This window comes from Lycorma delicatula, chromosome 1, assembly GCF_047948215.1.
Source record: "Lycorma delicatula isolate Av1 chromosome 1, ASM4794821v1, whole genome shotgun sequence".
Classification (NCBI taxonomy): Eukaryota; Metazoa; Arthropoda; class Insecta; order Hemiptera; family Fulgoridae; genus Lycorma; species Lycorma delicatula.
The window spans coordinates 226,221,992-226,336,293 of record NC_134455.1 but is presented as its reverse complement, the minus strand read 5'-3'; the positions used below and the strand labels follow the sequence as shown (position 1 = coordinate 226,336,293).

At 30.5% G+C, this 114,302-nt stretch overlaps 1 protein-coding gene across 4 annotated transcripts; it reads right to left on the bottom strand.

The window, feature by feature from the left end:
- Positions 1-23,371: 23,371 nt before the first annotated feature.
- LOC142329332 (uncharacterized) lies at positions 23,372-92,971 on the bottom strand. Of its 4 annotated transcripts, none has more exons than XM_075373846.1 (8): positions 92,938-92,951; positions 85,356-85,402; positions 80,289-80,370; positions 75,315-75,454; positions 66,986-67,138; positions 62,685-62,857; positions 44,185-44,373; positions 23,372-32,652 (listed from the first exon to the last, which is right to left on the bottom strand). In XM_075373846.1, exons 4-8 carry the CDS (start codon positions 75,427-75,429, stop codon positions 29,629-29,631), a joined length of 3,654 nt encoding a protein of 1,217 aa, XP_075229961.1. In that variant the 5' UTR covers positions 75,430-75,454; positions 80,289-80,370; positions 85,356-85,402; positions 92,938-92,951; the 3' UTR covers positions 23,372-29,628. The 4 variants fall into 4 exon arrangements, with proteins under 4 accessions (XP_075229961.1, XP_075229952.1, XP_075229944.1 ...); XM_075373837.1 differs by lacking the exon at positions 92,938-92,951 and adding an exon at positions 92,759-92,928; XM_075373829.1 differs by lacking the exon at positions 80,289-80,370 and having other exon boundaries at positions 92,938-92,971.
- Between the last annotated feature and the right edge of the window lie 21,331 nt (positions 92,972-114,302).

Here is a 114,302-nt window from a genome sequence, read left to right as displayed (position 1 = left end):
GGCTACTCTGCCACACTGAAAAAACATGACAACCCCAGCAACCCAGAAATAAATAAATAAAACAAAAATGAATGCATTAATTACGACTTCAGTCACATTGGATGTACATTCACCCACAAATACAAGAAATACAAACAAGCACAACACACAATAGAATCAAATTTTACAAATCACTACACAGAAACAGGACAACAAACAACTTTCACAAATAGTACAAAACAAAATTTCAACAAATTGAACAATATGATATTTGAAAGATGAAATCACAATATGAAATAACAAAGATGGACCACTGAATGTGAAAATAGGAGGAGAAAAGATTATGGAGGTAGAAGAATTTTGTTATTTGGGAAGTAGAATTACTAAAGATGGACGAAGCAGGAGCGATATAAAATGCCGAATAGCACAAGCTAAACGAGCCTTCAGTAACAAATATAATTTGTTTACATCAAAAATTAATTTAAATGTCAGGAAAAGATATTTGAAAGTGTATGTTTGGAGTGTCGCTTTATATGGAAGTGAAACTTGGACAATCAGAGTATCTGAGAAGAAAAGATTAGAAGCTTTTGAAATGTGGTGCTATAGAAGAATGTTAAAAATCAAATGGGTGGATAAAGTGAAAAATGAAGAGGTATTGCGGCAAATAGATGAAGAAAGAAGCATTTGGAAAAATATAGTTAAAAGAAGAGACAGACTTATAGGCCACATACTAAGGCATCCTGGAATAGTCGCTTTAATATTGGAAGGACAGGTAGAAGGGAAAAATTGTGTAGGCAGGTCACGTTTGGAATATGTAAAACAAATTGTTAGGGATGTAGGATGTAGAGTGTATACTGAAATGAAACGACTAGCACTAGATAGGGAATCTTGGAGATCTGCATCAAACCAGTCAAATGACTGAAGACAAAAAAAAAATGATATTTGCACAGTATTGTACAAAAATATGATAATAAAAGAATAAACATAACATAAACTGAATGTATTACTTGAATACAAGGTTCTGAAACTTTTTATTATAATGCTTTAACAATAGCACCACCATTAAATCAATGAGGAAAGGGCTACTAATTAGCTTCAAAATTTACTTTACAGAAAAGTTCAGTTATTTTGTAAGTAGATTATTTAGTAATTATACCTTTCATCATACTGTTGAATGAACAAATGTCACTTTTTTAACTACAACTCAAATGCTGTTGAACAAGCAAATGCCAGTTAACTATAACTAAAATGCAAAAAATTTATTGTTGATACTTTACTTTATAGCATTCTCTTTACTTTACAAAAACAGGTATGTAAAAAAACTCAAATTAAAATGTTTCCACAATTAGAATTTCTCTAAAAATACAAATTTTGACCAGTTAACTTTATCCTCCCCATTACTTTATTATAAGCATTTTATCTTTATTAACACTCTTCAACTTTGACAATGCTATTCCAAGAACACACTCATGGTATCACACCACAATTAAACAGTACCATGCAGCCATATAATGATGCTACATTATCTTAAAGAAAACAGATTTTAAAATAAATACTGCAGAAAGCCTTTAAACAAGTCTTGGATCATTCACTTGTGACATACATCTTTGTTCTGTCTGTCAGCTCTGCAGTCAGTCTCAAGTCCTTTAAGTACTACCAAAGCTACACACTGTAAAGTAAAGTAGCACTAACAGGAATTTATACCAACATTAATGACTACTCCGTGTTAATTTCATTTATTATTTTTATTGAATGTTTATTATTAAGTATATAACTATTTTACTGAAAAATTATTTTATTAAAATTATTTCTCAAAAAAAATAAAATAAATAAATGTCCATGACAAAAAGAGAGAGAGCGTCTATATAATGTTCAGCTTGTCTTCATTTTAAAATACGAGGGCTATTCAGAAGGTAAGGAACGTTTTGGAATTTTAAAAAACCAAGTACAAGAAAAACTTTTTATTATATACATGTGAAAGAGGGGCTAAAATACTACTTTTCAACATAATCACCATACAAATTCAGGCACTTATCATAGCGGTGGACAAGCTTTGAAATTCCTGTGTCATAGAATTCTGCCGCCTGTGATCTCAAACACTCAGTGACGTACCCAACTTGCACAAAATTTGTGGTAGCCTAGCTTCTGTGAAACAATTTCAAACAATAAAGTCCGTGAAACTTGTGGAAAACATAGAGAAAGCTCAGTTATTGTGAAACGGCGGTTTTCACGAATCTTTTCGTCAACTTTGGAGACCAGATCATCAGTCACAATGCTCAGACGTCCACTCTTCTCTTTATCGTGAACGTTTGTTCGGCCATTTTTAAACTGATGCACCACTTCCTGACAGAACTTTCACTCATTACGTTGTTCCAGTACACTTCACACAGTTCCCGATGAATTTCTATTGGTTTTTAAGTTTTTTGCCAACAAAAAACGAATCACAGACCGCACCTCACAACTCGCGGGATTTTCGATTGCAGCACACATTTCAAATTTGTATATAAAAAAAAAACGGGCAGTGCGGAGATGTTCCCGTTGCCACGGCTGGACGCTGACTGAGGTGCCAGAATGGAATGGAATGCAAAGTTGGCGGGAGTTTGCAAATTTTCCCTTCGGATTGCAGACCCTGGAAAGTGTCCCTTGCTGCTGGGTGATTCTATCGGGCGTGTTTTTAAAGGTTTACTTTATATGACGGGTCTAATTTTTCAATTTTTGTCTTTATTTTATATTTTGATTTTAAGGACGGATTTAATTGCATTCCAATCCGTTGTTAAACCAGCGTTATCGAACCCATTTCATGGGCCGACCGCGGAAGGCTAGGCTTTTGAAAACCTGTCCTCCCGACGTAATTCCCCTTCAGACCGTCCACTGAAGTCCTTTCGGTGCTAATGTTACATAGGCTAGCAGGAATACGCCACAACGGGACACTAACTATATGGAGGGAGCAATGCGCCCCCTTCTCCGGAGGAGTCGCAATTGAACTGAGGTGCCGAGCAAGAGCACACCAATATATACGCGACTGGCGTGCGCCTGGCGGCGTCAGGTGGAAACGTTCCTTACTTTCTGAATAGCCCTCGTATAATACTGATATAAAATATTTCAGTGGAAAAAATTGCTCTAACACTTTAAATATTACAATAAAAAAATGTTAATTTTACTGAAAAAACATAAATACATTTGTTTTTTTAATTTTCTTTAAGATTTAAATAGCAGTCATTTTTTTATTACTGCTTTAAATAATGCAATAAAATATCAATCAATATATATATATATAAATAATTTTATATATTATATAACAGTAAAAAATAATTTGTATAAACTGCTCTACCATTATCAAACTGGTATGATGTATTGTGCAACAGTCTGACATAAACTCCAGAAGATTCAGCTTTTGCACAATTCAGCATCACTTTGCTTTCAGTATCTTTAGCTCTGGGCCTTTAATTTTTTGTGCAGATTAAAATTTTTAAAATCCAGTCTATTCATTTCAAAGATAATGAAAAGTTCCATAAGATAATAAGTTCTTCCAAGTGCCTACGGAATGTTGACTTTTGAAACCTTTTCTTTTTTTGAAAACTCTGTCCCACAGCATAAGCTGAGATAGAACAGAGAAACATTTAATACACCTGTTGATGTCTAAATATCCAGAAGATTCAAACTATTTACACAAGATGAGATTTTTTCATCAATTAATTTACCCTAACAAACAATCTAACCAGATAAGATTTTTATATTTTTTTATTGTTAAGTTGGAAATTGTCGCAAATACAAGTATGTTTAAACTAACAGAATCTATTTCTCCAATAATTGATCCTCTAATAGTTTAGAGAGTTTCTAATAATGGACTCTCTTTTTTCAATAGGTTCATTCCGTAATTAAAGTGTTTTCTATACATCTATCAATGTTATTTATAGCAAAATTACAAGAAAACTGTCTGGTAACACATTTGGAATTTTCAGAGACTGGATAAAACATAACTTACTGCATAACAGCACTAAGGCTTTTGCTATTTCTTCAGCTTTTTCTAGTGCTTTATAAGTGCATTCACCTTTGGTATAATGAAGTAAGCTTTTATGGTCAATCTTCTTCAGTTACTGCAATACTCAATTTATTAAATTAAATTGTAACTCAGCGTTTGCAAATCTCACTTCTGGAAACACAAGTTTTTAAAGGCTTTCAGAATACAAGAATTTTGATAAAATGTTCCACTTACTTCAACATTTGGTTATTTCTCCACAAACATCATTATATTTAACCCAGAAATAAATCAAAGAAAAATATTTGTGATCAACTGATTTTCTCTGCTATGACTTTGATGCCAAGGAATTGTATTAATGCAACTAAGAACTGCATTTTTAATGTTTCTGTTGTTCATTGACCACAGTGATCTTGAGGACCAGAAATGCCACCCTTCAATTGTTTTTGTAAATTCTGAATACGCCTATAAAAAATCTGAAAAGTGTTCCACAGTAGTTTTTTTACAAATATCTCCATTTTCTAATATAAATTAAAAGTTGCCAACTTTCTTGAAGTACCAACAGTGATTCCTTTCTTCTTTGAACTGGCTCCTTCAAATTTAAACATTAAGTTAAAAAGAGAATCTGCTTATCATATGCTAACTTGTAACATTATGTAAATCAGACCTGTTTAAGCCTTTTTCAAAAATGCTAATAATAACTGGTTGACAGTAATATGGATTTTGAGAGAAAACATGTAAATTAAATAAAACTGTAACACGATTATCAACAATTACACACGATAAATGAAAAGCAGAATTTTTTTTTTGTTTTAACAATAAGTCTAATCCCTGTATATAAGACAAAATTAACTAATAAATAGAAAAACATAAATTTCTATCCTACCAAAAAATCAGCTTTGACAAAAATTTAACATAAATCTTCGTTCAGCCAAACAATTCAATTATTTTTCTTCAGAATCTGTCTTTGAAATTATCAATTTTATCAAACCTACATTTCAGTAGTAATAAATCTGTACCTTGACACTGAAGCCAAACCAATATCTGAATTTTCACTAGACCATTACTTTTGAAATACTTCCACAAACAGCTTCTTTGAATAAAGAATAATACTCATCACATTTTCTAAAGTAAATAGACAACACTGTAGAAAAGACTGGTATACAGCTTAATTAAAACATAAAACTGAAAGAAGTTACTGACCGCTAATGAAGAAGTAGGGAAAAATCATTAAAAACTCACTCAAAATGCAAAACATTTTATTTTCTTAAAAAATTAAAATTTTTATTCTAAAACTAACTTATATCTTAATTATATACAAATATTGCTCTAATAAAGGCTAGAATTATTTAAAAGCTAAAAATGTATTAAAACAAAAAATATGATATAATCAATATACAAGTATAATAATACATAAATAATGATTACAAAGAAAGAAATAATTCCATTTTATCATTTTTATAATAGATAAAAATAAAAACAATTTCCATGTTATTAAATTTAAAACAAATCTCCTTAATACAAAAATGACTAGTATTTAATAATGGCAAAATGATACAATTATTCTTTATTCTTTAGTATAAATTTGATTGTCAAAAATACAATTTTGCCATGGAAAACTTGGCTAATGTAATAAATGTACTATGCTAAAGTATGTATGTATATATACATGCACATACACATTGTATATACATACATACATATAAAACCTGTATCCATGAGGTAAAGGCACATTTATCACTGAAATATTTTCGTTTCAATCTTAAAATTCTTCAAGAATTAGCCATTTAATAGTTCAGAATTCAAACTAAAAGTTATAAAATTCATAAAAATTATGTCTAGCAGCTATATTCTTAATGTAATTTAGTTTTCACAGAAAATTACTTATTATCTGGTCCTAATTATCTAATATTCTAGGCCTACAGAGGCAGTACCCACTTTTCACATAATTATTTGTTTAAAAATGTGACAGTCCAAAGGAAAGCAAAGAATGTCATAGCTGTTCCATTTATTAACCTTTATTCAAGTAAACAAATTTGAGAGTATATATTTTAAGAAAATTTTTATAATTGTACTTTGATTTAGCAAAAACATCAAAAAATTGTTTGACGAGGTCTTGACTTTCATACCTGTATCTATAACATAAAATTATGTGATAAAATACAACACTACTTTTCCAAAATATATTCTATACTCAAAAAAGAGAAAAATGTTTGATATTGTTACTGCAGTATGGATCTTAAATGCAGCATTCAATTAAAAAAGTTATTTAATTGTAAAATTTGAACTATTTTATTTCAAAACATATTTTACTTCTGAAGGCAAATTAAAATAATTCACTGATGTCAAAAGCAGTACAGGACTTTCAGGCCTTCTTTACAATTAATTAAAGTAGAAAGCAACACGATTAAACTAAATCAACTATGGGAAAAATAACAGTTTATTAAAAGGTATAAATTCAAAATTGAATATTTGACTTAAGTTGTTCAGAATGTGCACTTTGTCTATCATTGTATTTCATAAATACTGAGACAAACAGTCAAACATTACCCTCCATTAGTCATTCTGTTTTCTGGTCATTAAGAAAAGCTGCTGAACTAATAAAACTTGTAAAATTAATTCAACTGGGATAAAAATATAAATTATCCCTTACACATTAAATCCAGCTGCCATTTTTTCAAACAGCAATATTCATCATTAAGTTTGCTGAACATTTTCAGAGAAATATTCAATAGTTCTATATAAATCTATTTACACAAAATTGCACAAAGAACAACGTTTAAATACCATCAATATTTACTAATAAATAGAAAAAAAGACTCAAATAGGTTACGCATTATAATCATAAAACTATTTATTAGAATGCAAGTAAAACATTTTGCATAGAATAATAGTCAATTACATACTTTTATTACAGATTTCATTGCAATTCACCAGAATTTTCATAAAATATACTTTCTATCATTTTACAACTAATATTAGAGATATAATGTTCACAAATACAATAGGTGCATACCACCACTTTTTATAAGACACAGTAATTACTCACCGGTATAAAAAGTTTGAATTAAAGTTGAAGCATAGGTAATTATAAATTAACAGAATTCACAAAACAATTAACATAGCTTTATGAAAAGGATTTTTAAGAGTAATAATAAAATGGACAGTATTGCTGTTATTCACAATGTACATTCTCTTGTAACCTTTTTTCACATTAACCTGCCAAATTTTTTTAACAGTGGCTACCATCAGCACCAAAATTAAATATCAATGTCAACAACTATGTTGCAGTAGTTTACAACATAAAATATTCATGGAAGCCCTGCTTTCAACAATTTTTTTTTACATTAGAATCATAGGAAGCATAATTTAAAAATTAAAAGACTTAAGTACTATTAAAAAAAAGTTCTATTAATTAAAAGTCATATAAAGTACTATAACTTTTATAAGAAACTCTGAAAAGGGCTCCAACATAGCAAAGCATTCTTTATAATTTAATTACTTTTATTAAATTTTTTAAAACATTTAAATGAATTAATTTACTGATAGAGACCATAGTGAAACATTTTCTGAAGAAAAAAATTAGTTGTTAGGAAACCCAGTTTAGAAGGCAATCTGATATAAAATGTGTTATTCCTGAAATTTAACAGCCACCCCAAGAATAATAAAAATCCTACATCATAGCGTAATAAGAAAAGTAAGGGGTAAGTGGCTTTCCATTACATCCAAATTCCCTGAGCCAAATAAATTGTCGCGTACCAGCTTACCAAATCAAGAGAGCAAAGCTAACATTCATATCCACACCTAAGAACTTCTCTTGGTTTTGTCTGATTGGCTCTGGCAATATTTATTTTTTGTAATTCCAAATGTAAAATACATAGAGTAAGAAGTAATAATAAATGGTTTAATTTGTATACAATATGTATAGAATGAATATAAAATATTTTAGCAGACAGAACATAAATGTGTTCAGTGTGTTTTAAGTTGAGGTAAAGTGGATAGACATTGTGAACTCTAAGCATGTCAATTAATATGTTGCATAGGGATGTTTAAGTTTCAAATGTTGATAAAAGCCTTAAAATGGGAGCTCCACTCATAGTGAAAAGTTGCTTCATACAATATTGAGTAAAATAAACCAGATTTTAATCAGAAACATATTATTCATGTCAATGAAAGACAGTTCTTAAAATATGTCAAAAAAAATTCCTGGTGAATTAGATATATTTGGAAATTTATTTAAAAGGATATAATTTGTTGAATAATAATTTTCAACACTTCAGTAACTGGATTACACAAAATAATTTTGGTCTTAATTTGCTAAAATTGAGTAATAAACAAAACATAACAAGTATGAAAAATAAAAAATGTTACTGATATTCATAGTAAACATTTATAAATCTCAATCAACAACTGTTTGAAAGAAAATAGTTTTTCACTTTTGTATAATACACCCTGCTAACTCTTGTGGGGGGGGGGTTATGACATATGATCTCCTCAAACCTAAGTACTACTGGCTTTAGATCTTCTCGGTTTTATAGAACGATACAATTTTTTCAATTTTGTTAACGTTGGTAGCACTTTCAGCACTTTTTAATTTGTCTACTAAATAAGTATTTCTTTCAGCAGTGCAATTAGTCTGTGCTGAGATCCACAGTAAAATTTTGTTACAGAAAAAGATTCAAAAATGTAAAATTTTTCTTTATGAGCAAAAATTATCTAAAACTAGCATTACTAATAATGTAAAATTAAATAATAATACTGACATTAATAAGAACATTACTTTAGATGATTGTCAAATTATTTTTACAAGGTTGGTATTTCTAATTTGTACTGTGTTAATAGAAAACTGTGATAGTTGTAATTTATTTGAATACTGTCCTAGAAATGTGTGAATATTAATGTGCAATTCACATTTCTTTTTGCAATGTGCAAAAAGAATATAAATGGAGACAGAACCATTTTTATCTGGTTTTAGTAACAAGAATTTATTTGGTTAGGATGAGATACCTTCTACGTTGATGAAGGAGGCAGATTGGAACTGTTCCCCTTCATTAGGTTAATGAATCATTAACCAGCAACTACATTCTTAAAATCAGCAAGATCAAATATTCAATGAGTTTAAAAAGGGAAGGTTAACCATAACAGATCAGCTGATTTTGTTCATTAACCCACTCTACAGAATGAGATACAATACTTACATTTATCAAAGTGTTTGTTTCAAGTTAATTCTATTTTAGTAAATTAACTTAAAGATGATGAAATAAAAGGGTTAGCACTGAGTATATTTTTCTTACAAATAAAAGTAGTATACTGAAATACACTTTTAAGACTATTTTTGGAATAACTAGAATTCAATTTTTTCCTAAAAAATGTTCTTTGTAGAGTATGAGAGTCAACACTTGATCTAGTTTCTTTTTTGCAGTAGTTAATGATCTTCCAAGACCTCAAAGTGGCAAAGTAATAAATTAGACTAATGATATCATAGTGATTGGCTTGCTGAGGGCTATAGCAAGGAATCTTAACAATCAAGGTTTTAACATTGTAACTCAATACTTAAGAGAAAATGGACTTACAATAAACAAAATAAAAATGTTTATGTATCTCTCACACCAACTCATGTCTCCTGAATTCTTAGTGAATAATATTAATGATAAGATTTCTAGGTATAGTTTTTTGGGTATAAGGATCTTAGTATTGTTTTTATTAAAAAGATTGTCTCAAATTTTGAATATTGAAGTGCTTCTTAAAATGTATTACGGTTTACTGTATTCACATTTAAGTTAGGCTATTTTGGTCTGGTGAGGAATAAGCACTGTAAATATGGAAAGAATTGATATAAAAAAGAACTTTTAACAACGATTTTTAATTCAGCAAATAAATCTTTAGAAAACTAATAATAGATCAACATTTATTGTAGATATTGTAATAAATTTCCAATTATATTAAATTATCAAAACCGTAAACATTTTAGATTACCAAGAGATTTTATTATTAGAAAAAAATTTAATTAATACAATCTTTAAGGAAAATAAATAATACCTACTACAACACTCTTATTCTTAAGAAAAATCAATAATTATTATATGTAAATAAAAATTGTACATAATAGTTTTTTTTTTAATAAATTAGCCTTAGTTTATTACATTTACACCATACACAATGGAATTTATATACAAATTAATTATTGTCTAATATTTTTATATACTCTTTGTATTTATTTATATTGTACTTGTTTGAATACATTTGAAAAATTTTTTTTCTGTAATTCATTTCAGTTACATGTATTGACCAGAAGAAACAATGGGACAGTTATTGAAAAATAACAATAATATTTACCCTTTCTGTTACGAAACATAATGCAATTATTCTCTTTATTATGAGAAATTAAAAAACATCAAGGGCATACAATTTTACTTAACTTTTGAAAAAAAAAGAAGTTTTTTCAAATTACAACTAGAAGTCCCTTCCCATACTTAATAAAATTTATTTTAAATAAACTTAGTAACAGACAATTTTCAGGAAAACTGGATATGAATCCAGACAAAATATGAGTTCCTTTTAAGGAACTACAATGTCAGTGCTGCAACTTTATCAACGTGTCATTCAGTGTTACCTACTTGGCTTTTAACACGTTTTGTATTCTTCATCTTATCCACATTACTCGCATGTATCCATAGCAAATGTTAGCACCATCAGAACAAATCAAAATTTTTCACTGGGCAATCATGATTTAAAAAAAAAGTTTCTCCAAATAAAAGTGACACTAGTATAAGAAATGAATAGAAAGAGACTGGCCAGCTGTTCAGCCTCCCAGACCCCCTTATTCTATTTGTTTGCAGTCTTTTTGCGTTTTTACTAAAGTTGTTCAATTATACTCTTTCTTGGACCAATATTAATCAGTATCAGATACATGATATGATTCATGACACTACCACAGTTAAAAATGAAGTATATTTTTGACATCAGCAGTATTAAAAATACACTAAAATTAATGTAAATACAAATATTTCACTGTAAATTAATCATAAAAAATTAATTTTTTTTTTTTTTATAAAACAGGAAGAATAACTGTGGCCTTTCTAGGTTACTCAAAATAAATATGCTGCAGTCTTTATAAGTATATTACAAAAAGACTTTATGCTAAAAGAGTTAAAGATGATAATTAACGAATTAAAGTCATTATTATTTTTTTTTTAAACTCATTAGAATGTAAGAAGATGCTTTCAGTAATCAGACTATATTGATATTGATGCCAAATCATTTATATCATCTTTATATCTTTATATCAGTGTGACTGTATGTTTTAAATTTTTGTTTAGTTTTGAAAATGATTAAGATCCTATATGATTAGAGGCTGAATGAGAGGGAAGGCCAGGAAGAAAAATATGTTCTGCCACTAATGTTATTGTACAAACATAAATATTTTTCACTACAACAATATTTATTCATAGATTTTTCAGCAGTTAAAAATATGAATTGTAAAAAAAATTTCATAGCCTTGTTATTCTATGAAACTGACTAAACAAGGTCATTGAAGGCTAAAAAAAATACTACTATGATTCAGATATTAAAACATAAGTCACAAATTTTAAGACACTCACAATATTATATATTAATATTTTACACGAGTTCCAATAACAAACTAATATTTTACACGAGTTCCAATAACAAACTAATATTTTACACGAGTTCCAATAACAAACTAATATTTTACACGAGTTCCAATAACAAACAAATTTTTTACAATAGCAGATGATTGGTAAACACTTAAGACTTAAATTTTAGATTGTTTAAATCCTGTTTTAAAAGTTCAGTGGCTATTCAAATTATCTACTTAAACTATAAACCCCCAGTTTAATAAAAACAATACTTCCACTCTTACATGAATCCACTATCCTCCAAAGTTCTATTTTTCTTTAACAGTAAGAAAATCAAAAATATATTTTACTAACAAAGGTCAATTAATTAGTCACTTTAACTGCCAATGAGTAATAGAAAAAAAATGAAATGAGAAGATACAGTAATCAAATTAATTGCTGTAACTGACAGAATAGTAGAATTTATTAAGACGTAAAAATTCCGTCAGAAGTAAAAAAGGCATTATCAATATTTAAAAGAAAAAAGACCAGGATTTATTTGTTTGTTTATATGCTTCTTTGAATATAGCTGCTAAACTTGTTTTTAACATTTAATTCAAACAGAAAACAAATTATTAATAGTTATTTTTACAAATACATAATTTTACAAATAATAACATTATGAATATATTAGTACAATGTAAAAAACATTAAAATATATCAATAAATGTAACATTTTTAGAAACAGTTAGACCACCTTTCCCAAGCTTCCACTGAATTCAGTTAATATAATCTGCATGAAGAAGAACTGCAATAACCAGAGATTATACAGAAAAAAAAACTGATGATAAAAAATACAGATCATACAGACTGTATTCAATAAGTCATATTTTATGTTATAAAATATTCAATGACAAAATTAAATTATAACATATTACATTAAGAATTATGTAAATCTATTTAACTGCATAATTTTCTGAGTGACTATTTAAAAATAGTATACTATACAATGAATAAGTACTGATTTAAAACCTAAATATTATAAACTAAGAAATCTATCTGAGTCTGAAGAAGGCCGAGTGTTAAAATCCAGAATTGGTAAAAACACAATATTATGGAGATTTAATGCATAAAAAAATTTATAAAAAAAAAAAACAATTTCATCACATCTTTTTTAAAATAATATCAGTATATAAGTTTATAATGTGTTATTAAAAATCAAATAAGATTAGAATTTAAAAGCTTGTAGTTTTTTTTTTTTTTTAATTTTGTCTGAAATATATTTTGCTTAGGGATAAAGAAAGTTTTCAAGATAAGCAATATCAATGCTATTTGATTTGCTGGTGGCAAGCCATTTTATTCAAAACTCTCCATGAATATATTTGAGCTTCAAAATGATTAACTGTTCAGTTTTTAAAAGCAATTGTTATGTTTAATTTTTTCTTTCACTGTTCGTATGTAAAAATAAATACAATATCATTTTCTCAAAAAAAACTGGTAAACAAGATTTCACATGTACAGATTGAAAGAAACAGCTTTCAGCCTGGTATCTACATTTTGAATACAGAAATTCTGTTGTATTCTGTACTCAAAATAAACCTTACATTAATAGTTGTATGACTAATAAAAGAAGATACCAGAGTACAAGCTGTTGTAATTATTTTTACTTTATAAATTTTTCCCAGTCTTTTCAAAAGTTAGGCTGGATTTTTAGTAAACTGTACTTCCTGACATCGACCTACAGAAATTGAAGTAAGAAGATTTACAGTCCGTGAAAAAATCATGCCTGATCAAGATTCAAAACCAGAACCTTCAGATAAATATGGAAACATTATCAACCCAAAGAAATAGTGAAGTCGTGCAATTCTATAACTAAGTTATAAAAAGTAATGAATACTAGATTAAAGCCTGTTCTGTTTTACATTATTTTATCAAGAATTTGTTAAAACAGCAAGAAACATGTCACTTATAATATTAAAGGCCTATAACAAAATGTCTCTTTACATTCTTCATTAAATATATGCAAATTCCAGATGTGTAGGTGAACTCCATTCCCAATTATACCAAAAAAAATTGTTAAACAAAAGAAAGCAGTTTTAGAAAAAAAGTTTAAAATTCATCTATCTTTTCACCATCTATGAAATTAAAGAAAACAGAAATTCAAAGATTTTTACTCCAAATGTTCACTTATGCTGTGAGAGAATAAGACTCACAAAAATATACAACTCTCTTCGAAAATGTACAATCATTAATCAGTAACAAAAATGTTAGGAATGTCTTTTATAAGTTTTCTTGCCAAATTTTAAAATTATTCTACAGAGTGATATTTTAGTACTGTGACCAATTGTTAATGTCTTGGTAATTTTTTTCTAATAAAGGGAAATTTTGTTCTGTGACACGAAGTTGGTAGCACTACTCAACCAGTATAGATACGGCAGTGTGAGTTGATTCTCCTTGAGCTGTGTAAACTTTTGCGCCGTTTCCGGTCGTGTTACGAACAGAATCTCTTTTACCATAGAACAATGAGTTTTCATTCTTGAACAATATTTTGCTACGAAATCATACAAGAGTGTAAAAGAATCATTTCAAATTTAATTTGTTGGTATTCCTCCACCAGAAAAAATGTCAATTTCTAAGGCTAGCACACCGATTTCGAGAGACAGGTAGTGTTTGTGACAGAAAACATAGTGATTGACCAACTCGCTTGACAGATGACGTTTTAGAGAATGTGAAAACAAGATTGTTCAATTCTCCACGGAAAAGTTTACGAAAACTTTCCACACAAGTTGGTTTGTCATATTTGAGTGTTCAGAAAGCTGCTAAAAAATTGAAATTATATCCGTATTGCGTACGATTAGTTTAACAGCTTCAGCCTTCAGATTTAAACAAGCGATTGCAATACTGCCCTTGGTTTAGGTCTCTTGTAAATGATAACGGAATCAAATTTTTAAACACAGTGTTCTTTAGTGATGAAGCTTGGATCCATCTCGATGGTTATGTGAACAGTCAAAACTGTCAAATTTGGGCGGTTGAAAATCCTAACGCTTTACAAGACAAATCTTTGCATCCTGAAAAAATTGGTGTGTGGTGTGCGATATCTAGTCATTGTATAGTCGGACCCATATGCTTCGACCAGACAGTAAATGATGAAGCATACAGGAATATTGTGCGCCAATTTGTGTCCCTCCTGGAACTTCAAGAACAGTATTGCTGATTTTAGCAAGACGGCGCTACATGCCACATGTCTCGAGAAACTATGGATTTTCTGCAAGAGTTCTTTGATGATCGAATAATAAGCAAGGGCTTATGGCCTCGAAGGTCCCTAGACCTCACATCTCCTGACTACTTTTGTGGGGCTATATTAAATCCGAGGCCTTCAAAAACAATCCTCACATTATTGTTATTGTTATTAAGTCAATAACACAGACTTAATCACAAATATTTTCAATGCAACTCTTAAAAAGGTTTCTGCTAATATGCTGAAAAGAGTCTGTGCGTGTATAACCGTAAGGGTTGGGGGCATTTTGAGCATATTCTTTAACAATTATGTAAGTAATAGCTTTTTATTAAATCTCTTTTGTAAGTAACAAATACATTTTTTTATTCCACCTAAATTTCCCTTTCTTAAATTAAAAATTTTATAATTTAATTTTTTTTTTTAAATTGGGTAACAGGCCCAAAAAATCACTCTGTATTATAATACTGTGTAAGATAATTTTGATTTCCTTAAAAATAATTTCTATTACGTAATTCAGAATTATTTTTAATATAAAACTTATTTTCAAATAAACGAATATATAGCAACTATACATACATATTACTGCTGTAATAAAAGGGATCAGAAATTAACAAAATACTGAATGAATAGACTAAATTTAGCTGTGTGCTGCATATTTCAATTATTGCAAATCAATATGATTCTTAAGCAGTTATCCTTATTCTTGTTATTATTGTTATGGCTATATTTTCAAGTGCTTGCAAGGAGTCACAGTACTTTTTACAACAATAAATAATGAAGTGTTTATGACCTTTATTTGTTTGTTTTTTTTTTAGGAAGCTGAGCTAAAACTGGTTTAATGGTTTTAGAAAGCTTTTCAGAAAGAAATTTTCAGTAAGACACAGATCTACAAGCAGTAATCATTTCAGATAAAGATCAAGAACTGGCTGACCTTCACCAGCCAAAATGACGAAAATGTTGAAGTCTGAAATTCAATCATTGAAGCTTATATTAAATATATACAAGCTTGTACTACATATTTTGTAAATATTATGTATATTGCCTTCCCTATGGAAACAATTAAAGGATTCTACATTAAACATTTGAAATACCTGACAATTTTCTTAATGAATATGATTTTTATTTGATATATATATATACTAAATCTTTGAATTTTTAATAAAATTGTTAAAAAATGATTGTTAAATAAAATTGGAAATACACCCACAACTATCCATTAATGGTAATACCCACATCAATGAGTGGTAATAACATCACTATCACCAAAATGACTACAAGTTTACAGAATTGTCTTGTCACAAGTTAAATCGCTAAGAAATTATTTAAACTAAAAATAAAGATTTAGATTTATAAAGGTTTTCCTGCATGATTTTGAAAATATAAACGAAGTTTAAACTGTTTAAATAATTTCTTAATAAAATAATTCAAAAACAGAATAAGCATAATATTTTGTAAATACTCGTATTATATATTTGAACATATTATGTTTTTTACAACTTTCAGTTATAAAATTAAAATATCTCAAACTAAGCTGTCTTATTTTGTAATGAACTATTAAACTCAGTTCACAAATTCTAATTTATACACACTAATTCATACAAATTTAATTAAGTCTTAATTTTCTAAATTATTATATTAAAAATGTATAAAATTTTTTATAACTAATTTTGATAATCCAAAGTCATTAATGCAAGAGATAAGTATCAAAATATTCTAAATCTGTTTTTCATATAAGTAATATTCACCCATAATTTTATGTAACTGAACAAATTTTCCCGCCTCCTTATTCTGGAAAATTTAAGAAGATATTTAAAAAAAATAAATACATCATCTCAAAAAATAAAATACTATCTCTTGCTATAGATATATAATCAATGTAACTAAAAATTTAATGTAAATACACTTTGGTACTAAATATTCTTTTGTGTATGACTGTAAATAAATTAAATAAAAAGAATATCAAAATTAAATTTTGTGACCAAGATACATGTTCGATAATATGGTTTTCAAACTACAAGTTTGTTCAATGGCAACTTGGATACCCAGAGTTTTTCAATTTTGATACAATTTAAAACAGTTTTTTTTTACTTTTCTACGAAAATAGTCTCAGGAGAAATAAAGAAAGCATACAAAATTAACTAAGAATAGTAGAAATCAGGCTGATTTATGAAAAAAAGGCAGATTCGATACAAGCACCATTAAATTTAATTACCGAAATTGTATTCAGACATTACAAAGGCACTCATGTATTGGGAAATTTTAAATATTACATTAAAAAATATATGAAAAAAATGTTCAATATTTCAATGTGTGTAAAAAGTGATCCAACTGTAATATGAATTTAAAAAGTTAGAAAAATACCACCAAAACCAGAATGTTAATATTATTAATAAAAACAAATAATATTGTACAAAAATAATAAAGACCTACTCCAAATCCTTATGACAGAGTTATAAACAAATGTAATTATAATTAATTACAATATATTAAATTTATCAATTATATTATCTACCCCTATAACAGTTATTTAGAAAGGTATATTAATTTTAACAATAAATAATAATATTGAAAAAATAAAAAAGTGATGTAACAACATACAAGAAAAACAATTAAATACTACATAAAATGCCCATGCTGTGCAGATTTAATAAACAATTTCATCAATTGTAACAGAAGCATTATCACAATATAAAATTCATGTTTATCACAATTGTTAACATATTTTATACCTAATGAAAAAAGTGTATATAATAAAAATGTAGCCATCTAAATATAGTATGAAAATAAAATATGATTTTCCGTACATTTATATTATGACTTAAATTAACAACTGAATTAAATAAGAAATCCTATAAATTTTAGCAATAAAATATTCATTAAGATATAAGGTTGACAAAATATGATACAAACATACAAGAAGATTCTCTAATAACACCTCTATTAACACAAAAACATAACTGCTTTGTTCAAAAGTATAAACTTACAGATTATGTTGTAATCAAATATGACAATCCCATACAGAATGTATTTCCATTTTTTACACCAATGATCAGGCTATTCTCATATCAACTGGTTTTGGTAAAAGATCTGGCTACGGCTCAGAAAGTTTATATGCTTCACACAAATCAACTGTGTTTGCTAATCCAAAAATTGATATTATACATAAAACATCAATTTGAAAAAATACACTGAATCTGATTGCTAATATAACAATAGAATGTGTGAAAAACTTCTTATCTGTACAAATAAAAATAGTTTATCACACAATGTGGAGCACTGAATCAAAAATTTACAAAAACATAACTGCTACTAGGGTTATCAGCTTGATATTAAGCTTATGTACATGAACATAAATTCATTAGGTAAACAAACTACAAAGAAGTAAGTTGTGTCAGCAGTATTTCAGCTTCATCCTGGAAAATAGTAGCCCAAAAAGCTGTTTCTCTAACTACTCAAAAATAATGAAAGAAGAAAAGGTACAAAGATGTCTAACATTTTAAATCCAAACAGGCTAATTTTTTCTTAATCTTAATTTTATCTTAATACCTAATAAAAATTAGGTTATCTTGCTTTTAATAATATCAATAAGTAATAACTGTTATATTTGTATACTATGCTCTACAAAAATGGGATGAAAGTAATTTTGAGACTTTTTAAGCTCATACCTTGGTACTTATTATCAGTTTCAAGTTATCTCAGAAAAGTGTTTTTTTTTCCTTTTACTTTCCAAGATAACAACCAAAATATTAAAGAAACAGGTTTTGTCTAGCTGTTTTTTTTTCTAATATATTTCCTAACTCGTATCAAAACTTCATAACAACTGCCAGTAGAGCAATGTTTCTGTAATATACCTTACTATCTGTAATCAGATGAAAACCCTTACACAACAAAATATATACGTAACCAGATGTATAGTTTGGTGTAATCTGTCAGAAAATCGGGTTCTATGTACTATTACATGATAAATTTTAACAGTCACAAAATATCTAAAATTATTACTAATAATGCTTCCTGGCTACTCCAGTATCTAAAACATAAAAGCTAGGTTAGAATGGTATTTTCGCCAGAAGATATGGGAAAGTAAAGAAATAGAATTTACACAATTTATAACTTTCAAGCAACTTTTTTTCTTCCAAAATATGTTTTTTTTACCTGACATTAGTAAAAGATACAACTAACCAAATTAAATAAGTCAATAAAATCAAGCAAAATCAAATACAACTAATTCATAAACACAACTTACACTCTGTCATCTGAGAGCAATAAGGAAAATTAAAAACAAACATTATCACAGATAATATGACATAAATAATTTCATTACTCACAAAAACAATACTGTCAAATATCATTTTTTTAAAAATGATATGCAAAATTTTACAAGAATTTAAGTTATTTTACCTCGCACAAAAAGCACGAAATATAAGTTTTCAATCTGAATGGTCAGATAAAATCTCAACAATGAGTAGTGAAATATATATCTAATAAAAAACAACAAAAAATTAATTATTGATTCAACAATATACATTATTACATAATTTAAAATATCACATTGACATGTGAGCAAATATGACTGGGAGATAAACAGTTTAATTAAAAATAAATATATGTTATATTTACATATACACATAAAATCAACGAATCTATAGTTAAGATTACCTTTAATTCAATCAGCTGAAACAAGAAAACCAACCTTCAAATGACCACATACTTTGCTTCACACTAGCACTGTACAATTCTAGTGAATAATTCTAATATATTACCAATGTACAATAATAATAATAATAATAATAGCAATAAAGGGTACAGAAAAAAAGGTTTTATCTTTTTTTTTTTTAAAAAAAAAAAAAGATTGTACTGCATTCAACTGTGCGAGTAGTAATAGCAAGACTAATGTCAATGATAGTTGACTACCCACTGTGTACTTCTCTCACAGACTAGCAATACATATAAGTAATGATCCTGAAAATTTAATCATAATTTATGTGTTTAGTAAATTTAATCTATGTCACCACTCAAACTAATTTGAAGTACTAATATGAAAGATATTTTTAAAACTTTTACACTATTTTTCATCGATTTTACCCCATATCTGAAATTTGTGGCTTATATGAGTATTTAATTATACAACTCTGAAATCATAACAGGGGAAATTCATTCAACATTTAAAAAACACATTGAATATATATTAAGGCAGGTAAAAAAACGAGTTTGAATTGATAAGAAAAAGCAAATTGAAGCTGAATTTTCTTCAGAAGAAACAGATGGATTGAAAGAAAGCCATCTGTAGAAAAATATAATTAAAAAAAAAAAATATTCTGTTTGCTAAAATGTAATGATATATGTATATTGCTGAACAGTTTTTCAAAACAATTATCAATTTAATACTCAAATACACATGTTTTTCATTTGAACAAACATTTCTGACAAAAACCACAGCATTTTCAATTTCTTTTACCCTGCAGACTTAGTTTTATGAAAATTAAATTAACATTTGAAAGACAAAAGAGATAAAAAAGATAAAAGAGATTTCTCATTGAAAGATTTCTTGAAAATTAGTTAAGAAAAAATCAATCTATAATATTGCTCTAACATACAGAATTCAATAATTTTTAATATTTATTAAAGAAAATAAAAAAAATAGTACATCATTATTAATAAGTATACAATTTAAAATTAATGAAACTAATATTTTTTTTATTAAAATTTTTACTAAATCATTGAAAATAACTACATAAAATATAATTTCTGATATATGAGGCGGTATCAAAACGTTGCCAAGACTAATTCTGTAACATGCCAACAGATGTTACTACAGGGTTACACCAACAGCAAGCTTAATCTCTAAACTTTATAATTCAGTATGCCAAATGATAATGCTGTGTTACAGTGGAAGTTGTTGAATTAGTGTTTTTGTGATTAAGTGCATGTGATAGTCTGTGACTATGCCACGGACAAGAATTAGAAACAAAGAGCCAACATGAAATTTTGTATAAAGCTAGGAATTTTTTTTTCCTGGACGAAAAACACTTAGGCGTTATCATGGCCCGGAAATGACACACTTGTTGCAAATAAGTGAACAGAAATCACATTTTACTTCTTTATCAGAACAATAAAATTTAATACTACATGGCAACTAGTATGAAGAGCCGACTGTATGAAAGCAGAGAGCAAGTATGTAACTAGCAAGAGAGCTAGTATGAAAGCAGGACTGTAGCACACAAAGTACTGGATTCCCCATGTCGACAATACATCCTGTCACTGAGCACTTAATAATAATAATTAATATAAATTAATAATTTTTTTTGAAAAAATAACACATCGCATCTGCACCTGCCTTACTCTGCAGATTTAGTTCTTGCAGACTTCTTCCTTTTCCTGAAGAAGAGCAGCTGAAAGGTTGCTGCTTTAACACAATTGCCAACATCCAGTGCGAATCAAAAGTTGTTCTTAACTTGCTTACAAAAGACAATTTCAACACCTCATTCCAGAAGTTGTCATAACACTAGAACTGATTCATTTTTGAGCAAGATGACTACTTCGAAGGAGAATGTTCAAATTTAGGTAAATAAAGTACTTTTCCTTAAATAAAGCTCATCTGATACTTTTTGATAACACCTCGTAAATATTAAATACAATAAATATTTAATGTTCATAAATAATAAAAGAAAACACCATGTACATAAAATAACTTGTGGCCAATAAAAAATTTAGTGAGGGAGAGTGTTAGTAAGGGTTCTACCTAAAATGTACACATACAATTCACATAGACTGACATGACTACATGTAACTAGTTAGAGGGAATGACATGAAAGAGGAGAGTGCATTCTCTATAAAACACATTCTCCTACACACCTTTCGTTTTATATTAGCCTGTCAATATTATTTAAATTCAGCCTTCACCACCAAATACAAAGGTTTTGACTTCATTCAGTATTATGCATAGAAAATGTGTATATGGGAACACTAATATTTAGATTGAAACACAGAGTAAACAAAAAAAAAAAAACTAAACTAAGATGAAATAATCTTAGTAATAAAATAATTGAAGAGATCTTTCTTGGAGGTCATATTATTGCCTTTACATGTTCACATTATTGTAAGGAGATGTATGTTTGCATTGTTTCCTTTTTATTCTGTACCCTTCAAATAATAATTGAATAATAACTAACAATTGGCAATAAAAAATAATTTGAATCGCTTTTACAGGATTTTTTTTGTTTTCAAATATATTATGATTAATAATAATAATAATCATAATTAAATTAATAATTAAAATACGAACCACAATTAAGTACATGTTGCCAACAAAAAATCTTAAAATACAAGATGAAGGCGTAATTGATAAAAAACAAATCTGAAAATTATTCAAAAAATAGTTTTTTGAAGTAAAGCTTTTAAACCACATCTAATTGCTTAAGCTTAGCAAAATTTATAGTAGTAAAATTCTTGGCATTCAAATAATTAATTTTTTGACGAGATTAGAATAACAAGAAATGACTATAAAAAAATAAAAGTATGTACACTTCAGAAGAGTGAATTGAAATTAACGTTTTGCATAAAACACACCCCTCCTGCACGCACGCACACACACCCACACATACATATATCTACAAAAAGTGACTAACATTACTAATGGGACTCAAAAGAAGTTTAGCATCTGAAATGTTATTTTTTAATACTCTGATAATTCCCTTTTCCTTTGATAATACTATACTAATACGTGATACAAATGTCAACTATTTGTCTGTGCATGCTGTGAGATTTCTGCCAACCCTATTAGTTTTATTACTGACTGAAAAGAAGTAAGGTTACTATAATCTGTACATAGATATAATAGAAAGAACTGGGAACTCTTCCCTATGTGCCATACTAGCTTCTTCTCTACTATAACCTTAATAATTTGTTACAAAAGATTGTTAAAATTACTCAGTGTTAACAAATAAATAATATTTAAAACAAAGACTTAACACTAATATATAAATATGTGCAACAAAAGCTAAAATTTCTAAATATGTGAACATCAATCCAACAGAATGCAAGACACAGTAACAAACTCTCTAAATAAGGAGAAAAGAAACAGTACTTCACATCAAATTTCCTTTGTATCATTGTTTTATGATAGTTAAGCACAAAATACAGTGTCTCATGTTCTGCTGATGAGAATAATGAAAAAAGTTCATATAAACAGAGGTCTGTAAATGCTTTTTTTTCAAGTTACGGCTAGCAAAAGATTTCGTCTGGATTTTAGGTCTTCTAAAAAAAGAAAACCCTACTGTGATTTTTGGGATCCAGTTTAAAAGAGTAAAATTGGTGGTTTCTTACGTAATTTGAGCTGGGAAATACGATAAAACAGGCCAGTAGCGTCAATCCATTTGAAGTGACCCAAGGGTGGTTGTTACGCCAATTCAAAAAACGTATAACTTACCCACTTGTTTCCTACATGTCTCAGGACCTTAAAACTATTTATTATTATTATTATTATTATTTAAGCAGTTAAGCAAAAAATGAATTATTTTTTTATATGTAAGTATACGTTAGTAGTTTTACTATAAATAATATTAATAGTGATATACTTACTCCTAAATTTTATGAATTTTTTTAAACAAATTCAAATTTGTCTTCAAATAACTCTGATGGGGCTGGTGATAAAAATCTCAAATTTGCACAACTTGCAGTGGTTTTAGCAAATAAAAATATTTCTTGTGTATTGTACCAATAAAAAAGTTATAACCTCTCAAAAATCATGAAAAATCTGTTAAAAGTGACACCATTTTAACTCGCTACATAAGTGCTCCAAGGGAGTTTCTTGTCTTCATTACACTTTACTTTTTTTTGTTGATTTTTCAATATTTTTAAAATAGTTTTTTTTTTTAATTATTAATGATAAGTCATAATTTAATAACTTAATCAACACCAGTAAGTTAATACAATTTTGATTCAAAAATGCTTGTAAAACTTACCCAAACTGAGATTTCAATGAGTCACTGTAATTAGTTCAAGTAATGTCAACTGTCTCAGGACTTTGTCTCAAGAAGATGATGTACGTGGTCCAGCTGGGTGGAAAAAAATGAACCTGCACATCTTCATTTTCAAGGCTAATATACCACTTCCCCTATCCACCACTGATCGTCATACACACAAGCAATAGTATGTTTCCTTAAGTGAAAGTGGTACAATACTTGACACAGGATGGTCTTCATAGTCCTTGGAGTCTGAAATAAAGTAACATCTTACAATGCCTTCTGACACAGGAACATACTTGTGGTAGCTTCTAGTACCAATTCTTTCACAGTAATCAAAACTGTTTTTTAGAGTTTCTGAAATCTTAGCTATCTTATGAGATTTAATCAAAAAATACTTGATGTTTTTCAGCTTGTGATTACAAAATGAATACACTTCATCAGTGTTTAATATCCGACTGTTTAATGGCCTTTGCAGGATTGCTTTTGCCATCTCTGGTTTTGTTATTCCTCTCACACCATCAAAGTCGTTTCTCCCATAGGATGATTCAAAGAAGTGCCTTTCAGCTTCAAGATCAAAGTCTTTTTTGTGATTGCACAAATTAGCAAAATTCTTTTTATTTTTATGACTTGAAGCACTACCAGTAAAATAAATGAGTTTTTTATGTTCTGATGTGCTTCTTTGAGAAATGGTCTGTTAAAAGTTTTTGAATTCAATAAAACTTTACAAATTTTAATGAGTTCTTTTGGCACTGTACCATATACTGTTTTATGACACTCTTTATTCACATAAATTCCTATGGACATTGTTCCTCCATTGTTTTATCTGAAATTACTTGAAAACAATGTAAAAATTTAACTGATTTTAAATTTTCAAATATAATATTATTAAGTAAAACGTGTTTATTTAATAAACACTTCCAAACACAGGATGAAATTTGAGACACTCTGTAAACATGTGAACAAATCACTGACTAATGCCAGTTATTGGTACAATATACAAGAAATGTTTTTATTTGCTATAAACATCTACAAAAACACTGCAAATAGGTAAATAAACCACTGGACCAATTATTTACCTTGAGAAAATATGAATAAATAGCTTTTTGTTTCATTCTTCCAGGACCAATAATTTTTTAGTTAAGACTTTTTCTGTAAACCCTTACAATCACAAAAATAGGTGTGCGCACCATAACAAAATGTTCATTTTCTGTTGAACGCCAAGTAAATCATTGTGTTAATGATGAACATCGTGTGATTCAGCATAGCCCACGCAGTAGTACAAGGTGAATTTCATGTTGGCTGGTTTGTCAAAAAACAAAGTGTGATACATCCAACGGAAAGAAAATCTTTACCCTTTCCGCCTGCAGAAGGTTCAAAATTTCTGACAGATTATCTCCAGAGGTTAAACTTCTATCACTGGCTTCTAAACAACATTGATAAGGTAAATTCAATTTTATTTACTGACGAAGCCACTTTTACGAAAAACGTAGTCTTCAATTCTAAAAATATTCATTATGGAGCAAAGACAATCCACATGGTACTGTGTCAACTAGTTTCCAACATAGACTTCACAGTAATGTTTCTTATGGCATTATTTATGACAAAATTCAGAGACCATTTGTTTTCAATGAAAACGTTACAGGAGATCCATATGTTCATTTCTTGAAAAATAATTTGCCAGCTCTTTTGGAAGATGTACCTTAAACAAACTAGATTACAAATTATTTTCCAGCACGATGATGCAATGCCATATTTTTCTTTATTAGCCAGAAATCACCTGAATGCTAATCTCTAAAACAACAGTACATTGTGAAGAAGAGAATTTCGAACAATTACTGCAACTGAGGTTTGTTAACTCAGGTTGTTAGCATTTGTCATTTCATGTATTTTATTTCTTTGTTCTGTGATATTACGCAAAATGTTTATTAGATACTGAAAGAATAATACTTTTCATCTGTTTTACTTCAATAAAAAACATATTTTTAAAAGTTTTTATTTATTTATTATTGGCTGTATTTACATCAATTTTCTCAGAATTAAATTCTCTACAAGTTTTGTTTCTAAATCTTCCACATTTATTAATCGTTTAACAAAGCTACTGTACTACAAACCTAAAAAAACTTGTTTTTCAACCTAATTTTGTATTTTACATCGGATATCTTAAAAACTACTGGAGTTACAGTTCTGTGACCTGTTTTATCTTCCTATATCCCAGCTCAAATTGCATAAGAAATCACCAACTTTACTTCTTAATTTGATTCCCAAAAATTACAAGAGCTCAAATCCGGACGAAATATTTCGCTGGTCTTAACTCAAAAAGAAAGCATTTCCAGACCTGTGTTTATGTGAACTTTTTTCATTATTTTCACCAGTAGAACAGGTCCTGAAAGTTTCTCAGTTTCTTTGTGGTACACTCTGTACTTAGGCCCCATAAAGGAAACCAGAAATTTTCTCATATACTGATTTTATTCAACGAATAAAAAGTTGCAAAGGATCAATCAATTCTCAAATTTTATATATCAGTACCAGTCTAACAACACAACAATCATCATGTTATGATGTCATGATGTTCTTAACATCATGTTAAGAAGGTTTTCATAATAAATATTACATCAGTAAATATGATAGCGAGTCTGTGTCTTCTTGCCTAAATACTTTTTTAAATGCTTTAAATACATTCCTATAAAATATTTCTTTATATACTGGTGTACATACAAAAAAGTATCCATGATTAAATTAGTGCTGTTTAAAAGATCTTTTACAAATTGAAGGCATAGGTTCGGCCTACATTAATTTTATTTTACTTTTAATATATCTTTAATAACTTAATATAACATATTCATACCAATTTTTCATTTTTATCTTAATATTTAATACAAACAAAAATAACTAATAATATTAGAAAAACTTTACTTATTAAAATTTTGTTTAGTCTAATTTATTGTTTTTAAGTAAAACCATATTTCAGAACTTTACTACACTATTACTAGAATACACAAATTAACCAAATATCTACACATATTATTCAGAATAAATACCAGAAGTAATAGGTGACCTAAATAAGTGTTTTAGCCGCATCTCAGGAATGGTCGCCTGACTATGTTCAAGACTACATGTTTACCGGTACATTTGCAGTTACACTTCATTCACTAATGTCATTTGACAAACTAGAAGTTAAACACACACATTAAACATATTTTTTTCAAACTTATTTAATAAAAATATTAATTTGGGTTTTTAATTAATTAGTTACCCATATCCTGGATGTATTAAACTAAAAATAAAAACCACCAGGATTGAGAAATAATACATGTTCATTAACAGTAAACCAAACACACAATCTCAGAGATAATGTTTTTAAGTACAAGACCTCATGCTTTCTTATTAAGAACTCAGGTAACATATTATTCACATGATCAACTTTTTACTTTAATGTGAAAGATTTACTATATCTTAAAACTATTCAATCAAATATACTATTAAGTAGGCAATTATATTTGTTTATTTAATAACAAAATATTTTATTGATCTTTTCACAGATGGCAACACCTATTACATTAGGGACAGAAGATGAACAAAGGAAGAATCCAAATGAAATTGTACCAGCCACATCTCAAATATCACACCACTGACAATGATGAAAAATCATTTACACAATTTATATAAGTTGTGATCAAAAATAAACACAACTGCACAACAGTTTCAAAAGATGCTACAAGCATTAGCAACAGTACTGAATTTGTTTTTTGCAGCGAGATACCTCTCACATTACCAGAGTATGTGTTAGTAATGAAGAAAAGAAATAATTTGAACTTACAAGTATTCTAAATTCTGAGCAAAAAGGAATCACACTTGAACACATATCAGTTATCGAATAAGGAACCAATCACAAAGTAGCTGATTAAACTTGATGTTGGAGAAACAATGAAAAAGTGCCAGTTCTTGGCACTTTACCTTATCTTCTTAAAAAAAGTAATAATAAATATAAGGTAAACTTTGACAAACAACTAAATTAGCATTCTGCAGAGTAATATTTTCTAACATTTAAATCAATAATATTTCTGATATAGATGAAGCCAATGAAAATAACTAACGTGAACAAATAAGTGAAATTCTAACTCTTACAATACAAAAATAAATATTAAAAAATATTTTTGTTTTCTTATATGCTTTCTTTTGCTAATAATAAAGCATTTACTTATTTTTGTTGCTTCCTACTTATATTTTTGTTATGCTGATCTCTTTGGCAATCTGGTAGCATCTCTTCCTGTTAATTGAAAGGTTCTAGACTCAATTTCATTTTTTTTCAAAAAAAAAAACCAAAAGTAACAATTGTTGTTAAACATCAGCCTACAGATACTATAAATAAAAAAAAGATTATCTAGTAATGATTTGTATTCACATTTTTCCACAATCATCAACAGAAACAGTTTGTTAACATATTTTGAAAACTATAATTTTAAATCTTAAGTAATTAAAGTATTATTTTTATTTTCTATAAGATTTTTTTTTTTTTTTTAAATTTTATAAGAAAACAGACACGTAATGATTATCAGCAGAGCCAACAAGATATTTCATAAGCTACAATAATAATAACAGGTCAACAATCTCCACCTGTTTTTTACAAGTAAATTTTATTTCTAATAAAAAGTAGCTGAATATTTAAGAAAACTAAACTATGAGTTTGCATAAAAGGCCCATCAAACTAAGTAACTGTGCTGCTGTTTTTGCAGGTAACGAAGTTAACTATATTGAAAACAGTTTTTTGGCTTTTTCTCAAAAACTGACTTTTTTCTCTGATTTGTATAGATACACAACTTAAGATAAGTTACTTTTTTAAAAAAATGGGTACTGTTTTTGGAAAATGAATACAAGAAAAAAAGAAAGAGACTTAAGTTAGAAAAATTCACTTTATATTCCTCTATTTAAAGACTAAATCAAATTTATTCTATTCATAATTCCAATATCCAAATCGAAACAATAAGTCAAACATAGATTACTTTTCTGTGGTAACTAAAAGAAATGATACAATTACAATTACATAAATAAATCTGAATGTAATCTGAAATGGTTTCCAAACATCTTCAGGCAAGTGAATTCTACAGTAGTTATTTAAATCTTGTAAAATACTGAATAGGTATTTCAAAAACACACTAATAGTGAATTTATTACTACAATTGAAAATGTCAGTATGAAACTATCATACAATTTGTATTATATGTAATAATAAATTCACAGGATATATATGAATTGTATCACAGATTGAAATTGAAAAAAAAACAAATTATTTTTACTCACTTTTTTTAACAAATTATAAAGCTACTATGAACCAATACTTTGGATCATGACCTACAGAAAAAAGTCCAAAAACTGCTAAAAGAGTGTCTAGTAAAAAAAAAAAAAATAAATAACAGTACAATTGTATCACCTGCTAAAAGAGTGTCTAGTAAAAAAAAAAACTTTTATAACAGTACAATTGTATCACGTATTTCATTTGTGTCATATACTACTGTACGATTTAAAATTCTGTAAACCAAAGTTCAGTTTTTAAGTAGATGATTATTTATAATTACAGAAAATATGTATTAAATCTATAAACATACAAAATACAATACACAAATAACAAAAAACATAATCAGACCAATTTTTCATATACTACAAAATTCCATTTCCATTTCCCATGCACAACCTTCACAAGATCACGCAAGAAAAATGTGTACACACAAGGTTGATTATAATGGTTTCAGCTGATTCAACATTCTATAACTCTATACATTGTATTATAATATTTTATACATAATTCTTTTTCAAAAATAAAAAATTTACATTACTTTATACATTATACTATAACATATCAACAAAATATTTACCATCATATTAAAAAAAAACATATTACATACTTTCAGTAACAGATGATGAATTTATATTGTTTGAATTATCCATTCCATTTGGATTTTTATTATTACAATTATTATTATTATTTGGAACTAAATGTTCATCTTTGGATTTTGATTCATTTTTATTTTCTTCATGTTTCATAGATTTACAGTGTCCTTCTTTATTGTCTATGTGTTTAATATCATTATGTTTGTTATCTATGCACGAGCCATTAGCAGTTTTATTACTAGCTTTAATATTTTCAATTTTATGTACAAGTAATTCAGACGTAACTTCTTCAATTTTTTCACCTGGTCTTGGTTTCAATAATTGGGAAGTTTTTGTATTTTTAGCTTCTGATGAAAGGAAGTTGGGGACTGATGGAGCCACACTGTTTGCAACTGACTTCAGATCACATAGTTGTGATTGTTGTTGAAGTTGGCCAATATTTTCAGCTAGAGGTTTCTTTGGTGGAAGATTGTTTGTTTGTGATTGTCTGACGACATTAATAGCAGATGATTCCAGTTTATCTTTTTTTAACTTAACATTGTTTGAGGGCTGCTCAAAAGAGCTGGCTGAATTTAAATTCACTTGTAGCAAGTCAGTCTCTGTAAAACCCTTACCAGAAAGATTAGATGGTGGTATCCTCTGAATAGCAGGAGGAGGAGATTGAGTATTTTGTTTTTCATTTGAATTACATTTGAAACCGCTTCTCTCATTCGAAATCGATCGATGATGGGCATGATGAGGATTAAACAACATACTTATTGATGGTGGAAGGGATGGATGAAAAGCAGACCCAGAAGAACATAAAGCAGACATAGCACGTATTAATTCAGAGTTGGTATGCCCAGTAATTAACCTGCTACCAGAAGGATCTGCTGAAGTAAATGGATTAGGAAATGGACTGTATAACAGATGATTCGAATGTGCAACAGAATGTAAAAAAGGATTGGTAGGTATTAAACCTGTGTGAGCAGGGCTGGGGATTCGAGGAACAGATGATTTTCCATTACCTGAATTCGAATGGGCAGTTCTACAATTTGTGTAATGAGTAGAATGTTTTGGAGATCCAGGAGTGAATGGAGGAGGTAATTTCTTGGGTTGAGGAGATGAAGTACTTCTAGGGGGATGGTTTAATACATGTGAAACTGTTGGTGTCATAGTTATTGGACTTAAAGTCTTTGGGTCAATTTTCATTAATGTTATACCCGAATTACTACTCTGCTTTAAATTCTTCTGACCAATGCCAGTTGTAACAGTAGATAGGGTTACAAGACCGCCTGCTGTTAAACAATTACTATTATTAACAGAAGCGATTGTATTAATACTTGAGGCAGAACTACTAGATGTAACTGTACCAGTAGCAGTATTTGTAGAAGCTGCAGAGGGTGTAACAGAAGAGGCATTAGTACAACTAACAGTACTGGTAGGGACAGTAGTAACAGTAATGGTAGATGCAATGGAAGATACAGTTGTTACCACAACAGTTGCAGTAACAGTAGTTGAACTACTAGATGAAGTCGATAAAACAACTGCAGAAGTGGAAGCTGGATTGGGATTAGTAGCATGGCTAACTATTTCTGAACCAGGAGCAACTTGATACATCGGTTTCACTCCAGAGGATGGGTTACCTAAAAATCTAGGCATATTTCTTATTTTAAAAAACCTCGGTTGTTTTGGAGGAGGTGGATTTTGCTGGCCATCATTTGTTCCTGTTGAATTTGTATCTTTGCTTTGATTTGAAGCAGAATGTGTGTGCTTCATTGAAAGTGCAGCTGCTCGTGGAATGCTTGGATTCCATGGTTTAATAGGTGTTTTCAACGTCTTATATTTAACAGTTTGATTGTGCGATTTCTTATGAGTATTCAGTACTTCCATCGGTGTCAATTTTGTACCAGTTAAAGAAGAATCTGATTTTATATTTACTTTAACATGCTCTTCTTTTGGTAATGTACTGTAAACAGATTTTACACCCGGATAGACTTTATGTGAAGTCAAGGGACGATGGACATTTCCTGATACTCCATCACAAGATTGTTCAGAGTTATATATCTTAACTCTGGCAACATTATCATCTTTTGACTGAGTAGGATTGGTAGCAACAGACCTTAAACAATTACTGTCAGATTTTGAAGGAAATTCAGTTCTGCTTGATATGTTTCTAACAGTATCTTCTAATTTATCTGTTTTGCTTTTAAAAATTGGATTATTTCTTTCAGAAATAACTGGTAATTTATAACCCACAAACTTACTTGATGGCTTAAGATTATCGATAGAGTTAGTATTATCTTTTGTAACAGTTTTTAATTCAGTATCTACATCACTTTTAGAAACTAATGTACTATTTGAGATGGGTGTCTCTAAATTTGTGGCTGGTGATTCAACTGCTTTAGTTCTAAGTTCACTCTGAACAACACTAATATTCTTATCATGAAGAGCACTTGAATTAACATCAATATCAGCAGGAGGCACTTTATTTTCAGGCATTTCATCAGTGACTGCTTTACCTTCAACTGAAATCTTATTAACTAAATTGTCATCATTATCGCTCTGGGAAGAAACACTAATGGGTTGCATTGGTGTTAACAACCTATTATTTTCGACTCCAGCAACACTCATCACACCATTTTCACTAATCTGTAATTGAACTTCTTTCCATTCTACACACGGTTCTTTCTTCAATCCTGTTACAGTTACTTTGGTTGTTGATGTAGCTGCTGTTGTTGTCACTGTAGCTGTCGTAGTTGTTGATGATGTCACAGTAGTTGCTACCACTCCTGCTATTTTGACTGAAGGTGTTGATACTGATAATGCTGTTGGTGTTACTGTTGTCATCGTACTAGTAACAGTGGAAGCTGTTTCTAATGGTAAAGCCACACAGTCGACAGACAAACTATTGTTATCACAAACATTGTTAGCTGCATCTTCTGTAACTGATGATGACTCAGTCTCAGAAACAGCAGTAGCAGAATGACTCAGCTTTATCCTTTTCCTCTGGCTCTCCAAGATCTGATAACCGAGATGAACTGGACTTTTCTGCACAGAACAATACAAATTATATAAAATACAGACTGCATGAAACTTGAATTTTCAACTGTTTCAACTCAAGAAAGCAATTTTTAAAAAATCAATATATATATATATATATTTTTTTTTTTTTTCAGCCTCTGCAAAGTATAGAATTACAGAACACTCTTACCTTTACTTTTTCTTGTTCAAAATGTTTTTCAAGCCTAAGCCCATCTTCAGTGTTGGTTTTTTAATAATTTTTTTTTAAATTTACAAATTAAATTACAGCTTTTTACTTTTATTTTGTAAAAATTGTTTATCAATAAAAAAATTGTTTAACATTTTAAAAATTAAGAACAAATATCTGTTTAGTCAAGAGAATGAAGTCTTATATTTACAATATAAATATTTACAACAAAAGTTTTAAACCTCAATAACAAAAACGCTAAGAATTGTTCTAAATATAAAATAACCAGATATGATGTTAAGTATCGTGTTAAGAATTGTATACAGTACTAGCAAACACAATAAAGAAATTCTAATTTTTACTTCTTGAGTATGCTAATAAAAAGTTTTCATTCTAATTTTAATATTTTATTAAATATAATAAAGTAACAGTAATTATTCCAAACATATAGTACCAAAAAAAATTTAAGAAATTAATTAATTAAGTAGCTTAAAAATAATTGGTGAGAATCTACAACTGAAGAAGCAATTAAGATAAAACTTCAAACATTATTAAATGCAAGTGCAAACTTCCAACTAATTACAGCCACAGTGTAAGGACTTCTATTTTAGGATTTATACAAAACTAATCAGAATAAATAATAAAAATAACATCCATAAATATTCAAATGCCTTGCAGTTGCTTAACAGACATCATTCTACATTCCTTCTTGTCAAAACCAAAACCTTTTTCACAGCGGCAATATTACTTACACTTTCATTCTATTCATTGCACTTTTCCTCTATTTCAGAAAATATGTAATTAATATACTACAGATTTATTCCAAAAACATAATTTTTTCCAAATTCATAAATGGGAATGATACTGATAAGACTGTTTCTTATGTTTCTCAGATTATCATAATTAGCAAATAGTAATGATGTAAAATCTGTAAACGTTTAAATACCTAAATAAAAAAAAATTGACAAATAAAATGATATTTTAACTATATTAAGTAAATTAATAATTTACAATAAAAAACTTGAACTTTCAACCAAAACTCAGAAACTTCAAGTGATAAAAGTTCATACTACTTCGCAGTCGAATATCATTGCCATTTATCTCACAGCCACCTTTTAGTTTAATCATCTCCTAAGATCAAATTGTAATTTCAACTTATATTCTTTGCTTTAAGGTACTGCAACATTTTTTTAAGCTTAATACTATTATCACAGAGTTTAAGAGTGTCAAAACTGTGCAAGTGTTATATACATGCACATGCTAAGTGCAATGTATGTGATTTCCAACAACCCAAGCATGATTTATTTTATTGTAAATTTATGTGAATAGCAGTACAAACTTAAAATACAAAAAAACTAATGGCAGTTGTTCAAAGATTTCATAATTTAAACAAAATAAAATATTAACATTTTTTCAAATGTTTCAGTAAATATTAAAAACTAAATTATCTGTTTTAGACATTAAATTTCAAAAAAAAAAAAACTTAAAACAGCATTCATAATTACTACCACACAATGTTTAAATGCTACTTGAGTTTCATATTATTCATGCTAAAAATTTCATTCTTATTAGCATCATACAATAATAACTATAAGTGGGTGACGGCCTGTAATAGTTATTTGAACAAATAAACATAATTCCACATAGTTCCATAACACAGAAAGAAGACTGTCATTAACAAAACTAGTAACTTTGAAAAATATGTAAGTATAAAGAAAAGAACTAGAAATATTTATACTTAAAAAAGCTCAAAAATAAAATATACTTAAAATATTTATACTTAAACTCAAAAACTCAAACTACTAATAACTGGAATTTTTTATTCTGAAAACTGGCTTTAATATTTTAAAATCTCTTTCTGTTACCTCAATGCTAAATTTAAAAAGTATCAACCATGTGATTGCAATTGTTTTTCGGGACTAGAAAGGCATTCTTCTGACTGATTATTTGCCTCTAGGGGAAACACCATAATGCAGCTTCAGAAATGCAAAATGCAAAAGTACAGCTCACTATGGCCTGCTTTCTATGGGATATGTTTGCTCCTCATGTAGAGCAGCAGATATTAGGTTTTAATACTAGTATTTAAAATTTACAATTTAAGTATGGTTAATTCAGCAATTTTGTGGCGAGTCTGTATTACCCATACATCAAATCTTTGGTAATTACACATATAATTTTCATATTTTCTCATGTCATATTATATTTATATAGATATATTATTATGTTTTTATTTAAATTTTCTGTTGTCATGTAAAAATTTACACATGTAAACATTAACTGTATCATAAATCTGTCACCAAAAATTGTTCATTATTTAATCATCAGTTAATTTTCTTTTTTATAATGTACATCTTAATCTTTTTTTTTCTTTTAATATAAATTTTCATACGACTTTAATTAAGTTAAATTTAGAACCTATTTACTCTTATAATTCTATATTTTTCCCTCATATGTAGGATACATTTTCCAGTATTAATTTTTTCCAATAGTTCCCAGTACTGATAAATTATGGCCAATCATGTTTTTTGTCAACTACATAACAAGCAATCTACTGAGCTCAGGCAGGATTTATTTAACGTAGATAGCATCATCATTTGGAGTTCAGACCTATTCCCAAAAAGTACATTACAATTTAGTAAATGCAGCCCACTGACTGTTTGGTGGAATGCATCACTGTGGCGCAATCAACAAACCTCAATGTTGGAACAACTTAACCACACTTTTCTTTGTTACAAAATATTCATGTCTTGTTACCCACATCAAAACATTTAAAAAATGTTTTATCATTAAGCCAGTTCTAAAGCTCACAAAAACAAATCTTCTTTTTGCTTCTTTATCTGTTGCTCTGGCTGCAATAAGATGCGCTTTAGTTAAAATCATGTGAAATGAATTTTTACTTGAATATGCTTGTTTTATGATATTTTACTGACAATCAAGCTCTGCTTTTCACTATAGTAGAACACACTTGAATTAATGACAATGTAGGGCACAATGAAATAATGGTCAAAATTCTTCAAAGTATTCTAATCTGATAATACTAAACCATTGATTACATACTACAACTTGTAACTCCCTTCTTATTAACTTAGTTTAACATTAAAGCATTTTTTAAAAATATATATGAGTTTTTCCAAATTTAAAAAAGTTTCAGATATGTTGCAAAGATCATTTAATTTTTCATCAAGAAAGTCACCATGAATAAGAAATAAGAACGACACCAATAAAGAACGATAGTATAGGTGGATAGTATGAGTTACTAAAATATCCTCACAAGACAGTGCCACACAAGCACTACATTACAGGAATTATACGTGCTTTTTTCAAAGTTTTCTTGTAGATAGACCTCATTATACATTATTAAATAAAAAAAAGTTTGACAGCGTCAAATTATCAGAGTTTTTGTAAAGAGAGTAAACATAATGTGTTCCTTCTAACATTATATTTGAAATGAATATGTTAATGTATCAAATTTAATTCACATGTTATAACAAATACAGTAGTATGCAAATTAATCCAAACACAGATGTTATTAATAAAAAGTAACTTTATTTAGAAAAAAAAGTCATACCTCAACAATTTGTGAATATCTAGTAATTAATATGTCTTCCTTTACTGTTAATCACTTCACATACACGATTTGGCAACAATTCAACAAGTATACTACACCTCGTTTTGATTTTTTCTTGAAAAAACTATACTGATATTATTTTTTTCACTTTTTTGGCAGTACAGCATGGCATGACATTAAATTTTGTTGGAACACTCCGTTGCCTTGTGGTAATTTTTCAAGCTGTCACAATCCTTTCTTTTAGAATCTTCATATACCCAACATCACTTTTCAACATACCATCTACCAGAAGTAATAACAAGGGTTGTTTCAAATGTGGAACCCTCAAAAACTTTTTTTCTGGGGATGTTAACTGACTGTTGGATATGAGATGGTGATGTATTTTTATCTGATGCTTTTCTAGTGCATGGAACCCTTTGCCCCTGAATATAAAATTGTGACTCAATGGAAAACATAACATTTTTCCACTCTTCTTTGGTCCACTTAGCATGTGCTTTGGTCCACAAGAACCTTTTTTTGCACATTGCTGGTGTTAAAACACTGCTTTTTACCTAGCTGACAAAGCTTTCCCTCCAACTACAAGAATCCACGTCTAACAGCTGTCACAAGTAAATCTGTTCCATGGCTGCTAATTCTCTATTTAAATCCACAGAAGATAATTTTCATCAAGATTACTTTTTCTCACTAATAACCAATACTGTGTTGGAGTAGTTTTTCTTTTACCGCAACACTTGCCTCTCCTTTGAGATGAAAAGGAACCAGTTTCTATAATTTTTTTTTAAAAATAGTATTCAATGTCCCTAGTCCAACACCTCATTCAAAGCTAATTGTCACTGTACCATATTGGTATGCTCAGAAAGAGAAACAATTTTCCAGTATGTCATTCCATTTCAAGTGGACCAGGGGTCATTCCATTTCAAGTGGACCAGGGGTCCCCAGACGACCATCTCCAAACTTCATCAAATTTTGCATGGACCTTTGCTGTGGTCTTAAATGCCATTTTACCAAATTGTAGCTCTATATTTTTTATTGCTGATTTTCAGTGATCTCTCAAAAAAAGGGTATTTTTCACACACAGATGCAAAAAATTCTAACTTTGACTTATAATTTTGAAGGCCAATAAAGCTATTGGTTTGAGTTTTAATACTTACGGTTAACAGTTTATGCTGAATTCAAATATGTTATTCACAAGTTTCTTGGTTTTGAGGTCACAAGCACCTGGTTTTGAGATATAGCAGCTGAAATTCAGCTAAAAAGTTATTGCGATATTTTGTAAGTCAAAGTTTAAGCTTTTATAATTCCTTACCTAGTACTTTAATCAGAATGAGACTTTGTAACCTAAAAAAGGGCATAGTTGTGTATAACAACCTGAAGTTTCAAAGCAACTGGAGGCTTATGTCAGGAGATATTCATCATCAAATTTGGTCAAAGCGTTTTTACCTCCCATTTTTTGACCTACCGTTGAAAGCTTATATCTCAGGTATACCTTCTTATATTTTGTTAGTTTTATGCAGTTTGTTTTTTGACCCAAAGTTTATAAGTGGCAGTAAAAACAGTTAAAAGATAATGCATCTTTCACCATGAAGCAAGTTTTCCGTAATGTTTATGGATTATGGAAGTCACTACCTTCATCTATTTGATCAGTCAGCCAAAAATATATGAACAGCAATGATATCATGGTGTAGACAATCACTGACCATGCAAATGCTAACATTCTGAAGCTCTTTTTTATTGTAATAAATCATGAATGGAATGCAGTGTAGCTTGACTATTTTCCCAATTGATTGCCTGTACAACATCTTGCATAACAAACAAACAGTTCTCAGCAAAATCAATCAGGATAATTATCATTTAAATTTTCCTTCAGTAGTTTTAAATATGAACTTTGATGTTTTGAAACAAAATGGTGGCTAGTCAGGCAAAAAACGTTTAAGGAAGGCTCTTCAATAAAATGTTCCATATTCACATTGCATCTCCAATGTGTCTCTGTCTATATGAATCCACTGCTTAAATTCTATTAGTTCCTCTAAGTTATAATCTTTAAGCTCATCTAATAAATAAGACTCAAAGTTACATAATTTTCTAACTATTAATTATCAATTTATTAATTCTAATGAGTTTAGTTGTGATTTTTATCAGTATTTTTTGATACATTGTTTATGGTTAGAAGGAAGTGTTTTTAGCAGTTTTGTTGACTTCATTACTTGTCAACCCCTTTGAGTAACAAAATAAATTTTATATGAATTTAAAATATATAAAAAGTACTTACTGCTGTAAAAATTTCAGATTTTTGCCACCTGTTCCACATGTGGTTTTTGGGCCCCAAAAATGAGACATTTTCAAAATCTTACGATTTGATGGTCATTTTTTTTAATGAGGGACACTCGGTTAATAGTACAATATTATTTTTATAAGTACTAATAGTACCTAAGAGTTAAATGGTAAAAAACAGGCCTGTTACCCTAAGCCCTTCATAATTTATTTTGCGACCAAAATTTGAAAAAACAATTTGTAAACCTAACTTCAGTAAACATTGCAAGATTTGGTTATGTAACAAAATAAATATTGAGAACACTAAGTTCTAAATATTTAATCGATTTTGGAATTTATAAGTAGTTTTAGTAGTTTGAATTTAGTAGTTGAATTTAGTAGTTTTCTAAACACGATAACTTTTGTTTTATGCTAATAATTTTCAATATAAATAGTTGAAAGTTATATTAAAATTTTTTACAAAAACTCCAATAAAATTCATTTTAAACAAATTTAGAACTAAAAAAAATCCTCGTGGATTACAATAGTATTCTGCGGGACCAATCACATATTGCTAAACTGCACAACCACTGCACCGTTAACAAATATGGGTCAGTTTCGGAAGGGCCATATAGATTCTTGATCAACCAAAGATGCAAGAATAGCATAATGATGGCAAAATCTTTTCATGGAGTGGATGCTAATAACAGTGATGAGTCTGAAGCATATACACAAAGTGTGGAAGAGAACCTGGGAAAAACAAGACCAAATGAAGAAGTATCAGGAGATTGGAACACCATTAAAGATTTGATATTGAAAGTATTCCGAGAAAGTATTAAAGATTTGATATTGAAAGTATTCCAAGAGAAAGTAGGAGTAATGCTGGGGATGAGGAAAAGGAAGAACTGGATTACGTAGGACATGTTGGATAAGATTTATGTACACAGAAAATGAAAGAATGTTTTTTTAAGAAGGGAAAAACAATACAGGAAACTTAACAGTAAATTAAGGAAATTAAATGTTAATGCTTGAAAAAATGGATGGAAAAGCAATGTAAGGAGGCAGAAGAGCTGAAAAAACAAGGGAAACAAGAAGAAATGTATAGAACTGTTAAGGAGGATACGATCAAAAAGGAACGCAAGAGAATAAGCAAACGGAGCATGTTAAGTAAGAATGAAAGAATGACGTCATGTGTGGAGGAGAACAAGGATATTTGGGTGGATTATATGAAAGACCAATACTACATTAATGATAATCAGTAATCAGTCAGGACTGGTCATTGAGGAGGAGTGGGAATGTAAGGAGCAAGTAGGGCCAAGAATACTAAGGGTGGAACTAGAAAAGGCAACAAAGGATCTAAGAGAAAAAAAAGCAATGGGCTATGATTGAACACAATCTAAACCTTTAAAAGTTTTGGGAACAAGTGCAATTCTGAGATTAACATAACAAATCTAGTCAATAAGATCTACAAAACAAGGTCATGGCCTGAAAATTTACTTAAAACAATTCTAATATCATTACCGAAGAAACAAAATGCCAAAGAACGCAAAGATTATAGAACAATTTCACATTACTAAACTGTTGCAAAATAATACTCAAGAGAATTGAAGCAAAGATTGAGATGAACATGGTTACTACAGATCCTGAAAGACAATGGTATAGAATGGAAAGAAAGACAGGCTTATTAAGGAACTGTATATCAAACGGTTAGTGAAGCTAGTGAGGTCGTAGTGAGGTTTGGAGAATATGAATCAGAAGAATTAAGTATTGGAAGAGGAGTGAGACAGGGTGCTACTATCTATCACCCGTACTTTTTGGTATTTATCCAAAAATGTTAATGGAAAAGGCAAAGGGTATTGTGGTTGGCGGTGAAAGAATAAAAATAATCAAAAATGCTGATGACCAGGCAGTGCTAGCAAAATCAGAGAAGCTTCAGAATATGCTGGAAAATATTAGTAAAGTGGGAAAATAACTAGAGATGAAGATTAACATAGGAAAAACCAATGTGATGAGAATGAGCAAAAGAGAAGTTTCAGTTAACATAGTGTTGGAAGGGAAAAGAATATAGAACAAGTAAAAATCCTTTAAATACTTGGGAAGCTTGGTGAAATGGGACAGAAGTTGTACGGATGAAATTAAAAGTAAGACAGCGATGGGTAAAGCTGCATTTGAAAAAGTTAAGAGACTGTTAACAGCAAAAATAATACCAATGTACGTCCAAGTGTTGCATTTGGAGCATGGTACTGTATGGCAGTGAGTCATTGACCATTAAGAAAAACGAAAAATATTTAAATAGCTTTGAAATGTGGTTGTGGATGAGAAATTGAGGATGAAGTGGACTAATAGAATAAGGAATGAAGATGTATTATCAAGGATTATTATTGAGGAAGAAAGGAAAACAGCAACAATAAGAAAAGGGAAATGTCTTGGTTGGAACATATCTTGCGAAGAGACTGCCTGCTAAAATGATAAACTAGGGAATAAAAAAGAATTTTTTTTGTCTCAGGAAGAAAAATATGTGATTCTGATATTATTTTTTCTCCTAAATTCAAATATGATATTGGTTTATCTCCATCACGCAAGATTTCACAGCGTTCTCCAGAAAGCTGTGAAATTTCCAAGATTTTTCCATCACAGCTTTTAAACTAACCTTAGAGGAATCAAAGAACAAGCGCCAATCTGTTGGGTTATATTCATACAAAGTGTCTACATAAGAGAAGAAATGTCATTACAAAACATTAAGCCATTTTCCTCAGAAAAATAATCTTAATTCAGAATGACGATTACGATAAGTATATATCTTAGTATTCTGTTTTTTAGATAACTAATCTCATATGGGATCGTTGAGATTCAAAAGTTTGCTTTGTTCAAAAGTTCTATCACCAAAATCAGTTTCTTTTTCTTCCTTACTTCCATCAGACTCTGAGCTCTCTTCATCTAATGTCACATGTTCTGAAGACTTTGGTATGAGCAATTCTTCACAGTATGGAACTGATCCATTGTAGATTGTAATTTAGGATACACCACTATATGTTTTGATTTTGAAGTAATCCCTTTAATGTTTTTTTAAGCAGAAATAACAGTCACAACAGTGATCTTTGGGTTCCCTCCAAATCATAGGGATAGCAAGTAAGGTTTCACCTTTGGGACTACAGCATCACTTCACCACATACATAACAAAAATTGTTAGGATGATTTAAAAAACTCGAAGTGGCATTTTGTAACTAACGACTAACTAAAAGACATAAAGTTGTAAATATGTAATACACAATAATTCAGACACACAAAGCACTCACAATGACGTGTTTACTGGTTCACTACTTTCCCACAACTGGCATTGTTCTGATGAAATTGTTCTACACTAGAACATATCTATACACGTCTGAACCTGCACAACAGTAGCAACGCTACCCCTGGAGTCAGCTCATTTGGTTCCATCATATTTACAATGCTCTAGGAGTTTTTACTTGACAATGAACAAATGGACGAAAAAACATTTCAAAATATAAAAAAAAAATAAAAAATAAAAAAACTGTGGGTGATGGAGAAATTCCATATACATATTTGAAAAACATGATAAAAAACTGCATTAAGTATACCTATTGGTACTCATGAGACAATAATTACACTGACCAGTGTAATTGAAGGGAAGATAGAAGGTAAACAATGAAGGGGAAGAAGATGGATTAGAATGCTAGAGATTATCAAAAACAGAAGTTATAGAGATATGAAGGATACACTCAGGAGTGAAAGAAGTGGAGAGTATCCAACTGAAACCTGTCATAAGACAGATCTATAAGAGAAGAAAAAAGTTAATTTTTATGTTACTCTTTCATTTAAGCTAAAATGTGATTCAAAATTTAATCATAATTTAGCCATTAAAACACTGCATTCTGAATCACTAGCACCACTATCACTAACAGACTAGAAATTTTTTTTTTTTACCTTCTTTAATTCTCAATTTATTTATTACTCAGGTGCATATAAATTATTAACTATTCTTAACATAATAAGACTAGTTCTGCAGAAGGAATTATCAGAGACCTGATTACAAATTAAAGGAAATCACAAACTTAAACATATATATACTAAACTTAAGCACTTTACTTAAAACTAAATACTCACAATAAAAATTTGTTTACTTTATTTACAATTATTGTAGGTATTTTAAATTAAAATTTTATCACTTTTCTACCATTTTTTACATTTAAATTCTTTAAAGAATTCCTAGAAGTCGTTATTACGGCATTGAAGATGCCTTTTTGACTTAATTTAGGTTTACCTTTGATAATACCAGTGATTGTTTTAATTTTTATGTTTATTTTGTATCTGTGTGTAGTTACATCTTTGCTATTCACTACAACTTTCCCTAAACAATCTTCTCTTTCTCAACATAATTACTCTGCATTTTAATTCATTCCTTTTCTTCTTGCTCTTCTCTCTCATGCATGGAGATGAGAACTGCCCTATCAAATATCATTCCTTCGAGAGCTATTGTAATCCCACTTGTATTCAATAAATAATGAGATAATAAAAGCACACAACCTATTAATTCATAATTTAATATGATGAAAAAAAACATTTTTATAAAAAGTAAATAAAACTTCATAATTATGATCACTGCACAAATTTATGACTCTGTTCATTAAAAATTCAATTTTGAACAAGCTTTTCTATTCTTATTCTTTGCTTTAGAGTGATGTACAAAAAATAAAAAACTACTACTCTCTCTTACAGCAATAGGATTTTGATTTTTTGTCAGTTTAATCTTGTATGATTGGTGAAGTAAGTAATCTGTGAAGTAACATTAAGAAGTACTTTTCAGCTAAATAAATAACCCTAAAATGATTTATTAACATCAGTACACTAATATTAAAAGGGCCATATACAAACTATTGGGAAAGACATAGGGAAAGACAAATTCCTTGCTTTGTCACTATCAAAGACTAAAACATATATAAAAGTAACTTAAAAATGGTTTCTTTGCATTATATCAGCACTTCCTCTGCACTTAAGACATGAATTGAAGTGACTAAGACCAATTTTCCATTTGGTCTTCCATCCTCAATTTTTTCCAAAGCAAATATGTGATTTTGGACTATTTCCTCTAAAGATAATATGATCCAATATCATAAGAAGTAAAAATATTGAATTTTTATTCAAAAACTGATATTTATTGCTTCAAATAAAATGTAGTATCACTCCATTAGAACTCTGACAGAACTTTCATTTAAATACACTTAAAAGCAGTCTTAAAAAAGAATTTTTGAAAAACATCATTCAATAATAAATTTAATAATTTGAAAGGGTACAAAACTATTACAATTTACTATAATATTAAATTTAATAAGCTGCTTCAGCAAGATGCTTATTATTTCAAAACTAATGAATTAACAATTCTTTTAATCCAATTATGATGATTTTGAAATAGATACAAACTTCAAATATTTTTTTCAGATTACTTAATTATTTAATTATTATCAGAGATAACCGTTTCAACAGTAACATGCTTGGAATACTGCTTCACATAAAAAAAGATTAAACAAGAACTTACTCTTTTCCATTGGTAAATGTACCCAATATCCATCAGAGTCCAACTCTCAGGCAAAAGATCATCATTATAAAAGATATCTACCCTATGTCCCATTGCAAGACTAAACTTTGCTCTGATAAGCTTCTGAATATGAAACACCGAAACGGCTGCTGGGCATCGGAGATATCTTCTACCAGAAGGTCCTGGACACTAAAACAACCAATAAATTTATTACTTTAATATGTAATAAACAATTGCATTTATATATAATAAAATAATTGTACAATAACTAAAAAGCATTTTTTAGTTATTTATTTACCTACAACAAGAAATCCCTTTCGTGGAACACCAAACTAAGACACTATTAAACGGTAGTTAGACCAGAAGTACTACATGTGGCAGAAACTACATAAAGTACAGGACATAGAGAGAATAGAGAAAATAGAGAGAAGAATCTTACAGAAAATATTAGGCCCAAAAAACAACACAGGACTAGAATATAAACAAAGATCAAACCAAGAGCTATATTCCAAAATAGAAAAAAATAACAGATGTAATCAGGAAAAGAAGACTGCAATTCTATGGACACATATACAGAATAGAGAACACCAGACTAACAAAACAGATCTTCACCTTACTAAACACTCACAAGAACAAGATAACCTGGCTTAAAGACATAGACAATGACCTAGTAAACAATTCAATAGACACAGACATTTTAAAAGACAGAGCAACATTCAGAAAAACAATACAGGAATTAAGAGTTTCAGGAGAGGAAAAACTCACTTGTAGGAGAGGGAGAAAATGGACTCAAGAAGACAAAGAACATCACTCTAGAAAAATGAAAGAAGCATGGGCTAAAAAGTTGATTATGCGTGTCCTCTAAATGGGCTATTCGAAAAGAAAAAAAGCATTTTTATTATAATAATTCCCATTTGTTTCACATACAAATCAAATCATACACACAGTTCTACTACAGAATATACCCTATAGAATACTCCTGTTGGGGTTATCATCAAAATTAAAACAAAATCTATAAATCCTTCTTCTTCTTCATGTTTTGGATTTCCTCCCATTATGATTACACGAGCTGATATTTCCATCTTTTCCTTGGAAGTCCTAAATTTCTGCGTCCTATTGGCTTAGTATTCTTATAGCTTAGTATTCTCTCTTCTGCCATTCTTTCAACATGGTTTGTCCAATTTAGTCTTCTTAATATGCTCATTATGGTTATAGATATTTAATTCATTCCTGATGTCGGTGCTTCTCTTCCTATCCGACAATGGTACCTTGCGATATTTCTTAAAAATCTCATTTCTGCGGCCTGAATTTTTTTTCCATTTGTTTTGTAAGATACCAGGTTTCTGCTCCATAGAGAAATCCTGTGACTGAAGCTGTTTTATAGAATTTTGATAGGATTACTTTTTGAACCTTATTTCTCAAAACTCTTTTTGTGTACAACATAGTAATTAAATTTCTCAATTTTACTTGGAACATGTGATTCACCCAAACTTTACATCTTAAATAATTTACCTGTGACACTTGTACTATGATTTCCCTGCTGTGTGTGATTTTTGATCTGATGATATCTTTACCACAGAATGGATCTTTATCCACTACTCCCGTTTTTCCTGAGGATTCTTTCATTTTATCTTCTTTTGCTACTTTATTCGATTTAAAGAAGGCCTTCTGTAGTTGATCTTCAGAATTGGCAATAATTACTAGATCATCTGCAAATAGCATGGATATAACAAACTGTTTAGAATTTAATTCATATATACATATATATATATATCTGGCATGCTATCTATCCATTCCTGCAGATTATATATGTATACATTAAACAATATTAGCAACATATTGCAGCCTTGTTGAACTCCCTAAATTTATCCTAATTCAATTATTTCCCTCTCCTGAAATGGCTACTTAGGTGCCTTACACATTTCTTGTATGATGCCTATGAGTTGTTTTGGAATTCCTTCCTTGTTAATATTTGCTGTAATTTTTCTCATATTAGTCAAATGCTTTCTCTAAATCTACACATAATATGCGTTTCCCTCCCAAATTCCTGATGTTTTTCTATCAGCTACTTCAATGCAAATATATTATCTGTACAATTTCTACCCTTCTGAAAACCAGCTTGTTCCTCTCTCAGAATTGTTTGTACTATATCTTAAGTATTTGTGTTGCAATTCTTGAGAATATTTTATAACCGGAAGGCTTCTTTCTCCTTTCTTAAAGATGGGTACAATGTTAGCCACTCTCCATTCATTTGGGATGACCTTCCTTATCCAGCACATATTTAATAATTGTAAATCTCTGCTTCACGTCACTAGAAGCAAATTTTAACAACTTTACCACAGTTCCATCGTGTCCAGCAGCCATTCTGTCTTTGCTGTCCTTCAAAGCCTTCTGCAATTCTGACATATCCAGCCTGTTCACTTCTCCATATACTGAATTATCTCTTCATCATTCTGTTCACTGATCATCCATAGTTGCTGAAAATATTCTAAGGATTTTCCTGGTTCTATAACTTCTATTTTCGCAAGATCCCTCTCCTTGCTACTTACGCATTTCATTATTTTATATGCTGTTATTTTATACGTGTTTTATATGTTATATGTCGTATTATTGTATATGCTATGTTGTTTTTTAGTCTTGTTATAAAAGAGTCCCATTTCTATTTTTTTTCCCCTGGCAAATCTTCTTAGTGATGATTCTTTCTCTGTTATATTCTTCTCTGTCTTCGTCATCTTTTGTCTTGAGCCACCTCATATATGCTTATTTTTTCTTCTTAATGGCTTCTTGCATCTTTTCATTCCAAAAATGTATCTTTTTCTTTGCCGATCGTTTAATATTCCTTTTATGTTATTCCATTCTTCTTTAACATCTAACTTAATATAATTCTATTGTTATGGATATCTAAGGTATAAAGCAGTTTTACAGACTTTTATCGTGTAAGTCCATGTTATTCCTGTTATGTCTTAACCCAACAATATTAATTTCTGGTCTTTAAAGGCAGTGAACTCTTGTGTCTCTAAATAGTTCTGTTGTCTTCTAATTTACAATTAAATAGTCTATTACAGAATCTTGACCACTAGCTAGCCATGTTAGTTTATGGATTCTGTTGTGCTTTAAGTATGCATTCATTATTCTCATACTGTCAGACTCTGCAAAGTCCCTTAACTGTTTTCCAATAACATTCACACTTCCCTTACCATTCAAACAACATTGGAAGGGATAGTCCCCTTCCAATGGTAAATTTCCTAGATGAGCATTAAAGTCTCCTCCTATTATTTCATAGTCCTTTTTATTACACTGGACCAATGTGTCCTGCAGCTTATCATAAAATAATTCTGTTACATCTGTCTTCCCTTGTTCCAGAGCATATACACATACAAAGAATGTAAACCTCTCTGTATTCTGCATCTTAACAGTAAAATCCTATCATTTATCCATTTATACAAATGTAATTGCCTTTTCCACTTCTTATTAACCATTATTGCCACTTAACCATTTATAGATTTAATCTACAAGTTAAAATAATTCATTTGTTCTGACAGCATACGTAACACCATTCAATACATTCCTATTTTCTTATATTAGATAAACTAAAACCACGATATTATAATGCAAATAAGTAATTATCTAAAGTTATATCATCTGTATCTTCAAATTAACTATATATTTATATCATCACCAGAATAAATTGAACAATTTTTCAAGTACTGGGATATAAATATCTTCTGAATATGAATTTAATCTATAAATATACAATTATATTACATTTACACTCATCCATTGGCTGAAATACAAGGTGTGTGAGAAAAGTAATGAGATTGGTAATACTGTGAGCGATCTGGCAATGCTGTGTCTACCAGTCTATACTAGACCGGTTTGTTCATCTCTTACACATGCTCAGTACGAGTTTCAACTTCATTCAGCCAACACATTATTTTTTATAGTGCCATCAGTGAAGTTGTGTTTTTGTTGTTATGAAAATGGGGCATCAGAATTTAGAGCAACATTGTGCAATCAAGTTTTGTGTTAAACTTGGGAAATCCGTGATTGTGGCCTTTGAAAAGTTGAAACAGGCCTATGGGGAACATTGCTTATCAAGAGCACAAGTTTTCTGTTAGCACAAATCATTTTTGTAAGGCTGAGAACACGTTGAAGATCAACCTTGCTCAGGGAGACCTTCAACTTCAAAATCTGACGAAAATGTTGAGCGTGTGAGGGCTCTTTTGAGATCAGACTGTCATTTAACAATAAGGATGATGAGTGAATAGTTAAACACTGTCACCGTACATCAAATTTTGACAGACGATTTGGATATGCGAAAGGTTTGTGCAAAATTTGTGCCAAAAAACCTCACAATGGAACAGAAGGGCAACCGAAGAAATGTGTGCGTTGATCTTCTTGAGAGGATTGACAATGACCAAGAATTCTTCAATTGTGTGATCACAGGTGATGAATTCTGGATATTTGAGTATGACCCGGAAACAAAGCGGCAAAGCAAAGAGTGGTACACTCCGTATCTCCTCAACCGAAAAAATGTCGAATGAGCAAATCAAAGATTAAAACCTGTTGATTTGCTTTTTTGACAGTAGGAGTATCATGCATAAAGAATTTGTTCCTCCAGGACAAACTGTCAACCAAGTGTTTTACAAACGTGTCCTTGAAAGGCTCAGGAAAAGAGTGATTCACGTGAGACCAGACATTGCAGACAAGTGGGTGCTTCATCATGACAATGCCCCGTGTCACACGGCCATTTCCATCATGGAATTTTTGACCTCAAAAAGCATTCCTACAGTTCCTCAACCTCCTATTCACCTGATTTGAGTCCTTGTGACTTTTCCTTTTCCCAAAATTGAATCCCCTTTGAAGGGGATAATATTGTTGTTTGAAAAAAATAAAAACTTTGGTAAGTAAAAAGTCAGTCTCATTACTTTTCTCACACACCTTGTACACTGTTCCGTGCAATTTCTTGCTTAATATCAAATTCAGTTAATATGATTATTTTGGACATTTTATACATTAATCTAATTTATTCTAGAAATTTTAAAGTAGTTTTCCCACATACTTCTTATGTTTTACAGTATTATACTAAATTATTTTCTTAACATTATGATCACTACATCAAAAAATATATTTTTTTTTTTTTTTTTTACTACAGTTCTTAAATAATTTAATTTACTTAACAGTTACAGTTACAGTTACTTAACAGTTTAATTTACTTAAATCAGTTATATCTTTAAATGTAACTGACTGATTTTGATCTTCAGATCTTAACTAAAACTTTACCATTTCTTATCCTTAAGTATTTATAACCTTTTTCTTCATTTTCTTTGATGTAACGTCTCATTGATGGGTATGTCTGAAGAGAAACCCATGTAATGTTTTGAAAGATCTTACTTCATTTTTTCAATGATCTATTTTACTGTTGCTCTTATGTAACATATAAATTTGAATTTGATTATTTTTATTTACAAACGAAGTAAGAAAGTTTGAAAATGTTTCTGAGAATCTGATAACTAAAGGTATAAAATTAAGGGGTAGGAATTTTCTTAAAATGTATGAGCAAGTTCAATTATACTATCAGTCAATACCCATGGATTAATAGTTATGGATAAAATACTTTTAATCAATAACACCAACTATAAAATACAACATACATCAATCATAATGTTTGTTAATATTACCGACAATTTGGAATGTTAATGGGGATTATACTGTACAGAAATAAAAATATACAGGTTTCATAATATACAGGCATAAATGGTATATACAAGTACACACTGAACACTGTGTTAAAAAGAGTACATCATATCCTCTTCATAATATTCCCTTCTTTCTTAGAGCAGCTAGTTACTCATATAAAATACAATAAATATTAAATCCAGTTTCAAATAATGTACTGCACATTATTTAAGACAACAAATCTCGTTTATATAACTACACATTCAACTTTTATATTGGAGCATATAAATCCTTTTAGATCATATAAACCCTTTAACCCCCTCTTGGATCATATAAACCCCTCTATGAATCATGAGACCTTGCCGATGGTGAGCGGACTTGAGTGCTCAGTGATAAAGAGTAACCAAAAGGTCCAACCATATCAGAGTGGTATCTGTTGAAAGCCAGACTAAGGAGTAATTCCTGAAAGAGGGCAGCAGTTCTTTAAGTAGCTGTTAAAGGCGTAGGTCAGAAAGTCTTAAACAGCCATTTCAACATCACTCAATCTTATGAGTACTGCGCAGCTGAAAGCAATGGAAAATTACAGCTGTTCTTTTTTTCATGAAAATATAGCTCTCTGCATTTTCATGTTACAAACATGCCCACCTTGGTAAAATATTCCAGAGGTAAACTAGTCCCCTGTTCGGATCTCTGTGTGGGGACTGCTAAGGAAGGGGACACCAGAAAATTAAAAAATAACATTTTATGAGTCAGAGTATGGAATGTTAGAAGTCTAATAAAAGGTTGACAGGTTAACAAATTTAAAGAGGGAAATGGGTAGGTTAAATGTAGATGTAATAGGAATTAGTGAGGTTCGGTGGGAAGAGGAAAACAATTTCTGGTCAGAGAATTTTAGAATAATTAAGTCAGCATCAAATAAAGGGCAGGCAGGAGGAGGTTTCATAATGAACAAGAAAGAGAGGAAAGAGAGTAAAGTATTTCAAAAAGCTTAGTAATTGAATCACTGTAATCAGGATAAAATCAAAACCTAAACTGACGATTGTTATGTCTACATCCCTATAAGTGTCCATGATGATGATGAGGTAAAGTATTTATATGAAGAAATTGGCAAAGCAATTAAATACATAAAAGGGCATGAAAATTTAATAATAGTTGGAGAATAGCAAGCATCAGAAAAGGCAAGGAAGAAAATATTGTGGGTAAACACAGGCTGGGCAAAGAAATGAAAGAGGGGACCGACTTATTGAGTTTTGCACTAAGTATAATTTAGTAATTGCCAACACCCAATTTAAAAACCAAGATACAAGAATATACACATGGAAAAGGCAGGGCAATATTGCAAGGTATCAAATAGATTACATCAATGTTAAGCAAACATTTAGAAATCAACTCATCGACTACAAAGCATACCCAGGAGCAGACACTGATAGCGACCATAATTAAGTGATAATGAAATGTAGATTGGGGTTTATAAACCTGAAAAAAAGGTGTCAGATGAATCGGTAGAATTTAGAGAAGCTTGAGGAAGAGGAGCTACACAGTTTTGAGAAGAATATCACAAGAGGTCTGACTAAAAAAGATAAGGTAGAAAATATAGAAGAATGGGAGACTTTTAAAAAAGGAATTCTTAAATCAGCAGAAGCGAACTTAGGCAAAACAAAGAAAACTGGTAGAAAACATTGGATATCAGAGGATACATTGCAGCTGATGGATGAGCATAGAAAGTACAAGAATGCTAGTGATGCAAAGGTAGAAGGACCTATCGACAATTAAGAAATACTATAAACAGAAAGTGCAAATTGAAAAACAAGAGTAGATTAAAGAAAACTATTCAGAAGGGGAAAGAAAAATGATGACTGAAAAAATGGAGAATACAGGAAAGTTGAGAGGAGAATGGAAGAAGTGTTAGGAGGAAGACCAATTTGGTTTCAAGAAAAGTATAGCAACAAGGAAACCAATTTTAGCGCTCAGATTAATAGTAGAAAGAAGATTAAAGAAAAACACCCCAACATACATGGCATTTATAGATTTAGAAAAGGCATTTGATAACATACACTGGAATAAAATGTTTAGCATTTTAAAAAATTTAGGGTTTAAGTATAGAGGTAGAAGAACATTTACAGGAACCAAACAGCAACAGTAATAATCGGAGAGCATAAGAAAGAGGTAGCAATAAAAAAGTGAGTCGGGCTAGGATGTTCCCATTCCCCGTTACTTTCTAATCTTTATATAGAACTAGCAGTTAATGATGTTAAAGAACATTTCAGATCCGGAGTAACAGTGCAAGGTGAAAAAAAGAGATGCTATGATTTGCTGATGATATAGTAATTCTAGCTGAGAGTAAAAAAGATGTGAATGGTACGGATGAAGTCCTTCACAAGAACTACCACATGAAAATAAACAAGAACAAAACAAAAGTAATGAAATGTAGTAAAAAAAGTGTATATGGACCACTGAATATAAAAATAGGACGAGAAAAGACTATTGAGGTAGAAAAACTTTGTTATTTGGGAAGTAGAATTGCTAAAGATGGACGAAACAGGAATAATATAAAATGCCAAATAGCACAGGTGAAACAAGCTTTCAGTCAGAAATATAATTTGCTTACATCAAAAATTAATTTAAACATCAGGAAAGCATTTTTGAAAGTATATGTTTGGAGCCTAGCTTTATATGGAAATGAAACTTGGACGATCAGAGTACCTGAGAAGAAAAAAATAAAAGCTTTTGAAATGTGGTACTACAGGAGAATGTTAAAAATCAGGTGGGTGGATAAAGTGACATATGAAGAGGTGTTGCAGCAAATTGATGAAGAAAGAAGCATTTGTAAAAATATAGCTAAAAGAATAGTCGCTTTGATACAGGAGAGACTGGTACATGGAAAAAATTGTGCAGGCAGGCAGGCAATGTTTGGAATATGTAAAACAAATTGTTATGGATGTAGAATGTAGGAAGTACACATTCAAATGACTGAAGAAAAAATAAATAAATCCGTAGAATACAAAGTCACCTTTTGCTTGGATAAAAGCAGAGGAATGCTAATAGTCTTAAAGAAAAATGAAACACTGGTACTACCAAGAAAAATTGAAATGGAAGAGGCAGTATTCAATCATTATTCAGTAGTTTTAATGGATGTGAAATATCTGAGGATATTTAGTTGAATTTCCAATGAAATGTAAACAAATCATTTTCATAAATTTTAATTCTCTATACATGGTAAGCAGACATTAAAGAGGCATGTTAGAAAGTTCAGTGCCAAGTGAAAGAATACATAAAGACATTTTTTATCTAAATATTGAATCATGAAAAGGATGGTTAGATTCTATAAGGAATATAGAATTAAATAGATGTCCATGATCTGCAAACTGATCCCTGATCCCTTTCCTAAATGAAGGAAAAGGATAATGATGTCTGTGACTTTCATTATTCTGTAAATGCTAATTTTACACTTGGCTTGGCTTTTTTTTTTTGAGGGCGAAAAATGATTGCGCTTTATCATAGCCCAGAATAAAAATAATAATAATAGGCTCACCACAGTAGACAAGTATGCTTACAACAGGGCTTGATCTAAAGGCAAAGGAAAGCATGATATACCACATCCAGTATTTTAAGCACAATATGATGCGCTGAAGAGTAGGGAATGTAACCATAATATAAACAGGAACAAACTAAGGAATAATAAAATTGTAACATACATTTTTGCAGAATATTCTGCAGAAAACTTGCAGAATAAAAGCATTCCGCAAGCAAGAAAAGACTACACATTTTGTTTTCTCAGGTGAAAAGATGAAGCCGGTAGCTTCAGATCAAGCCAAGCTTCAAGGTGAGAATAGCGTCCTGTAGTAGTCTTTGCTGTGGCTGTTGAACAAGATGTAATATACAAAGCATATTCATAAAGGGACATCAGCTTATATTTAAATATTAGCGAGTTTAAACACAGTTTCACACATGCAGGGCCATCTATCGGCTATTTACAAAGCCACTGCAGTTGTTATTTTGATTCAGTAGTTGTTTGCCTGCCGGTGAATGCAAACTGCAATGCCCATGACAATCATTTCTCCTACCAGTTGTGAAGTGCATGCTGTGATACAATTTTGGTGTGAAAAAGGATCTTCAGCTGCTGAAATTCATCGGAGTTGTGCCTAGTGTATGGACCTATAGTAATGAATGAAAGGTTAGACAATGGTGTCGAGACTTTAAAAATGTCCGTACAAATGTGCATGATGGAGAGTGGAGTGGCAGGCCCAGTACTCAAACCAATGAAATTGTTGAACAAGTGAAGCGAAAACTGCGATGTGATCAAAGATTGACAAGGCTGATGAATTCTACACGTTGGACGTACCTCTACTCAACAATTGTCACAGAAAGGTTCAGATATTTAAATTTGTATGCAAGGTGGATACTGAAAATGCTCACCAACCACCACAAAGAGCAAAGAATGTGCAGTGGATGAGTATTTTTGGATCACTATCAACAAAATGGAGATGATTTGTTTTCCAATATTGTTACGACTGATGAGACGTGGATATCCTACTCCAACACAGAATAGAAACAACAGCCAATGCAGTGGCACCATTCAAATTCCCTAATATCAAACAAGTTTACGCAATCTCCGTACTCGTACTAGAGTTGATAAATGTTGGCTACTATTTTTTGGGATGAAAAGGGTGTCATTTTGGTTGATTTCATGAAATGTGAATCAATTACAGCTGACATGTACTGCAAAATGCTCACCAAACTGAGACATGCAATCCAAAATCAACAACGCGGGAATGTCGTCTGGCATAATCCTCTTTCAATCCTCACACTGCTGCCTTAACCAAGAAGATTCAAGATTTTCATTGAGAACTTTTTTTTGACCACCCTCCATATAGTCCCAACCTTGCACCTAGTGACTACATCTTCTTGCATTTGAAAAAGTGGCTTGGTGAACAATGGTTTGAAAACAACAAAGAATTCAAGACTGTCATTGTCAACTGGTTCAATTCCCAGCTGGCAAACTTCAATGCAGAGGGGTTAAAGAAACTTGTGCAGTGTTGCAAAATGTGCTTGGAACTGAATGGCAATTATGTGAAAAAGTGAAGAAGATATGTAGTAAATTAAAACTGTAAATAAAAACCTTTTCTCATGAGTTATTTTTTTTTAATGATGAAATGGTTTTTACTTTATAAACATGTCTTTATATGTTTTTGCATATATAGCAAAATACGTGTAACAAAATCATCAACAAATCAAGAACATGAAACAGATGGTTGCACATATGTAGTAATACTGTTGACAGCTATAGCACACAAGACGGCAATTAATAAACTTCTTCGAGGCACTCCATTCTCCAAGGTGATGCTACTTGATAAAAGATCTCCCAACACAGAAAGATTTCATGAACACAGAAAGTTGTCATTTAAGAGACTCCTAATAAAAACAAGCATATTGCCCTTGACTCCCTGTTTTTCAAGGGTGTTTAGAACACCACATTGCCAGGCCGTACCACAGATTTTCCTGATATCAGAGAAGATAGCAACAAGGCGTTGGCACAATAGGAAAGCATTTTGAATAACTGTTTCCAGTGACACTAATCGGTCAATGGAAGATCATCCATGATGGAAACCACACTGTTCAGGAGATAAAAGACCATGTCTCGCTAAGTACCATGTAATTCTGCAGTTCCACCATTCTCTCAGTCAATTTGCATAAAATGCTTGTCAAGGAGATAGGGCAGTAGTTTAAGGGGTATGTCTTCCAGGTTTAAGTACTTTCATCTAAAGATCCCAGGTGTGAATCCTGGTCAGGCATGGTACTTTCACACGCTACACAAAAATGTATCATTCATCTTATCCTCTGAAGCAATACATAATGATGGTCCTGGAAGAAAAAAAAAAGAATTTAAAGTTTAAGTACTGGTACAACAATGGCTTCTGACTAGACAGGTGAGAAGACTTGTGTGGAGAATAAACCATTATAAATACACAATAGGTGTTGTACCATCAAATTTTGAAGGTGTAACATATTGAGATGATAGCATATGAGATGAATGTTGTCAGGTCCACGGGAGGTAAACCCACCAGGTTGGTCTAGTGGTGAACATTCTTCCCAAATCAGCTGATTTGGAAGTCGTGAGAGTAAGCATTTAAATCCTAGCAAAGGCAGTTACTTTTATTTGGATTTGAATATTAGATTGCGGACACCAGTGTTCTTTGGTGGTTGGGTTTCAATTAACCACACATCTCAGGAATGGTCGAACTGAGACTGTACAAGACTACACTTCAATTTACACTCATACGTATCATCTTCTTAAGCAATAAGTGAATGGTGATTTGTGTAAGCTAAACAAAAAAAGAAAGGTCCAGGGGAGGTATCACTTGAGTTTTTAAGTGCGTGTAACAACAAACTGAATGAAAATGGAGCGTTTAATTCATCGACCGAATCACCAACGTTTAACAGTAATACTTCACTCTGTAAGAAATTTGTTACAATATGATGAAATGAGTGAGAAACACCAAGCAGAAAGAATTTGCTAAGGTAGTTGCCCCTACAGAAGATGATGAAAGGAGTTCTCCACAAATGAGTCCGAGAATGGATAGTTTTGGTGACCCGCAGATTGTACAAATTTTTTTCCACACAGCAGATGTGGAAGTAGTGCATAAGATGGTATCCACGTATTTTGTCCATAACTTCCTCTTAGAGTCTAAGAATATCAAACTTACCAATCTAGCTTTACGGTACAAATTTATTTGTTCATTTGTAGGCCTGCAGTTAAATTTGTGTAGAGCCTGTCATCGTTTACTAATAGCATTCTGGCAATCTTCATTCCACCAAGGAAGAGAAGAACATCTAGGGTTTCTGATGTTTGTGGGATAAATCTATCAGTGTTCTCAAATACCAGGAATGTAAAAAGGTACGTTGATGAAGGGCATCTGCAACATCGTTGTACTGTGATTGGAAGGCTTTATGGTAACAGTTACAATCTCCCTTTTCAACAATCCATCTCTGTGGCCTTTTGTTCACCTTGCAGTTAACACCAAAAGCAATAATAATTGACTGCCATGAAAGTCATCAGAAAAGGACAAAGGAGTAAACTCTGCGAGCATAAGGAGAGGTCAATTCTGGACAATGTACCAGATGTTAAGGACATGAATTTTAATAGTGTGACAACATAATTTGCTAATTTGATGGGTCAATAAAAACAAGGTATCGTATTATTTTTTAACCATATGCTACTACATTGGAAATTTACTTTTACACTGTTTTGTAAATTGCATGCAACAAGTGCCCTCCCAACTGGCGATACACTGATTTACATAATTGGAAGCATCAATTGACTCTTTCCACCATAGCAAGGGGTATGTTGGCTATTGCTTGATGAATATTCTCCTTCAGTTCAGCAAGGGTCCTTGGACAATCGGTGTACATGAGGGATTTCATAAACCCCATATAAAATAATAACAAGAGGCTAAATCGAATGAGCGACTAGGCCACTGAAGATTGCCCCCTCAAAGAGATCAGACGCCCAGGGAATTATTCCTGCAAAACACGTACTACAGTTCACACCGTGTGCCATGGCTCCATCCTGCTAAAACCACACATCACCTACATCCATTTCGTCAAGGCTTGGCAAAAAAAAAGGGCAGCTGCATGCTTGCGTGCTGAGCGCAAAGAAGATTGTAAAAAAGACTACCTTACCACCTCAATGTTTTGGGGTGTTCTCATGGACCGTTCCCCTGATCTCTTTTCAAAAGTTCTTCTGAACATGTTTGCCCATGTAACAATCAATTGCCGACCAGGAATATGAACTCAGGTGGCAATCTTCAAGTATGCGCGGAATGCTTGCTGCATGGCGACAATTGAGTGACCATTAGAAATATCTCTCACAGAAATAGCCACCAAGTGTTACTGCATCTTGCTGCAGAAGATGCATTTCTCGGAAGCACATTATTAGTGGTTCATGTGCATGCATCAGTACTCTAACATCTTCAATGCGGGACTGAAGACCTCGAACGTTCCATTGGATAATGCTCATAAATAAGGGTAATTATAGATATAGGATAGATTTAAGATAAATATATTAAAAATTAATTATAGATGATCTGGTTTTTCTTTTTAGAATTTTTAATTTAAAAAAACTGATGCTCTGGGGTCAGGTGATTCCTCAACCATATTCTCTAGTATATGAGGTGATGGTGAAGGAGATTTTACAGAATGAGAAGTCGCAGATGACATCTCAGAGTTAGTGGATGTGTAGCCTCCCTTAACAGGAGCTTATTACATGTCTTACCACCAGCTACATTTACTCCTGCCCGTAAAACTTTAGGGACAGAAACTTTGAGAGGGATCCTAGTAGCATTAGTTTCACTAGCTGCAACTAGCAACTTCTTATTCAACTTCATTAGCTCTGAAATAGTCGCAGTAAGTGAAGCAACCTGATCAGATTACATCTGAACAGGTTTTTCAGTTCATTGCAGGATCCACACTGTTGGATACCTGCATTTATAGGAGCTTTACTTGATGTAGTAATGGCGAAAGAAACATCTGGTTTAACAAAGTTTTGAGAGTTTGTATCTTTTTATATTCTCTTCATGTGGCTTGGAAAGAGAGCTTTTGCTCAGTACAGGTTTTTAGGATTGCTTTCTCTTCTTTAAAATTTGGGCTATCTCTAGAGCGAGCTGAATGTGTTCCTTCTACAGTTGAGACATTTTTCTTCCTCCTGGCAATTGGTGTCGTTGTGACCTTCTTTGGCACATTGAGTGCAAATTACATTTTTTGAACAAGCTGTTGTTTTGCCATATCTTTGACATTGAAAACATCATCAAGAGTTGAGGATGAAAGGTCGTACTCGAACCAACTGGTAACCTACTTTAATCTTCTCTACCAGAAGCTGTTATGCTATATGCTGTACCTGTCTGGTATCACCACTTGACTTTTATTTTGCTGCGGGCATTCTGTGTCATAGCCGGAGTCAAACCAGTAGATATCTTTGCTAATGTGCATAAGAAACACTACATTTCCAAGGTAAATAACCTTTTGACATCAGAACGAGATTGAGGACCGGGGCCTTGCATCTTGGCAGGTCAGGTGGGACGAATCCCCCACAGGTCACTACATGCATGGTATATTTCCTATAGTGTCTGATGTAGGTGCGATTAGATGGGTTTCGCCCAATAGGTATATCACACACTTTCTCTCCAGGTATGGTGACTTTTAGGCGAGTTTGGCTAGTTTTGTTTGGTGGATTCGGGTCAATGCCCGGATTCTGGGACTGATGATACAGTGGACCACATCTCTATGCCTGTACTTGATATGAGGTCAAACGTTCATGAGCTGTTAGGGAACTTGAGAAAATAATTCCTTTCTGGATCTCCGTATTAACTGGATGATCCGCAAGGAGTGGTCTACAGTGGCTGGTTTTCTTCGTGCCCTTGTGGTGCGTGTAGGTCTGCAAAGGGAGTTTAGTCAAGATATTTGATCATGGCAGGGTCCTGGGTGGTGGCTAGGGTTCCGGCCTAGGCATTGGATTGATTGGAAGTAGGCACATTGGCATTGTACCACAGTTATATTGGTATTGTTTATGATTTGATTTCGGGCTCCTGCTGGTGGGAGTGCCCGTGCTGCCGGGGTATTGTAGCCTATGTGACCAGAACCCACCGGGTTGGTCTAGTGGTAAACGCGTCTTCCCAAATCAACTGATTTGGAAGCCGAGAGTTCCAGTGTTCAAGTCCTAGTAAAGCCAGTTATTTTTACACGGATTTGAATAATAGATCGTGGATACCGGTGTTCTTTGGTGGTTGGGTTTCAATTAACCACACATCTCAGGAATGGTCGAACTGAGAATGTACAAGACTACACTTCATTTACACTCATTACATATCATCCTCATTCATCCTCTGAAGAATTATCTAAACGGTAGTTACCGGAGGCTAAACAGGAAAAAGAAAGGAAAGAAAGCCTATGTGACCAGAGGCGTAGGTTCGTTCTGCCAGAGACGGTCCTGATTGCGATTTGGTAATGCTGTGTGAGACTCCATGATGGGATGGGTTGGGGGTGTCCCCAGCTCCTGCACGGACCAGAATGAGGTTACGTTCCCCTTGTTAGGTGGCTTAATTTGGTCGACTTATTTGGGTATAGGTCTGAATTTCTATGTTGCGTAAAACATAATTTTGATTGGTATGAATGTAGCACTGATTTCTTTCAACTCGTTCATTTTCTGAGGAATTCAGTCACAAACAGTGCAGTCATATTTGCACTAGGTGTGGGGTCCGGGCTTCTGCGGTTTAAGTTAGTTTAAGGGAATCATGTTAGATTAGATCTGAAAATGTCCATTTGAGCATACATGAAGGCCAAATTTGATTTGTATTTTACTGATGCAAATGTCTGCTGAGGCATTTACATAGGCAGCATCCTGACCGAGGCCTGGCTGGTAACTGTGAAATGTAATTAGTTGGAGGGTCTAAAAACGACCTCTGGTAGAGCCTCTTATGGCTCGAAATGAAGAGGGTGGTATGGCGACTGGTAATGTCAAAAGGTAGCTTTCTTCCCCCATCAGGGTTGGGATGGTGGTACCGGAAGATTAAATGTTAATATAAGAAAAGGTATAATAGGTTCTTCCCCTTTGTTCTGCTGTTTGTTATTCATTTCACCTCCACAACTTCTTGGGGATGATGCTCATCAGCTATTTCAGTTATGTCCATCTACAGAAGGTCTCAACAAAATATTACTCCCCAGCTCATATTTAGAGTTTTACAGCTTTCTGCACTTACACTTATACCACCCATATTATGGAGATGTAAGATAGATCAACTCTGCTCATCATTAAATGTTTCAATCAAAATCAATCAGTCTCGCAATCTTCTGATGTTCTTCAGGGAACCACCTGAACATGTTACAACTTTGTTAATCAAGAAAGGCGAGACCTTATGGAGAGAGCCACCTTCTTGATTATTCAAAGAACAACGAATAGAATATTTTTGTATTTAAGAGTGAATGCACCCAGAATTTAATGCACTGTTTTCTGCATGACTATTATCCTCGTCAAACAAAACTGACCGAGGCCTTTTGACTATACTATTTGTGGTGGTTTTTTCAGATGGACCACCAACCATCATGGGATTTTTTTGTGGACTAGTAATTTTAGTTCCACACATACCAGAGATATAATGGACCACACCAGCAGAGTGTATGCATACTGTAGCTAGAGTTAAATACAACTGGGTTTGCCTAGGTGCTCAAAGGTCATCGTTCAAGACTCACTATGTAGAGCCATCCACCTACCAGCATGATAATTTCCACCTCGGGTTACAGTTGTGTTTCATAATGTGTTGCAACAGCATCAAGTGTAAGTGTGAGATGAAATAATTTAGGATGTTGTTATGTAGTTGTGCAAGGGTATGTTGTAAACAGTGTAGTGTTCTTGGTGTGGCATATATGTAAAGTGTTCTGAAACTGTGTGTGTAATGAGAAGAAAAGCTGCAGAGACTAGGCCCATAGGGATGCCAACCCCCAAACTCTTAAAGACATGGCAACTGATGTTAACCAAGACTCACCAATAACATAAAGTTGGAAAAAAAAATATTTTTAGTAATCATATTACATGATCACTAATATAAACTTGGAAAAGAATTATATTATATGCATCACATTACATGTAGTTTTAATTCATAAACCAGAAAAAACTAAGGGATGAAAAAATTATTCACTTGACAAAGTTAGAGAAATGAAATATTAACTTACAAATTTAAGAAATTATCATACAGGAATGAATACATATCCCCAAATGAGTGGGCAGCCCTATCAAATGCACAAAAAGCCCATATTATTATTGTTGATTTACACTATCACAACTTTTCTGACATGTGAAATATCTGAGGTATAACTCTCTGTTAGAATGGCAATCTTCATACAGCCAAGTTCTTTAAACAGTCAGTCCCTGCGATGGCATAGAGATTACCAACAGACTGAACGTGTAGAGGTGTATTACCTACATTTACATTTTGGTGTAACCTGGAATAGTATGGCTCTGCATACCAATATGCAGTAACATACTTGTTATTTCTCAGAAATATTCAATAAAGGTACTTTTTTAACCAACCTTGTTTCTCAAATGCTCTTCATTCTTTGAATATTAATTGAATAATATTAATAAGATAATATTACATAACCATAACATTACACTGAAATGTAACTTAATTAAGTTTTGCCCCAAAATTCAAAACTGTTCATTTATTCAATCATTTAATTAATACTTTTTGTTTCTGAAACAAATTAACTAACATGTGCTGAATTCACCCTACATCCAGGATTAAATTTTTTCAATACTTTTACCTTTTCAATTTCATTGTGTTTATTAAAATAATGTAACGTTACAACTTTAATAGAAAATCCCTAGCTTTTTTAAAACGCTAGGAATTTTCTAGAGATGTTTATTTCTGGTGTTAAAAAATGATTTGAAATAATAAACACAAGTTACCATTGTAAAATGATTACAGGAATGTGCTGATTTCCATCATTAATAACAAGGCAAAAGCACCTTAAGATAGTGATAGACACACTACAGACTCACAGAAAAAGTATTAAGGTAGTGAAAAATTCATGTAGTTGCAAAGTTTATATAACGGTAATGTCATAAATGATTCATTAACTGAATCTTAATCGATTGCAAAATATTTTTATCATTAGATATCTTATGATGAGCTTAGAAATTAGGTTAAATTTCCAAAAGTATTGAATGCATTATAAATAATTACTACACAAAAAAACTTGCTTTCATGATACACTAGAATTACATATAATTAACACATAAATATTATTTAATTTATAGAAAAAATTCCTACCACTTCACCATCAGATGAAGAAGCACCAACGTATTCAAGGCACAAACTAACAGGTTCATCAGGTAGAAAAATACGAGACTCATCAGTAAGTTCACCTCTTGCTTCTGGGGTAGGTGTCTGCGCTACTGCCTCTGGATGTTCAGCATAGAAATTACGACGACAACGCATCTCATCTAATAAAAATCGAAACTGTTAATTTCTGTTATTTTAAATGTATCAGACAAATCCTAAAATCCAGGGACTGAATACCCTGAAGGACCACAGAGTGACCAGCAATTTTCTGGTCAAATGCAAATAAATATTGGGTTGAAAGAACATCAATGCCTCTTAAATAGTCGGTTAGATAGTTATATTTGTAACTATATAAATCCTAAAGCATAAGTAACTGCTCCAGCAATATTCTTTAATAATTAGTTTCCAAAAAATTATTTATTACATGAAACTACCCCTGCCCTATGCATCAGAAGTATAGCTGCTACCAACAGGCTGCAGATAAGAGTAAGACCTACCTTACAAAAAATAAGACCAAAAATGGAAATACAGTAGGAGTTATGATGAATAAGAAATTGGGATAATGCAGAGTACACCATCACAAGCAACACAATGAGAGAAGTATTTTAGTATAAATAAATCCAAATTTATATCAATCTAATAGCAGAGATACAAGACAGAATATAAAAACACAAACAGATAATCTAATAAAATACATAACAAATGAATATTTGATAATAATGTAAGACTGGAATGCTACTGTAAATTGTTGCATGGTGTGGACTAGGACAGAAAAATGGAAGATGTTCTAGGCTCTTAAAGTTTTGCTTTAAATAAAATGTGTGAAAAATTACATTTAGTAAAATGCAACACGTAAAAAAAGTCATAATTTTATATAATCGCTGACCACAATCTAGTTAATTCGATTTATAAATAAACGAATGGATAAATTTATAAGGAGAATAATTAAGGCAAAAGAGGAACTTCTAGATACAAAGGTAACAGGTGGTAGGAAACCTTGGTTAATATGATACATGAGAATTGATGGATGGTGTAAAGTATAAAAATTTTTAAGGTAATGATAGCAAAGAAAAATTTGTTAACAGAGAAGAAAAAAGAATTAGAGGATTTCTACTTTGAAATTAGGTCAACAGATCCATCAAAATTACGGCACTGTTCTGTTGAATTACAACTGAGTACACTGCACAGTTTGATACGATGTATAAGGGATGTCTAAAATTTAATGCAAACTGGAACATAACAGGAGAATAAAATATTGTATAAACTGTGTGCTGCCATCTCGTAGTATCTTCACCTAACATTCCAAATTCATTGACCCACACCCTCTAATTTTTTCAGTAATCATTGATAAGAATCGAGTTTGAGGACACACTATGATGTTAACATGTCTAAAACAAAGTGCAGTAGTAGAATTTTTAACAGCAGGAAAAATGAATCCTAGTGACATTCATTATCATCTAAGAGTTGTTTTTTTCTCATTTTATAATGTCATTTTTGTTGCAATTCATGTGTACCACTGTTAACCAGCTAACTGAATTGATCTCATCAAATGAATATTGCAATTTCAATGATTTGGAGAGAACTGAAGGATCATGTCACAGACTGCAAGTTTTGTATAAATAAAATATCAGGGATAACAGCTAAGACTGGACATACTGTTAAATATCCTAATAATCCCTCTGCTATAAGATCAGTGCCTCACAGTCCAGTTTCCAAACCCAGTTATCACCAAAAAATTATATTAAGATGAAGCTGTTGATGTTGAAAGTGCAGATCTATCAGATGATGACCAAAGGAGAGACCCATACATATTAGAAAATATAAACACTGAACCACACAGTCAAAACTAAATGACCTCGTTCATAATCTAAATTTATCCAAGAATCAACCTGAAATTCTTGTACAGCAAGTGAAAGGATTCCATAATTTACAAGACAGTAATAAAATAAGTGCTTTTCAAGATAAACAGTGTAAATTTGAATGTCTTTCTTCCATTATGAAGATTTTTTTATATACACCTCAAAGTGTAGTTTGAAAGCAGTCCTTCATCTTGGAAATAATATCCCAACAATCCCTTTGACTCAGGCAGCTTACATGAAGGAATCATATAAAAATATGAAACTTATATTTGATATGATTCAGTATGAGAAACATTTGTGCAGACCTGAAAGTGATAGCACTCTTACTTGGTTAATTACTTGGGTATAATAGATTTTGTTGCTTCTGTGAGTGGGACAGCAGAGATAGGAAGAATTATTATGTTAAAAAAGAGTGGCCAAAAACAGAAACATTGACTGTAGGGGAGAAGAATATTGTGAATCTAGCAACTTTTCAAACCCTGAAAAGGTTTACCTTCTGCCACATACATTAAACTAGGTTTAATGAAAGTTTTCATTAAACAATAACTCAAGATACGATTGAATTTTACTTTCTACAAAGCAATCTCTAAAATAAAAGATTCTATGATAAAGGAAAGTATATTTGTTGAACCGCAAATAAGAAACTAATGAACAAAATTGAATTTGAAGACAGGTTGCTGCGTGGAAATCTTTTAAAGTTTGTAAATAACTTCCTTTTTAATCAAAAGACTGATAATTTAAATGTGAAAGGAGAAGTTTGTTTAGTCCTTGAAACATCCTGAAAAGATCACTACAATATCTTTGTTCAGTAGAGAGTGCATCCTGGTGAGTGAAGACATGTTTTTGGTTCTCTGCGAATTATTAATTTTGCAATGAGTTTGTATCAAATTTTGTCTGAAAACCAGACATTTATAATTATCAGCTTTGGAGAGTCAACTCTTAAAATCAGCTTTCAGGGTAAATGGCTGCTGGTCAAATGTTTTTTTCTGGTTCAACAGAAAGTTGCCAGTGAATCAGTCAAAGACGATTCCAATCTGGCCACCCTTCCACTTCAACAACCAACAAAACTGTGAAAGTTCACAATTTAGTGCACTCTGACCGTAGCTGAAAAACTGCATTTAACTTTCTAAACATTCCAACCAATTTTAACTGAAGATTTGAACATATGTCCATGAAATTCATTCCGAAATTGTTGTCAGACCAGCAGAAACAATACTGATTTGAAGTGTCCCAAGAACTAATTATTCGGCCCAAAACTAGCCCAAATTTATTAAATAGGGTAATTACAGGCGACGAATCATGGGTTTATGGGTATGACCCTGAAACAAAGGCACAATCTTCACCATGGAGGGATCGAACTTCGCCATGACCAAAAAAATTAGCAAAAAATTTGGTCAAATGTGAAGACAATATTGGTGCCTTTCTTCAATTCTGCGATTTCGTGCATCTCAAATTTGCCCTAGGGAGCAGTCAAATAGGAATACTATAAACCTGTCAAATTTTAAATTGGTTTACATGTCTAATTTATACAGAAATGTCTCTATACATGGGGACTTCATGGAAAAATAAATGTAGGTTTTTATTGCAAATAAAATGTACTTTTATGCCGCATTTGTATCATTTCACTATCTCTTCAATGAACAATTGTGCATTACATTTTAGCCACCCCTCACATATAAAACTGGAGAAATTTGCACAGATTATTAAACAAATGCAATATTTACCATACCAATGAAACCAGAAGCAGGTAAGTGCAAGAATACCACAGTACTTCTTTTGCTACAGATACCTGCATCTCATGCATTGAAAGTAATTAATCACTACGATAATAAATCAATTTTGGGCAGAAATAAATTTACAAGATATTTCCAGTATTTTTCATAATATTCTGCCCACAGAACATGTGAAAAAACATATCTACTATGTGTACTGTATAAAGAATAATGTGGTTTAAGAAAGAGCATGGATGCAAGAAAGACTATTTTGACCATCAGGCTTCAGAAGAATAAAGCCATTTCTGCCCAGCATTTGTAAATGATAATGCAAATACACTAAAAGTATATTTGTACTACCACTGCTGCTTTCTTTCGTATTTGCCTTATTACAACAAAAGCCTAAGTAAAAATTTATTTTCTTCTCCAAACTTCTTGAAAAATCAATGTTGATAATTAACAAAAATAAATAATCTTTTTAAAAACTACATTAATAAAAAAAATAATAAAGAAGGATACAGCAGGTAAAGAGTGAGTTTTTCTCATTTAATTTAGTTATAGTATTTCATTTCCTAATTAAAGAATGTTTCTAATAATAACTGATATTTAAACAAACTATAATATTAACAATTCTTATTAATATTATTAACAATACTGTTAATATTAATATTATTGTTTACCTATAATATTAACAACAATACATTTATCAAGAACTTACTTTGATATAATCCTGGAACAAGCTTATAAACAATTGTCTGAAGAGTATCATCAGGCCGAATATTTTGTAATGGCCTTGTCTTATGTACCTGAACATCACAGATAGGGCAGTATTTATTTGTCTCTAAATACCGAACAATACAGCTTTTACAAACTGAAAACAGAGAGTTACTGAGTAATTCTACAAGTAAACAATCATAACAATTATTTTGTACAACAAACATGATAATATGTTAACACAATAAAAAAAAATATGTCTTCTACTCTGGTAATATGTCAACAAAATTCACTAATAATGTGATCAAATATCTCATATTTACAAGAAATGTGTTACTATTTCACCTTTTATTTATTTACATTTTTTTTAAATAAAGGTAGAATTTTGTTTTCCAGAAGTGAAATTTATGAGAGGTTATGGTATTTCCTTCAGAGTTCACTATTCAACATTTCCACTGATAAAAAAATTAAACTAACTGGAGAAAATATTGCAATATTAATGTAATGAACTATAAAATTACAGTTTCTGGACAGCATATTTCATAATTAAGGGTGTTATTTATATTGTTACAATCCTTTTTTTGCAATTACTAAAAGAGGTTTTTATCAAACCAGACAGTGGAAATGTTTTCATGCATCTCAACACAGGAAGGCTTATGACAAAGGGCCTATGATCCACTGTCATCAATAAATTACCTAACCATTTTAAAAGTTTTTACATTAATACAATTAAAGATTTTCTTTTAGAGAAACAATATTACTCTTCCAATAAATCTTTAATTATACTAACTTTAAAAAAATTGTTTTTTATATCCCACATTCCAAGTGTACTTAAATATGAGCCCAACATAATTTTTCAATAGCCTCCTCTGAGAGAAGGCTATTTTTTCATAATTCTTTTATTTAATATATTTCCTTAATATTATTTCACGTGCTTCATATTTAATAATAATTAACATAAACTTCAATCACATTTATTTTTGATCTTATAATCTATGTTTTCATATTTACAATTTATCGTACATGATCTTTTAATGCATTAATATGTACAGATCAGAAAAGAGTACTTATTTATTAAAATTAGACCTCGTTCTATAAAAATGAGGAGAGGGGAAATGTTTAACTCCTAATGTATCAGGATAGCATGGATTATACTAGCAATAGGTTGCACAAAAATAGATTCCCAATGATTTGCATCTTGAGTTGTGTATAATCTAGGATATTTTTGTACTACTATGTTTCTCAGTTCAACCTAGAGTTGTTTAACGTGAATGAGAAAGGTTGTTTTAATGAAAGTAATTTCATTCTCAGAAGAATTATCTCCTTATATCTCATGTTATGAAACTGACAGTTTACATTACATACTTTAGTGCTCACACCAGTCTTATACAGCAATTATGGACCTAAAAATTGTCTGCATCTGTCTTTAGGTCTGCATCTGTCACTATGTCAAACAAAAAAACATTACAGAAAAATACCATGGTAATAAAAAGGAAGGGTTATCTCCTCTAGAAAAATACTAAGGATATTTTAGTACTGTTAATGTTCCATAAATCAATAAAGTTTGAATAATGAATTCTTGAGGAGGGAGTAGGAAAATGAAAAACCTGAAGCTGTGTTACATTAAAATTTATCAAAAACTGAAGTAGTTAGGCTTGATCAAATGAATGGATTTTCAAAATACAGTTGAATTTTTCTCCCAAAATCTGAGTTTTTTTACAAGAAAAACTCAGAGGGAGAAACTATTTTTTCATCTTTTTACAATGTGCAATTCAATTGTATTCATTCTTTACAGAGTAACTTGTATACAAATTATAAAAAAAAAAATCTCTCTAAGAAACATCTTGTAAATATAAGTTTTAGAATGGCTCATATATGTCATCAAGGAACTGAGGCAGTTATTACAAGTTCTTCAATTAACAGATTACAAAGAAACATTTCATGAATATTCCTTACAATGAAAAAAAATCAACTCAACACAAATACATGAAATCTGTTCAGATAAGTCAAGGCACCAACTGGTAAGTTTGGTAGGAAGAAACATGCTGGGATGTTCTAACTATGAAGTGGAAATTTGCAAACTAAACTGTTTCAAGTATAAAAGTCAATTAAGCATAATTATTTTATCTTACAATGTTTTATTTTCATAATATGTAAACATTAATTTATAAATACATGAAAATTGAAGTACTTTTTAGAATAAACAGTATCACATATTACAAGTGAATTGAGCAAATTTCACAGTTAAAGATTAAAAAAAAATTTATTAGCTGGATTATGACTGCAGTGATTTTTTTAAACTTGAAAGTATTGAAAGATGTTACAGCCTTTTCCAGAGAATAATTTCTCAGAATAGGCAATTGATTTTCTAAAAATTTCAGACATTCATTTTCTTTAAGGCAATCTTGAAAAATAGATGGTTCAATTATTGGTCCCCAATTGCAATTCTACACATTTAAAACAGTAAAAAATAGAAAAGAAAAAAAAATATATATATATATATATATATATATGGAAATAATTTGAGACCATAATTTATTTTTTATGTTTAATTTATTTAATTATTGCAAAAAATAATTAAATGCATTAACAAAGAACAAAAGATTTTTTTTTTTATTTTACTGCTTACTTTAAAAGTCCTAATACAGTTTGCTAAAAAGGGAGTAAAATAGTTTACTTTCTACAAATATCTAAAAAAAAAAAGACAATTGATTTTACCAAAAAATACAATCAGACCTTTTTTATGGTATTTAACTTCCCTGCAATTTTTTTTTCTCCATATGACAAAAAAAAAATGGATTATGACAATTATAAAAAAATCTGCATATTTTGGCCTTCCCATGAGAAAATGTTTCTTATTTTGGAAATTTTTTTTTACAATTAACAAATACATAAATTTCTATGAAAAACACTAGAAACAAAGATAAATTATTTCCATACATTTTTTTCCATAATTTCTAAAACTAACGAAATTACAGGTAAAACACACTTATAAAAAAATCAGTAATGTTTTTAAATTTTTAAGTACCAAATTCTATTAGGATTTCCGTTTGATTAAAAATAATTATTGGAATTTTAAATTCAATTTGGTTTCCTTTTATTCTTAGATGTACTTTAAAAAAAATTAAAACTGGAAAAAGTCATTTTGCATTTCCAAGTTTGTACTTAGAAGTGCTAGAATCATTAAATAAAATCATCTATTTAAGGGCAAAAACATCACACCACAGCCATTCATACATTCCTTTTCACATATTTATTTTTAAGTGGACTTGACTGTACATTTTTATACTGATTTGCCAGATAGATCATTGAGCTTGAAAAAGTGTAGAAAAGAAATAGCAATTGTCTAAACAAAGAACAGGTACACCAGCTAGTGTGTACCTGTTTGTATTATCATCCTTAATCCTTTTGTATTATCATCACCCAGAATAAAAAGCTTTCATTAAAAAAAGTAACAAAATAGAAACAATCTAAAAATTAAACAAAAAAATTTACAACTAATATAATACTACAGGTAAAACTTTTCTTAAAATAAATTTATAATTAATATCATAACCGTAAACACAGAATTAAAATAAGCGTAAATATAATAAAAAAACGAAAAAATAATAAAAATATACAAAATTTAACTAGAAATAAATAAAATTTTACAAAGTCAGAGAGGAGTGTAAAGAACCTCTTCTCGAATAACAGAAAGACTAAGAACTAACATAAAAACTAAACTATTAAAAATGAAAAAAACTTAAAACTAATATCACTAAAAACTTACAACTAATATCACAGTTGGAATCTTGAAAATACAATTAAAAAAAGAAAGAAAGTAAAATTTACATAAACATAGAACTTAACAAATTACGAGAGGGTGTAAAGGCCCCTTCTTGGAAAACAAAATAAATAACAAACACAAAAACATAAAAATTAAAGCAAAAACAGACACATTAAAAACTTTTCCAATAAAAAAACTATAAACAACAATATAAAATTTTAGATATAAAATCAACAAGACTCAAAAATAGAAACATCCAGTCTAAAACTTCATTATCATTACAATTTAAATTTACGACACAAGACCACATAACACATGCAGTTCACAAGTATGTGGCGCACAGTCATGCGGCAGTCGCATTATATGTATAGTTCGGTGTGTAACCGAACTAGGAAGTAACCAGGTGTTCCCTGTTGACATGAGGTACTTGTGTGTGACTCTGGTATGTCCTAATCGCAATCCACTTCCGCAAGACCACTTTCTCACAACAAATTTTTCTGCATGAGGAATCCCATGGCAACACAGTATCTTTAATGTGCTGGAGTTTGTTATTGACGGTAGCCATCCAGTCACTTTGCCACTTTGCTCAAAGAGACTGTTTTATACAATTAAGAAAGTCAGAAGTAATATATGAGTAGTGAAGGGAGGTTGATTACATGTGTCTTTAGCAGGGAAATCTGTATGTTCATTACCCGGAATCCCCACATGGCTCCAGCAGAAACTCACTTGTGTGTTGTGTGGCTTCAACTCAGCGATTGCATTGTAGATTTTGACGATGATAGGATGTCTGCAATAAAAGTTTTCTAAGGCTTGTAGAGCACTACACGAGTCACTGCAAATAAGGATATTTCAGTACTTAGAGTTAATGATATTCAGTGCCTTATTTATAGTGTACAGTTCAGTAGTAAACACACTCGTAATACCAGGTAGACCAAACATATAATTTCTATCACTGACAACAAATTTGCAACCAATGGTAGCGTTCTGTTTTGATCCATCAGTGTATACTACTGCGTCTGGGTTTATCTTTGAGAGAATATAGCAAAACGTTTGCTGGAAGACAGTAGGTGGTGTTGATTCTTTATGTATATCATAAGGTCAAACACAAAATTTATAAGGTTCATTTTCCACTGAGGATATGAGCACAGATACTTTGGAAAAATAGAAGGTGTCGATATTTATTAGGTGCAATAGACTTCAGGTATGAACACCTACAGATGCAGTACAACATGGATGGTCCTCATACCTTCCTAAATTTGGATTCCCAAGGGCTGAGTCAAGAGCTGGGTGATTTGGCTGTCCTTTAGGAAAATAAGATGCTAAAAGCTAGTCCTGTCTATCCCAAAGCGATGGCTCACTTAAGCTTATGACAGTAAACTGTTGACTTAAGAAGTCAAGTAAGCTTATGACAGGACTTGATCTAAAGACACCTGTGGCAAATTGAAGGAAAGTATGATGTACAGCATCCAGCATTTTAAGCACAGTATGGCGCGCTGAAGAGTAGGCGACACAACCACAATCTAAACAGGAATGAACAAGGGAACAATAGAAACATATCATTCATGACCAATTGGCTCCCCAATTTGTGTTACGAAGGACTCACAGCATATCTAAAAGTCTGGAACATTTTGTTTTTAATTCTTTGATGTGTTTGACCCAAGTAAGGTGATTATCAAAAAATAATAAGAATAAAAACCTGTTATCGGGAGACATAGTAATTAGCTCTATGTTGAGAAAAAATTGTGGAATGGAAGAGTCCCACAGCCAAGAAAAGAGTACAAATCTTGTTTTTTCAAGTGAAAAGGTAAAGCCGGCAACCCTACACAAAGTTTGAAGGCGAGATATAGTGTTTTATAGTAGTCTCTCTGCTGTGGCTGTTGAACAGAAAGTAATATATATAGCAGTCAACAAGTAATGAACATGAAACAGGTGGCTGCACACATTTAGTAATACTGTTGATGGCTATAGAATAAAAGGTGGTACTTAAAACACTTCCTTGAGGCACTCCATTCTCCAAGGTGATGATGTTATGTGATAAGGAATCTCCAACACGAACACGGAAAGTTCAATCAGTTAAGAAACCCCTAATAAATGCAAGCATATAGTCCTTGAATTCCCATACTTTACATGTATTAAGAATAACATGTCGCCAGGCCACATCATACCCCTTTTTGATATCAAAGAAGACAGCTGGCAGAGTAGGAAAGCGTTTTGAATAGCTGCTTCCAGTGACACTAAATGGTCAATGAAAGAACGTCCTTGGCAGAAACTGCAATGTTGCAGATGTAGAAGGCCATGTCTCTCCAAGTACTATGTGAGCCTGTGGTTCACCATTCCCTCCATCACTTTGCATAAAACGCCTGTCAAAGGGAAAGGGCGGTAGCTTGAGGGGGCTTCCTTTGTCTTTACCAAGTTTAAATATTGGTATGACAATGCCTTCTGACTAGACCAAAGGGAAAACTTGTGAGGAGAATAGCCTATTATAAATAATATAAAATAGGTGTTGTAGCACCAAATTAGGAAGGTGTGAGAGCATACTGAGACGAATGTTGTCAGGTTCAGGGGATGTCATATAAGTGCGTGTGATAACTCGTTGAATCAAAATGAAGCGTTTAATTCACCAACCGAATCACCAAATTTAACGATAGTACTTTCATCTGTAATTTGCACCTCTGAAATTCATTACTGTATAGAGGTGAAGGACACCAGACAGAAACAATCTGCCAAAATACTTGCCACTGTAGAAGGTGATGTAAGGAGTTCTCCAGAATAAGTCCAAGAATGGATGTTTTGGTGATCCACAGATTGTACGGATTTTTTTTCACACACAGAAATGGGAGTAGTGCATGAGATGGTGTCCACATATTTCCCCCATGACTTCCTTCTAGCATCTAAGAATACCACACAACATACTGCTCTAGCCTTACAATACAAATCTAGGTGTTCATTTGTAGGCCTGCGATTAAATTTGCGCATTGCTTGTCAAGCATTTTGTTAATAGCATTTTGGCAATCAGCATTCCACCAAGGAACAGAAAGGAAAGAAAGCTTTCCCGATGTTTGGGTGATATATCTACTACCACTGTCAAGTACAGAGACATAAAAGAGATAAGTTTGTCAAGGGCGTCTTCACCATCATCATATTGTGATGGGAAGGCTTTATGGTAACTGTTCCAATCTGCCTTTTCAACAATCCATCTTCATAGTCGTTTATTCACCTTGCGGTCGACATCAAAAGCTATAGTAATTGGTCTGTGGTCACTGTCATGAAGATTGTCAGAACAGACCAATTAAGAAGAGGGAGTAAATTTGGTGAACATAAGGAGAGGTCAATATTTGACAGTGTACCAGAGAATGAGGACATAAATGTATATGACCCATCATTCAGTAGACAAAGGTCCAACCAAGACTTGTCTCACACTGTTTATCATATTTCCTCAAGAGAAGCAGAAAGATGAGCCCCAGGAAATACCCATACCCATATATACGTGTAAAATTATTAATTTTATATACAATATTATTTTGCTGTATATTCGCCTATTTTTAATTGTCAGATGTCACAATATTTAGCAGGTATTTTAAAAATGAAATAGCTGATGATGAGGCTATATAAGAATGTTAAATTACATAATTTATCATTCTGTTTTGAAGTAATTATTATTAATTATATACAAAGATTCTGTAATGTTTTTAAAATGTTACATTATTATTTATATCATTTATATAATCTAAATTCTAATGAAAAACAATAACTGAAGATTACCAAAGAATCAAAAGATACCTCTGAAATGGCAATGATCTACACAATCAATGAATTACAGAATTTTACAATTTGATAATATTGTTAAAATATTAAAACCAAACAAATATTAAGAATACCAGAATAGTATACCTTCTATACTTGCAATTTGTTTTATACATTCATCCCTATAACAATTTTTTACTATTTTAACAGTATTGTATCTATAATTCCACTAGTCACTGTTTATTAATCTTTTAATCCCAAGTTCTTGGTTTTTTCGGGCCACTTGGCATCACAGAAATGACCTAACTATATTTGAAAATGATTTACACTTTGTATGTATTTACAATGAGTAGTCTGTATTGCTGTTCAAAGCTATGGCAAATATAAGCCAATTAAACAGAGCTAATAACAGCCAACTTACATACTCTTCAGCTAAAATCTCAGATTCTCTTCAGAATTATACTCCTTGCCTATTAGTCTTTCATAATAGAAACAAATGAAAAAGATAGTTTTCTTTATTTCTTTTACAGTTAATATTACCTATTTTATTATTTAATTTTTTTGACTACAATAAAACACTAATAAAGAGAATAATAATTTAGAATGGCAGCTGACACTCAACCTCAAAAGAAAATGAATTGTTGATATAAAAAATAAGAAATTCAGATCAAAACCTAACACATAAATTTTATATTTACAACTAGTTGTTGATTAATTTCATATAAAAAACTGGTCGCTGAAGACCAAAACTTGATCTTTACAATATTTCCAGTATATGACACACAATTTTTAACATCAGTACAAGAGTATGATATTTACTCACATGAATGTAAACACTCAATAATTGTTGTGGCATCCACATAATATCCACCACACAGCACACATATTAAATGTGGATTCAGGTCGGTGACCTTTAACTTGCGTGAACATTGCATCATTTACCATATCAAAGTCACATATCGTCTAGAAAACATAACAATACAAGAAATTTATTAAAAAAAAACTACAAAACAAAAAAATACATACTATCACAGGAAAATATTTTTACAATTAAGGAAACAACAATTATTATTAAATCATTTGAGTCCAGAACTTTGCTGAAGTTTTCAATAAAACTCAATATGCTTTTAATATACTTCTATGAACGAAAACAATACTATTGATATTCCAATTTGTTCAAGGAAAATAGATGTGGTCTTGTATAGGTTTCAAAGAAACAATGGGAGATACAGAACAATTTGGCCTTATTTACCGGCTGTAAAGACAGTACTGGTCATATTATCACTAATCAATTTCTTACAGCTTACTCTTTTAATATCTTATATTACATATATAAAATAATATTATAATATAATATAATATCTTATATTATATTTTTAATTAAGAGCATATATGTTCAAAGTTATGATTATGATTTTTAAAACATTCATAAATAAATGTTATCATTACTACAACTCTTAATTAACATTATTTGAACATTCCACAAAAAAGTACATTATTAAACTAAATTTGCATAACCTAATTCACACTAAATAATAGGCTACATATGTCATTTTCTATAAAATATTTGATGACGTATTATTAAAAATTGTAGTTTCTATATAGGTAAAATTTTATTTTATTTATGAGAACGTAACAAGACACAAATTAAAATGTGAATATTAAAATTGAGGGAAAAACTTAAGATAATATAAATTTAACAAACATATGTAAAGTACTTAACAATATGTGTATATAATAAACAGATAGAATACATTAGTATTCATTTTCAATTATGTTACGCAAAAGGAAAATAAACATTTCTCGTGAAATAAGAATTACAACTCGTAAATCATTTGTTGATTTTCAAATTGTGTAATGAGTTTGTTTCTTTAGTCTCTTAAGTATAATGGCCTGTGCATTATCATAACATGCTGATTCACTAACTCAATTCTATTAGCAACATAACTAACTGCTTTGTTTCACATCCAAACAATTGCAGCTCTCAATGAGGACGGATTGCTGCAATTACGAAAACGTCCAAAATCCAGGTTTTTTTTTATTTTTGGGTTTTTTTTTTGGACACTTTTGGTCCAGTCAATTACAATAAAAAAGGGAGGTGCACAACTACATGTTACAACAGTCCTAAATCCAATATTTCAACATTCTACAGTTTATTGTTTTTGAGTTATGCAAGATACATACATACATAGACGTCACGCTGAAATTAGTCAAAATGGATTCAGGGATGGTCAAAATGGATATTTCTGATGAAATTTGAAAACCAAAATTTTTTACAATCACATACTTCCTTAAACAGTAAATAAAAACAGTAAAAACAGATTATTGGATATGATCTCAATTCAACAGGAATAATTTAATTTAAGGCTGAATTTTTGGCACATTTTCAAAGAATTTGGAAATTGCTACTGCAACGTCATGAATATGTACAAATGTATGTATGTATGTATAATTTTTTCATCTGGTCTACCGGATGCAAATCTAAACCCATTTTGATGAAACTTGGTGAGGTGTTGTAATCCTATTGGGAATAGAGCCCTATTGATTCTCAAGCATATTGGTACACAGGAACTGGAATTAGAACCAAAAAAATAGAGACTTATAACAATAATGCAAACAAAAAATGAAAAATATTTTGCTTAATATTTAAAATTAAAAATGTAATAAAAAATATTTTACAAAAGGCTTTGATAAAATGTACTTTCAATAAAACTGTATGTGCTGCAATCTAGAATATTTGATTTATAGTTAAATGTTACAATTAAATAAAGAAAATTCATTTTCACCTCCCACACCCATGGTGATGGAAATTAATGTTATAAAAAAAGCTTATTTCTATATAGTACTTTAGTTTTTCAATAATCCAAAATGTGATCTGGTATGAAATAAAGAAGGGATTGGTGTTCAAAAAATCAGTTTTGAACATATGCTACTAATATAACATAAAATATTTAAAAAAACCACCAAAAACAATATTATTTTCAAAAATCATTACAGTACTGCAACATCCTTTCTTTCTTAACAGAAACCAGAAATCCGTCCTTGACATACTGCAACAGTTTTTTTATTTTTGTTTTTTTTATAACTTCTGATATTTAACTTTAAATACATTATCATACAATACACAAACAAGATGTATGAACACTTTTATAATACAGTAATGCTATTCTTAGTTCAAGTTGGAAATTTGAGGATTATCCACAGACTGGTGTTACCAACGTTTCATGTAGCAGAGTCAAAATTCCATATTTTTTTCTATTTCATCTAGCTAGACCGTACTGTTTTGTATAAAACTTCTAGTGTCATTTATTAGTTCTTGTTCTGTTTAAATATTTCTAGAAAACAAATGAGATAATTTGACAACTTTTTTATAGTTCTCTCCAGAAAATTAATTGTTCGTGTTGTTCAGTTTCTTGAAATGGGATATCTAATTCAACAATCATGAATATTATAACAACAAAAGTGGCATTTCAATGTCTCAAATGTTTCAAAGACAGAAACAACAAAATTCATGAGCTAATCACAATCAACATTTTTTCCTGAATAAAACTGTTCATATAAATGGAAATAAGTGAAGATTTAGTTTGTCTCTCTGGAGCAACAGGACATTCTTAATTTTAATTCCATTACCACTTCCCATAACAATATATATTTTAATACTAAATTTAAATGAAAAATTTACAAGTGAAATTTTTGCAATGAGAATTTAGTAAAAAAAGAATATATTATTGTGGAATATTAACATAATAGAAACAAAGATTTGTTTGGTTTTTGTGAGCTTTTTATATTTTTATGTACATATTTTCTGTTACAACAGAAATGTAGTTACTGAAATAACTTATACATAAATTCTTGGTATTAATTCTGTTAATATGATTTGAAAATTGTGCAAATAATAGCCCAAGTCACTAAATTTTTCCTTTAATTGACAATGAGGGAGGAGTTCTATAATTGTAATTCAAAATTTTCCTACTTGAATTTAATAAAACTTTGTTTTTCTTTCTTTTTACATCCAAATTAAAATTTTCATTAAAAACGTCTAAAAAATCTGCAATTTTCAATTCATAAGTCACTAAATTCAGTTCAAACAAATCTTCATCTTCATCTTCATCTGTTGTACTATTTGGTGATACATAAACTGTGAACTTATTTCTTGTTAATTTTATTACTAATCATGGCCCATTGGTATTGATATAAATTAATTATACAATAATTTCCACTTAAAAACTATTTTTATTATTACGTCTGAGCACTTTCAGATATTAATCCATCATCAGGAACATTTATGTGTTATGGATTATTTCCTTCACAAATTAATATATAAGATGAATTTTGAATTTTTTAAAAACAAAAATTATAAATACAATTGATCATCAAAATGTAAAAATAATGTTGATGTCCGTCATGTCTCTATGAAGCTCTCAATTGTTATGTATAGATACAAATATATAACAATTGAGAGCTTCATACTGACATGATGGACAACACTGACATTATTTTTACATTTTGACGATCAATTGTTATATTTATAATTTTTATTTAAAAAAAAATTCAAAATTAATCTAATATAATTTGTGAAGGAAATAATTACAATCCATAACATAAATGTTCCAGATGATGGATTAATATCTCTGAACATGCTCTAATATAATAAGAAAATAGTTGATAAGTGGAAATTATTATATAATTAATTTATTAATTGTTCTCTATTAATTAAAAAAAAAACACACAAAAACACCACCATATCAACCAATTATGACCAAACTCATTTCTAACCACATATTCTTCTTTTTGAATATCACCAGGATATACCAGAATGAAAACAGCATACAGTCAATCCTCTTTTCCACACTTAATTATTGCTTTTGAATTGAATTGCAAACCTCTATACTCATAAATGCAAACATTCGTCATTGTTTAACCATGTTTCTCTGTGATCACCACAATCCTAGTTTGCAGGAGTACAGTTTCAGTTATTAACTCTTGACTGTGTGGCTTTAAATTATGAATGTTGTATATTACCGAAGATAAACCTAAAGGGCCAGCACAACTCAGAAATTTGTGGCATTTTTCACTCAGTATTTTTAGCTGATGAATATCAGTCAAACTATTTAAATGTGCTTTGTAGATTCAAGTTCAAATTTAAATGATTAAATTTTTAAATTAAGGTTTTAATCTGAATACACAATCTTTTGAGCAATGAAGTTCATGAAAACATAAACTAGTTGATCATGCACCAATCAAAATCATACATTTCACTATTCTATGTACCACCTTGAGATTTTTTGAATGTTAATGCACATATCTCCAATAAAGGAAACTATGCTACATAGTTACAAAAAAAAAAAATGTTGATAATATGCACTTTAATAATAATAATTTATTCATTTGTCAACATAATGTTAAAATAGAATTTGTCATACATAGTACATAAAGACATAATAAAAAATAAAATACAATATTAGTTAAAGTACACCTACAGATATTAAAAACATACATAATATATCCAAATATAACAACACCATATTTTCATTTTCCCAAATGAAAATACTTGGAAAAATGATATTTTCCAAATATCACTGGAAAATATTCAATGATCTTTCCAATATCATTGGAAACAACCTTGGATATTTCCAAGGATCTAAACATACGGACACTTGTCCATATGTTTATCATACTCCAGGAATTCAATCAATGAATAAACGGGTTCTCAACTAACCACCGATGCAGTTTAATTTAAAAGCCACATGAGACAGCATCTGCACTATCAAAAGAAGTGCACTGAACAAATACACACCTCTTCAAGTCCAACTATCCTTCACAAATCTTCAGTCTTACCAATGGATGGATATAGAGCTTGTTTTTGCCTTCTAACATTCCTGTGAAAATCAGACCTTTTATTATAATTATTTAGATTTTTTTCACGTTGCAACATGTGTAGATTAATCACAGTCATGATTTTTAATTTAATAAACAAAGGTTTGCAGTGTTCCACATTACCCTTATTCAACATTACTTTACAGTCCCATTCTGATATGATAAGATATCTTGAATACGAGCCGACTGCCCCCACACATGAATATCGTATTAAGGTGACACTGAAATAGGCTAAAATAAACCTTATGCTAACTGTCAATTGTCAAGCTCTATTTTAATTTTCTAATCACAAACACTACTCTTGACATTCTGCTACACAAATGTATAATGTGAGCCTTTCCATGTGAGGGTGGGATCTAAATAAAATCCCAAACATTTCATCTCATCAAAAACATTGGTCAACTCTCTCAAACTAAAGGTAATAAACCTGATTGTTGTTAACATTCAGAATCAAGTCGTTACAAGAAAACAATCTCTTTACCCTGAGAAAGTTAGCTGCCTGCTTTTCTTCTAATTTTTTTTAGATTTGAATCAACCAACAAAAGAGTTGTATCATCAGCACAGAAAACTGGTGGTGGAGAAGGGTGCAATTATCATAACAACAAAAAGAAAAGGACCCAATATAGTACCTTGTGGGGCGCCAAATTTATTTACACAGAGTATACCAATAATAATCACCACCTGCCTTCTGGTCAATAAGTATGACTGAAGCAGCCTCAAAGAATGTACCTCAATACCAAACAATGACAATATTTCTTTATGACTAGATTATGTGAAACTACATCAAAGGCTTTTGACTAATCACATATTGTTAAGAAAATAAATTTTATTTTTCAGGTTGTCTAAAATCTGATTAACACTCTGGAGCATTGACTGTAGACCTTTCTACACAAAAACTGAACTGAATGACAGAAATCAAATCATACATAAACACAATTATGTACAACCTATCTGTAAATTACACCCTCAATAATTTTGAGATGATTGGTATCAGACTAATTGGCCTGTAATTGTCAGGCTGCCATTTATCACATTTTTTAAAAATTGGTACAATTCTAAAAATCTTAAGTTTTTCAGGAAACACTCCAAGAAAAATATATAATTTACAAAGTATATCAATGGATTCAGAATCATAGGCAATATTTCTTCTTTTTTTTATGAGATAACTCATAAAATTGTCACTGATTGAATTAGAGAAATTAATTACCACATCAATATCTTCTTCGGGAACTTAACACCAATAAAATTTATTATTTACCTGCCTATTGAACCCAAAATTGCCAATATTCAAAAGAAGACTATTTATTCATCATTATCTTCATTGAGAATACCACTTGCCATATTAATAACATTACTAATAAAGTGTTCATTTAAAACACCAGGGATCCATAGTCAATAGTATCAAATCCACCTCTACTTATATCACCTTCATTTTTACTTAAACTCCCATAAAACCTTACACTTATTTGATGATTTCATAATACAGTCTATATAAGCCTTCTTCTTCACCATTTCTAGCTGTTTCCTTAATTAGGATCCTGCATCTCTCCTTCAATAGCTCCAGACCACATGCTTTAGCTAAATCACCCAATATCAAAACTCAATCTTTAAACTGTCTTCAAGCAAATGTTATACCATTTAACTGTGAATGAGTTGGCCCTATCATTTACTCTCATGGGAAAAGAGACTTCTAATACCTCGCATAAAAATTTAAAGAAACATTCAAATCTGTCAGCTGGCTCACATGATTCAACCAGTTTGGCAAGTAAAAACTTATGAAAAACTGTGAAAATTTGATAAACCTCCTCATCTGAAAAATGCTGGAAAATAGCATTTCTGTTGTTTATTTCAAAGTTTCAATAAAAACTAACATAACTGCATCCAGGTCAGAAACACCAAGATCAACCATTTGCACCTACAAATGGAAATACTCCAGATGTTTCCACCTGGAGTGGAAACACCAGGTAGTTAAGGGCCAGGTTTCCACCTGGAGCTTAACTATGTATGGCAAAACTAGAAATAATGTAATCAAAACAAGTTTCCTCAAGTTGGCTCAAAACTAGAGACGTATAAATTATATGATTTAAACAATCCCAATCTTGTCACTCTTTGTGAATCTAATTAATGTCTATATTTAAATCAGTGCAAAGAAAAATATTATGCCTTTCTCTATCTAATTAAAGTTAAACATTAACCAAGAAGATTGTGTAACATAACAAACTCCCCTTATGAAGAGTGGCACAGTGATAACACTACCAAATTTAAATCTGTAAGCAGCATGCCTCAAAATCCTTTTCAGTGCAAACGTTATCTACACACAATATATAAAACTTATGATTATCCCAAAGGAATAATACATAAGTCACCATTTTTAAAAAGTGAATGGGAACGGGAGCCTGAGCTTACAACATAACCAGAGTCAATTTCACCAGATACAGGTGAGTAGTCAATTTATTAGTCAATTAGGCGAGTAGTAATTTACCAGGTCAATTTCAACAGAATCCAGCCAGTGTTCAATTAAACACAAGACATGGCTTATGGTCATAGCAAAACTGTTCAAACCCCAAATTTTTATTACTTAAACACTTAATATTTAATTGCATAATTAAAAAACTACCATGCTTATCATTTATCTCATTAATTCACAGAGAAGACCTTGAAATTCCTGGGATTTCTGCAGAAAGTTAACTTATCATAAACCTCTGTTTGTTGTAGACAAAATCATCAACACGCATAACCAGTCATACCAAAGTGACAAACTTGCGTCACCTTAGTCACAGACATCTGTTCGCCCTTCTTTAAATTTCCTACACCATTCCTGTGCACTAACATCACTCATAAAATTTTCACCATACACTAGGCTCATTCTGCAATGGATTTCGCCAAATCCTTCTACTTGCAGAAAACCTATCACACTTCGCAACTCACACTTGGCAGAAGCATTTATTGTAGCGGCCATGTTCAACTGCCTGTAACTCGGTTCAAACTGATGCATTGGAGCCTGCAATGGCAGTAGTTGTAGTGGGGGGGGGGGGGGCAATTGCACGATGCACACAGAGCTGGCTCCCACCTATCTCTTGTTTACTTAGATTCATGATCAGAGGTTGAAAAAATAAACAGCAGTCATACACATACACTCACCTAAATTCTCTTCAAATTCAATGTGTTCTATCAGTGCCACTCTTTACTAATCTATCAGTCACATCGATGCTAGTTGTTATCATGTATTGGTTACCCAGTAAGAATTGCAATATATATGGTAATTTACCAAAGTCCATAGCTTCATTTGATATACTTTGGAACCCAAGCTGATTAGTTGGGAGTTATTTTTGTAGCCAATGTACATGCCACCCTGGGGGTATTTATAAAATTTCCTCGTGCTAGCTCACCATCGTCCCAGAATTGTCAACAAAATTTTTTTAGAAATAATCTAATAGCATCTAGACACTTAATATAACATTGTTGGATATAAACCTGCTTTTTTAAATTGTCTCTTCATGTGACAACCTTAGTCCATCTTGTATGTGTTTACATCAATGAGAATTTAACATCACTCTGCACATACCTTGAACTAGAGGATACAATATGTCCTCTGTATAAACATCAGCTGCTGTGTAACTCCATAGCAATAAACTTAACAAACAAAGTTTAAAGTTGGTTTTCCCTAGCTTTACATCTACCTCACTTGGCATAAATATTTTAAATTGACACAAAAAACTTGTCATAACTCAAATATCTATTAATGAAAGCAATTTTTTTTGTATTATGGATATGAAAATGACATTTTATACATTTACTCAAACCTTTCAACTTGGTTTCAATTCTAAATAAAACTAGATTAGTTTTTCAGAGGTAAATTTTTCAGCCTGTTACCAAATTATTCTGTAGGCGTGTTCAAGCAAGTGAGTGAAAGTTACAAGAAAATTTCACATTTTTGTTACATTTATGTTTCACTGCAATCAGAAAATTGGATTGTGAGATAATCCAATTCTCTGGCCTAGATCCTTGCTTTTATCTTTGAGCCCTTTTCGGCTCCCATGAGCCCAAATGACTCCCACACACAGCCCTTACAAGAAGTTTAGGGAAACACCTACTTTTCTAGGTATTTTGTAAGTGGTAAGAATAAGCTATTCTTAAGTTACAGTGAGAATAAGAATGAAAATTGTTACTTTTAAATAAAAATAACTCACTGGTACCACTTACTTGCACATCATTCCACAGTTAATGCAACAGGTATTTATCATAAAAAATACTATAACATTTAAGTACACAATTAAACATTTCATTCAACATAATTTCTGCCTTTTTCTGCAGTCAAAAAATTGCATTAGCAAGAAGAGGTTTATCAGCTTTTGATAAAAAATAAATTTAGGGAACAAATTTTTTTACTCACAGACAGTTTTGAATTTTAGCATAACACATCCAGTTTCAGAATTTGAAAATTTAATGTAACTTTGAAGAAAATGGAAAGAATGGAAGAAAACTGCTGATATCATGTTTCTGCCCATTAAATAACATTAACTTAGATGGGCAGGTTAAAACCAAATAGCAGTAAGATATCTCACAATCTTATGTGGCTCATACTTTACTTCATTTCCTTCACAAAATAAAAAATTTGAATTAAACTTGCACCTTTCTTCATGATAGGAACATTTAATGTTTGAGATTATGTAGACTACTCGTATTGTTTTTTTTTAGTGCATAAATTTTGTTAAAACCAATAAATCATAAAATAATTGTTCAGTTTATACACACTTAAAGAATTTTTGTTAAATTTCAAGATGTAACCAGAGAATATTTAAAGCAATTATCTCTTTTAGTTTTTATTAAGGAGATCTTTGTTTAGTTTTCCTTAGTTCTTTTACTTATAAATAATTATCTTTTCTCAGGATTACCCATAAAAAAATATGTTTAAATTTTTATTTGCCTGACTTAGAAATATGTATAACTACATTTTATACTAACATAATCATTTTATTATACTTACAGCAACGCCCGACTTCTTAGTTGTTCAAATGCTCACCCCATAACTAACTGAAAAAAAAACAATACAATTATTAAAAATTAAATAAGTTCATAAAACTAAAAAAAGTTGAGGTGAAACAAGATCCACAAGCTTGAGATAAACAAATGACAAGTATGGATAATAAGATCACATATTCATGATCTTAGTACTCATACTTTATGCAAATACCTTTCTTTATGAAAAGTATCATATGAATCATTATTTATTTACATATGTGCATTTGTGCATATAATTCATTATATTATACAAAAATTTGCTATCTGGTTATTTATATTTACTAATGGCTACTAATCAAAAATACATAAAAATCTGAAATTATATTTATCAGATTTTCTTTACATTAGAATATCAACAATTAAATTATTAATTACATAGAATTACTGATAATTCTTTTTGGTGTTTATATGGTTAATGGAAATTCTGTTACTGATTTTCTGATAACCTATTGTTTGTTGAATTTCAGACAGAAGAGAAGGTTAATTCAGACACAAAAGTAATAAAAGGCAAGTATAAAGAATAAAAATAATAGATAAATATAGGGATGTCAAATATGAATCTAATTTCAAGCTTTTTGTTCAGCAAAACATTTCTCTGATTAAATTCTTAATTGCATTGCAATTAAGGTTAAAATTCTGAGGCGATTGATTATCCAAAACATCTTATAAATACGTCTTTCAAGAAATCGAAGTCATTAAGAAATAAGCAAAAATTTAATTTTTATGTATTTGATAATAACTAAACCAGTACCTCCTTAAAGTTAGTTATCATTTGTGATAGCACAAGTACTGTATTTATTTGGGTACCGCCCGCACTTTTTTTCTTGGAATTGGAAAGAAAAAATAAGGGTCCAGAGCTTACTTGAAACATAGCCTTTAGCCAGGATAATTTACGTAAAAACGTTTTCTTAGAAGTACCTAAATTCAATCACATAAATATAGTTACATTAGGCTTTCGTTTATCAATACCAGATGCTTATACAGAATACATCCTTAATTATTAACATCCTGTTCACATTATCGATAGGAACGAAGTTATGGTATTTTTATAAAACTGATTCATTCTGTATAGGCTGCATCTGGTTCTAATGACAATACGGTTACAGTACGAATACGGTCATTGTCGTCTCGTCTATTCGCCATAGTCATTGTATGTTTGTATATGTGGACGGTTATGTGCATTTTATCTGTTTAGTTTATCTTGTAAAGTTTAATACAGTGATTTATTTTAATTACAGCATTAAAATGAGTACAAAAGGGCAGCGTCTATGATCTTTTACAATAAATTAAAAACTGCACGTTAAAGAGGCTGAAAAAACTGGAAATCAGGCGGCAGAAAGAAAATTTGACGTAGATGAAAGCTGCATTCAAGACTGGCGTAGAAGAAACAACTTCTGGTGAAAGGCACTGGTAATAAAAGGGCTTTTTGTGGCTTAAAACCAAAATACACAGAATAGAAAAAAAATTGTATGACTTAGTTATGGAAAAAAGAAAATGCGGTTATGCTGTCACGACAGAAATGTGTCAATCATATACTCATGAAATCACTAAATAATTGAATAAAGTTGATTTTAAAGCAAGCTGTGAATAGATAACACGATTTTTGCCAGAAATGATTTGTCAATAAGACAAAAGATGATCATTTCTCAACGACTTCCAGACGCTTACGAACAAAAAATATTACATTTTCACAAATGCATAATAAATCTTCAAAAAGATAAAGGTTATCAATAGGAAACGCTGATCAAACCCCGTATATTTTGAAATGCCATTTGACAAAACCGTAAACAAAACGATTCACACTGGTGGTAATGAAAAACAAAGGTATAGTGTTATGCTTTGGATTACTTCTGATGGTTCAAAATTATCTCCATACATTGTTTCTAAAAGAAAAACTCTTCCCACCATACCGGTAAATGGAGTTTTAGCACAGAAATCAGGCTGGTTGGACAAAACCTTAATTTTAGATTGGATCAGGTGTGTATGGCAAAAGTGATCAGGAGATTTACTTAATAAAAAAAATACTGGTATGCTAGTAATGGATAGTTATCAGGGGCATACGACTGATAAAGTGAAAGGCATTTTAAAAAAGGGTGTAACAGACAAAGTAATAATTCCAGGCGGATTGACATCTCTATTGCAACCACTAGATGTTTGCATTAATAATGCGTTCAAATCTACATTAAAACAACTGTACAGTAAATGGATGGCTGATGAAAATTTCTTTCTCATGCCTACAGGAAGAATCAAACGCCCAGATTTTAACCAGATTTGTGTTTGGATAAAAAAGATGCTTGGGAAGGTACTTCCACGGAATTAGTAAGGAAAAGTTTAAAAAAATGCAAAATATCTAATGAACTTGATGGTAGTGAAGGCGATCGATCACCTTTGGCAAAGCGACATGGGGACTACCGGTAACTCGACAAATTATACTTAGATGTTTCACAAATATTTCTTAGCGTATATCTAGAAGTTACAATTCCTTTAGCAATCAATGCATAGTTCTTTTTATGTATCACTTTCCCAATTTTTTTTAACAAGGTTCTCAAATTTTTAACAAAATCTTTATTCACCCTTTTAAAAAAATAGAAAAAATCATGGTCATCTCTTGTTTTCATTAATAAATAATGCTATTGCAACATAACAGTAGTGATCTGAAAGAAAATAATATGAACAAAAGGATAAAAAGTTATTTTTAGGTAAAACTGGTAATCAATGTAATAAAGAATTGCAATAAATAATCTATGAATGATTGAACAGAAAAATGGGAGCGTTATAATGTAGTCATTATATTATTACTATTATTATTATCAATATTTTTATATACTTATTGGGATATTTTTTATTCTTTTTAATTCATTGAAATTTTTTTAAACTATAGTTTTAATAAGATATCTCTAATGATAAATTGATTAACCACAATAACATTTAATTTTTGACAATCCCATCTTGGCGAAACAGTTCCCTCTCTTCAAAGATTAAATCTAATAAAGCTGAAAGTCTTTTAATGACCCAATGATTTAGTGGTTTTAAAAATATTTAACTACAAATGAAAGTACATGCACACATATGTATAACACACTTTCATGTCATTATTTTTAATATAAAAATGATAAATTTTTATTTACTTGGAGAAAATAATTTATAAAATTTAAAGGTAATCAAACAAGTAAATGAAAAATAATCATGAAAATTTGAAAAACTATGATGAACTGTGCATTAACAATGATGTTTTTCTCAAACCAGCTTTCCAGCTACTGCTTGGTCTGGGTGTATGTGTATGTGTATGTGTGCATGTGCTTGTGTGTGTATAAACAAATGAACTTCCATTAGTATAAACAATTCTGCTACTAGCTTCCAGGCCTGATGTAGCTTCAGATGTAGTACAATAACGTAAGTGTAAATGTACCACTAAACATGTATTCTGGAATAGACTCGCATCAATCACTCCTGAGACATGTGACATCCACCACCAAAAAATACTGGTATCTACAGTCTAGCATTCAAATCCATATGCATTAACAATGATACAATATAAAAAATAATTTCCTTAGTACAGTAATGGTCAAAGAACAACAAAATTTTAAAAAACATAATGTATACCAAATTAAATCTGTTCACTTTTATGGAATTTTATCAACAAGTTATTTAAATAGCAAAATGAGTCAATTAAATTTTTCAAGAGCAAATGTTCTTTTTCTCTAGTTATATCATATAAATAAATACTAGGTAACTTTCCGTCTTTTGAAATGACCCAAGATTATTTTCAAAAATTTAATAGCTCAATGGAAACAAACAACAGATTTAAAAATAAAAACAATGGAATTTATTATTTTATTATTACAGTGAAAAGTTGATAAATATGTTATTTTTCGGGTGACTAATTATAGGAAGTGCAGTGTCAAATATACGGCAGCATTTGCAACATTCTGACACCATATAAATTAGGCTAGATAATTTTCAATGTTATTTATTTAGTCCCTGTATATTTTTATTTCTCCACTTTGTCAAACCCTACATTTGTTTAATATATTGCATGAGGTGTCCAGATCAACTAAGTTATAATGGTGATTTACTCTTGTATGGTGGAAGATAAGGAAAATTAAGGGCAGCTTATTTAAAAGTAAAGTATAAAGTACTTTTTACAAGCCAACATTTTATTTTGATAAATGAATACACCAGACAAATCACAATCACCTTTGAACATCAACACTGCCCGCAAGTGCTAGTTTAGTTAATATGAGGGGATGGTTTTCCATCACAAATTTAAAACACTGAATAACAGATATGTTCTACAACTGACGACTTTGTTTAGATCCCACTTTTATTCATGATTGAACATTACTTTAGATAAGCCTAATTTACTAATTAGTTCTAGTAATTCATAATTTGGAAATGAAAATGGAATAGCTTAAAACATGTTAAAACTACTAATAGTTGAACAATATCTCAATCGATAAAAAGTGAATGTTTTAACTTTTACTTAAAATAAAAATCCATTAAAAATTGTATACAATTTTATTAAATTGTATAACTGTTATTTTTAAATTAAGTTACAAATTGTTAGATTTATAAATTTACAGTATAACAACTTTCTCCCAACAAAAAAGCTTCAAACTACAGCTATTTCATTAAGTTTCAAATGTTACATGAGAAAATTTAACAATTATTTGTGACTATAAGCAAACTAATTCTGTGATGATATATAAAAATTATTTAATAAGAATTTCAAAAATGTCACAGATTTAAAATAGCTTGGTTGAATAGTATAGCTATTTATGAAATTATACACAGTTGCTAATTCATCAGAATCTTTGATTTAGATGAAATATACCTTTTAAATTTGAAATATACCTTATTTGGGACCTAACTTATTTATTACAATTTAAATTATTCATTGTATCATTGTACTGCCTTTCTCCTCAGTAATTCCCTTATACTGTATCCTTACAAAACATGTTATACTTCAGCACTGTACAAGTGTAATATATTATTTTCAGACTAAATAATCTGATTTCAGTGAAATTAAATTAAGAATGAGATTAGATTCACTTAAGACTAAATTAATTTAGAATAATTCTTTTAAATGCTTGATTAATATTTGGTGAGTAATGTATAGCTAGGAATAGGCCTGAAATGATTTAGATTATTAGGTTTTTAAGCTTAAGGTGTGGGGGTTTACATAAATGTGTCATGAGCATTATTTATGGAGTAAATAACTTGATTTACATAAAATGTAATTGGGTTTAGTTAGCTCAAGGTTAGGTTGGTTCATAAATAATTAAAAAATTTGACAGAACTTACAGTTTTTTAACTGATTATGTCATAACTGAAGATTCTCCTCAACTTAACCTAACTTTTTTTTTTACCTCTGGCACCACTGTTAGGTATAGCTTCAGACAATGGGATGAATGATTTGTAGCATGTGTGAAAATGCCATGTCTGACCGGGATTCGAACCCAGGGCCTCCAACTGAAAGGGCAAGACACTACCATTCACACCACAGAGGCTGGCATGGTAACTTAACATAACCAAATTTAACCTTATTCTTAACTAAATTTAACTGAAACCAAATTACTTAAGTCAACAAATAATGTATATTACACATGTATAGTGCAAGATAACAATTGTGGATGTGGATACTGTGCAGCTTACAAGGGAGATAACTTGGGTGAAAGTGGTTTCTGATTAATAATTTCAATTATAACATACAACTTAGATCCTAAATAAAAGATATTTAAAATTCCAGCTAAATCAGAGGCGAGTCTGTAATTACAGATGGCCTAAAATGTTTGACATTGTGCAGAGGCTAAATTAAAACTTTCTACAAAAGTTATTATAAATATAAATATTAGAATATGTGCTCATGGAATTTACCATGAATAATTCTAATGAAGAAGACGAAATGTGGCAGTTAGAGGACAAAGTGCAGGAAATCCTGCACTTAAGTTAAATTAACTTTAACTTATATATAAGCTGTACACAGAACTTTTATCAAGTTGTCTAATTATGATGATAGTTGTTTAATTATGAATGAAATAAACTGTTTTACACATACGGTAATAGCCTATTCAATTTTGAAAAATTGTAAATAATAATGGGAATATACAAAATAAAAAGACAATCAACTTAATCCATGAAATTTCTATTTTTTTTACCAATTTAAGCAAAAATCTGGAAAAAATAAAAGAAATAATGAAGATTTGGCTCTTAACTAGATATACGTAAATTTTGATGGCAAATTTAAATATGCACATTTTTAAACATAAAAGAATTTTAAATGCAAAATTTTTAAATGACTGTAAAGTTAAGAGAGGTCAACCAAATTAATTGTTTACATAGTTTTTAATTGTAATGTTCTTTTTTTATGGCCAATAAACAAAACTGATAACATTTCACAGATAATAGAACGCTATCATTGTTAAAAGGCATGCCTTACTTTTTACTGACCTTAAAAAGGTATGATAATCATTAAATTCATTCCTTACAGATAGAAAGTGAACATACACATTGTGTAATATGTTTAATGTGCACACTACATCTTAGCTGTTAATATACTGATAATACAAGAGATTTAGCCTCTATTTTGACTAAGAAAAGCTTAATGTGAATTCACCCCTAACTAGTTCATATTGTAAAAAACTACTTTAAATAGTATAGCAAAATTTCAATACTAATGTGCTGAGAAAAGTTCACGACCTACTTATAAATATATAATAAACACAATTCTTTAAAAGACACAAACACTCCTGAACTCTGTAATGTTACAGTACAAATACTCTACACCAACTTGGCTGATTACAATGTTATTACCAAATTTAAATTGTAATCCAGGGTAATTGCAAAATTTTAATTCAATACATAAAAGAGAACCCTTCTAAAAAATATGACATGTCATTCACCTACAAATGAATACAGGAGTCAATGGTAATAAAATAATCTTAAACAATAAGGCATAAATTTAAAACAAAATTTACTGAAATCTGATATTTGGTATTTATACAAACAAATGACCTAATTAACATTAAATAATTAATACAAATTATACCTGTTAAAAATAATTATAGTGTATTACAGCGCTCAAAAACCTACTAACCGACAGAAAAACTTCATACACTAAGCATAAACAAATAAATACATTTCCACAGAACTGACCTAGCCTCAATATAACCTAAGGTAAAAAATGATCAAACTCGAGGGAAATTATAGTATAAACAAGTTCACAACACCTGTAAACAAACGTCAAAAAATTTTCAAGACCATACAATTATTATCACATAAACAGACAGTTTCTAGATAATTACAAAATAACATGACAGCCATATTGTAACGCGTAAAAATTAGGATTAGCGATTTGCTTCTACTGACCTCAAAACTAAACGTAATAAACAAAACATAGCATCGTCGTCATTAAACATGATTAATCGCAAATGAAAAAAAAATTGTTAAGAAAAATTATATGCGATATAAAATTTGTAATACTTCTCAAAATACACTAAAACAAAAATTACGAAAATAAACACAAATACAAAAAAATCAAGCAGTACCTTTACAACCTTGACGATGGCCTCCATGATTTCTTAGCTTCTTTGCCAATCAACGTCCATTTGAAACTATTAGGCTAGTTAACATTTTTCATATCTGTGAAAAATAATTTTGCTTAGATAGCTTTAAAAGATTTGCTTAATTTTGCTTTTTAAAAAAAGTCAATCATATTAGATTCATTTGAAAAATAACCAGCGTTTAGATTATTGGTTTATTTTAGTGGTTTATTCCACTCTAATTCATTTCGTATTATAACACGTGTTTTTTATATTATATATATATATATATATATATATATATATATATATATATATATATATATAGTACGATTATAAAGAAAATGACTGATGATTGATATTTTATTTTCCGATACATTTATCAGAGCTGATTCTTCCATATTGGATTTAGTCATCCACTGGCTCACGGAAAAAAAAAAAATACATGATAATCCAACATTAGTTAAGAATTGTAATTAGTTTTCATGCAATACGGATAAATTACTGTTATGAAGAGAATTAGCAGGTTTTTCAATACAAAATGTATTTGAAAGAGTATCTAGTTACATTCTGTATTATAGTTTTTAACCATAATATTATTATTAATATAATATGAGAGACTTAGGCAAATTTTATCCCGTGGACTCTTTTCATATCTTTGAAATAGACTTTTTATCAGAGATGCTAAAATCCCTGGGAGCAAGCCTCAGTTCTGAGAACTAATCTTACATTGCTGTACATGATGGTCTTTTATCAATGCAAGTTTGCATAAACTTCCACTTTTTTTGATAGTTTTTGAGCATTCTCTTTATTATTTAAGTGCAATAACTATATATTAAATTGCATTTTCTACTCAAATTCAGTTCATATTAGTCTTCATATTTTCCATAGTACACATGGTATGATGATTATGAATATGACCAATGATGGAGATTTTATTTTCCAATATATTAAGCAGAGCTGATTAATGTAACAAAAAATAAACATGTACCATCATTAAAATATTATTTTTAACTTAAATGACATAATAAATGTAAATAAGATACATGAAATTAATGCTAAATTTAGACTTCTGCAAACAATTCATAAAAGTGTAATTTTTAAATAGTATTTCGTTAAACACAGCTTTTTCACAGTTGAGTGCTGCATTATATGTATGCACCCTTATAAAATTCATCGATGTGTCAAGTAATGTAATATCAGCATAGCAAAGAGAGTTAAATCTTGTCTTCCCATGTGAAAGATTGATAGTTCAATATCAAGCCAGAGGAGTTGTATTTCAATATAACCAGTCTTTTGATACAGTTGCTCTTTCACTAATCTATACATATGTTCTAATTAATTCTAGTCTACTGATCCAGAAGTGCAACAAAGTAGTGTAGTCATCATAAGAACAGGTTATTGCAATTATTCCCAAGGAAATATCTAGGAACAATTCAAAAATATTACTTTGATTAACAAGAACAAAAGGGATAAAGAAACAAAGTTTGTTAATAAATACATGGAATGGAAGAGCTGAAAAATTGAAACTTTGCATTAGTGATCCTCTTAAATAATAAACTTCTACAAAAAATAGCTTTGTTCTCACTCATCTCAAAAAGAGAGATACCAATCTATGGCAAATACACAGTGAAAATGACATTCTTCACATGAGTTCAACATACTTTCAACCAGAACTTAAGTTTCCTCTTGAATCCTTCTTAAAGGATGAATGTGCATTATTAGAATATTTTGTAGTCCCCCCATAAATATTTTGATCCATTTATGAAGGGACTAGAACTTGGCTCTAAGAATAACTCTAACAGTGTAAAAGAATTTTAGGCTGTCCTTTTAACCATCATTGAAGGGTTGCTTGTTAATTCATACCTAACGGTAATGAATGGTTATGAAGGTAATTAATATATTCATTACTTTGTCTGTGAATGACCACGCAATTTATTAAATTATTGGATTTTGATAATAACAAATGCTTGTTATTACAAGTGTCCACATTTAGAAAAAGCATGAGAAGTTTGAATTTTTTCTTTCACGTCTCTAGCAAGTTGTGGGATGATACTCCTCAGCACAGTAACAAAAAATAGTTGAGTTTCTTCAGAAGATTTAAAATTTAATTTTGAAATAAATAAAAGTTCAAAGAGATCAATTATGAATGAATTCTACAACATGATTTTCAAATAAAAAAGCAGCATGACAGTGTAGAAAGATGTGAACAAAAAATGGTTGAGTTTCTTCAGAAGATTTAAAATTTAATTTTGAAATAAATAAAAGTTCAAAGAGATCAATTATGAATGAATTCTACAACATGATTTTCAAATAAAAAAGCAGCATGACAGTGTAGAAAGATGTATACATAGTTAAATATGGGTAGGAAGCACACAGAATATCATAAGAATGATTGAGATTGACTAATTAACATGTAACCGAATTATTGTATTGGGTAGGTTAAGTCAAGTTATATGTAAGATATCATGAACCCAACAATAGAAGACAATCATGCTGAAATAAAGGTGTAAAATAAGATGGAGAAACAAAATTGGAATTTAAATATCTTTGGGTGGTTTTTCAGCATGTAATCCAAAACACAGGTGAAAAATGGCAAGCATAAACCACCTTATGTCTAAAGATATTTGTAAGATGAACAAAGAATTAAACATTTGACACAGATGTTCATTACAAATTTATATAAAAATGTATCACAGGTTTTCCACTAAACCATCATTAAGTGGATGAAACTAAAGGAATGGTTTTGCATTTCTAATATATTCTGAAACAGCTGTATACATTAAAAAAAATACATCTTGTGAATGTTAAAACTGTAACAACAAAGAGCCACGCATACATACATTATATAGATCTAAATCCAAACTGACTTGGCTACCAATACAAATTGATTTGCAGATGCAAAATGTTTTCTTGAACTTGAAAGAACAAAAAAATTTAGCTATTCAAAAAACAAGTTTGTTAAGACATCTGATAGTTGGTTGCTTGAAGTTCTTAACCTCACCCACCTATCATGGTTTTAGAGCACTAATTGTAAATATGCTAGAAGAAACAACCCTTAAGAAATGTAAAAGGAAACATTCACCATTTCTTTGAGAAATCAACATTTCACTACTACATTCGTCTGATGTATTGGTAACTAACTGCACAAATAATTATCAACAAGAACTGCCCATATCATACTCAGCTTGCTCAAAGAGCACTACTAATCTAGATGCTTGCAAATCTACTGCCAAAGGTTAGCAAGAAGAAAGAGAGTAGAGAAAGTGCACCAATGAAAAAAATCCAAGCATTGTACCTGTGAGGAAAAAGTCATGCACTTGATCCATGACACTACGCAGACCAAGGGGAAACCCTTCAGGCTAGGGAGACAAAGCTTCCTGATTGAGACTTAACAGATTGCTTGACAGTCAGCTAAATCTATATAGAAAAAGAAGAGATACTGAATAAATTGATGAATAGTTAATATATAGTTACATAGTTAATATATCTTTGCTAAGTTATATATATTTGCTTATATATATATATATTGTTAATGTATCTTTGCCAAGATATATTGACAATGTAACCATACTTTTTTTTCTGCAATTCTCTTTCTTTAATTCTATTAACTTTGATATACTTCCTTACTTACATTCTCATTAATCTTTTTTACATATTATAATTTTTAACTTCACACTTTCTACTGTCTAAACACAATCTAACTATGGAAAACTTTATATATGGATATACAGCTAATCGACCTTCTTTTTCCATAAATTCCTCTCCTACCTAAACTATTTTAAGACATACTTACTTCAGACTTCACAGTAGCATTCAAATTAATCCAAACAGATGTTATTCAATAAAAAGTAGCTTTGTTTACAAAAAAAATTATACCTGTACAATTTGTGAATATTTGTTAATTAATATGTCCTTTATTTTTTAATCACTTCATATACACATTTGGCATCAGTTAAAAAAGTGTACTATGCATTTTTTTTATTTCTTCATTATGAAACCATATCGATATTATTGGTTTTTTTGTGGTACAATTTATTTTTGAGAGTCATATTTTGACTGTTGTCCAAAGATTTTCAATTGGGTTTAAGCCTGGGAAGTTGCGTGCCATGGGAACACTTTAATGTTTCATTCTTCAAAAACTTTTTCTACTTTTTTGGCAGTATGGCATGATGCCAAATCTTATTGGAACATTCTGTTGTCTTGTGGGAATTTGTTCTAAAGTTGCATTATAACCCTTTTCTTCATAATCTTGATATATATATCACTTTTCAACATACCATCTACTGGAAGTAATCAAACAAAAACTTTACATTAATAATCACAAGAAGGATAACAAACTTTCTTTTAATTAATAGAAAACCTAAAACCACAGCTGGTGTCAAAAACAACATATTAAAGTAACCCATAAAACACAAACTCATCTCATTCAAAAAAAGCAAGTTTATTTTCTAACTTCTTTTACATCTTAGTGAGAAGATTAATACAATAGTAAATTACATTGCTCATTGAGATAAATAGAATTACATGCTCATACATAAGGTATTATAGAAGGCAACTAATAAAATACTAAAATCAAAAGATAAATTAAACTGACATATTACAGGTCAAAATCATGCCTTACTCATCCTTCATGAAAATAACTCATATAACTCAGTTTAAAAGCCATAATAAACTTAAAAATTCTATGTCAAGAAATACTATTTCACAGAAATTCTCCCCCACACATGTTTGCAGGTCTATATCTGCAAACATGTGTGCTACATTATTTTTAAATTATACTATAAATTTGGGGAAATTCTTTCATAACTATGACTGGAAAACAGTGTTCTTTAAAAATCTAAAATATACTTCATTAATTTTTATTATCCTGGCATCATAGTTCTAGAGCTATTCTGCAAGAAGGAAAGTAAGCCAATTAGTCAAAAAATGGGATGTAGGGTTTATTTTACATTTCTCAACATTTCATGACCCAGGAACATCAAAAAATAAAAAAATAGGGGTAATACATATTTATGTATCTTGGCATGTTTGAAGTGTAATAACTTTTGATTGAATAATCTGATTTTGATGAAATATTGTACAGAGACTCATGTATATAGGACAATCTTTTGGTAAAAATTTAGGGTCAATATTTCCAGAGGGTGGTAGTTTTTGGAGTTGAATTTTCTTAAACTTTTGCAAACATAACCTCGCTTTATATTAAGCTCAGTACATGCGTACATGCTTATCTTTCCATTTAAAAAAAAAAATGTAATATTATTAAAAGTTAAATAATCAACTTTCAGTAACGACATTATGATAAAATTTCATCATAATTTACCCCCACCCACCGTTTAGGTATCTTTTTAATGGTTGTACATATTTTACTGGAATTCTTTTTAGTTTCTGCTATTTAACATGATAAATGTAGAAAAAAAAGAAAATATTCTTGTAAGGTGATTTTGGAGGTGGGGGAGTAGAAAAAACAAGATATACCGATTTTTTAGAATTTTAAAACCTTTCACTCAGGATCAAAGAACACATTAACTGCATAAATAAACGAAATAAGGGCTGTTCTAATTTTGCTATAAACATAATTACAATCCAAACGATTTCTTCAATTTATTAGAATACACTAACAATTTTTATAAAACTAATATTTAAGAGAAATTTTAGATTTATTTAAATAACAAACTGATGAATGAACAAACTAAATTCGAGAACGACATATTATTTAAACAAATTGTTAACAATAATTAATGATTTTCAGATTGGCCAAACTGCTTTTATTTTATTTTATCATAACAATTAAGATTACTTTATTGACAAGATGCGTTTTACGTTAACTTAAGACTTATATAATGCAATATCCATTCCATCCTATTAGGATCCATTTACGCTGAATCTTCATGTAAACTGGAGAAGCTAGGCCCCCAATGGGCAACTGTGAAGAATTTCATAGTCTATTTAGCAAAAGAAAGAAATGCTGAGGGGATATAGAGCCCTACTTGGATTTTGCCCTTACTTTTACTTTTGTTATTCTGTTTCAGTTATGTTTTTAGTGTTGTTGCGGTGTACGTGTTTTTGTTTTGCGTTGTATGTTGAATTCACTTATACCTATTTGGGTAGGGTTGATTACTTTGCTGTCATTGTAGTTTAGTCCATGCAGTCTTGTTTAAGACTTAGTTGATATATTTTATTTGAGATCTTCGTAGGTACTAGTACACTGATGGGATTGTTGCTTGTGGCTTTCACATCGGTGGCATCCTGGCTGAGGCGAACTGAAATATGTGATATGCTGAGGTTTTCAAGATGACCTCCTGCAAAGCCCATATGAGTTAGGGTGAGGGGGTGAGGGTGGGAGAGTGTGTCCCCATATGGGATCACGTATCTAGAGGTTTTTCTAATATAAAAATAATGACCGGATCTCTAAATCCATTTCTAAAAGGTATGTATACTTTTAAATCTTAATATTTTTGGAACCGCTGGTTTACTTAATTGTTAAACTTACGTTATTGCAAAAAATGTTAAATTTTTTACGACAAAGGTAATTACAACTTATTTATTCAAATCTGTTCATAAATAACAGATTTCTGGCAAAACTTCTTGAGGTGAGTCACTCTAGATTTAAAAACCTGTTTTCATTTCCTCCAGAATAAAATTAAATAACATTCTCAACTGTTATGTAGTAGATGTTATGTTATTGCAATCCTTCTATGGTACCCACAAGATGTCATATTCCACTATCTTTAAATGGCCCAAAAGAAAGTCACATGAGAATTGAGATTGGGAAACCTTGCAGGTCATGTTACTGGGTCTCCTCAACCAATCCATCTGTTTAGATATGCTTCATTTAGGTGATTTTGAACTTCTAATCTGTAATGAGCCCCATCATTATGTCATTGGGGGAGGCCCACTCAGCACAAACCACATTTTGTTGCGTGTGTTTAGCAGCAAATCATCAAGTAAAAGTGGAAGATCAGTTATCAAGAAATGTAAATATCTTTCGCCATTGAGCATTTTGGGAGAAAAACAGACTAATTATTCGTCACCCAAAATACCAGATCATACGAGGTGTGATCAAAAAATACGGTGAATGAATTTTTATAGCGGCAACTGCCGACGCTACATCCATATGCGGTAATTTGTCCAACAGCGTGATCAACTGAGACAGGCAGGGACAAGTTGTAACACGTTCGAACTTGCCAGTCAGCTGCCAGAGCCGCTAGAGTGAGGTTGTGTTTATCGTGTCTGTCGCGCAACATGGATTTTGAAAATCATGTGTCAATTTGCACGGAGTTAAAGGGTCGTCTTCATGCAGATCCGGACTTCATGGCCAAAATTGTAACTAGAGATGAAAGTTGGGTCTATGGCTATGACCCTGAGACCAAAATGTAGAGTTCCAATGGAAAACCAGTTCATCTCCTCGTCCTAAAAAGGCACGTCAGTCAAAATCCAACATCAAGGTCATGCTCGTTTTTTTTATAGTGAGGGCATAGTGCGATCAGAGTTCGTTCCAAGGGGAACAACTGTAAACTCTGAATTTTATAAGGGTGTACTGCAACATTTGCGCAACGATGTACGAAGAAAGCGACCAGAAAAATGGACCAATGGCTTCCTTCTTCACCACAACGCGTCGTGTCACACTTCACTTCTCATTCGCGAGTTTTTGGCCGAAAAAAGTGTTCCTATCTGTTCGGTGAGTATGGCGGATCACAATCCGCCATACTCACCGGATTTAGCACCATGCGACTTTTGGCTCTGCCCAAAAATTAAAAGTGTGCTTAAAGGAAAACGTTTTGACACCATTGCTGACATTGAGAGGGCTACGACCGAGCAGCTGAAAGCCCTTCCGAAAGACGCCTTCCAGAAATGCCTCCAGTCATGGAGTCAACGTTGGGATAAGTGCATTGCTAGCTAAGGACAGTACTTTGAAGGAGATTAAATCGAATTCTATGTAACCTTATTACTTTTTTTTAATAAAAAATTATTCACCGTATTTTTTGATCACACCTCGTATGTTTACAGAAGAATGATATTAGTGACGGTTCTCTGCAGTATCATGAGGGTTTTCAACTGACCAAATCTGCGTGTTTTGGGTGTTAAGAATGGCCGATCTTGTAAATTTAGCTCCATCAATAAAGAAATATCTTTCAAAAAATTCGGATTAGTACATTTTCGGATAACCCGCATAGCCCAACACAGTGAGTATATTCTCGAGGTAAATTTTTTTTAATTATAATATTTTCAATATTACTAAATTATTATAATTTATTACATAACATTAAAAATATTATTCTATTTGAGATCGTGTAGAATTATTTAATTTTAATCGGGAGGAAATGAACTGGTTTTTAAACCTAAAGTGATTAGTGACTCGCTTCAATAACTCTTGCCATAACTTTATGGACGGATTTCAATAAATAGGATGTCATTTTCTTTGTCATAAAACGTTTAACATTTTTTTTTTATCACATATATAAACTACTGGTTGTGAAGATATTAACAATTAAAAGTTTACATGGCCGCCATTTTGAATATATTTAGAGATCAAGTTCGTTATTAATGTATAAATAAACCTCTAGATTTAACCATTCATGATAAATAAATTTTTAAGTTAAAAGTACAAAATGGCGGAAAACCGGAAACTGAGCGTTTCTTCTGATAAAACGTTTTTTCTTTATTTTAATGTGGGATACTACCCTGTATTCTTGAAACGACTTTTATAAATATTCTGTATTATATATATATATATATATATATATATGTGTGTGTGTGTGTGTAGACACACACACTATGTAGGGCACTAGACTCTCTAGTCTCTAGTGCCCTACATTCTAAACAGTATTGGCATTAATTTTTCATGCGAACTTCGCGGTCTTGAAGTGTCTGTTGCACGATATTGCAATTCGCGCTAGCGTCGAAGTGCCAATCGAACTTCACACTGTTCTGATGTTTTGGTATTTGTCAATTTCGCTTTGTACTGGTTATGAATAACCAATCTTGCCCGCTGGGCATCTTTACCTTCAACTATTTTTCTTTTTTTGGTATTTTTGACGTTCTTTCTCTAACCGTCTCCTTCGCTGAGTATCTGTTTCTTTCTTCTTCTTTGTAGAATTTTGTTTCTTTACTTTCCTTCTTGCTTGCCGAGATTAGTGTCTTTCGACACTTTTTAATAATAATTTGTGAGAAATTATATTATTCCATTTTTTATTTGCTCCACATAACTGAGTTGCTTGAAATCATATTTGAAAAAATAAATTTTCTTAAGTTATAAAATTTCCCTGTAAAGTGTTAGTTTTACCACTTTTTTTTTTTTTTTACTTGTATAAGTATTTAAATTGAAGTAAGTTTTTAATTCTTTAACAAATAAAAAATAAATTTATGCAGTTTTATTTTATATAATAACCATTAGTTATATGATAATGGAATTAGTTTCCGTTATCATAAATCAGCGATTCTCGAAAATTTTAGCTCCACGACCCCCAAAAAGTAAAAAAAAATATAATGAACATTTCGCACCCTCCCCCTCAACCACATTCCTTAAACCTAGTTAAAACTATTAGCTGAGTTGATAACAAAAGTATTTACCCGTTATTGGAATTGCTAGATGAATTAATATTTTTCCAGGATAAACAAACGCCATTCACAATGTTTTTACAGAATAATGACTGCATGTTGCTGTTGGCTTACTTAGCTGATGTATTTTCGCATTTAAACGATTTGAATGTGAATTTAAAATGATGTAGTAAAAACATTTTATTGATAAAAGACAAAGTTCATTATATCATTAAGATGCTTGATATCTGGATTATTCGCCTTAAAGCAAAAAAAAATTATGTTTCTACTCACTTCCGAATATACTGAGAAAAGTTTGGATGAAGAAGACACTTATTCACCACAGTTTGGATAGCATGAAGGTGCATTTGCGTGAGCTAAAATTCAGTTGACGGAGTATTTCCCTGATGATAGAAATGATTCCTCGAAGAGATGGAACTGAAACCATTTAGTGAAAAGGGTTATTGCACCTGCTAAGTTACCAGTCAGGATTCACGATCAGCTTGTTGAAATGTCTGCAGATAAAACGTTACAACTACGATTACTTCTGAAGATTTAGATACGTTTTGGCTTGCTCGTTGAAGTGAATATGGAAATTTAGTCACAGAGCTTTGAAAATATTAATCTCTTTCGCCAACCCACCGGGTTGGTCAGTGGTGAACGCGTCTTCGCAAATCAGCTGATTTCGAAGTTGACAGTTCTAACGTTCATGCCCTAGTGAAGGGAGTTACTTTTATGCAGATTTGAACACTAGATCGTGAATATCGGTGTTCTTTGGTGGTTGGGTTTCAATTAACCACACAGCTCAGAAATGGTCGATCTGAGACTACAATTCACTTACACTCATACATATCATCTTCAGAAGTAATACCTGACGGTGATTCCCGGAGGCTAAACAGGAAAGAAAAAATCTCTTTCTATATAAATTGTACAAATAACAATGTAATGAAATATTCTATTATCACCCTACTTACATAGCTGTGTAAAATTTCACCATTGCATGACGTCGGGAAGATTTGATGACGCGGTTGAACCATTGTTAAGTTACAGAAATGGATGTAAAAAAGCTGATAAAGTTCCGTTTTTTGTTCTAACTCCAGTTTATGGAAACGATTCCCTTCCAAATCAATAGGGCTCTATACCCAATAAATTTACATAACCCCACTAAATTTCGTCAAATCGGTTAAGATTTGCTTCCGGTACAGCAGACGAAAAAATTTACACACATACCAGTGTAAATTAACTTGATCAGGCGCAGTAGCGATTTCCAAATTTTTTGGAAATCCGTTAATGACATTGCCAGTAAAGAACTACAACTTTGTTGGCTTTTTAAAAATATTTAAATAAATTTTTTATTACATTATTATAACATATTAAACAAAATTTGAATCGGTAACATTTTTACCAGTTTAATGTATTTATTGTAATATAAATTTATATTATTTAATAATAATAAAATACTTTTCAAAATATAATAAAATATTTCATTACAATATATTTTATAGTTGTTCTTAAAGGAACAATTGACTAATATCTGTGTGTTAATTTGATAAGTTTCTTTTTTTTTAACCTTCTTCTCTGCTGATCTTCATGGCAGAGTGATAGCATCTGATAATTTCTTCCAAAAGATCCTCAATCCAAATTCCAGTAAGACATGAGATTTTTCCATTTCATCTTCTCATGTATAAGGTTATTAATTGAATTAACTGTTTACTGTGCAAAAGGGAGTGTAATGTACTCGTATTTAGGATGTATTTTTTGTTCCACTGTAGCAGCCCAGTGGCTGAACCAATTTAGACTTATGACTACGCATTTAAATTCTTATGTTGCCAGGAGTGGCATAGACTATATACATTTAAATAAATTTAAACAATTAAAAAAAAAATTATGCTATACAAAAAATTGTCACCTACACGTTCTTTAATTATCCTATATTAAAGAGCAATTTTTTTTTGCAGTTGTATTTTTTAATATTTCTTTATTTTTCTGTTTAGCCTCTGGGAATTACCATTCAGGTATTACTTCAGAGGATGATATGTATGAGTGTAGGTCTTGTAGTCTCAGATCGACCATTCCTCAGATGTCTGGTTAATTGAAACCCAACCACCAAAGAACACAGATATCCACCATCAAGTATTCAAATCTGTATAAAATAAAACTATCTTTACTAGGACTTGAATCCTGGACTCTCGACTTCCAAATCGGCTGATTTGAGAAGATACGTTCACCACTAGAACAACTCAGTGGGTTGTGTTTTTTTAGTATTTATCTGTTGTTATGTATACTATTGTTTATGTTATTGAAATACTCAAACACTTTTAAATTGTTTCACCTAGGATCAGACAAGATTCTGTTACTGCTAAGTGGGAGAATTTTTCAAACTTTTTTTAATGGATAATTAATCTACTGCAATCTGTATTTAATGTTATTAAATTTTCTATAAAATATTATGTTTAAAATTAATGCTGTTTACTAAAGCATTTTTGTATCTTATTTTAGTTAATCTAGTCCAATGATGACCTGATGCTTAAGAAAACAGGCATTCATAAATTTCTTCTCTGGTAGTAACAGGTAAAACATTCAAATGAAATTATATTCGTAAAAATCAGTTTTGAAAACAAGATCAACTTCTGGAGTGAAAATATTTAACTCTCAGAAATTAAATATTAAAAAACTATATTTTTGTTCATTATAGTTAGGGACACAAATTATTTAAGTTCAAACTTTAACGTTTCAAACAACAAACTAAACCAATTTAAATACAGTTTGAAAACTAACTTTGTAAACGTTTTCAGTCATGCTTGTGGTCATCTTCAGTGACTGGTGCTGCTGTTATTTCTGACAGTTGTTTTAGTTAAGCAAACACATATAAAATGTTGTAAATGATGAAGTGTGATTATTACTTCCTTGTACAAAGTAAAGGAGTATTGTGATCGTGAAAAATTTCAACGGAAATATCCATTTTGACCAGTTTCAGCATGATGTCTGTATCTTGCATAACTCAAACGATTAGTCGTAGGATGTTGAAATTTTGGATTCAGGACTGTTGTAACATCTAGTTGTATACCTCTCCTTTTGATTGTAATCGACTGAACCAAAAGCGCCCAAAATCTCATAAAATTTGGTTTTTAAACTTTTAACTGCAGTAATAAATCCTCTCTGATTTTTTCAACAATATATCATAAGTGGTACTATTTTCATTGGTTCCAGGGTTATAACCAAATAAAATTTTAATTAACAAAATATTTGGATGTTACAAGGGAAGGCACATCGGTTCAAATTTCTTTTTTTAATTTAAATATATCGATTTATTAATAATTATTAACCCACGATTGTAAAAAAAATTACAATAAATAATAATTCAATATCAATAAAAAAAAAATATATATATATGACAAATATCAGAAGTTATTAGTGAAATAAAATTTTATGTACTTTTAAAAATGTGTATTTAATTTAATATACATTATCACATATGTTTTATGTAATAGATTTGGTGAAACATCCGTTTATTTAACATTAATTGAAAATTATAATTTAGAATCGTATTATTTTTTAATTTTCTAGTTTAATTTTATTTAATTATTCTGGAATTTCTGTTTAATTTTAGCTACATTAACGTTAACTATAGAGTGACTGAAAAATATACCCTCACAAGAACAACATATACACTGAGGTATACATGCCCAATGTTTAATAAATTGCAAAAAATCTTATCTTTTAGTTCTTACTTTGTTCTTATTACTTCTCTGATATTGATGGACAATATTTTCCCTAAGTCGGAGTTGGTTATCATTTTGTATATTTGTTTTTTGTTGCCAATCACTTAATCACTCTTTGGTTTGACATAATTCTTCTGATCTTAATTTGTGTACATGTTTTCTAGTTTTCAAATTTTCTCTCTTTATATTCATCTTCCTTGCTTAGTCTTTTTATTCTTTCCTTTAACATTTTCAATGTTTTAACATTTTCTTCCTCTTTATATTTATTATCTTCTCTTAATTTTTTTATTTTTCCCTTGTTCTTAATATTTTTCTTCCTCTTCACATTCATCTTCTTGTTTTTTTGAGATATTTTTTCATGTTATCTTTCTTTTTCCTGTATGATTGTTTCTTTTTAATTTTTGATTATTGACCAAATAATCCAATAATAAAAACTGAATAATTTACGCTGTAAGGTCAAACTTTTAACATTTGCAACCAGTATACAGGAGTTCACTAAACAGAATAGTTTAATTATTACAACACACACACATTATACAACACACCAGAAATCTGAAACCTTTGTTAATCAGCAACTTATGAAAATACGAATAATACTGATCTAGTAATACGAGTAATAAAGGGCCTTTTACTCTATCCTAATATTTCATGTAAGATTGTTGAATTAATAATTGTATAAATATTTGATGTTACAAAAACTAATATTTCAGCAATTGTGTAACTCTCCACTTTCTTAAAGAATTGAAGGATCACATCTCACTTTCAAATGAAATAAGTTTAAATGAAGTGCAGCAAAAAATGTATATATGTAATTTAATAGACGTACAAGAAAGTCATGCGGTGTCCACATCAGATTTTTTATTTACATTTGCTGTTATGTGCTTATGTTTTATAATGTTAAAATATGTCATCAAAATGGTATGTTTTTAATGGGTGGTAGAATATGTTAAGTTCCCAGATTATTCTAGCCTTATGATGAATGAACTGTGTTAACTCTGAATTACTAATAATAAATATTCCTACCTCTTCACTAACTATAATTGTTACGTACCACTACCAACTGTATTGACAGTATTTTAAAAAATTTACCTAAGATTATTTTTGTATCTTTGGGCCTTTTTGTTGGTCTTTCAAATTACAACTATTAAGTTGTAGTAGTATCATTTAATAACAAAAACATGCAACAGGATAATATTTACTTTTATCCTTTTAAAAGGATAATCAATAAAGATTTAGTTCTAATTTTGAGAACCTTATTGTCTAGAAACAAACTGGGAAAATAGTAATAAAATTAGGTTTGATAAAACAACAATCTTAAGGTTTTTCAGAAGGACTCTTAGCTTTTTAGCTAAGACTCTTTAGTTACAAGCTACATTTTTAGCTTACTCTTTAGTAAAAAAGGTTTAACATGAAGAGAAAAATATATAAATCATTAAATGACTTGTAAAATCTTGCTAATTCATGGAAATTAAATACAATTCGTCTATAAATTCTAAAATTATTTGAAAAATAACCATCCTTATTTATTTGATAATGAATTTTTAAGTTGTTTGTTATGTTAAAATATTATCTTATGAGAATTATAATATAAAAAAAAAATAAATAAATAAAAAAAAACTATATGAAATTTCTGCCAGTATTTAAAAAGTTAGAAATACTATTATTATTTTTTCAACAAGGAAGTATTTCTCTGCTGACTTAGGATTAACATTGTTATTCCCCTCCTTAAAAAAGTAATTAAAGGTAAGAAAGATAGTTTAATTTAATTACTAGCTAATTCTGTTACTGTCTGAATTTGTAATATCTGAAAAAATTATGATAAACAGAGATTTAAAATTTTGTGAGAAGGTACTGACAAGTCTCTGATGTAGTTTTAGGAAAAAATCTGATATGGACATCACATGACTTCCTTGGACGCCTATTAAATTACATATTTTTCTTGTTATTTGTCATTATTGAATTATTATTTATTGTAAACATTTTTTTACAATCACAGATTAATAAATCAATATATTTAAATTAAAAAAAAGGAAATGAAGTAAGATTCTTGCCGATGTGCCTTCCACTTACAACATCCAAATATTTCATTAATTAAAAACTTTTATTTAGTTATAACTCTGGAGCCAATGAAAATAAGTACCACTTATTATATATCGCTGAAAAGCTCTCAATGAAGGCTTATTACTGCAGTTAAGAAAAAGTCCAAAATCCTATTTTTTGGATTTTGGGCTGTATTTGGGCACTTTTGGACCAGTTGACTGCAATAAAAAGGGAAGGTGCAAAACTAGATGTTACAACAGTCCTAAATCCAAAATTTCAACATTCTACAGCTAATCGTTTTTGAGTTAAGCAAGATACATATGATGTCATGCTGAAACTAGTCAAATTGGATTCAGGGATGGTCAAAATGGATATTTCCATTGAAATCTGAAAACAAAAATTTTTCACGATCACATTACTTCCTTACTTTGTACAAGGAAGTAAAAAATATGCTGTTATGCACATTTTTCAGTTATCAGAAAACATTTTGAATAGCAAAGATAATAAATAAATTCCCTACTTAATTTTTTTATTCTAAGAAAGCATTTGATTTAGCCACATTTGTTAGTGAAGAAAAAACTTTCTTAATATAAAGACAACTGAAATTTCATCTTTTGATAAGCATACATATGAAGAAAAAAATGTCTTCACCTGAGAAATGTAGAACTCAAAGTGCCATGGTCCCTTGTCCTTACTTATTTATGATCTGCCTCAAAATCTTGAACTATTCATTGTAGAACTCTTCACAGAAACACAAACTGCTGGTGTATCAATGCAATGCTGCTAGTAGCAATGATTTCTAGTAAATATAATTTTAAGGAATCACATATGATGCCAGAAATATCACTTTTATTCAATTCCATCCTTTTTTAACAACATATGCAGGCACCTTAATTAATGATTTACTTCCATAAAAAATCTATTAACAGCCATTTATATATCCAGTACTGGATAGCAAAATTTTCATCTATGCTCATTACATTATTTGAAATTAAGATACAAGATACTGAGAAAATTAGTTTAATAACTAATTAAAAATTAACATGGTAAGTTTAACTTATCTAATTCTATTAATATTGTAAGTTGAACTTACAATATGTTTTGGTGGTTTACATTTCATATTATATTAAATATATATAGGTAAATAAAGGGCAATATAATTCTGAGATTGCAGTTCAGTAAAAAACATGTTATTTTCTTCGTAAAAATTCTTATTTAATCTATGCTTAAAGACATTTTTTAACTGGTATAACTCTAATTCAAACAATTCAAAATCATAATCCTTTAATAAAGTGTTAAAAACATCCTATTAAATAAAGGTTTTCTCTTTTAATACAGCCACTGACATCCTTAAAAATGCAGTTCCCAACTAGTTTAGTGCTGAGTTAAGCTCTAAATTGATGTACAAGCCATGTTTTAAAGTACAGTTTTGAAATTTAAAAAAAACAAGTATACTATTCTTAAAAATTTTATTTTTTTCTGAAAGCCTGTACTTTAATCTACTTTTCTACATAATTGCCATCAATATTAAGGCACTAGTAATATCGTGCAACCAGCTTTTTTACATCGTTATCATAGAAGTCCGCCGCCTGACTTAATAATTTTAATAAATTTTCGATAATTTAAGCATTCAGTCACAATTTCATAGACAACACTTCTTGAAACTTGAGGAAACTCATCAGATAGCAAAGAAATTGTAAAGCACCTGTTCACTCTCACTTTTTTGTCAAATTTCTGCAACAAATCTTCAGTAATGACAGAAGGTCATCCATTCCATTCCTCATCATGAACATTCTGGCGGCCATCTTTAAAAGCTCTAACCCATTTTCATACCATTCCATCGCTCATAATGTTTTCTCCGTATACTTCACTGGTCTGAGGATGAATTTCAGTCGCTTTCATTCCTTTAGCACTAAGAGAACAAAACACCACGTATTTCACAGTTGGCGGGATTCTTGATCAGCAGAGGCACTTTAAATACTCACAAACGTAAAGACAGTTGAATATTTTCATAATAGCATCTGTGGCTTGCCAACAGATGCGGGTACACAGTGCGTATGTGTGGAATGGTCACTGCAGCAGAATTTCATAACAGTACTTACTTTAAAAACATGCCTCGCAGGATACACTCATAACATTTATTGAAGAACTCAGTCTCATTTGTGTTTATTAGAAATGCTAATATAAATTATAAATTTGAAAGCCTTAATCATGCTTTATCAAGAATATACTGAATCATTGTTATTATACTGCTATGAAATTGTATTGCTGAGCGCAACAAGTAACTTAAAAATAAATCTTAAAAGCAGATTACAAGATTCATAATAATCAATAATCTTATTCTTCCTGGTCTACATATTTATAATAATCTGATACATGATAAATTAATTAATTTAATTAGGAAATGTATGAAGAGCTCCATTGTTATGAAACATTATGATAAATTTACTCTAAATTACTATGAAAACAATTTTTCAGCTGGTGCTGCACTACATTACCATATAGCTTTTTGATAAATTGCCTTTGCTATATTGAAATACTAAAGAATTAAAGTGAATTAAATCTAAAGGAAATTTTGGTACAGGGATCTTCCCTGTCTCTGTGATCATTTTCAGTGACTTGTGCTGATGTTACTGTAATATGAGTTGATGTTATTGTTGGTGGTTTTTTTAAGTAGACAGGTATATATTTAGAATTTGGTTGGAAAATGTGTTGTATTTTAGGTGGTTTGGTTTGTTATAATAAAAGAATTATATTTTAAAATTAAAATAAATAATTATATTGTAAAAAAAATGGCTAAACAGCAAAGATTTGTTCAATATTATTTTTTTTGTGTGTTGTGTTTAATTAATGATAAGGAAAAATGTACTATGCCAATAAGTGGCAGCATCTTACAGTTAATGAAAAAAGAATAGTTTATAATATTATTCTGTTGATAAACAGATTAAAATTTACAGTCACTTCCTAGATGATATAAAATGATTATGATACTGTAATTCACAAACAACATTTACTTCCTTTATAATTAAGTTTAATTCTGTTATTATGTATAAAAAAATTCATTCTTCATATGTGCTACTTGTTGCAGCAATCTTCTAAAACATTTTTATTGTTTTTAAGGCTCAGATTTTAAAGTTGGGAAACTTTTTCACACGTTTTACTGACTATAATAATAAAACTTAAAAATTGAGACTCAGTCACAACTTGTCAATCCATGTTACCACCAATTTTGCATTGCATGTTTCTTCCTGTAGGCTGAATAACTAATATTCTAATTATTGCGAAAACATAAATAGGTTCCTCAAAATAACTCATGGTAAAATCCTTTTGTATTGCATCAAAAAATATTTGAGTACTGCTGATCAACAGTATTAATAATAAAAAATTATTAATAAATATCTGTTGTACTAATAATTTTGTGTTTTAAGAATTATAATTAAAAATCTTTGTACTATAATTTTTTTTTTTACTGTGTGCCTGTTTATGTCCCACCTTGAGAAACTCTGTAACAAAGTTTAAGAACTGCTATTATACACTGACATAATACAACCAGTGAAATACATTTTTGTGCAGCTTGGAAAAATGTCAGTTATTAAACAATTCAGGTTTTGAGATTCTATAAAATTTTCTTCAAAAGTTTCAGTGAGAATTAGGGAATGGCGACTTACATTACTGATGTGATTATCTTTCATTTCAATTTTGTGTACTGTCACAAAATTTAGAAAAGACTGCAGGTTTTTATTAGAAATGCTTTTCATCATTTGACATTTTTTGACAAATTCTTTTATTTCATCATCTACTGAAAATCAGTTAGTTGTTTCACTGGTCAAACTTAAATTTATTAAGTTATTGAGGTGACTGGAAATATCTGATAAGTATGTTAGTGTTGCGATCCACAGCTTGTCTGTCAATCGATCATGCAGTTCAAAATTGGTATCCATTAGGAATACCTACACCTCTGATTGTAGCATAAAAAACCTGTTTAGCATTTTTTCATCATTAAGTCATTTCACCTTGGATGTAGTAGTGACTGAATGTGGTCTCTGCCAATTTCGGAGCACAGTTTTGAAAATAAATGAGTTTTTAAAGTTTAAAATTTAATGAAATTGACAATCTTGACTGCCTCGAGAACATGTTAAAATTTTTCAGTCATGTATTTTAATGCTAAAACTTCTCTGTGGATGCTGCAATAAGTGAGGGTACAATTTTCTGCAACAGATACTTTGGTGGGAACAACTCCATACTTTTCCTGTCAGTTTGAGCACAATACACAGTTCAGTCAGTCAGTTCACGGTTCAGTTCTGTCAGTTTGAAAAGAAGTCAATACACTGCTTCCAGTCCAGTCCATTTTCTGCAAAGAAATTGTCCAGCTTTTTAAATATTTCATTAGTGGTATTTTGAGTTGATAGCTCATCAAAAAATAAATAATCCTCTTTAACTGTACTTTGAAATACATACCATACATAAACCACCATTAGTTGAGCATAGTTTCTTTCAACTGAGCTCTCATTGAGTTAAAAAATTACTATTTTTAATTTTTAATTTGAACTATAAAGTTCTCAAATGGTTTATGGTCAAGTGGTTTATTGCCATGCTTTCAATTCTCAAAACGTGTCAAGTATTATTTGACACGTTTATCTAATTGTTTAGCTGATGATTCACCCAAATACAAGTCACCGTATCTTTCGCAGCAGGTAACAAGAGCTCTTCATCAATTTTATAAGCTTTTCCACATTCTGCTATTCTTAAGCTCACTAGCAAGATGCCTCAACTGTTTTTGAGTACAGACTGTAAAAGACAATATAATTTTTTGTGCATTTTATCTGAGTCAATTTTCAAACAAAATAATCATTAGTTGTGTTTTCTAAAAAACAATGAATGTTAGGTCAGTTAAAAATCCTGTAACATTGTCAGTTAAAATCAATTTTCAGAAGACAACAAAATAAAGGCTTTATGAAAAAACATCAGATGATGAATAGAGTTTTGAATGAAAACCAGCAGTCTTTTACAAATTTGGAAAAGACAGTACAAATTTATGACAGTACACAAAACTGAAATGAAAGATAATCTCATCAATAATATTAATTGACATAGCCTAACGCTAACTGAAACTTTTGAAGAATATTTTACAGAAGACTATTCTAAATTCCTGTGGGTATGAAACCCCTTTCATTCTGGATATTATTCCTGAACACTAACAACAATACAGAATTTTTGATGAACTACAAGACGTTTCATAATGTTCTTCGGAGTTTCAAAAATTCATTAACAAAAAACTATTTCACTCGTAAGAATAAAACAAGTACTGTATGAAAGAGTACTACAAATAGTTTTTTCCACATATACATAGTAAACCATTTGCTCGCTAGGTGTCGACAGTAGTAGAACCCGGAGGTCCTGGGTTCGAATCCCGGTCAGGCATGGCATTTTTCACACACGCTACAAAACATTCATCTCATCCTCTGCGGAATGAATTGTTTGATGAATACGGACCCGGAGGAAGGTTACGACAGTAGAGAAAATGGCTGCCACAGGAAGCGAGAAGTTGTTTTGTGTGTTAAAATTTCACTTGTCAAAGTCAGTAATTTCTGTGCAACGTGCGTTTCGGTTGAAATTTCATAAGGAGCCACCAAGTGACAATTCAATTCGTGCATGGTATAAACAATTCAGTGAAACTGGTTGCTTATGTAAGCGAAAATCAACTGGTCGTCCATCAACCTCAGAAATCAATGTCGAATGTGTGGGTGCAAGTTTCATTCGCAGCCTGTCAAAATCGACTGCAGCTGCAGGCAGAGAATTAGGAATTCTGAAAACAACAGTGTGGAGAGTTCTCCGAAAGCGATTATTATGCAAACCGTACCATCTTCAATCAATCCAATGTCTTTCTGATGGAGATAAAACATGTAGGTCGATTTTTGTTTACAGTTAGTTAAGATGTTGTTAGATGAAGGTTTTCTAAACAAGATAATTTTCAGCTACTTTCCATATTAGCAGTAAAGTAAACCGTCATAACGTGTGAGTTTTGGGAACTGGAAACCCACACGCTTATGTGGAACACATTCGGGATTC

What these genes read in the sequence shown, in the direction of transcription:
- LOC142329332 (XM_075373829.1), bottom strand. Translation starts at nt 75,429, where the DNA reads ATGATGCAATGTTCACGCAAGTTAAAGGTCACCGACCTGAATCCACAT. An exon ending in TATTGAGTGTTTACATTCAT is followed by an intron (nt 67,139 to 75,314) that starts GTGAGTAAATAT and finishes CTCTGTTTTCAG; the next exon opens with TTTGTAAAAGCTGTATTGTT. An exon ending in ACATTTACCAATGGAAAAGA is followed by an intron (nt 32,653 to 44,184) that starts GTAAGTTCTTGT and finishes TGTTCTGTGCAG; the next exon opens with AAAAGTCCAGTTCATCTCGG.